General features: G+C 46.1%; 3 protein-coding genes across 13 annotated transcripts; 1 reads left to right on the forward strand and 2 right to left on the reverse strand.

Annotated features, from left to right (window-relative positions):
• Positions 1-15,255: 15,255 nt before the first annotated feature.
• On the reverse strand, positions 15,256-27,060 carry PIGV (phosphatidylinositol glycan anchor biosynthesis class V). Of its 8 annotated transcripts, XM_019013398.3 has the most exons (5): positions 24,640-25,516; positions 24,429-24,520; positions 22,571-22,705; positions 18,415-19,536; positions 15,256-16,095 (listed from the first exon to the last, which is right to left on the reverse strand). In XM_019013398.3, exons 3-5 carry the CDS (start codon positions 22,646-22,648, stop codon positions 15,814-15,816), a joined length of 1,482 nt encoding a protein of 493 aa, XP_018868943.2. In that variant the 5' UTR covers positions 22,649-22,705; positions 24,429-24,520; positions 24,640-25,516; the 3' UTR covers positions 15,256-15,813. The 8 variants fall into 8 exon arrangements, with proteins under 8 accessions (XP_018868943.2, XP_018868927.2, XP_018868921.2 ...); XM_019013382.3 differs by lacking the exons at positions 24,429-24,520; positions 24,640-25,516 and adding an exon at positions 25,668-27,060; XM_019013376.3 differs by lacking the exon at positions 24,429-24,520 and having other exon boundaries at positions 25,485-26,430.
• Positions 27,061-27,725: 665 nt separating this feature from the next.
• ARID1A (AT-rich interaction domain 1A) lies at positions 27,726-117,235 on the reverse strand. 4 transcript variants are annotated; one of them, XM_063701358.1, is made up of 20 exons: positions 115,626-117,235; positions 83,670-83,882; positions 81,929-82,381; positions 80,741-80,857; positions 52,414-52,654; positions 52,037-52,126; positions 51,191-51,358; positions 50,226-50,538; positions 47,110-47,255; positions 46,910-47,019; positions 45,479-45,688; positions 42,163-42,370; positions 40,857-40,989; positions 40,502-40,677; positions 39,981-40,131; positions 39,760-39,897; positions 39,579-39,675; positions 38,257-39,148; positions 37,770-37,900; positions 27,726-30,188 (listed from the first exon to the last, which is right to left on the reverse strand). In XM_063701358.1, exons 1-20 carry the CDS (start codon positions 116,766-116,768, stop codon positions 30,108-30,110), a joined length of 5,211 nt encoding a protein of 1,736 aa, XP_063557428.1. In that variant the 5' UTR covers positions 116,769-117,235; the 3' UTR covers positions 27,726-30,107. The 4 variants fall into 4 exon arrangements, with proteins under 4 accessions (XP_063557428.1, XP_018868906.2, XP_018868913.2 ...); XM_019013361.4 differs by lacking the exon at positions 27,726-30,188 and adding an exon at positions 31,377-34,455; XM_019013368.4 differs by lacking the exon at positions 27,726-30,188 and adding an exon at positions 31,377-34,455 and having other exon boundaries at positions 40,502-40,674; positions 115,626-116,839.
• Positions 116,767-121,259, forward strand: LOC129533879 (translation initiation factor IF-2). Its single transcript, XM_063709746.1, has 2 exons — positions 116,767-117,020; positions 117,200-121,259. Exons 1-2 carry the CDS (start codon positions 116,767-116,769, stop codon positions 117,888-117,890), a joined length of 945 nt encoding a protein of 314 aa, XP_063565816.1. The 3' UTR covers positions 117,891-121,259.
• Positions 121,260-127,701: the final 6,442 nt, after the last annotated feature.

Genomic DNA, 127,701 nt, shown 5'->3' on the forward strand with positions numbered 1-127,701 from the left:
TCAGCCTCCCGAGCAGCTGGTACCCACCACCAAGCTCAGCTAATTTTTGTATTTTTAGTAGAGATGGGGTTTCACCATGTTGGCCAGGCTGGTCTCGAACTCCTAACCTCATGATCCGCCCACCTTGGCCTCCCAAAGTACTGGGACTACAGGAGTGAGCCACCGCTTTTGGCCTGCCTCTACATTTTTGAACCTCCATATAACAAGGCAACTCCAGTCTTCCACCTAACAAAGTGCAACTATACAACTATCTTTTGTATAAGTACATTCTCACCCACTCCACCAAAATGAAGAAATGTGGAATCTTTTTTTTGTTTTTTGGAGACAGAGTCTCGCTCTGTCACTCAGGCTTGGAGTGCAGTGGCATGATCTCGGCTCACTGCAACCTCTGCATCCCAGGTTGAAGCGATTCTCCTGCCTCAGCCTCCCAAAAAGCTGGGACTACAAGCACATGCCACCATGCCCGGCTGACTTTTTTTTTTTTTTTTAGACAGAGTCTTGCTCTGTCACCCAGGCTGGAGTGCAGTGGCCTGATCTTGACTCACTGCAACCTCCACCTCCCGGGTTCAAGCGATTCTTCTGCCTCAGCCTCCTGAGTAGCTGGGACTACAGGCACGTGCCACCACACCCAGCTAATTTTTGTATTATTAGTAGAGACGGGGTTTCTCCATGTTGGTCACGTTGGTCTCAAACTCCTGACCTCAAGATCTGCCCGCCTCAGCCTCCAAGTGCTGGGATTACAGGCATGAGCCACCATCTGGCCTTTTTTTTTTGGGGGGGGGATGAGTCTCGCTCTGTTGCCCAGGCTGGAGTGCAGTGGCGCGATCTTGGCTCACTGCAACTTCCACCTCCTGGGCTCAAGCAATTCTCTTCCCTCAGCCTCCCGAGTAGCTGGGATTACAGGCGTCCACCACCATGCCCAGCTAATTTTTGTATTTTTAGTAGAGACGGGGTTTCAGCATGTTGGTCATGCTGGTCTGGAACTCCTGACCTCAACTGATCTGCCCACCTCAGCCTCCCAAAGTGCTAGGATTACAGGAGTGAGCCACCTCGCCCAGCCAATTTTTTGTATATTTAGTAGAGACGGGGTTTTGCCATGTTGCCCAGGCTGGTCATGAACTCCTGAGCTCAGGCAATCTGCCCGCCTCAGCCTCCCAAAGTGCTAGGACTACAGGCATGAGCCACCGCGCCTCGCCAGAAATGCGGACTCTCAACAGTCATTCTATCTGTCTTTGGGATATGTTAATAACTCCTCAAAATCAGTCACTTTCCTGTCTGGAAATGCTATTACTTAAAACTGAATTGTAAAGTTAAACAAAATTTGCATAAAATAATAAAAGGAGAAGAGAAAATTATATACATGTATTTATTTATATATTTATATATGTGTATGTATAACTACAAATTATTTATCAATATATTCATCTTATATTTATTTTATAATTTAAAAAAAAAATTTTTGGTAGAGATGGGGTTTCACCATTGTTGTCCAGGCTGGTCTTGAACTCCTGGGCTCAAGCAACTCACCCACCTTGGCCTCCCAAAGTGCTGGGATTACAGGCATGAACCACCATGCCTGGCCTATAATTATTACTTTTTTTTTTTTTTGGAGGCAGAGTCTTGCTCTGTTGCCAGGCTGGAGAGCAGTGGCGCGATCTCGGCTCACTGCAACCTCTGCCTCCCAGGTTCAAGCAAGAGCCTCAGCCTTCCAAGTAGCTAGGACTACAGGCGTGCACCACCACGCCCAGCTAATTTTTGTATTTTTAGTAGAGACGGAGTTTCACCATGTTGGCCAGGCTGGTCTCTAACTCCCGACCTCAAGTGATCCGCCTGCCTTGGGCTCCCAAAGTGCTGGGATTACAGGTTTGAGCCACCGTGCCCAGCCGATTTACAGAATTTTGGACCACCAGATAGTTCTCTGAAGTACCAGGCCCATGAGTTTTTGTGATATTTCCCTCCCATCCTTTATTTCATGTTTTACTAAGGCATCTAAAAGTACTTTCTACTTCTTTGTTACATGCTAGGTCAAGATAATCAAGGTCTCTGTGGACTACATCATGACAGAGAACCAAGAAGTTGACACAAACTTGAGGCAAGACTGTGCAAGTGTACTTTGGGCTCTAAAATGTAAAAGCAAATGGCTTCTGGTCTTCCCTTCCCTCCGCTTCCCTTCCCTCCCCTTCCCTCCACTTCCCTCTCCTCCCCCCCTTCCTTCCTTTCTTTCCTTTCTCTCTCTCTCCCTCCCTCCCTCTTTCTCTTTCTTCCTTCCTTTCTTTCCTTCCTTCCTTCCCTCTCTCTCTCTCACTCTCTCTCTCTGTGTTTCTTCCTTTTTTTGAGATGGAGTCTCGCCGCACTGTCACCCAGGCTGGAGTGCAGTGGCGCGATCTTGGCTCACTGCAACCTCCACCTCCCGGGTTCAAGCGATTCTCCTGCCTCAGCCTCCTGAGTAGCTAGGATTACAGGCACCTGCCACCACACCCAGCTAATTTTTTTGTATTTTTAGTAGAGACGGCGTTTCACCATGTTGACCAGACTGGTCTCGAACTCCTGACCTTGTGATTCGCCCGCCTCAGCCTCCCAAAGTGCTGGGATTACAGGTGTGAGCCACCGCGCCTGGCCTTCTTTCATTTTTTTTTTTTTTTTGAGATGGAGTTTCACTCTTGTCGCCCAGGCTGGAGTGTAATGGCGCAATCTCGGCTCACCGCAACCTCCGCCTCCCAGGCTCCTGCCTCAGCCTCCTGAGTAGCTGGGATTACAGGCTTGAGCCACCTCTCCTGGCTAATTTTGTATTTTTAGTAGAGACAGGGTTTCTCCATGTTGGTCAGGCTGGTCTCGAACTCCTGACCTCAGGTGATCCGCCCGCCTTGGCCTCCAAAGTGTTGGGATTACAGGCATGAGCCACCATGCCCGGTGGCTCCTGGTATTTCTTACAAACTACATGGAGGAAAAAAATCATGTGCCAGGTCAACAGCTGAACACCAAATGCCAGGTGCACTGCTACAACTGGAACAGCAGCTGTAATTGGAGTTATTATTTGATAAAATTTATTATACTTTTTTTTTTGGAGACAGGGTCTTACTCTGTTGCCCAGGCTGGAGTGCAGTGGTGTGAACATGGATCAATGTAGCCTCGACCTCCGGGGCTCAAACAATCTTCCCACTTTAGCCTCCCAAGTAGCTGGGACCACACGTGTGTACCACCATGCCTGACTACTTTTTAAATTTTTTGTAGAGACAGGATCTCCCTGTGTTGCCCAGAGTGGTCTTGAACTCCTGGGCTAAAGTGATCCTCCTGCCTCAGCCTCCCAAAGTGCTGGATTACAGATGTGAGTCACTGTGCCTGGCCACTTTTTTTTTTTTATGACAAGCACCAGGGTCTTACTGTGCTGCCCAGGCTCAAATGCAGTGGCTATTTACAGGTGCTATCTCAGTATTGATCATCACAGGAGTTTTGACCTGCTCCATTTCTGACTTGGGCTGGTTCACCCCTCCTTAGGCAAACTGGCGGCCCCTCGCTCCCAGGAGATCACCATATTGATGCCAAACTTAGTGCAGACACCCTATCAGAATAGTGCAATATAGCTCAGAACTCCTGAACTCAAGCAATCCTCCTGCCTCAGCCTCCTGAGTACCCGGGACTACTTTCATTCTCCAAGATCCAGTTGCCTTATTTATTGGCCAAACATGTGTGTTAAATAGGAAAATGACAGAATGCATCACCTTAGCATCTTTCAAGTCTTTGATGGTGACACTAATATCTGCAACTTCTCCAACGTATTAGTCAGCTAGGACTGCCAAAACAGAATGCCACAGGCTGGGTGATGTGAAGAACAGAAATTTATCTTGTCACAGTTCTAGAGGCTGGAAGTCCAAGATCAAGGTGCCAGCAGGGTTGGTTTACAGTGAGACCTCTCTATGGCTTGCAGATGACAGCCTTCTTACTCTATTTTCACATGGCCTTTTTTCTGTGCACAAATACTCCAAGTGTTTCTTCCTCTTCTTGTTTTTCTTTCTTTCTTTCTTTCTTTTTTTTTTTGAGACAGAGTTTCGCTCTTGTTGCCCAAGCTGGAGTGCAATGATGCAATCTCAGCTCACTGCAACCTTTGCCTCCTGGGTTCAAGTGATTCTCCTGCCTCAGCCTCCCAAGTAGCTGGGATTACACGCATGTGCCACCATGCCCGGCTATTTATATATATATATATTATATATACATAATTTTTTTTTTTGAGACGGAGACTTGCTCTGTTGCCCAGGCTGGAGTGCAGTGGCGCGATCTTGGTTCACTGCAACCTCTGCCTCCTGGGTTCAAGCGATTCTCCTGCCTCAGCCTCCCGAGTAGTTGGGACTACAGGCGCATGCCACCATGCCCGGCTATTTTTTTGTATTTTTAATAGAGATGGGGTTTCACCCTGTTAGCCAGGATGGTCTCGATCTGCTGACCTCATGATCTGCCCGCCTCGGCCTCCCAAAGTGCTGAGATTACAGGCGTGAGCCACCGCGCCCGGTCTTAATTTTATATTTTTTTAGTAGAGACGGGATTTCACCATGTTGGTCAGGCTGGTCTTGAACTCCTGACCTCAAGTGATCCACCCACCTCGGCCTCTCAAAGGGCTGTGATTACAGGGGTGAGGCACCGTGCCCGGCCTCTTTCTCTTTTTAGAAAGACCCAAGTCCTATCGGATTAGGGTAGGCCCTATCTCTAGATACAGTCACATTGGAGGTTTAGGGCTTCAACATATGGATTTGTAGGGGGTGTGGGGGGCAGTCACAGTTCAATTCACAACACCCAGGTATGCAGTTTACTTCTAGTTTGCTGTCTTCATAGACAGGGAGAAGGCCCAGAGGCATCTACTTGGCCTTTCCCACCATAAGGGCCCTTACTCTATGGGTCAGAGAGCCAACTGAACCCATGTTAGTTGTTAAATATGTCAATTCCACTTATACATTCAGGAACTTGGGAGATAACCCCAAGATATGTCCAAAGAGGCTACCAAGAGCCCCTACTTTAACTGGTAGGCCACAGTGGCATTTTGGGTCCCCAGGAATTAGCATCAGTTCAGAGCCAATATTTAGTAATCCCCTAAAAGTCTGGATGTTTCCTTTTCCCCACCGCACAGTTGCTCTAGTAAAGGGTTATAGATGTTATGAAGAAAATTTGAGGGAAAATTTACCATATATATTTCGGCAGTGTTGCTGGGTCCTTTCTTAAGGGGACTTGGCCTCCCTTTCAATCAAGGGGCTCTAGGTCTGTTAACTGACTTAGGTCTAAAAACTGGATAAGAGGCCATGCCTCCCCATTGTTGGTGATTCAAATCATATTTCTAGCCACTAGATTCTCACAAAGACTCTACTGCTCTTGATGGCAAATGCATCTACCTTGTCTTTGTCGGTTAAGCACTACTACTTGGCCTCTGATACTCTGAGATCCTCTCGTCTCCACTGAAACTAGGGAGCCCATCTCAATGGCAGAATTTCCAACTATCATTCTTGAATCACAGAGGAGAGTCCCCACAGAGCTTTCTGAGAATGCAGATGCTCCCCTCACCAATACATTTCTCAACGCTGTGGTGAACAGAGTGTCCTCTGGGCCCTCTTGGGAGACAGAGAGGACACAAAGTTCACATATGATAAATTTATTACAACATTCTTTTCTCTCTGGTCCTTTGAATTTTGTCCTCTCCAGTGAATTCTTCCCATCTTAGCCTCATTAAACATAGGTACTAGCTGGGCACAGTGGCTCACACCTGTAATCCCAGAACTTTGAGAGGCTGAGGCAGGTGGATCGCCTGAGCCCAGGAGTTTGAGACCAGCCCAGGCAACATGGCAAAATCCCGTCTCTACAGAAACGACAAAAATTAGCTGGGTGTGGCTGGGCGCGGTGGCTCACGCCTGTAATCCAGCACTTTGAGAGGCCAAGGCGGGTGGATCACCAGAGGTCAGGAGTTTGAGACCAGCCTGGCCAACAATGGTGAAACCCCGTCTCTACTAATAATACAAAAATTAGCCAGGTGTGATGGTGCATGCCTGTAATCCTAGCTACTTGGGAGTCTGAGGCAGGAGAATTGCTTAAACCCGGGAGGTGGAGGTTGCAGTGAGCTGAGATTGCGCCATTGCACTCCAGCCTGGGCGACAAGAGCGAAACTACATCCAAAAAAAAAAAAAAAAAATTAGCTGGGTGTGGTGGCACACGCCTGTAGTCTCAACTACTCAGAAGGCTGAGGCAGGAGGCTTGCTTGAGCCTGGGAAGTCGAGGCTGCAGTGAGCTGAAATTGTACCAGCCCGGGCATCAGAGCAAGACCCTATCTCAAAAATAAATACATAAATTAAATAAAATAACAGAAGTAACATTAAGTCAGATTTTCAGTCAACCAACCAAGTAAGCCATTAGAGCCACTTGCAGCTATGTGAAGTAACACTTTAAATTCAGAATCTCTGACAAGTGCATACACATCAATACATTTGGCTCAGTCCTGTGTTATATTTCATCCTTATAGGTCTAACATTCTAAGAATCCACTCCCATGTGTATTCCCCAGATTTCTGTCTATATGTCAGCAAAATCTTGAAATGATTGTGATGTATAAGTTATTTCCTTCTGAGTCAGATTTTCTACTTGCCTCCTTGGAGAATGCTGAGATTGCATCCTAGTTGTGGGTCTGGTGGCAACAAGGGGTGGCTTGGGTGGATCTTGGGGAGAATGGCATATCTTTGCAAGGTATATATCCTGCCCCAGAAGTTATTACAAGATTTTCAAGCAAGGGAAGCCAGGTTTCCTGAGACACAAGTCAACAAGATGCTTCTACTAGCAAGAGAAGCTCAAAGAGAAAGATAAATCTAAGATTTTCACATTTGTCTGAGTCAAATCAGATGTCCTTATTCCAAGTTTCAGGGTCCTACTCCTGAATCACAGGAAAGACTTAGTTAAACTGAATTCAGCTGATGGAATTCTGCAATATGCACAATTTTCATGTTTTATTTGTAGCAAATCAGTCTGGTGGCTACAGGAAATAAGAGATTCTTTTATGGCTATCAGAGAAGCCCTACAGTTCTCTGACCACGAGTTCAGCTGAGAGTTTAAAGACCTGAGCTGGTAATTTTTTTTTCCTGCAAGGCCCATGATGCAACTGGAAGAATCGGTCCCATATCATAGTCCCTATAGTCATTATCACTGCCATAACAGTTAGTGCAACCACCATTTGGGCCCCCGAGACAGACACTTCCTTTGGTTGGCACTTCATCACAAATAACCACAGGCGATGATTTCATTAATTATGAGGCCACAGCATGCTATGGATCACATTCTCATTGGCAAGGAGCTCAGCACATTCAAACCCAATGACACAGCCAAGCTGATTTCCTAATCCCATCTTTTGGGGTCTTTTTCCTGGGGCCACTCCTAGTACCAATTTCTGTATCAGTCAGGGTCCAGGCAATGAGAGAGAAACCACATCAGTCACTGACAGAGAGAATTTAATATAAAGAATGGTTAGAATAGTTAACTAGGAATAAATTGTTAACTAGATAACTCTAAGGGTAAAAAGAAAACTAAGATATCATGGAGGCAGCAATAGACAGCAAGAAGCATCTATAACTCCTCGGGCTAAGAGTACAAAGGCAAGAGTTTGGAATTACTCAAAGTTAAAACCTTAGAGGAGGGCCTCTGCAGAGCTGAAACTCGGACCTCTAAGTCTGATGCTCCATCTAGTCTTTGAGCTTGAAGAACTCAGACCTCTGAAGACAGGATACTACCCAGCTGGTGCTGGTGTCTCTGAGTGGAACACAATGGAACTGGTTTGGCAATATTGGTAAAAACTACAAAGTGGATTCAGCAGCTGCTACAGGAAGGACCTGCTACTGTCTGGGTGAGGGAGTGTTGCCAGAGTGACGCTTACAGGAATAGGAAGCAAAAAGAAGAGTCCCAGCTGGGCACGGTGGCTCACACCTGTAATCCCAGCACTTTGGGAGGCCAAGGCAGGCAGATCACCTGAGATCAGAAGTTCGAGACCAGCCTGGCCAACAAGGCGAAACCCTGTCTCTACCAAAAATACAAAAATTAACCGGGCGTGGTGGCGGGCGCCTGTAGTCCCATCTACTCGGGAGGCTGAGGCAGGAGAATCACTTGAATCCGGGAGGCAGAGGGTTGCAGTGAGCCGAGATTGTGCCACTGCATTCCAGCCTGGGTGACGGGAGGGAAACTCCATCTCAAAAAAAAAAAAAAAAAAGTGTCCCTTCTTCTTCCTCTGGCTTCACTGTCTCCCTCTGGTGGCCCTTATTGGGAAAGCCAAACACAGAGCCTACCGAAGCAAAAACGTGATTTTCAGAGCTTCAGCTCCAGTATCTCATTGTAGCGAATATGTGGGTGGGTTTGGAGCTGAGAGACAGTAACTTAATAACTAGCATTGTTTTTGTTTTGTTTTGTTTTGTTTTGTTTTTTGAGACAGAGTCTGGCTCTGTCTCCCAGGCTGGAATGCAGCGGCCCGATCTCGGCTCACTTCAACCTCCGCCTCCTGGGCTCAAGCAATTCTGCCTCAGCCTCCTGAGTGGCTGGGACTACAGGCGTCTGCCACCACGCCCAGCTAATTTTTGTATTTTTAGTACAGACGGGGTTTCACCATATCGGCCAGGTTGTTCTCGAACTCCTGATCTTGTGATCCGCCCGCCTTGGCCTCCTACAGTGCTGGGATTACAGGCGTGAGCCACCGCGCCCGGCCCTAGCACTGTTGTCTTTATAAAGTATTCCAAGAAAGGGGTGAGTTTAGGTGAGAATATGCTGGATTTCAACAGAAATAGAAAATAGAGAAAGAACAAAGATCATAGGTCTTTCAGGGTTAGAAAAGCTGACTGCTTCTGGACAACAAATAGTACAAAGTAAGATAGAAAAGGTTTTAGGGCAGGGTGCGATGGCTCATGCCTGTAATCCCAGCACTTTAGGAAGTCGAGGCGGAAGATCACTTGAGCCCAGGAGTTCAAGACCAGCCTGGGCAACATAGAGAAGCCCTGTCTCTACAAAAAAAATCAAAAATAAAAATTAGCCAGGCATGTTGGAGCATACCTATACTCCCAGCTACTTGGGAGGCTGAGGCAAGAAGATCACCTGAGCCCAGGGAGGTGGAGGCTGCAGTGAGCTGTGACTGTACCACTGCACTCCAGCCTGGGCAACAGAGTGAGACCCTGGCTCAAAAAAAAAAATAAATAAATAAATAAATAGAAAAGGTCTTGAACAACATGAATTTAAAGATGCAATCTTTTTTTTTTTTTAAAAACCACTGTCTGGCTCTGTTGCCCAGGCTGGAGTGCAGTGGCACAATCTCAGTTCACTGCAACCTCTGCCTCCTGGGTTCAAGTGATTTTCATGCCTCAGCCTCCCAAATAACTGGGATTACAGGCACGTGCCATCACACCCAGCTAATTTTTGTGTTTTTAGTAGAAATGAGGTTTTGCCATGTGGCCCAGGCTGGTCTCAAATTCCTGGACTCAAGTGATCAGCCTGCATTGACCTCCCAAAATGCTGGGATTACAGGCATGAGCCACTGTGCCTGGCCTAAGGATGCAATCTTTCTAAGGTAAATATCAGGTTAAGAGTGTGGCCTGCATGGCCAGGTGCAGTGGTGGCATGTGCCTGTAGTTCCAGCTAATTAGGGGGCTGAAGTAGAAGGATTGCTTGAGCCTGGGAGGTTGAGGCTGCAGTGAGCTGTGATCACACCACTGCACTCCAACCTGGGTGACAGCATGAGACCCTGACTCAAAAAAAAAAAAAAAAAGAGCAAAAACTATAAAACTCTTAGAAGAAAACATAAGGAGAAAACTGCATGACATCAGATTTGGCAATGATTTTGAAAAGGCAACTCACAGAATAGGAGAAAATTTTGCAAATCATGTATCAGATAAGGGATTAATACCTAAAATATATAAAGAACTCCAACAACTCAACAACAATAAAAAAAAAAAAAAACCCAAAACAGGTAAGGTTAGGAATAGATATTTCTCCAAAGACATATAAGTAGCCAATAAGCACATGAAATGATACTCAATACCACTAATCATCAGGAAAATTTAAATCAAAATACCACTTTACACTCACCAAGGTGGCTAGAATTAAAAAACAGAAAATAACAAATGTTTGTGAGGATATACAGAAATTGGAACCCTTTTGCATTGCTGGTGGGAATGTAAAATGCGCAACTGCTGTAGAAAACAGTATGGCCATTCTTCAAAAAAGCAAACATGGAACTACCATATAATCCAGCAATTCTACTTCTGGCTGTATACACAAAAGAATTGAAAGCAGAGATTTGAACAGATATTTTTCTATCTGTTATATAAAATATTCATAACAGCACTATTCATTATAGCCACAAGGCAGAAGCTATCCAAATGACCATTGACAGATGAATGGATAAACAAGATGTACTACAATGGAATATATGCAGCCTTAAAAAGAAATTCTGGTGGCTCGGCTCGGTGGCTCACACCTATAATCCCAGCACTTTGGGAGGCTGAGGTGGGCGGATCACGAGGTCAGGAGATCGAGACCATCCTGGCTAACACAGTGAAACCCCATCTCTACTAAAAATACAAAAAAAAAAAAAAAAATTAGCCAGGCGTGGTGGCGGGCACCTGTAGTCCCAGCTACTCAGGAGGGTGAGGCAGGAGAATAGCATGAACCCGGGAGGTGGAACTTGCAGTGAGCCGAGATCGCGCCAGTGCACTCCAGTCTGGGCGACAGAGCGAGACTCCGTCTCAAAAAAAAAAAAAAAAAAAAAAAAAAACACTTTTCCGGGAGTAGAGGACTCTAAGGAGCTAGAGCAGGACAGTCACAAAATGGACAAGAATGGGTCCCCAATAATTGGGCGGAACAGACCTCCCTTCCTAAACCTGCACTAGACTATGAAGTAAAAAAGAAAGGAACTTTTATTATTAAGCCACTGAGTTTTGGCGGTTGTTTGGTATCGCCGTTAGCCTACGTTGCATAATATCCCTAATCCCTAAATTCAATAGTTTTTCTCATCCTTTCCTTAACAGCATATGACCCTGCTAACCATTTCTTTCTTCTTGAAACTTTTTTCTTGAGACAGGGTCTCACTCTGTCACCCACATTGGAGTGCAGTGGTGTGATCACTGCTCACTGCAGCCTCGACCTCCTGGGATCAGGTGACCCTCCCACCTCAGTCTCCCGAGTAGCTGAGACTACAGACGCCCACCAGGATACCTGGCTAATTTTTGTATTTTTTGTAGAGATGGGGTTTCACCATGTTGCCTAGGCTAGTCTCAAACTCCTGGGCTCAAGCGATCCACCTGCCTCAGCCTCCCAAAGTGCTAGGATTACAGACACGAGCCACTGTGCCTGGCCTTGAAACTCTCTTTTCTGCCAATGATACAATTTGTTTCTGGTCCTTTAATGATAATAATGATAATACAATAGCTACCATTCATGAAGTTCTTGCCATACAGGCACTGTGCTAAGTGCTTTATCTTCATGACTGCCCATGTGGTAGATGCTATCACCCCCACTGTAGATGAGAAAACAGGCTTAGAGAGGTTGAGCCACCTACCCAAACTCTTTTTTTTGTTTTTTTTTTTGAGACAGAGTCTCACTCTGTCGCCCAGGCTGGAGTGCAGTGGCGCAATCTCGGCTCACTGCAAGCTCCGCCTCCTGGGTTCACGTCATTCTCCTGCCTCAGCCTCCCCAGTAGCTGGGACTACAGGCGCCCGCCACCACACCTGGCTAATTTTTTGTATTTTTAGTAGAGACGGGGTTTCACTGTGTTAGCCAGGATGGTCTCGATCTCCTGACCTCGTGATCCGCCTGCCTCTGCCTCCCAAAGTGCTGGGATTACAGGCGTGAGCCACCGCGCCCAGCCAACCTACCCAAACTCTTACAGCCCCTCTCTCTTCTCTCTCCACACTCTTTTTTTGACAATCCCATCCAACAGCATGGCTGCTGTAATTACCGTGTCTGTGTGCATGGTTCCCTGACCACTCTCTTGGTCTCCAGTTCCACATTTCCTGGCACATAAATGTGCTGCTTGGTATCGTAAACCCAACATGTCCAAAATGCAGCTATTGCTTTGTTAGCACTGTTCTCAACACTTTTCATATGGTAACATTTAATTCCCACCACCACCCTATGAGATGTTATTATTCTTTTATCTATGAGCTAGATATTATTATCTACATTTTACAGATGAGTAAACTGAGGCTTAGAGAGTCAGTATCTGGCTCAAGTTTACACAGTTAGTACACAGTAGAGCTGGGCTTGGGGCTGATTTCAAGGCCTAGATTAAGACCTCAGCTCCATTCACACTGGTCTCTCCCTGTCCTATCCTGTTCCATTTCCTGCCTTCTATATTCATTCTGTACCCTGAACTTTCAAATCCTCCCTATCCTTCAAAGTCTAGCTCAACTATCATTTGTCCATGAAGTCTTTTCAGGTATCCCAAGCTGGAAGGGATCTCCATCTCGTGTGAACTTACAGAGTACATGCTCTCTGCCTCACTTACCTTTTTCTAAGCACACAAATAAAACTTGAATTCATTCTAATCATAAAAAGTTCAAGTAGGGCTGGGCACGGTGGCTCACGCCTGTAATCCCAGCACTTTGGGAGCCCAAGGAGGGTGGATCACGAGGTCAGGAGTTCGAGACCAGCCTGGCCAACATGGTGAAACCCCGTCTCTACTAAAAAATACAAAAATTAGCTGGGCGTGGTGGCGGGCACCTGTAATCCCAGCTACTTGGGAGGCTGAGGCAGGATAATTGCTTGAACCTGGGAGGCAGAGGTTGCAGTGAGCCAAGATCGCACCACTGCACTCCAGCCTGGGTGACAGAGCAAGACTCCGTCTCAAAAAAAAAAAAAAAAAAAAAAGTTCAAGTAGTGAGATATAGAGCAAGAAGCTTCAGTGTCCTTTCACTCCCCAGAATTTATTGCTTTCTGCCTTGATTAAAGTTTCTGTGTCTGCTAGCAACTCTTATTAGACAGTTATTTGAGGACAGGAGGCATAGCTGAGTCATCTTTATTCCCTTAAAATAGGCATTAATAAACAATTACTGAAAGAATCAATCAGTTTCAAATCCCTTGAGCCTGCACATATTACATTTTCAGATGACAGTGAGAGGGTCTATTCAATAAAAGTAACATTTTTCCAGGAGGACTGGTAAAGGTATGTCAAACACTCTCCTCCCACCTTCATTAAAGAACAAAAAAAAGCATCTACTTCTAGGTACGTGAGGCTGAGGCGTCTGGTTTCTGTTTTAGCAGGGTCTCAGAAGGAAATGACTTTTCTCTGAAACTGTAGACACCCCACCTAGCTGTGGCATTGTTAGGCCTCAGGGTAAACAGGAAACTTCCTGCCTTGGGCCCTTCATGTCCCTCTCCCAGACTATTAAAGAGACTTAATAGGATGGTAAAAGGACAGCTGCTGGTCATAAAATCAGCCCATTCCTTAGATCCTCAGAGAACAACTAAATCCCTGCAAGGTCAGAGAGAAAACCTTGTCCAGCTCACGCCACGTGCACCCATCTAGCTGGGTTCCTGTTACAAGGTTTCTGGGCATGATGAGATCTAGTGTGAAAGTTAAACTGAGACTGCCAGAGCAGTGACATCACACCTACTCTGTGGGGTCTGAGTCACCTCTTCCAGTAGAGGAATAATCAGTCCTGATTATCCCCCAAAAGGAGGCAAAGAGGAGAGCGAAGAACCCAGTGCTCCTACCTCGGCAATAAAGAGCTGAAACAGGACCCCAACACTTCCTGCACGCAAGGTGGAAGTCTCTGGATTTGCAGCTGTTGGCAAGGAGAAAGGGAACAGTTTCTGCCAACTAACTGGAGGGACACTAGGGCAGGGGTGATCACCGTTTGCCAAGAAGGGCACTTGGTGTCTTGGCAGAAGGCAGAGGGCTGCCCCGATCTGTGTGTACATTTTCAGAAGCATTTGACTCTGAACCAAATTCTCTCAGCTGTCCTAGTGCTGGGGCGATGGATGGGAAATGCTTATTGGCCAGGCTGACCAGAAGCTCCAACAGAGGGTGCTGGGGCTCAGCCAGGAGCTTCCCTTCAGCTGGCAAGTTGAGCTTTCTGTCATGGTCAGAGGGAGTGTGTCAAAATTCCAATTCTCGAGGCTTTCCAGAAGCTGCTTATGATTACCCATCTGTTTTGAAGAGTTTCTGCTTACTGGATGTTTTGGCTTAAATGGGAAATAAAAGAGGTGATGGATGATACAGAGCCAAACTCTCATCTGGCTCAAGGAATGGGCAAAAGTAGCTCAGCAGGGGCCAATGATCTTACTACAATTATAGTGATAGGCTCATGACCAAACGGGGGCCAGGAAGCAGGGCAGATACCATTTCATTCCACCTTGGACTTACGTACAATTTACCAATTCCTGCCGCCGTGTTGGCGCCTCTGACCCATGTCTACTGATCAAGTAAGCAGGTACCTGAGAACGGCAGAACGGCACAACAGGCACCTTATCTGCCAGATGTCACTGCTTTCCCTCATTGAAAGGAAAGACCACCTAAGTTACTCCCAAGAGTTGCACTCGGTGGAGGAGGAGTTTCTTCTAATTGCTGAAAACAGGACAACTGGATATTTTCTCCTAAAATCACACATTTAAGCCTCTACATTAGCGTTTAGACTGGGGTGATTCTGTTGTTTAAGGCAGTTCTTAAGATGTTAGAGCAGAAAGGGACCTACAAGAGACTGCATCGTTCACCACCACCCCCTGAAGAATATCATCATTTCCCATGGTTTCAGAGGTGGTAACTAAGGTTCTGAAAACTCTCCCAAGTCACATGGCTGGTAAATGGGGTTTTACTGAGAGGACTAGAATCCAGGGTTCCTGATGCCTTCTTCTTACCCTTTTTTCCCCCCAACTGATTTATATTATTTTAATTTTTTAAAATTATTTTACTTTTTGCCACATGGAAAGATTTGTATTATTTTTATTTTTTACTTTTTTTGAGACAGAGCCTCACTCTGTTGCCCAGGCTGGAGCGCAGTGGCGCAAACTCAGCTCACTGAAACCTCTGCCTTCCAAGTTCAAGCCATTCTCATGCCTCAGCCTCCCGAGTAGGATTACAGGTGTGTACCATCATGCCCGGCTAATTTTTGTATTTTCAGTAGAGACGGGGTTTTGCCATGTTGGCCAGGCCGGTCTCGAACTCCTGGCCTCAAGTGATCTGCCCACCTCGGCATCACAAAGTGCTGGGATTACAGTGTGAAATGTCATGCCTAGCCTGTATTATTTTTAAAAAGGCAATTCATTGCATGTATAACTGAAAGAAGTTTAATTTGCATATCTTTGTAAGTTTTTTTCATATAAAAATACATGCACAAATCATAAAAAAAACATCAGAAACAATGTCCCATTTGGAAAAAATGGTCCCACTTTATTACTGCCACTATACTGTTCAGGCCTGTACCATCTTATGTGGACTGTTACCAGCCTGTCAGCTAATGCCTTTGATGAAATTTACACTTCAATAAATTGACATTTAAATTTACACACAGGTCAATGGTACGTTTAAGACTGTCTCTGCTATGTTGATTGACTAGACAGATCCAGGTGTATTTTAGACTTGGAATATGACAATCTTCACTTACAGAGAAAATAGTTGTCTAAAATTTGCCCTAGCCAGGATTGGAAGGGGCTCTCTAGTGGCTGACACTTCTCCCATTCCTGACCAGCTTTCAAAGAGAAAGAGAAAGATTATAATGGACACAGTAATGATCCCAGGGCAGCAGAGGCAGTTCCAATGTGTATTTTTACTTTCAGACCCCTGGGTTAAGTTGGCTTCCAACCTGTCCCTGGAGAGTCCAGGTCATGTCCAAGGCAGGAAGTTGCAATGTAGGAGTAGTCCCAGGAGCCAGTAAGTCAGGAAGTAGCCTAGAATGTATCGTGTGACTGGAGAACAGGTTTTCCAGTGATACAAAAGTCCCATGATAGGATTTCTGGGGACCTTTTGTCCTGGTGGGGAGTCCTCTGCAAGAGGCTTCCAAGGCACAGTCTTTAAGGATCTCAACAGCGGCTCTTGATCCTGAAGCAAGTGAGCTGGAAACCAGTACATAATAGGAGTGGAGGAGCCCAAAAACCTGGTGAGAACCTAGAAATCATGAGAGGGGAATATCCAGACATTTACTGGAATGTCACTGACTCAAACTGGACCAGCCCGGGGACTTCTCTACTGCTGGGTGAACTATGGTCCCGTGACTAGAAATGTATTACACTGGAGAAGAAATTGAACACAGCTTAAGATCTGTCTTAGAAAGATGTATGTACAGCAGACAGGCATCCTCCATATTACAAATAAACATAGCTACAGACTAATTACATTAATTACTATCAAAATAATGGGCCAATTAATACTAGAAACTCTATGGGGTCTAATTTTAGCCCAGGGCCTGGACTCTAAACTCTGTGATATTGATTTGGGGATTGGGAACCTGAGGTGGTTCCCTTATCCCATGGGATGGCAAAGCAGAGGGAAATGGGCAGAAGACCCATTGCTTGAACATTCTCTCTCCTATTGGAGTTCAGACACAAGTTTCCAAATGGCCTCCCTCAGCTAACCTGGAAACTTTAAGCTTTGCTGGCACTCATTCTACGATTTAATCTAGCTAAAAACACAGAATGCTACTTTCTATTTCCTCTGTGTCTCTTATCCATACAGCTTGGAGAATTTTAGAAACAGCCAATGTGCGACTCCAACAGGAAGAAACTGCTAAGAGGTCAGCATGGGGAAAAAAGACATCCCCAGGGTGGGGCCACAGCCAAGAACAGAAAATCAGATATAAGATCAAACCTTTCCCATCCCTCTCTATCACCACCGCCACCACCCAAAACATTGGTTAAAGTTATCTCCTCTGGAAATTGGGGGCCTGCCTGAGTTGAGAATCTCTTGAAGTCAACAGTCAAGAAACCAATATGGATATAACTATAACTGTGTATTAGGGAAAAAGATCTCAGAGATATCCTCCATGCTTATTCCTGTATCTCAGTCCAATCAGGTCCTTTCACAACCCTCGTGTTTTTGCATATGCCCTTCCTTTTACCTAGAATGTTCCTCCTCTGCTTCTTATATGGAAAATCTCATTCTTCAGGACCCAGCTGAAATATGATGCCTTTCTCAAGTACTCCAGTGAGTTACCTACTTCTTCTTTGCCTCCATAATACTTTATCTGAGCTTTAAAAAAAAAAATCTTGCCGGGCGCGGTGGCTCGTGCCTATAATCCCAGCACTTTGGGAGGCCGAGGCGGGTGGATCATGAGGTCAGGAGATCCAGACCATCCTGGCTCACACGGTGAAATCCCGTCTCTACTAAAAATACAAAAAATTAGCCAGGCATGGTGGCAGGTGCCTGTAGTCCCAGCTACTCGGGAGGCTGAGGCAGGAGAATGGCGTGAACCTGGGAGGTGGAGCTTGCAGTGAGCTGAGATCATGCCACTGCATTCCAGCCTGGGTGACAGAGCAAGACTCCGTCTCAAAAAAAAAAAAAAAAAAACTCAGGCTGAGCGTGGTAGCTCACGCCTGTAATCCCAGCACTTTAGGAGGATGAGGCGGGCAGATCACTTGAGGTCAGGATTTCGAGACCAGCCTGGCCAACGTGGTGAAACCCCATCTCTACTAAAAATACAAAAATTAGCTAGGCGGGGGTGGCAGGCGCCTGTAATTCCAGCTACTCGGGAGATTGAGGCAGAAGAGTCGCTTGAACCCAGGAGACACAGGTTGCAGTGAGCTGAGATCGCACCACTGCACTCCAGCCTGGGCAACAGAGCGAGACTCCATCTAAAAAAAATAAAAATAAATAAACAAATAAAGTAAAATAAAATAAATCTCAAAATAGCACTCCCCTTTCTATCCCACTGTACTATAATTTATGTCAAATGTCTGTCCTCCTATTTATACCATGAGACCCCCCAAGGCAGTAATTTTTTTTTTTTTTTTTTTGAGATAGAGTCTCACTCTGTCGCCCAGGCTGGAGTGCAGTGGTGCAATCTCAGCTCACTGCAACCTCCACCTCCCGGGTTCAAGCAATTTTCTGCCTCAGCCTCCTAAGTAGCTGGGATTACAGGTGCCTGCCACCACGCCCGGCTAATTTTTGTATTTTCAGTAGAGACGAGGTTTCACCATCTTGGCCACGCTTGTCTTGAACCCCTGACCTCGTGATCCACCCACCTCAGCCTCCCAAATTGCCGGGATTATGGGTGTGAGCCACCGCGCCTGGCCGCAATTTTGTCTTATTCATGTTTCATCCTTAGAGGTCTGACCCAGAGTCTGGCATAAAGAATAACCCTAAATAGTCATTGAATGAATAAATTCAGTATGGATCACTCAAACGGGAGATGTTAGCTGCCTTCCCTGTCCTTGGCCAAGGGGTTTTGCCTGTATTCACATCCTTATCCCAGTCAGGAATCCACCTCACCTGAACATGCATGCACAGACCTCCAAACAGCAGCAGCACTGCAGCGTGGACCACGTACACAAACACCTGAGGACTGAGGAATCCAAGATCGGGCTTCTCTAGGGTCTTATTGTTCTTGCTCCTTTGCAGCCCAAGTGTAAGGCAGAGCCAAGGGTGGGTGGTCACGTATGTCCAAGTTGCCCAGGCAACCAGTATAGCCACTGGTGCAGCCAGTAGAAAATTGGGCACCTGCTTGAGCTCATAGTATTTCAAAAAGCCAACATTCCAGTAGACATCCTGGATATAGCTGTATATTAGTGGAACATCCCAGAAGCACCAAGGCGGTTCATTTCCCTCTGCAGTCCGGTAGCCCTTGTCTACAGCTAACTGTACCAAAGGCTCAGGAATGGGGCGGGCTGAGCCTGGCAGACAGAATTGGGTGTAGGCATAATACTGAAAGAGGGCAAAGGGAAGGCCAAGTGTGAACACCGACAGAAACAGAGAGGCCATCAGCTTAAAGAGCTGTCTCAGAGGATTCAGCTTCGTTAGAGAAGAGAAAAAGCCTTGGCATTGAGAATGCATGAGGAAGCCAACACTGACCAGCCCGTTGGAGCGTACCCCAGTGGCAATGGCAAAGAGGAGTACACTAGTCCAGACTCGGCCCCTCTCCAGCTGCCCCATGGCACTGAATGTCAGGAGGGCAAACAAAGCTTCTGAGTAACCAGCTGCCAGGAAGACATTGGCAGGGCTGAGACAGAAAAGCAGAGCTGCATAAAAGGACTGGCGGGGACAGTGCAAAACCAGACAACCCAGGTCATGAAGTGCAACTGCAGCCAACATGAAGAACAAGAAATTGAGTGATGCTACCGAAATCAGCAGGCAACTGCGTAGACTCAGTAACCCCCGTAAGGGTCTCAACAGTTCAGTCCCCACCAGCAGGGCCAAGGGGAAACCAGGAAAGAAGGCAAAGTTGTGCTCATACAGGTAGCCATGCTCAGCAATGAACAAGAAGTGTTCAGCATCCCAGTGAGACAGGCCGCCCAGAAGACCTTCCACGAGTTGGTCCACAAAGCCTGAGGGGGCCAGGCGAGGAGGAGAGAAGGCTTCTGCATGGTGATCTGGGACGATGGCATTGAAGAGGGCCTGTGGAGTAAAGAAAAACCAGAATTTTGGTTGAGTAACTGGAAGAAAAGAATTGCCATTTAATAAAATGAGGAAGAAGGCCAGGCTCATGCCTGTAATCCCCACTTTGGCAGGCTGAGATGGGAGGATTACTTGAACCCAGGAGTCCATGACCAGCCTGGGCAACATAGCAAGACCTTGTCTCTATAAAAACTAAAAAAAAAGTCTGAGCACAGTGGCTCACGCCTGTTATCCCGGCACTTTGGGAGGCTGAGGTGGGAGGATCACTTGAGCCGAGGAGTTTAAGACCAGCCTGGGCAACGTAGCAAGACCTTGTCTCTACTAGAAATAAAAAAATAAAAATTAGCTGGGTGTGGTGGCACATGCCTGTAGTCCCAGATACTTGGGCGGCTGAGGTGGGAGGATTGCTTGAGCCCAGGAGGTTGAGGCTGCAGTGAGACATGATTGTGCCACTGTATTCCAGCCTGGGTGACAGAATGAGACCCTGTTTCAAAAACACTCAGAACTCTTCTTGAGGACTGAACCCTGGACATGTTAACATCTGAAGGCTAGAAAGAGGATGAAAATCCAGCAATAAAGTAAAAAAGGAACAGTCAGTGAGGTGGCAGGGAACCCAAGAGAGCATTAGAACCAAGGGAAGAAAAGGAGTGATCAACTCTGTTAAATGCTGCTGGTAGGTCAAGTAAGATGGGGGCTGAAAACTGACCACTGGATTTAACAATGTGAAAGTAACTGGTGACTTTGACAAGGGCTATTTCAATGGAGTGGAAGAGAGAGAAGCCTGCCTAGACTGGGTTCAACAGAGAATGGGAGAAAAGAAACTTTGAGGAGTTTTGCCATAAGGGGAAGCAGAAAAATGGGGCAGTAGGTGAACAACAATGTGGGGTAAAGAGAAAACTTTTTTTAAGGTGGGAGGTAAAGGTTTGTATGCTAGTGGAAATAACCCAGTAAAAGGGTATGCAGGAGAGAGGGGAGAATTGCTGGGTAGGCAAAAAGGGTACAAAGGTAGAGGAGCCAGCCTTAGAGAAGAGGACAGACGGTTCATCCAACCTTCAGTACTGAAAGCACAAAGGTGCAGACATAGGTAGGCTGAAGAATGTGATGGGCGCATATGGAAGGTCTCTTCTAATGCCTTCTATTTTTCTGAGTTGTCATTTAGGAAAACAAGTTGTTACATGTTACATGTTTTTCTCTTTCCTCAAATCTCTAACACCCTTTCCCCAGAACTCACACTCAAGTGATAGACTCTTTTCAGGACACTGCACACATCATCTTCATTAATAATGAAATCACCAGGAAATCAATAGAAGTAGTGCTGGGAAGAGTGACAGTGAACCAGGAGCTAAAACCATCAAGGATTAGCTGTCACTGACAGAGACGACAGCAGCAACGAAGGGTAACTTAGGGATATAATCTGATGGCTTGAGCATTGGAAGTGGGGGGATGATAATTAAATCGCATTTACTGTTAGATGTCTTTTTGCTGGCCGGGCGCGGTGGCTCACGCCTGTAATCCCAGCACTTTGGGAGGCCGAGGCAGGCAGATCACGAGGTCAGGGGTTTGAGACCAGCCTGGCCAACATGGTGAAACCCCGTCTCTACTAAAAATACAAAAATTAGCTGGGTGTGGTGGCGGGCGCCTCAGCTACTTCGGAGCCTGAGGAGGGAGAATCATTTAAACCTGGGAGGCAGAGGTTACAGTGAGCCAAGATCGCGCCTTTGCACTCCAGCCTGGGGGAACAGGGCGAGACTCGGTCTCAAAAAAAAAAAGTCTTTTTGCCCTATTAGATCATCAGCTACTTAAGAGAAAAGAGACCATGTCTTTTTACACTTACCACCTAGCACAGTTCTTAGAACGCAATAGGTACTTTAAAAATTTTTGGTGGTTGAATGAACTGCCTAGAGGAAATATACTGTTTCCAAAATTACCACCTGAATTAGAGCCCAGCTGTCCTGCTTCCCTATCCTGGATGCTGACTTGCAGCATTGCTCCTTTGGTTCTGCCAGTAACCCAGCTGATGCTGGTTGACAGACATCACTGAGTAAGTCTCCCTAGCCTGGCAACAGGAGCATAGCACCATTTTTAAGGCTTTTTAACTTTTTGGTCAGTTTCCTTATCAGGCCACTTCAAACAGTAAAAACAAACAGGATAGGAGTGACAGTCACAGATGAACAGCCCTAGCCTGCAGGTGGACACGTTTAACAAATCTCGAAACCCAGCAGAGTCTGCTATGCCTTATGTAGTGGGGAAGGAGAGAGGAAAGTTTCGACAAAGGGACCAGTTATGAGCCTCAGAGAGAATGGTACAGGGATAAAAGATACACATCATTATGTGAATCTAACATCCCTAGGGTGTTGACATACATTCAACAACATTCATTCATTTATGAACATACTGAGCTAGGCACCAAGCACTGTGCTAGGCAGCAAATAATTCATATATACGTGATATTTTATTAAAATGTGTATCAAGGGGAGCCTCGGAGGGAAAAGGGAGCTGCAAACGGGCAAGTGCACTGAGAGTTGTGTGTGGGTGAGGCAGGAAGGGCAGGCACTCGGGGGAATAGGAGGAACCATTATATATCCAGATGGTTTTAGGACTTGCACATTGCCACGTTTCTCCCACTTAACTGACACAATGCTCAGTCTCCTAGTAAGGGGACACAGAGCAATACTTTGAGCTGTCCCACCCTATAAGCATCTCTGGTTACGGAACATCACAGTCTGTTGGAGAGACCACTAGCTCAGGAGTTAGGAAACATGGGGTCAAACTCCAGCCCTTCTCTATCTTGCTATGTGGCTTTGGGGATGTCACTTAACCTTTCTGGGCCTCTGCTGCTTCATGGGTAAAACAAGATCAACAGACCGTGTTTCTAAGATTCCTGACAACTTTTCAGCTCTAAAGTCTATGTCTCTGTGGTTCCAACCACACGGAGGGGCACACCTGAGAGGTGGAAAGGAGATGGGGACTCTTCTTACTGCCTAGTCCAGTCATGTACCAATGGCACGTTCAGGACAAAGGATGGGAGACTGACCTGCAGCATCAGAGTCAGGATACGGCAGCTGAATGCAAACCTCAGCACCTCCTTCCGGGATGGGTCCTGGGGCCACATCCTCTCACCACCAGGAATTCAGGGGTGTTGCTACCAGGATTGAGCTCCCTCAGGCCTCTAAAACCCAAAGGAGGAAAATGTCACACATCGAGTGAAAGCAAATTCTTGAAAGCATTCGTCACTGGAACCTCCCCTCTCAGAATTACTATGACAAACTTAACCAACCACCTAACTTCCCAGATGAGGGGAAAGCATCTTGACAGCAAATGGGTTCAGTAGGTGTCATTGTGAAGCACTGAACTGTCATTGGTAAAGTTCCATACAGCTAAGCAAGTAGCTGGAAAGCTAAGGTCACAGAAAATCTTTTAAAGCCTATTGGATGCACTTCTGCAGGAACTAAAGATCTGGGTTCAACTCCTGACTCTGTCACTTACAAGTTCTCATTAGTCCCTCTGAGCCTCAGTTCTTTATATAAAAAATGGGAGCAGACTTTTTTTCCTATCTCACAAAATTGTCATGATGGTGAAACAGACCGAAGTGTGAAGTTCTACTCAAATCTGTGTTGTGGTTGCTATTATTTGGTGTGTGCCCTTTTCCTCTTGCCCAGAATAATAAACTAGGTCCCAAACCAGAGTCCCCAAAGTGGGGCATAAAACCATACTGGAAGAACATAATGACTCCACACTCTAGCTTAGCTCTCTGATGTGTGTTCAGCTGGTCTGTTAAATTAAGTGGGGAAGGAAAAGAAAACCACCACTCAGCAGGACCTCAGCCAGCTCACACTGCTGAAACAAACTGAGGGTGAAGACAGAGTAGGCTACCAGGGATGGAGAAAACTGTTATTTGCCATCTCTTTGTTGGGATGGTAGCAACGTATAAACAATCGCAAAGCCACTCCGAGGCAGGGAATGCACCTTAAGGCATCTTTTATAATTCCTTGAGCTAAAAGGAGTCATAAAGGGTCCTCAAGAGCTTTCAAACACCAGCCTGGGAAATTTGAAAGGAAAGCAAAAGCATCAGAGGCAGCTCATCAATTTGGGATGAAGAACTATGCCTAAAAGGAAAAAAAAATTTGAACTGAGAAATTTAAGGAGGAGGGCTGGAAGACTCTTTTTCTTCTCTTATCTGGCGAATACCTAAAAAACCTGTATCACTTTTTTCTGGAATTCTCTGATCTTCACTAGACAGTGTGCTACGCCCTCAATACATTCTGCCCTATTGCCGTTATTGCTATTGCTTATTTAAGTTGCTAAGGGCAGGGGCTTTACATCACAACTATATCCCAGGGCCTAGAACACAAACAGGCATCTTAAACCTGTGTTCTGAATGAATGGAAGTGGTAGGGACAGGATACAGCATCAGCAGTTCGCTGACTCTAGATATGAAATCAGTGCCCCAAGTATTCTTCCCATCATATCTCACGTCAAGAGCAAGACGACAAAGTCACAGAAGCCACAGGAAAATAAAATTTCCCCAGAAAGGGAGCCAAGTTGGCCAATGGCAACAGTACTCTTTCCTTGGCACAAGGGGGCGCCTGCTGCTTACTCCATCGCCAGGAGGCCTGGAGGAAGGGAGGGGCCCCCAATTCCACACCGGTTGGCTCACGAAAATTCGGTTCAAAGGCAAGCTTCTGAAAGCCCCAGACAGTAACGGTAGTTTGTGAATCTAAACGTTTCCAACGTATGACTCGCTGAATCGAGAGAAATCAGGAAATGGGCATACCCAACCTCACGCGGCTACTCCTTCCCTATCCTAGGGCGAATTCACTCTTTTTTCCTCTTCCTTGGCTTCCCACGCGCATGCAGAAGAGAAGCTGGGATCAGAAAAGCACTTAACCCACCTCTGCCACTTGACCATGCTTGCATTCTTCCTTTCCTCTCTCGAGTCAAGCTCTAGCCTCAGCGACTACAGATGTGTGTAGCCCACACTTTGCTTACAGGTAAACCAAGTAAAAACAAAGCTAGTCAATTCTCCCTCTCAGCTAATTGCCCACCTCACTTCCCAATAACCCCTTTGCCAAATCACAGACTCTTAACTGACAGGACACTTACAGATCAACTAGTTTCACTCTTCAAAAATTTTCCCGTGAGATAAATAGGCTCCAGAGATCTCATCAGACACTGTGCGGCTAGTATAATTACCATCGCCATTTTACGGATATGGAAACTGAGGCTCACTGGGGTCAAGTGACGTACCCAGGGCTACTTAAAGAGGCTGTCATGTTTTCTGCTTCTTAAACCTCACGGTACCAGCCCGCATCCCTCGCCAAAGGGTATGCGCCCTTTCCGAGCCAGGATTATGACCCAGGTCACCCAAACGCCTAGCCCAGTACTTCCATGCCGCAGCCTGCCCTAGCTAGGTATGCTTAGGGTAGTTGGGCCCTATCTGAGAATGTGGGACATCCTGTTGAACTGCAGCTCTGGACCCTCTGGGTAAGACTAACACCCCCTGCGCGGGCTGGAGAAGTCGCTCTGACCCAGGGTCCTCAGAGCCAAAGGCCTCGTGGGCCATCCCGAGATGGGGGCTGCCTTCTGTCAGCCCAGCCGTGTCCGCAGCCCGTTTCTGGCCGGCTCCTTTTGGACACAGTCCCTTCTGGGTACTAATCATCCACGCTCACCCCAGAGGGGCCACGGCCCAAGGACCACTCCCGAGGGAGCCTGCAGAGCCCCACCAGGCCACAAGGCCGGAAGCAGGCGAGGGCGGGAGGCTGGAAAGGAAGAGGCGGCACCCGAGGCTGCTATGGCGGAGGGGCGGGGCTCCCCGCTTCTCCGGGCGTCTGTCTCATTTCTACCGGCCTCCACTTGACAGCTTCCCTCCCGCCAGAACTCCAGGGCTCCCAAGCTGACGCAGGGTCCTCAGCCCCTGCCCGTCCCGACCTCCCCGGCGGGGACCGAACCTCAGCTCCTCCATCCGGGGCCCACCCGGCCTGCGCCTGCGCGCTGGCTCCGCCGACGGCGTCCCCGCCCCGCTCCTGCCCGGACTTGGAGCAGCCCCGCCTCCCTCGGCGGCGGCCATGTTGACTCCGGGCGAGCGGGATGGGGGTCGCCGCTCGGCGCCTCGCCTCGTAGCACCTTCCCACCTTGGTGACACCTGAAGAGTTCTCTCGCACTTCGCTCTCCTTCAAGGCCCCCCGCTACCCCGCCTTCAAATAGTGAGCCGAGGCTGCTGTCTCAGAGTCAGTGCTCTTGCCCCAGCTCCCGCTGACGTTCACTGAGTTCCCGGTGTGGGCCGAGGCTCTTGTAGTCGGGGGCTGACCCGCAGCCTCTTCACAGAAACCAGAGCCGCGCTCTTCCTGCTGTCAGGCAACAACAGCTCAGCACAGGGCCTGACACACAATAGATGTCCTCTGAATAGCCAAAGAAAAGCATTCTTGGGGTTTCTGTGGCCGGCAGCGGCACCCTGCGTCCTGGGTGTGAAGAAAGTGGGGGATCCCCCTGATTTTCCCCTCCTCTAGCTACCAGAGACCTTCTGTCCTACTTCAGTCCTCAGCCCCACCTCAGGTGGCTAATGAGGATGGTGAAGAAAACCTCAGAGAACACCCTCCAGGGCTCCTTTCACCTCCCTCACCCAAGCAGTTTCTCTCATAGGAAGTCGGGCCAAAAAAAGAAGAAAAAAAAAGAGGCGCACTCAACAAAACCGTCTATTGGGGGGAGCGGCTAGTTTGTACCCTTGTAACGGAAACTGTTAGAACAACTTTGCACCCTCCTTAAAGGAAACAGATGATAAATCCTTCTCCGTTGGTGGATTTCTTGTTTCTCAGGATTCCAAAGCCTTATGTGGTTTCAGTTATCTGCCCTCCAAACGAAGCCAGGGGCCGGGTTAGCCTCTGGCCACAGCCTGGCTCAGGGAGGGGTTTATCTTCTGCAACAACGGCTACTCATGTGGGTGGGAACAAAGAGATGGTTGCTACCTCTCCAGGCGAAGACCAGCCCACATCAGTCTGTGGGGGCCTGGGACTGTATCTCTTGACTCTTTATAACTCATTTCAGGCCCTGAGACCTAAATTGCCTTCAGATATTTGTTGTGTGCAAGGTGGAGAAAAGGCAAATCATATTTAGTCGTTGTGTGTTGCAGAAAGGGGAAAAAATGGAGTTTCATGGCCCTTCCCCCAGGTTTTTCAGTGCCACGCACTTGTTCTCAGCTCCAGAGGATTGTGAGTAACGTGGCAAAGCCTGGGGGCACACTTGTGACTGGGGCCTACGGCTGTGACTTCAATCTCTAGAAGTCCACCATGAGGCTCCAAGCAGCACTCTCTGCAAAGACAAAACTGAGAAATGAACTGTCCTTGCTCTGTAAATTCACAAGGGGAAAAAAGACATGCATTCTCAGGGTTCCCTCTGTCCACATCAAATTCTCTCAAAAATCTATTTGTAAAAAGGCCAGGGGTCTCTCAAGACAAGTCAGAATGTTTTTTAAAAGCTCAGCTGTCACCCTGTAGAGGTAGAACTTTATCCAGATTTTCAGCTGTACTTTCCTGCAATTTCTCTTTTCCTTCTCTGCTACCCAACCCCCTCCTCTTCCGCTCTGTTTCCTGTTTCATTTTCTGACTTCTGCTCTGACAGGAAAACAAGGAAGCTGAATCTTGTGCTCTCAAAGCCGTGACTCCCTGGTTTCAGATTGGAAGAAGGCTAGGTGGGATAGGAGGGGATTCTGGGGCTCCAAGGCTTTGAGTAGTGACGGAGGCAGCCTCTCAGTGTTCTTGTAGAGTCTGCAGCTAAGATGGAGCCTGCATCTACCCAGGGAGCCAGCTGAGCTACCAGAACTGTGGAAAGCAAGTGAGAAAGAGCCATATCCCAGGCTCCAGAAAGACTCCACACTTCCCAGCCATTTCCATTAAGAAGCACATATCCCACATCACCAAGAAACAATATCACATACAAATCCCTAACCAGAACAATGCAAGCAATGCATTACTATTCTAGAAGCTTAGGATTTAAGAGGGTTACATCATTTCTGTTCTTTGAACTTGACTGCCTCTGCTCTTGCTATTTTCCCTGCTTGAAGCACTCCACTTCCAGACCACCCTTTGGCTAGCCCATTATGTTTGGGTCTCAGGAGAGATGTCACCTCCTTAGAGAGGCTTTCCCTGTACTATCCCATCAGTCTGTTCTTTTTTTTTTTTTTTTTTTTTTAAAGATGAGGTCTCACTATATTGCCAAGGCTAGTCTGGAACTCCTAGGCTCAAAGGATCCACCCACCTTGGCCTCCCAAAATGCTGGGATTACAGGTGTGAGCCACCGCGCCCGGCCTCTGTTTTCTTCATAGCACTTAACACCATCTGCTTGTCCTGTCCATGAATTTTACTTGTTTCAATGTCTGTTTCCCTATTCTAGAATGTAAGCTTCTGAGTGTAATGGAGGAGCAAGGGCTTTGTTCACCAATGTATTTCCAGTGTTAGAACAGTGCCTTGCACACTGTGTGTCTTCAATAAAGATCTGGTCAATAAATCAATTTCTTTAATTCTATACCTATATTTTATGGATGAGGGAGCTAAGGATCACAAAGGGGAAGTGACTGGCAAGAAGTCACATAGCTAGTGGTAGCGATGGGACTTGAATTCAGGTCTCCAGCCTCCCAGGCTGGTTCTCCCACTCCACACTATTTTAATCTTTCACAGATTTACCTCTTTCCCTCTCTTCCTTTTTTCCCATATGACTAAGTCTTTACGGGCTATGCTAAGATGGGCACACCAAGTCTTAACAGCTCTGACCTACTCTTTCCTCCATCAAATTCCTATCTTATCTGTTTGATTTGTTCAACAGTACAGGAATGCCTACTATGTGATGGGATGAAGATGCAACACTGAGCAAGATAGAAACAATCCTTGCCCTGGTGGAGATGATATCTACCTCATAGGATTTATAGTGCTTGGCATACAATGCTCAATAAAGATGGGCTATTACAACTCACTGAACAAAAAAGTGATTTTCCCACTGAAAGTGTAGAGAAGGAAGTTAGGTGGTTCTCACAGAACACTCACTTCCCTGGAGCAACTGACAATTCATTTCTCTCTGTAGCTGCCTTGACTTGCTCCTGCCTCCACTTCTGGAGGTGCCCTTGGCCCCAGGCTGGGCAGAGGACCAGCCCAGTAAGTAGCCCAACTACTCTCAGCAGTTCAGTTTCTAGAAGCTAAACTTTCCATGGCCCCAGTCCTATGGGATTGGAATAGCTGATCCTAACCTGGGATGCTGGCTCTGATGTCATGCCATTGTGGGGCGAAAGTGACCATAGTGGCCTGCTGTACTTTACCAGAACTTCATGCTACTTCTTTTTGCTGTGGATAAAAGGCATTCATTGGCAGTTTTCAAGGATGCTGGGTGACATTTACATCCATCCTGACACTTGGGGTGACACCAGTCAGGTGTCATATACCAAAAGCATCCTTTTTGGCCTCTGCCTGATCACTTGAAGACGCCCATCCACCCAAGGACAAAGACTCTGCCTTGCCTCCAACTGCAGTAGCCAAACAGTCATCATTTAAAGCCCATGGTCACTAGGTATTTTTCACCATTCCTTCTGTGTTTGCCTTTCAGTGGTTAGAAAACCTTGACCCCACTGAGAGGCGTAGTGGGAAGGCCTTAGCCACTTGGGGGTGGCAGTGGCTGCAAGGCAAAAGAGCCAATGAGGTTGAGAGTATTGTTTAGGCTGGACTTGGCTGCTCTCCAGCTATGAAAGAAGGTTAAGGTCATTTGGGGGGTGGGGAGGGAGGAGCCTGGGAAAAGAACTACTGGCCACACCCCTGGGTTCTCTGCTGGCTAGGTTCTATTTACTTCTCAAAAGCAAATTACTCACAGCTCACTGGCCAGCAGTTCTCTTGGCCATGGTAACTCCAGTCAGAAACTGGAGACCAGGCTAGGCTCTCCCTGCATTGCAGGAGAGCAGATGAAAGGAACCCAGGAAACCGAACTCCTAGGTAATGCTCCACACACAGCCCAGATATGCAATTTCTAGACTAGCAAACAGAGCTCGAGGCCTAGAACAAAAATAGCCATTAGCAATATTGCTTACCAAAATTGTAGATATGAAAAGCTTCCCATTTACGTTTTTCTAGAAGAATCCTAGGAAGGCATCTTGGTTGACAAAGGTTTTCCTCTCTCAATTGAGAAATACTAATTATTCAAATCCTGTTCCTGACCCAAATATTATCAGCCACACTTAGTCTGATGAACACTTGATTGAAATTCTGAGGACAATTTTACCTCATGCTAAAGACAATAAAAACAAATCTTGCTTGCTGAGCTCCACAGCTAGATCCCTTACTCCTGGGTTGGGTTCTCATCCAGAAAGGAGGTATTGTGGTATATTAAGAAAAGCATGATCCTTGGAGTCAGGTGGAACTTGCTTGGTGTATGAACTTAAAAAGCCTTTCACTTTTCTTAGCCTCTTTCTTCAACTGTAAAGTGGGAGCCACATACTGACTTCACAGGCACAGGATTGTTGTAGGATTGTGATGTGCTATGTCCAGAATATAAGTAGGTACACAATAGAAAACTGTTGTTTCTTGTTTCAAATTTCACTTCTAAGTGTCCACAATGATAGCATTTTTTCTCTTTCTGCTTCTGATTTCTCCTGAGGAACTTGAGGCTTCTCTATTGTTTCCCTAAGGAAGGGGGTGAACAGAGAAACTATATATTGTGACATTAACCTCATAAAAGCAACTGCATCTAGCCAACATCGACAGTATCATTCAACTACTACTTAAGTAGATGCTATGTGCCAGGCTATGTGTTAGCACAGCGATGCAGCAGTGAACAAAACACCCCTCCCACCACCCTCACAGTTTACATTTCAGTGGAAGGTGACAGGTAAGTACAACACAGAATAGGCCAGACGGTAACAAGTGCCACAGGAAAAATAAGGCAGACAAGGGAAACGTAGTGGGGGGCAGAGATTGCTATTCTAAGTAAGGTGACCACGAAAAGCCTTACTTATATATTTGGACAAAGACTTGAAGCAGTCGAGGACTTGAGCCATGCAGTTATTTGGTGAGAGAGTATAAAGTACAAAGACTCCAAGGCGGAAACATCTCTATACAGTGGAGTGAGCAACGGGCAAGACAGATGGTGCAGGAAAGGTAGAGGTAAGCTAGATAACTCAGGGCCTCGTAGGCCACTTTTTTTAAGAGTCTGGATTTTTACTTACTGAGAGTCAGAAGCACTGAAGGCGTTTGATCTGACTTACCTTTTATAGGGGTCCTTTTGGTTGCTCTGTTGAGAATAGGTTCAACCAAGCAAAGCAGAAGCAGGGAGGCCAATTTGGAGGTATTTCAAGAATCCAAGATATGACAGTATCTTGAACTACAGTAGTGTGGGATTGAGCATTATTTTATGAAGAGTGCTAACAGATTGGATGTGGAAGTGAAAGAAGTCAAGGATTTTTTTGGCCGAGTGATAGAATGGAGTTGCCATTTACTAAAAGGAAAACACAAACAAAAAAACCAAAACTATGGGAGAAGCAGGTTTCTAGTGGGGGAAGACAGGACATTTTAGCTTTGGCATGTTCAAAGTAAACTTCCAAGCAGGGATGACAAGAAGGTGGCTGAATGCTCTAGTCTGGAGTCAGGGAAAAGAGCCAGTCCAGAGATATTATAAGTGATAAGTTGGAGGTTGCCTCCAGATAAATGGTTGTCCTATTTTGGAATATAGTAAATAAATGACAGGGTCCAGGATGCCACTATTTAGGGGAGATCTCACACTAAGGGACGTTTGCAAAAACAGGACTACCCCCCTGCCCTCCCCACAAAAGGTCAAATTTTAGTTTGAAAACAATAAAAAGCTTCACAAAAGTCTTACCAAGATTTAATGTACATTTATTCTTAACACGTGGAACATATAGTATAAAGATTTCATACTGAATAAATGATATTCATTAAGCCAAAAAAGAAAAAAAAGAGGAATTTACATCAAGTTTTAGCTACATTGTTGAAATACAAATATGCAGATTTTATCACTGAAAAAATCTCAATTGTGTTTCTTCATCAGAACTTCAACTGAACCTAGAACTTTTTCACACCTCGATTAGAAAGAAAACAAAACAAAACAAAAACCCAGAAAAAAATAAACTATAAGTTGATTGGCTGCTGAGACAGCAAGGACTTTTTACAGAGACCTGTACAGCATCGCACCAAGAGGGGCGATGTCTGGCAAGAGATTAAATAGCTGTGTCTCGCTTTGTGCAGGTCACCAACTTGTTAACTCGTCATACTATAAAGGGGTAGCTGGGAGGAGGACCAAACTGTGGGGATCCAAGGGTATGTGCAATGTACAACGTCATATATATACACACGTGGCAGCGTAGCCGCTGCAGCTAAAGGTTAAAACCAGTTCTAAGAGGTGATCTCAGGGTTATTCATACAATCAAGGAGGAGAGAAAGAGGTCAGGGTGTTGTAGGTTCACACATGATACTTTGGGGGAAAAGCCTTTTTTTTTTTCTCCTCAACGTTTAACTAAAAACATTTTTAAAAACTACAGCTTGCTGCTGACCCAGCGTTTTCTGTTTCCATGTGAGACATTATTATTACAGTATGTTTACAGTATCAGGTGTACAGTACAGTACATGAAAGGGTCTACACTCTACTGCACAGGCCTCTCCAGTGAACAGGGTCTGTTCACAACTGCGAACTTCTTGGCTCCTGCAAGATTGTGAATGTACAACAATAAACCACACACAGTTCAGCAGTCACCTTTTTTGTCCTTCAGAATTTTTTTTGTATTTTTTTTTTTTTTTTTTACCATTAAAAACAGTTATGAAATGTGGCGTCCCGTTGATGCAAGGACTGGGAAAGCCATTTTTATTTTATTTTTTTTCCCCAAACTCACTGTAAACAACAGTAACTTTGGTTAAAATAAAAAAAGTCTTCTATGTAGGCAGAGCTTTGTCTTTTCAAAGAGGGTGGGGTGGGGTCCTGAGGGGAGTAAGGTGAGGACAAGGAACAGAAAGGCGTGAGGTGATGGAGGGAGGGGAGGTGGAAGGAGGAAAGAGAAACAGGAGAGACTTTTTCCCAAGGGAGAAGCTGGACAGCACAGGGTAAACTGGATTCTGAGGTGGTTTTGCATAAATAAAGGGCAACAGTCAGTTTCTAAGTTCTCCACACACGCACACACACACGGGGGGGGGAGGTGTCCCACGGCTGTCATGACTGGCCAATCAAAAACAGTACATCACAAATGACTTGTGAAACCAATGAGTTCATCAACGGTGATACCGAGATGTCCAACAGCCGTGATTCGTACAGAGTAAACTCTGAGTGGTTCTCGTCCACCTTGGCCAGGGCAAGCAGCGCGCGGGCAGCCCGCCGCATCATGTCCACACTAGTTGGCTCAAAGGGTGGGTTCTGCATGTGGAGGAGGCTGGCCTGGCTCTGCTGGAACTGTGTGGCGGCAAGGCTGTCCTCTAGGAAGCCCAGGAGGTTGCCGATACTGCCCTTCTGCACTGCAATGGCACGAGCTGCCAGGCTGTCCCCCTGAGCCAGGTTGGCCAGCAGTACCACAGCCATCTCCCGGCACACCGGGTTCTTTCGGTCACTGAGGAAGCGCACCATAGTGCTATACAACTTCTCCAGGCGGCTGAAGGGGGGTGTGGCCAGAATCAGGTCCACATTGTTGTCCTGGATGCTGAGTTTGCTGAGGGTTTCCAAGACCAGTCTCTGTGGGGAAAGGACGGCATTGGGGCCCAGGGTGGAAAAGGGGTCCTGGGCTTCAGCTGAAGGGCAAACTGCCCAGTGTAGGAGTCCGTCCAGGACAGGCAGGCAAATGCTCTCGGGGTATGGAGATAGGTCCAACTGCCCCGAGATGTTGGCGAGTGTAACCAAGGTGTTTTCCCGGAGCATCTCCAAGCAGTCCCACCACCACTCCACTTTGTTGCAGCTCACCCCTTGGTCCTGTTCCTCCTCCTTTTCATAAGTTAGTGGTGCCTGCTTCCGTTCTGGGTGCTTGTGGTGCAGCAGGATCAGCTTGCCCAGGATGAGCAGCAGCCCTGGGTGTTTGGACATCTCAAAGTCATTGCCTGGCACAAATGACAGGCTTCGAATGGTATTGGAGACACAGACGCAGCGCTTGGCAAGAGAATCCTGCCAGTCCAGAAGGGTACACAGTGGGGTCTCATCCTTACTGTGGGGTTCGTCCTCTAGGATCTTGATGTTCCGGTGGCTCTGTGCTGGGCTAATGCCAAATGGAAACTTGCTGCTCTCCTTGATGGCCTCTGAACTCTTAGCTCCATCCTCGGTCAAGGTGCTAGACCGAGTAGACAACATGTCATCCATAGTGGCTGTGATCCGTTTTTCTGGAGGTCCATCAGGTGGGGGCCCCTCCTGGTCTGTTGTCCCTAGTGTACCCTCTGCTGTTGTCACATGCTTCCGAGGGGCTGGTGGGCAGGGTGCATGAGGCCGGGAAGGCAGCAGCTCTGTCTTGCTCTCGAAGTGGGTCTGGATATGCTCAGTGGTGTCCCCCCCACCAATCCGCCAGTGCAGCAGGCCACTGTCAAACTCCTGCACACGCCCAAGCTTATCTGAGCAGTCCACCACAAATGGGTCATTCTTCTGTACGATCTTTACTGGAAGCTTGTCAAACTTACTGATCAGCTTCTCCTCACTATTCTCTGAAGCTGGCTTGTCCTTGCCTGAAAAGGCTATCTCCTCATCATTTTCAACTACTTCCTCTTCTTCTTCCTCTTCTAGTTTAGGACCTAGAAGTTCTTCTTCTTCTTCCCCACCCTCCACGGGAGCTGGACTAGACACCTTGCTGAACCTCCCAGGATCCAGTAGCGTTCTCTGTCCTGGGTCACCCACCTCATACTCCTTTAAAATGCCAAAGATCTCAATCAGGCATCGTCGGAAATATTCTACAAGGAGCTCTAGCAACCCTGGGAGCTAAAAAGAGAAAGAACAGGAAATAAATTAAGGGAGAAAAGTGGCCTAAGAACAGAATTATTGACTTGAGAGTCCTCCCCAAGTCTTCTGTATCAGTTGGGAGAGGCAGAGTTGCTCCTTTCCCAAAGGTTCTCCACAGAGCAAACTGTTCATCTTAATCTCTTCTATGCCCAACACAAAGTTCTTTCTTCTGCCCAACCTACCTTCACGTAAGCCTATCTCCAGGAACACTAGCCAACAGCTTTGCACCTCACCCACCAGGGCCAATCATCTCTTAGCCTTCTCTTTTCCCAATCAATCTTCTGCTTTTCTTCACCAGGCCAGTTTTCAACCTGGTGGTCATTGCCATTATCTCTTTTAGGACACTCTCTCCATCTCACTGCCAAGTGGAACCCAAGCTTAGGCATGGTGACTCAAGCTAAGAGAAGAGAATGCAATGTGGGCAGATGTTCATGGCTGTCTTCTCCAAGCTCCCCACAAGTCCAGGGGGCTGAAACTCCATGGATCTTGCAGCATAAGGAGTGGGACGAGGCTTCAGCTCTCCAAACACTGGTCCAAGCTGGTGCTACAGAGACCCAAATTCCACCTTGGATAATATATAGGCCATTTATTTACCTCTAGAAGAAAACACTCCTCTCCAGTCACAATCTTTGGCTGAACAGTAGAGCAGATGGAAAAAAAATAAGGGCTTTCGAATTAGATCTAGGGGCTGGAAGCAGTGGCTCACACCTGTAATCCCAACACTTCTTTTTTTTTTTTTTTTTGAGATGAAGTCTCACTCTGTCATCCAGGCTGGAGTACAGTGGTGTGATCTCAGTTGGCTGCAGCCTCCGCCTCCTGGGTTCAAGCGATTTTTCTCCTGCCTTAGCCTCCCAAGTAGCTGGGATTACAGGCGCCTGCCACCACGTCGGGCTAGTGTGTGAGAGTGTGTGTGTGTGTATTTTTTTTTTTTTTGAGACAGAGTCCCGCTCTGTTGCCCAGGCTGGAGTGCAGTGGCGCGATCTCAGCTCACTGCAACCTCTGCCTCCTGGGTTCAAAGTGATTCTTCTGCCTCTGCCTCCCAAGTAGCTGGGATTAGAGGTGTGTGCCACCAGGCCCGGCTAATTTTTATATTTTTGGTAGAGATGGAGTTTCACCGTATTGGCCAGGATGGTCTTGAACTCCTAACCTCAAGTGATCCACCCACCTCGGCCTCCCAAGTGCTAGGATTACTGGCGTGAGCCACTGCGCCCAGCCTAATTTTTATAGTTTTAGTAGAGATGCAGTTTCACCATGTTGGCCAGCTGGCCTCAAACTCCTGACCTCAAATGATCCTCCTGCCTCGGCCTCCTGAAGTGCTGGGATTACAGGCGTGAGCCACTGCACCCAGCCAGTAATCCCAACACTTTGGAAGGTTGAAGTGGGAGAATCACTTGAGCCTAGGAGTTTGAGACCAGCCTGGGCAACACAGTGAGACCCTGCCTCTACAAAAAATAAAGAAGTTAGCCGGGGCCTGGAACGGTGGCTCGCACCTGTAATCCTAGTACTTTGAGAGGCTGAGGCAGGTCAATCACTTGAGCCCAGGAGTTTGAAATCAGCCTGGGCAACATGGTGAAGCCTCATCTCTCAAAAAAAAAAAAAAAATTAGCTGAGCATGAGCATGTTTGCACGCACCTGTAGTCCCAGCCACTTGGGAAGCTGAGGTGGGAGGATCACCTGAGCCTCGGAAGTTGAGACTGCAGTGAGCTGTGATTGCACCACTGCACTCTAGCTTGAGTAATGGAGACCCTGTCTCAAAATAAATAAATAGCTGGACATGGTGGCATTTGCCTGTAGTCCCAGCTACTCAGGAGACCGAGGCAAGAGGATCGCTTGAGCCCAGGAGTTTGAGGCTGCAGTGAGCCATGAGGGCACTACTACACTCCAGCCTAGGTGCCAGAGTCTCTTAAAAAAAAAATTCTGGCTTTTCCAGGAAGTAGCTGTATAAAATGATAAAAATTCCTAAACTTTACAGGGTTGTTCTGAGGTGTAAATGGGAGATGTCAAATACCTGGCATATGAAAATTGCTCTCTCAAAATTTTTCCTTTCTCATGGTAGGCAATATTATGCAATGGAAATAAAATCAGGCTTAGGAATCAGATAGATTCTACTGACAGCAATGTGAACCTCAACAAGGATAAGACTCTGAGCCTATTTACTCATCCCTAAATGGCCATACCTCCTATCTCTGAGGGCTGTTGCTGGGATGACATGAAACAAAATATTAAGGACCTGGCACAAAATAAGAGCACGATAAATGGTAACTATTAATAAGTCAGCTCCTTGATATACAGGTTGGTAGGTACTAAAGATGATCAAAAGAAAAAGAGTAGGATGATGCAGCACAAACTCTTTCCAGCATCTCCACTAGTGTGCACATCCTATGGAGGGTGGGTCTGAAGAATCAGCTTTGTAAGAATATTGTAGGGCCGGGCGCGGTCGCTCACGCCTGTAATCCCAGCACTTTGGGAGGCTGAGGCGGCTGGATCACGAGGTCAGGAGATCGAGACCAACCTGGCTAACACGGTGAAACCCCGTCTCTACTAAAAACACAAAAAATTAGCTGAGCGTGGTGGTGGGCGCCTGTAGTCCCAGCCACTTGGGAGGCTGAGGCAGGAGAATGGCGTGAACCCAGGAGGCGGAAGTCGCAGTGAGCTGTGATAGCGCCACTGCACTCCAGCCTGGGCGACAGAGAGACTCCGTCAAAAAAAAAAAAAAAAAAAAGAATATTCTTAAACAATCAAATCCCCCATCCAGTCTACATCTAAGGAAACTGGGATCAACAAAGGCCCCTACTGTTCAGAGAGGAAAGGGAAAAATGGAAAAAACATACTCTGCTCACTGATAAAAATTTGACCACAGATTCAGGCTGGGCCTGGTGGCTCATGCCTGTAATCCTAGCCCTTTGGGAGGATCACTTGAACTCAGGAGTTCATGAACCTCGGCAACATAGTGAGACCTCGTCTCTATTAAAAAAACAAAAAAACACAGATTCTTCTAGAAAATGTGGTGTCCCCACTGGCATCGATTGAATCTGCATTCTTACTAATACCACAAAGTGTCTCCCAAATTCCTTTTGAAGTCAATCCTGTGTTAAGGTTATCATGTAAACAAATTATTATTGCTGTCAAAATCCTGGGCCCGTGCCCAGAGGCAAAGGAAGCAAAGTACTGGCATGGAAGATATCTACAAGAGAGAAAGAGAAAGACCAAGGTGGCTAAAGATGAGACATTCCCATTGTCTACACTAAGAAGATCCCAAACCCTCTCAATCTTCCCCAGGCACTGATACTCACCTGACTGAGGTTGAAGGTCATGATGCTGTTGTCATCATACAGCAGAATGTTGATGGTATCTAATGCCCATGTGCTCTCTGCCAGGAGACCAGACTTGAGGGACATCATTACCCGCCATGCCTCCGGGGTTCCTGAAATAAACCTCCATGTCGTCCATCCACCAAACCCAGGTTGGCTGGAGGCACCCCCGGGGCTGCCCCATCAGTGAAGCTACTCTGAAGATAACACAAGGTGGAAGGCAGTTTCTGTCTGGGAGATGAAACACACCAGCCCCTCATGGCTTCTAAGCTGTCTGTCTAGGACTTCATTGCATGGCAATGAAGGAGAACCTTTAGTTAGCTTATTTCTTCCTTTTCCAAAGTTCTTTGGTTCTATTTTAGTCAACACTGGACCAGACTCAACCTCATCCAGAATAGTAAGGTGGAGGGAACGATGGACAAGACGGAAAGGGGCACATTAGACAACCGAATGAGGAAGATCTCCTTACCAATGTCTTTCATTGTGAGCCGCCTCCTCTGCTTCAACACAGGCTGTGTGGCTTCAACAGAGCCAGGTGGGAAGGTGATATCCCGCCGAATCATGGGGGGCTGCACAGGGGCAGGTGCTATGTGCGAGGCAGGTACTGGGGGACCTGCCTTCTGCATTTTCATCCCAGAGTGCAGGAATGGAGACTTGCTAGGAGAGGTGCGGTTCTCCATTGGCCGGGGCAGGGGAGCAGGGCTGGATACCTGAGGAATGTGATTCTGCATGCTTGGCGGGGCCTGGTAGTTAGATGGAGGGGGCCTTGTCATGGGGGGCACAGGGGCAGAGGGACCATATGGGGGCTGGCGTGTGCCATGGGAAGGCCACGGGCCTTCGTGGTTGGCCCTCTGATCTGTGTGCAGCATTTCATCTGTTCGGTTCACGCCATGATAGGCGGGGCCCTGGGGGGCAGAGCCCGTGCTCTGCCTGTTGGCATAATTATAGGTCATGTCATTACGCCCCTGCCACATGGTGCCTTGCTGAGCAACCTCAGCTGATGCCTGTATGGGGCCGCCCATCATTTGTGGTGGCATGTTTTGCTGGGCATTGGTGCCAGGGGGTGCAGAGACACGGTCTCGGCCAAACTGGAATGGAAATTGGTTCTGGGGGCCGCCTGCTGGTCGGCGCTCAGTAGCAGCTGTGGCAGTGGCAGGATAGGCATTGCCATACTGGTTGTATACATCTTGCTGAGGGGAAGGCTGGGCAGCTTGTTGCTGGCTGGCAGGCTGGGGCTGGGCTGGGGGCAACTGCTGCTGCTGAGGCTGCCCCTGCCCAGTGCTGTATGGCACGCTGTACATCTCCCCTTCGTGCCGCTTGGCAGGAGGGCCATATGTGCCATCCATTGGCCGCTTGTAATTCTAAGGCAGAGACAAGCAGAGGGGAAGTTAATACTCTGCACTCAGGGACATAAAGCCCACAGATGCCAAGATGGCTACAACCAGATGCTTGGTGGACACAGACTCCAAGAAAACATGGGAATCACCTTAACAAACTGTCTTTTGAAGTTGTTTCCAAAAGCAACCACCGCTCTTTCTTCCCTTCCCTTGCTTAAGTAGAAAAATATACAAAACCTAAAAATCAAAATAAGGTCTATTTCCAGCCCCTTCCAACTCCAAATAGAGAAGAGATTGAGGACTTGGCTCTTCAGGCAGGACTGGCCAGTCAGGTGAGAGAAGAATGCCAAAATATCTAAAGTGAGCTTCTTAGACTTCAACACGTTAGATTAGTTTACTAACTAGTTTTCAAGGCGAACCTGCATGCCAGTCCATTCCCAGCTACCCTCCTCACCTGCTGCTGCTGTTGATACATTGTAGTCTGCTGGCTGGGGAAGGGGCTGCCAGAAGGGGTGCCTTGGGTGGAGAACTGATTGCCATAGGAATCATGTCTATAGGAGGCAAAGAAACACAGGATCAGGGTGGGCAGTGGCAAAGCCCGATCCACAGCAGCACCGAGACCAGGCTTTACTCACCGTTGCTGCTGCTGCTGCTGCTGCTGCGGGGGGTAGCGGCTAGGAGAATACATCCCCGAGTCTGGGTTGGAAGGCATGAGATTCGGCTGTGGGGCCCCAGTGCTCATGTTTCCCTCAGGCCCTATTCCAGGCTCCGTCCTAAACAAAATTGGAGAGGCAGATTGAGCCCACTATAGCTTCAGGGTGCTGGGGGAGTGGACAGGAGCTGGGGTCATGCTTACCTCACTCTGTCATAAGGACCTCCATAGGGATAGTGCTGTCGTGGTCCCATCGCCACATTTCCTAGCCCAGGGCCGGCAGCACGACTGTAGGGGTCACCCATCCCGCCGTTGGGGCCCTGCCCTGAGGACATGAAGGGATCACTCCCTGGAGCTGAGCGTAGAAAGGCAAGCGGTGAACAAACTGGTAAGTTGGCAAGCCTGGTAATCTACCTTTTGCCTGCTCCAAAGACCCAGGCTCTCTTCAGAGTTCAGGTTTGATCTCATTGTTTTCCAGACAAGTTCAAAACAGAGATCTAAAGAGGCCCCAACCAGCGAAAAGCATGTACTTATTAAGGGATGACAAGGTGAAGCCAAGGAGAAGACAAGAAAGGAGGTAAGGATGAAGAGGGGTAGTTAGGGCAGGAAATGCATTATCTCAGAGGATGGCTCCACAAGAACCCTGAGCCATTCTCAAGATTTCCCCCCATTTCACTGGCCCTGTCTTTACGAGCACAAGTTCAAATAGCAATCAGATCAGTCACCTTTCCTCATGCTGCCATAAGGATCCTTATTTGGCTCATAGGACATGCGCCCCATCATGTCAGAGGTATTCATACTGGGCTGATACCCAGGGTTTGGAGTCATGGAATTCCGCTTCTGGAATGTGGAGTCACTTCCATCATTAAAGGCATCCTGGATCCCAACTGAATTGCTCCTGCTCCAGAGTGAGGAAAACCAAGTAAACCACAAATAAACCAATTCCTCCAATATAACAAAGGACACGCAGGAGTCACTGGCTGGGAAGGCAGAGGCAAGGACCACCTTGGGCTGCAAGGAGTTCCCATGCACTTATCTTCAGCCATCCTCCCAAACATCTGCCCCTGCTCTTGGCCTTACCTCATGCCTGGCAATGGGGGGATCTGACTGTGTGGTGTGGATGCTGGAGTTGGTGGCTTTAAGTCTCCTCCTTCTGCCATGGAACTGCTGGTTGACTGGGGAGTCTGGGGCCCCTGCATAGATCCTGATCCCGCTGTGGACAGAGATACAAGTTGAGTAGTTTGCTTGGCATGACAGTGTTTAACTCTCACACAAACACACGAATGACCCAGAATCTCTTTGGGAAAGTTCTTCCTAAGGCCTTTAAAGCCTGATCACCCTTCTTAGCAGAGGATCTACAAGGCCAGGTCATAAAGACAGGAATCTGAGGGTTTTGTAGCTCTTTGTTTTTGTTTTACATGTAGAAAAGGGGAGTGATGTGGCCATGACATCACCATGCTGGTGATTCCCTGAGTCATTGCCAGCTTCCCTGGCTATTTCTCTTCACTCCGCCAAAGGACCTTGTCTAACCTACTAAACCCTGTAATGCTGGTGCATGAGCTCCAGTCAGAGCCTCCCAAGTCCTGGGTGGGGAGGGGGTCCCAAATCTGGGATGCATTTTAGGAGTCTAGGAGCTCCTGTTCTAAAGCATCCAGCATGGTGTCACTCCTCAACTTCAAATGTTCTTCTAAGCTGATGAGTACAAAACTACTAGTAATTAATGTTTCCAATAGTTACCATTCCCAGCAGTAGATATCCCACTGCTGAGGCCTCCCCAGCTGATGAGTCATCTCAGGCACTCATTACACCCTCAGAGGTCAACACCAGGGCACATGTGTTTACACCCACCTTCCAGGCACCCTGGCCTTCTTCCCTCTCTAGGCTCACCCTAGGCCTCAGCCTCCTCTCAGAAAGGAGGGTGAGCAGAGCCACTCCCATCAGGGAGTTCCATTCATAACCCTTCCCCACTCCCTCCTTCCCATTCATTACCATCTCAGCAAACTGGGGAATTCAGGGCTCTAGTCTGAGCTGCATTCTAAGGTGCTGACATCAATGGGCCAAAGCTCCCAGATGGCCCTGCCTTGCTGCCATTTATAAGTTCCCCCAACTCCTCTTGTGCCCCTCCCATTCACCAGTTTACAAACATTTGGCAAGTTGTCAGCTGCACAACAAAAATTAAAACTTAAGAGCTGCCGCAGAGTACCTCCCAAGGGAGTTTCCACTGCCCACTCTCTAGTCAGCCAACCTGTTAAGCCCTGTGGTAGGGCAAGGCAGAGCACAGATCCTTGGCATATCCTGTTGGATAAGCCTCTTATTCATATCCTGAATAAGAGGCTAGGGCAACAGGCCCTCTCAGCCTTGGTGGGGCCGCTGACCCCATCCTTACCAGGAGAGGGAGGCTGGATCTTGGGCTGGGACTTCTTGGAATCAGCAGCTGCAAAGATGTCTGGGGGAGGGTCTTCTCCCCGTTCAATCTTGCATTCAAAGGCATAGAGACACTGGATATACTGCTTTTTCAAGGAGCTGGCAGCACTGCTTGATGTGCCCACATTGAGGTTGGTTGCAAGTTCCCGCCATTTTTTGTTCTTGTTGACCTGTATAACCAAACCAAAGGAGCTGGGGTATATCTCCTGCCTGGTTTTCCTGCCCATAAGCCCCAAGCCCCATCAGGCTGTAAGGTATTCATCTTTGTAGAATCACAGTTCTTAGGTAATTGAAAAAGTTAATCTTGCTTGGTGGATAGTCCACAAGAAGTGTTAAATCTGCAGCTGGCTTCATTTTACCCTCAGGATGTTCCACTGCAACTATCAGACTGTGCTTATTCACAACAGGGCAAATTTCACATTACTACTGGAACAGAATTCAGAGCCCGGTTTTTTAGTAGGCTGCTAAAAAGTGGTGTACAGATCATCTGGATATCTAAATCCTATTTTATTTATTTTTGAGACAGAAAAAATAAATCTCACTCTGTCGCCTAGGCTGGAGTGCAGTGGCGTGATCTTGGCTCGCTGTAACCTCTGCCTCCCGGGCTCAAGCGATTCTCTTATCTCAGCCTCCCGAGTAGCTGGGATTACAGGCGTGCACCACCACGCCTGGCTAATTTTTGTATTTTTAGTAGAGACGGGGTTTCACCATGTTGATCAGGCTGGTCTCAAACTCCTGGCGTCATCTACCCACCTCAGCCTCCCAAAGTGCTGGGATTACAGGCGTGAGCCACCGCGCCTGGCCCTAAATCCTATTTTAGATGCACTAATAAAAACTAACATTTTATAAAATGGAGACTCATGATAATATCAATGACCACCCTGCTTGACTTGCTTTGTCAAACTTGGGATTTACACCTCTGATATTTTTTTCTTGGGGTGGTGGCTCCCTGCAAATTTGACATTCTTGTGCCACTGCTCCCCTACATATCTCATTGACAAATAACCACAGGTCCCTTTCCCTTACCAGTCACTGTCCTGATGGTCCGGGTGTTCAGGGTCTTATTTATTTAGAGACAGAGTCTCACTCTGTCACCCAGGCTGGAGTGTAGTGGCGCCATTTCGGCTCACTGCAACCTCCGCCTCCCGCGTTCAAGCGATTCTCCTGCCTTAGCCTCCCAAGTAGTGGGACCACAGGTGCCTGTCACCACGCCCCACTGATTTTTATATTTTTAGTAGAGACAAGGTTTGGCCATGTTGGCCAGGCTGGTCTCAAACTCCTGACCTCAGATGATCCGCCCGTCTCGGCCTCCCAAAGTGCTGGGATTACAGGTGTGAGCCACTGTGCCTGGCCCAGGGCCTTATTATGACTTTTGTACCTACAGGCAACCTACAGTTCTGCCTCCTTCCCTCAGCTTCAGGGCACACTGACCAAGCCCATTCCCCAGATGCTCCCTACAATTAGTCTTTCTGCTCTAGCTGGACAGGTCTCCTTCTTCATGTATTCTTATGCTTATTCATCTACCATATGGTAAGCCTGTTCCCCCAAGGCCTGGGAACAAGGGTTTTCAAGTCCCTATACACAAAGGAAGTTCAATAGGTTGTAATGCCTGCTGATATGGTACCCATGATACTAGAAAGAAGAGTTTAAAGAGGCACAGAGGGGGACAACCTAGAGGGGCAGAGGTGACTAGGAATACTTTTTAGAGTGGGTAACACCTGAGCTAAGTCTTCATGGTTGGAGATGGCCTTGGTGGGAAATATCCAGACTCTCTCCCATCTCCGTGGCATCTAGGCCAGTTTACTGGATTGGCCACTCTTCCACCTAAACCCTACTAATCCTTTAGATAAGCTCAAGATTCAGCTTTGCTTTCTTGGAGCCTTCACAAACTAACTTATAAATAGCACTCTTTTGCCCCTGAATTATCACTGCCTTTATAAAAGTTCAGTTACAATCACGGCATTTTAAAGGTTTGCATCCTTTTGCAATCTGGAAGACAGGCTCAGGCATTAGAATTCTCTCTGTACCTCATCCTAGGTTCAGTGAACCCTGAAGCCCACCCAATCAGAAGTGAGCGAAACCTAACCCAATGCTCCCTTTCCCTATAGACAGGGAAGGCTTGACTATGAGATCTGAGTATCAGGGAGAATGGCAGGAATATGCATGGAGTCACCTCAAAAGCCTTCCGTGGCTTTGCTTCTCATGCCAGTTATGTGGCAGTATGCACGTGTCTTGTTTTGTTTTGTTTTCCTTTGTGGGGGAGGGGAATAAAGCCTGAAGGGAGAAGGAATTCATAACTGCCTGTTGGCTGGCTTCATTCCAACCACTTTCTTTTCTGCTGGTGACAGCTGTTTTCCTCTTCTGATTTAGAAGGTTTGGAATAAATCCCTCCCTGCCACGCCTCCCTGAGCTCAGCCACAAACTGATCCAACAGCAGGCTTCTGGTCTGGTGACTACAGAACATACACAGGAGGGAAGTCTGCAAGGCACAGTCTGCTGTCTGTCTATGCTGCCTCACCTGTTTGCTTCCTGGGCTGAGTCTACAAAATTGTAAGGTATCAGAGTAGGCACAAGCTCTGGGTGGTGTCCAATTCAGGTTTTCATTTAAGTTTCCCATACAGAATAACTAAACACATAATTTCCTACTACTTCTTCCTTTATTATAAACTATTTCTACTAAGCAGTTCCTGAAATCCTATCTCTACTGGGAAGCTTCCAGGAATGGGAAGATCTACTTCTACTCTGGCTGCCTCTGTACCATCTTGCAGGCCGATTTATGTGGCAGAAACCTTGCTGAAAGCCAAAGTTATTTCTAACTTTTGACAGTCTAGTGGGTTATATACTGTTACATACTGTTTGTATTTTACAAATAATGAAATTAAGGTTCAGAGTGGTTACACACCTTAAGGTCATATATGTTATAAGTGGCCAAGAAGGGATTCAAAACCAGGTCCATCTCTCCAAATCCTGTCTTTGCTACTATGCCAAATTGCCTCCCATGGAATCAGAATGCCCACAGACTTTCCCTAGCTTTACACCTCAGTGGGACCGTAGATACACGGTAAACTTACTGCTAATACCTCATACTACCAGGGAGGTCTCTGCTTCCTGCCTTATCTTCTGGGAAACCTGTGCTCCCCGGTCTATCAATATTCGACTCAGAAAGCGGGAGAGGATGATGTCCCTGTGGGATGCATGGTACCACGTGAAGCCAGTGAGTACCTAGAAAGGGGTTTGTGGAAACCACAGGGGCAGTCAAGTGTCAGGCGCCCACTCACCTGAGTCAATCCACCAATCTCCTTCACAGACACATAGAGGCGATAGAGGTCCAGAGGTTTCCTACCCACAGCAGGCAGATTTGTCATGCCCATGGCCTTCTCCTCAGTGAAGGCCAGATAACGGTCCACCCACATCTTCCTCTCAGGCTCACCACCCAGCTCATACAACTTGGTGATCTTCTCATTGGTTGTAGTAGAAGAACTGGATTTCTGGAAGGTTCAGGTCAAAATTCACAGGAATGGGTCAGATTCAAAGCCTGTGCTAAGGGTCTCAGAAGTCTCTTGACTGGAGCAGTGTTAAAGCTGCTTACTCTGGGGTGGTCACTAACACCTGCCCTACCTTCATAAGGTTGAAGGGCCAAAAGAGAACCAAATTTTTTTTTCCTATAAAGAAGGAAGCTAACACTAAATATATGTTATGTACTGGGTGCTGTGCTAGATGCCTTTATATATTAGGTGTTATAAAATTATCCCCATTTTTAAAGATAAGGAAGCAGGCACCAGGAGGCAAAGCCTAAGATCTCACAGCTTTTAAGTGGCAGGCTGAGTATCAAATCCTTGTCCACCTGACATCAAAGCCACTACTGCTCCCACACTACTACCCAGGAGCCTGAACATACTTAGGTACTATGTTTTAGAGAAATCGAAAAACTCACAACATGATCTGGAGGCAATGGGATGGACTAAAATGAAAAGAAACTCTTTGCCTCTTCTAAACAAAGAAAGGGTTTCCCACCTGGTTGAAGGGCTTTGGATATTATCCTGTACAAGACAGGAAGGTGGTCAAAAGGGCTGGGAGCCAGAGGTGAAGACTCACAGGAAGTAACAGCTATGATTTTTATTTTCCCTATGTATACAGATAGGGAAAGTGAGGTATGGCCAAGGACAGAAATATTACAAATGACCCAAATGCTGAGTAGGACCCTTTACACCGCACAGCCTAACAGCACACCCATGACCAACCTAAGGGAAGCCAAGGACTCAAGCCTCATCTGCCTTATCTCCTTCTTTACAGAACACAGGATACCATTCCTGCTGCTATGAGTAAGGTTCAGGAAGAGAAGAGCAACTAGTTGCCCATGGCACACCCCATCTATCAATGCTTGAGTATAGGAGGCACGGTTTCACAGAGGGCACCAGCCAAACAGTACAGAGAGTTTGATGCTGCAGGGTCTGGCATTTCCCCCATAACAAACAGCTGTGAGAATATTATGTTATTTACCAGGATCCCTTAGACCAACCCAGACCCAACTCACTGAGCTATTATTCTGGGACCCTTCATGATAAGAGGAGGCAACAGCACCTTTTTCAGAGACTATCTAGTCCGGTGTCATAAAAGTCTGGGATCTTGTCACTCTCTTTTCTTTTTCCTTCCTATCACTGAAAAAGACAGGACACAAAGTTGAAAGGAGTCAAGACAAAAATCACTACCTTGGATTTGGATTCTGTCTTGGGTGTCCCATCTGCCTTGTTGTTCATTTTGGTGGCTGGAGTTAACTTGACATCCCCAAGGCCCATCATCTCTGGGCTGGCTGCCATCCCTGTAAAAGAGAAAAAAATTCTCAAGTCCAGTAAGTTTAGCTGTGATGTGACTCTTGAAGAAATCCCTAGTGAGAATGACTAGCACTTACCTGCAGAATTGTTGGCCATGGTTCCACCCATGGAATATGGGGGTCCCTGAGGGTTGATCATGCCAGCCATACTATTAATCCCTTGTCCATAAGGAGGTCCAGTTCCCATCATGCCCCCTTGATTCATATTGGGGTAGCCTGGCGGCCTAAGGAAGAAGATGGAAAGTGAGAGAGACAAAGGTTAGACTCTGAGCTTTTAGATTTGAACTGGAGCCAAATAGTGCTGTGTGATCATCTAGTAAGGATTAAAAGGAAAACATTTATGGGTCCCCAAAACTAGAACTATGCAACATCCAGATATTATTTTTCTTTAATTTATTTTCTTGAGACAGGGTATTGCTCTGGCACCCTGGCTGGAGTGCAGTGGTGTGATCATAGCTTACTGCAGCCTTAATCTCCTGAGCTCAAACGATCTGCCTTCCTCAGCCTCCTGAGTGCCTAAGACTATGAGGCATGCACCACCATGTCCAGCTAACACCCAGATTTTCTTTCTTTTTTTTTTTTTTTTTTTTTTTGAGACAGAGTTTCACTCTTGTTGCCCAGGCTGGGGTGCAATGGTGAAATCTCAGCTCACTGCAACCTCAGCCTCCCAGGTTCAAGCAATTCTCCTTTCTCAGCCTCCCAAATAGCTGGGATTACAGGCATGTACCACCACACCCCGCCAATGTTGTATTTTTAGTAGAGATGGGCTTTCTCCATGTTGGTCAGGCTGGTCTCGAACTCCTGACCTCAGGTGATCCACCTGCCTCGGCTTCCCAAAGTGCTGAAATCACAGGCATGAGCCACCGAGCCCGGCCAACACCCAGATTTTCTTATCTTCTACCTCCCATGAAAGATACTAAGAGAGTTCAAGCTCTAGATAGCAAACAATAGTTCAATTTTTCTTTTTTTTTTTGAGATGGAGTCTCGCTCGCTCTGTTGCCCAGGCTGGAGAGCAGTGGCACGATCTCAGCTCACTGCAAGCTCCGCCTCCCGGGTTCCCGCCATTCTCCTGCCTCAGCCTCCCAAGTAGCTGGGACTACAGGCACCCGCCACCATGCCCGGCTAATTTTTTGTACTTTATTAGTAGAGACAGGGTTTCACCGTATTAGCCAAGATGGTCTCGATGTCCTGACCTCGTTATCCGCCTGCCTCAGCCTCCCAAAATGCTGGGATTACAGGGGTGAGCCACCGTGCCCAGCCAATTTTTTTTTTGAGATGGAGTTTCACTCGTCTCCCAGGCTGGAGTGCAATGGCATGATCTCGGCTCACTGCAACCTCTGCCTCCCAGGTTCAAACCATTCTGCCTCAGCCTCGTGAGTAGCTGGGATTACAGGCGCCCACCACCATGCCTGGCTATTTTTTTGTATTTTTAGTAGAGATGGGGTTTTGCCATGCTGGGCAGGCTGGTCTTGAACTTCTGACCTCAGGTGATCCACCTGCCTCAGCCTCCCAAAGTGCTAGGATTACAGGAGTGAGCCACCGCACCCGGCCACAATAGCTCAATTTCAAAGGTTGTAATTCTTTGAAGCAGAGCCCTGCTGTGTCCTTTAAGTACTGCCTTCCTCAAAGCCACCTCCAAAGTCAAGTTGTATTTCCATTTAAGGGCCCTGTCTGTGGCAAAAGGCATAGATGAAATGCTGAACTGTACCACTTTTTGTCATGCTAAATCCCAACCAGACTGGAACCCTCAGCATAGCACCCAGAAGTGGCTTTGCATTATTTCTTGAGGGGCCTAATGCAAACTTTGCACTTCCATCATTCTGAAGTTCTACCAAATCCACCTCTTTATAGTCAATCGCCCTATTCTACCTTGGTTCATCAACAACTCAGTAAGATTTAGTGGCTAAAGAAGTCGTTAAACCTAATCACATGAGCCTGCTGCACTCTAGTACCAGAGTCAACACGTAGGACCACATAAAACAGCAGGAGAAATGGCAAACCACAACCTTACCATTTGCTATTTCTAACACCAAAGATCCAAGACATATGTATCATTAAGAATCCTTTTGGAAACCAAAAAGTTGACTGATAGAAGTTAAACCACCTACTCTGAACACTTATTTTGCACATCAAAATAAGCAGTCTTTAGCCCTGGCAACATAGTGAGACCCCATCTCTATTAAAAAAAAAAAAAAAAAAGGCCGGGCATGGTGGATCATGACTGTAATCCCAGCACTTTCGGAGGCCAAGGCAGGCAGCTCACTTGAGGTCAGGATTTTGAGACCAGCCTGGCTAACATGGTGAAACCCACTCTAAAAATATAAAAATTAGCAGGGCATGGTGGCGGGTGCCTGTAACACCAGCTACTTGGGAGGCTGAGGCAGGAGAATTGGTTGAACCTGGAAAGCAGAGGTTGCAGTGAGCTGAAAGTGCGCCATTACACTCCAGCTTGGACAACAGAGTGAGACTGTCTCTAAATAAATAAATAAATAAATATAAAAAATAAAAAAAATTAGCTGGGTGTGGTGGTGTGTGCCTGTAGTCCCAACTACTCAGAAGGCTGAGGTGGGAGGATCACTTGAGCCTGGGAGGTCTAGGCTGCAGTGAACTGTGGTCATGCCACTGCAATTCAGCCTGGGGAACAGAGCAGGATCCTGTCTCAAAAGACCCCAAAACACAACAAAACACCCCACAAAACCCCCCTTTTTTTTTTTCGACAGTCTCGCTCTGTCGCCCAGGCTGGAGTGTAGTGGCGCAATCTTGGCTCACTGCAACCTCCTCCTCCTGGGTTCAAGTGATTCTCCTGCCTCAGCCTCCTGATAGCCAGGATTACAGGCGTGCGCCACCACGCCCAGCTAATTTTTGTATTTTTAGTACAGACGGGGTTTCACCATGTTGGTCAGGCTGGTCTCGATTTCTGACCTCATGATCTGCCCGCCTTGACCTCCCAAAGTGCTAGGATTACAGGCGTGAGCCGCCACGCCCGGCCAAAAACCTGTCTTTTATAAAGCTCTTTACATATGATGTTTAGTCACGTGAAATTTCAGACCCATCTAAGGTATGTAAGAATTAACACTTCATACACACACACCCATTTTTCCCCCCTGGTTTAGGTCCAGAAGCATCTCAATAATCTGAGTGGGTCTATAATACATTTTCTTGCACTGACACCCTCTCTGCTTCCCAGGCCTTACCTGTTTTGGATAGAGTTGGCAGCAACATGCATGGCGACAGCAGTTTCTTGGGTTTTCCGGTTCATGCCCCCTGGTGGGGGACACATCCCTGACCCAACCTGAGGTGGCATATTGGCCATGTTAGGGCCATAAGGCCGGTTGCCCATGGAGGCGTGACTCATCCTCCCTGGAGGGAGTGTGCCATAAGGTGGGATGCCAGGCTGTCCATGCATTTGACCTCCGGCACCCATGGGGTTTATGCCTCCAGCCATGCCTGCACTGGGGTAGTTGGCATTGGGCAAGGCATTATAGTTTGGCTGCCTGGGGTAGCCACCTGGGAGGGTAGGAAGAGAAGACTTGGTTAGTCACTCACTAGCAACTCACTAATATCCCTCAACTCTAGAACACCAAACAATGTCATTCAATATTTTGGTTAGGAAAGAGATCAACTTCATGGTAGCCTTTATCGCCATGAGAAAAAGGGGGGGATTCCAGAAGCATGTAAAGGCGGGTCAGAGCAAGGCTGGCTTTGCTGCCACACAGGCATTTCAACTTCCAGAAGAAGATAACTTCCTTTCTATTTCCATGCTCTGTGTAAGATTCTCAACTTTTGATCAGCCTAGGGCTGCAATTTTGAGCAAAGATCTATTCCATTATGACTTATTCACTAAAAATAATAATAAAAAAATAATAACCAATAGCTACCATGTATAAATTGTCTGTGCTCAATGGTGGAGTAAACACCTAATCTCCATTTTTATAAATGAAACAGAGGCTCAGTGAAATTGAAAGACTTTCTCATGGTGACAGAATAAGTGGAGACAAATGGAATCTTGCCTTGCCCTACTTCAGGGCCTGGGCTGGGTGGATTAAAGGCAAAGGACAGCCCTTCTCTCACAAGGTTACAAGCTAGATGGCAACATATCAGACAAGGAACTGTTTTCTCCTCTCACCCCTATCTACTCCTAACTGGGTAGTATACTGACCTTGTGGGCCATACTGACCCCCCTGGGGACCATAGCTCCCCATGGAGTTCTGCTGGTAGGAGCCCATGCCTGTGTGTATCTGTCCTCCGGAAGGCTGACGCGGAGATAAGGCTGAGCCGGGCTGGGGGGAACTGTACTGGGGCATCTGGGGGTTCCTCTGCATATAACCTATTTGTGGGTAGTATCCATATAGTTATTAGCTTTATACAATGCGAACAAATGCTCTCCATCCTTATCCTGGGACTTTACCATCTACATTTTCTTTAGCAGCCACTTGCATGGAGTCTCTATCTGATTTTCTATATAGTGGTGTGTCATTTTAGGCACCTTCGGAGTGACATGAACCATCAACCAGGGCATGCCAACTGTTTCTACTAAATGGAGGTTTGAAAAGACAAAGAACAATGACAAAAACCAAAATGAATGACTTAATGAGTGAAGACTGAACGTTGAGTCTTCAGCAACTGCCGACCAAATGAGGCAAAATGTAAGGGGGCAACCATCAAAACACAGACAAGTACTGTGAAATGGAGACATTAACATGGCCAAGCCCACTCTAACTTCACAATTTGCTGCTGGGTCTCAGCACAAAGAAGTAATAAGTGTTTGAGATTATATATCTGCTAATTACTCTGATCTGATCACTATACGTTACATCTATTGAAACATCATTATGTACCCCATAAATGAGTACAATTATTATGTCAACTTTTAAAGAATATAAAAACAATTTGCTGCAGGGATTGTCCTAAGCTTCATGGTCAAACAGCTCTCCAAAAGCTACTGCATAGGGCACTCAAATGTCTGCCCTAGCTCCCTGCCCCTCCCCAACACCCAGGCTCTCACCTCGATCTTGGGCAATGCTTGATTGGTTCATGGAAGGATGCATGATGCTGTCCGACTGGCCACTGGGTGGCCGAGGTGGCATCTGGTTGCCTGCTCCAGACAAAGAACAACATAAGCATATCATGGCTAAGCCTGGGAATTCTAACTAGGAAATCAATTCAGAGCTAGAAATGGCTCATGAAGAGGCCAAGTACCTCCCAGTATCACACACAAAGAGATCCAGCCAACAGGTTCCAATCTCCTTCTCCAAATGCTAAGGGGAAACTATGCAGGCATGAGCCAGAGATGCTTTCTCTGCCAGTGGAAGACTAGGGCTCCTTAATATTACTGGGGGCAGTCACCTTTCCCTCTCCCTAAAGCCCAGCACTTGAGGGTACCTGGCACTGCAGCAGGCGAGAGTGGTCCTGAGCGAGACTGAGCAACACTGGCGGGAGAGCCAACAGGGGACGGGGAAGGGCCTCGGATGCCAGGCAGGTGAGGGGAGGTATGAGGAGAGAAGGGAGACTGAGCTGGATTACTCTGCTCTCCTTGGCTGCTGGAAATCCCTGATGTGCTCACTCCAGGACTCAGAGCTCCTTCTGTCCCCATGGGGAGGTCATCTATTGAACCAGATAGATCCTAGAACATATATATAAGAACATGGATTAGTAATATTAGGCAGAAAGATTCTACTTTCAATAATCCTACTACTTGCTTAGCATTTTCCTTAAATAACCAAGAGCAAATACATCACACACGTTCTTTAGTCATGATACTATTTTTATTAAAAAAACATTTTTTTTTTTTTTTTTTGAGACAGAGTTTCACTCTTGTTGCCCAGGCTGGAGTGCAACGGCACGTCTCGGCTCATCGCAACCTCCACCTCCTGGGTTCAAGCAATTCTCCTGCCTCAGCCTCCCGAGTGGCTGGGATTACAGGCAAGCACCACCACGCCCGGCTAAATTTTTGTATTTTTAGTAGAGACGGGTTTTCTCCATGTTGGTCAGGCTGGTCTTGAACTCCTGACCTCAGGTGATCCACCCTCCTTGGCCTCCCAAAGTGCTGGGATTATAGGCGTGAGCCACCGCGCCCGGCCCTAGTCATCATACTATAACTTACATATGGCAAACTCTGTTAAGGACCAGGTGGAATATATATTAGACCTTTGTGGGCCATAAAGCCTCCTTCAAAACTACTCAACTCTGACACTATAGTGCAATAGTAGTCAGACAATATACAAACAATGGTGTGACTGAGTTTTGCTGACTCCTATTCTATCCCCTCAGAAGCAGATCTAGCACTTTCGTCTTCTTTCCCAGTCATAACTTCTACAGTCATAAGAAAGCAACTATTTCAGTGAGGCTTTAGTTCTTTTCTAATAGCAAAACTTTACAAAATGCTGCCAGGATGGCACCAGGAGCTACAAGAGAATGTTAACAAGTTTGGGAAACATTTATAGATCCTCTCTCCTTCTATTATATATTACAATGATGATTATTATTATAGATTATCATAGCCTCCATTTGCCAAGGACTCAATCCAAGTCACCATACTTTGCAACATAAGGGGTAGGAGGTAAGAAAGAGAGACATTGGATGAGAAAGACAATTTCTTAACTGCCAAGAAGGTCTGGGACTACACTCCTAACACCTGGTCTATAACAGTAATCAACAAATGTTTGCCAATTGAACAAATTCTGTTTTTTTCCCAGCTTTTATGTTTTTCAGTGAGAACTTGGTATTTATTTGTAGGCTTTGCTTGTCTTGAGTTAATCAATAAAGAGTTCACTCTAGGTCAACAAACTCCAGTATTAGCAAACAGGAGCTCAATATGAAAAATATTCACCCCAGAAAATGTACCCTAACTCCATCCCCTGCCCCATGTTCATTCTCTAGCAACATTACTTCAGGCTGGGAACTAACTGTAATTGAAGAAAGGATGAAAACCCTGATACTTAAATGGTAAAGAAAAGAGTTCTCTTAAAGAAACACACCGGGCCACGCGCAATGGCTCATGCCTGTAGTCCCAGCCTTTTGGGAGGCCGAGGCGGTCAGATCACTTGAGCCCAGGAGTTCGAGACCAGCCTGGGCAATGTGGCAAAAACCCTGTCTCTACTAAAAATACTCCCAAAAATAAGCCAGGTGTGGTGCTGTGCAGCTGTAGTCCCAGCTACTTGGGAGGCTGAAGTGGGAGAATCACTTAAGCCCAGAAAGAGGAGGCTGTAGTGAGCCGAGATTGTACCACTGCACTCCAGCATAGGTAACGGAGCAAAACACCATCTCAAAAACAAACAAACAAACAAAAACAAAACCGAAAACACCACACATCTCAAGGAGGAGGAGATCCAAGTTGGTTTGATTTGAGTCTATTCCTGCTCACACAAACAAGCTCACCCAGGAAAGATCGGCTGAAAGTGACTTTGACCCTAAGATCTGACAGTAACACTGGAGGTCAGAGGGCAGCTTTTAGGCTCTCCTTCAAGTATCCAAGCTGGGTGGACCTTCCACAAACCACTTGGGTACCTCATTAGGCTGGTAGCATTTCTGCTGAGCTCTTGGAGACAAAGTTTGCTCTGAAGGCAGGTAGGCAGGTGTGCATTTGTGCCTGTGTCCAGCTTTCCATGTTAGCTGAGAAGTCAGAAAATGCTAGCTTTCTTGTTGGTAAGAAGTAGGCCAGGTATGCCATAGCATACTTTAAAAATGCAATGAGAATTCGTTCCAGCATAGAATGATTTCAAGAGGCCAACCACAAGGTAACAGCAAAGGACATCTTCCTTTCTCGAAGGACTAAAGTACTTGGAGCTAGGAAGAGCCCCATGTTAATCCCGAGATAGAGGGATTACATCCTTGGTTCTTCTTTTTTTTTTTTGAGACAGGGTCTCACTCTGTTACCCCAGCCTGCAGTACACTGGCATGATGCCAGCTCCCTACAGCCTCAACCTGCCCAACTCAAGTGATCCTCTTACCTCAGCCTCCTGAGTAGCTGGGACTACAGGCACGCACCACCACATCTGGCTCTGTATGTGTGTGTACAGGCAGGCGCCACCATGTCTGGCTGTGTGTGTGTGTGTAGAGAAGGGATTCTGCCATGTTGCCCAGGGTGGTCTCAAACTCTTGGGCTCAATCCTCCCACATCGGCCTCTCAAACTCCTGATATGATAAGCATGAGTCACTGTGCCCAGCCCCATCCCTGTTTTGATGGCTAAGTTATACCATGGACATCTAGCCTCTGAGCCAAGAACAAACTAAAAGAGGCAGCAAGATGACAAGGAGAGCCACTGTAAGTAGAAAGGGTCTCAAGAAGCACTCGTTAGGCCCTACAGTCTATATCGCAAATTCCACAGCTCAATGCTGTTTTAGGGACCAGAAGGTTCCCTGACCCACTCCTTCCTACAGTCTCCATTCCTTATCAAACTGCCAGCTTCTGGTAATAAGAACTTTCCTGCTTACAGGAAAAAGAAGTGTATTTCAGAACAGAATAGGAATCAGGGATCCATCCATCAGACGAGAACTTGGTTCAGTTCAAATCGCTTTGAAAAATTATATGTTGTCCAGGCGTGGTAGCTCATGTCCGTAATCCCAGCACTTTAGGAGGCCGAGGTAGGCGGATTACGAGGTCAGGAGTTCAAGACCAGCCTGGCCAACATGGCGAAACCCGGGTGTGGTGGTGGGCACCTGTAATCCCAGGTACTCAGGAGGCTGAGGCAGGGAGAATTCCTTGAACCCGGGAGGTGGAGGTTACAGTGTGCCAAGATAGCACCACTGCATTCCAGCCTGGGTGACAGAGTGAGACTCCGTCTCAAGAAAAAAACAAAAAGTTTTGATTATTTTTGTCTTTAGTTATACAAGTAAAACAGGAACATTCTCATGATAAAAACATTTCAGATATTACAGGTGAAGCCAAAGTCCCCGACACCAAAGTTCCCCACAGCTGTCCTTCTGTTGCCCTCAACAGAGAAACCACTGTTCAATTATTTGGTGTGTATCTTTGTGCGTTTTTATTTCCTTTTTCTTTTTTTTTTTTTTTTTTGAGACGGAGTCTCACTCTCTTGCCCAGGCTGGAGTGCAGTGGCGCTATCGTGGCTCACTGTGACTTCCACCTCCTGGGTTCACGCCATTCTTCTGCCTCAGCCTCCTGAGTAGCTGGGACTACAGGGGCCCGCCACCATGCCCAGCTAATTTTTTTTTGTATTTTTAGTAGAGACGGGGTTTCACCATGTTAGCCAGGATTGTCTCGATCTCTTGACCTCGTGATCCACTCACCTCAGCATTTTTTTTTTTTTTTTTAAGAGACAGGGTCTCCGTCTGTCGCCTAGGCTGGAGTGCAGTGGCATGATCTCAGCTCACTGCAACCTCCACCTCCCAGGTTCAAGTGATTCTCCTGCCTCAGCCTCCTGAGTAGCTGGGATTAGAAAAATTAAATGTTTTGTTTTGATCATTTTTGTCTCTTGTTATACAAGTAAAACATAAACATTCTCATGATAAAAACATTTCAGATATTGGGCCGGGCGCAGTGGCTCACACCTGTAATCCCAGCACTTTGGGAGGCCGAGGCGGGCAGATCACAAGGTCAGGAAATCGAGACCATATTGGCTAACACGGTGAAACCCCGTCTTTACTAAAAATACAAAAAATTAGCCTGACGTGGTGACAGGCACCCGTGGTCCCAGCTACTCGGGAGGCTGAGGCAGGAGAATGGCATGAACCTGGAAGGCGCAGCTTGCAGTGAGCCGAGATTGTGCCACTGCACTCCAGCCTGGGCGACAGAGCGAGACTCCGTCTCAAAAAAGAAAAAAAAAAAATTTCAGCTATTATAGGTGAAGCCAAAGTGCCCCATGGCTGTCTTTCTGTTGCCCTCAATAGAGAAACCGCTGTTCAATTTGGTGTGTATCTTTGCGGTTTTGTTTTTTTTTTGTTTTTGTTTTTGTTTTTTTTTTTAAAGAGACAGGGTCTCGGTCTGGGTCTGTCACCCAGGCTGGAGGGCAGCAGTATAATCTTGGCTCACTGCAACTTCCACCTCCTGGGTTCAAGTAATTCTCCTGCCTCAGCCTCCTGAGTAGCTGGGATTACAGGCGTGCACCACCACACCCAGTTAATTTTTGTATTTTTAGTAGAGACGGGGTTTCACCATGTTGGCCAGGCTGGTCTCGAACTCCTGACCTCAGGTGATCCGCCCACCTTGGCCTCCCAAAATGCCGGCATTACAGGCATGAGCCACCACGCCTGGCCCCCCGGCTAATTTTTAAATTTTTTTGTAGAGATGGGGCCTTGCCATGTTGCCCAGGCTTGTCTCGAACTCCTGGGCTCAAGCGATCTGCCCTCCTCAGCCTCCTAACGTTCTGGGATTACAGGCATGAGCCACTGCCCCTGGCCTTGGTGTGTATCTTTGGACATGTACTGAAGCGCTAAGAGAAAAAAACAAAAACAAACAACAAGAAACAAAACAAAAAACCAAAACCCGGCCAGGCGCGGTGGCTCACGTCTGTAATCCCAGCACTTTGGGAGGCCGAGGCAGGAGGATCACGAGGTCAGGAGATTGAGACCATCCTGGCTAACATAGTGAAACCCTGTCTCTACTAAAAACACAAAAAAATAGCCAGGTGTGGTGGCAGGTGCCTGTAGTCCCAGTTACTCGGGAGGCTGAGGCAGGAGAATGGCGTGAACCCGGGAGGCAGAGGTTGCAGAGAGCCGAGATCGCACCACTGCACTCCAGCCTGGGCAACAGAGCAAGACTCCATCTCAAAAAAAAAAAAAACCAAAAAACCAAAACCCACCAACCACTCCTATCAGCTCAGGGCAACAACTGAGGAGGTCCTTTCAGCCACACTTTCAGTTAAAAAACCAGGCTCACCATAGATCCAAAAGGAGAATGCCCCTGGTCCACCTGAGGGATCCTAGGAGCCTAAAGAAAACCTTTGTAGCTCTTGGGGCTGCGGTCTCAGAACTCTGGAGGCATCTGTGGCTGGCAAAGAGGTGGCTTCCCCTTCTTCAGGAGAGCTGTCACTTTTGGTAAAGTGCCCTGAGCTTCTTGGAGAAAAAGTGCTAAATAAACCACTGTCAACAGTAGTCCCACCTGGCTGGGATGCCTGGGTATAGAAAAATACTGGGGAAGGAAGAGCATTAATCTTCTTATCTCTCTGATTTGGTTGGCTTGAGGCCAACCTCTCAAACTGTCATTTTCATTAGATGGCAACTGGTCAGCATCAGATAGTTGGTTTCAAATAATTTTAAGAGCCAAAATGTTAGCATAGAAAGGGGTAAATCATTTACGATTAACTACAGCTACCATTTAAGCATCTACTATATGCCAGACACTTAGCAAAGTTACCCAATTTTCTACAGTTCTTGGTTATAGATACTACTACCATTACCATTTTGGTTTTGGTTTGGTTTTTTTTGAGTCAGGGTCTGGCTGTTACCCAGGCTGGAGTGCAGTGGCACAATCTTGGCTCACTGCAACCTCTGTCTCCTGGGTTCAAGCCATCCTCCCACCTCAACCTCCAGAGTAGCTGCGACTACAGACACCTGGTTAATTTTTTTTGTATTTTTGTAGTGGTGGGGTTTCACCATGTTGCCCAGGCTGGTCTCAAATTCCTGAGCTCAAGCAATCCTCCTACCTTGGCCTCCCAAAGTGCTGGGATCACAGGCGTGAGCCAGACCCACCACATTACCAATTTGAAGATGAGGAAGCTGATGCCTAAAGAGATTGGATTACATGCTTAGGTCATCTGGCAAGTGGTGGAAGCCAGATTTTAAACCCGGGACTGCTGAACCCCATAGGCCATGCTGGCTTTCCTCTCTCCATTATGTTGTGACACTATATGAACTGAGGAGAAAGGTCACGCCTCTGAGTTAGGAAACCAAGGCCCAGCTTTTGGTACTTATCAGTTGTGACCTTAGGCAAACTGGCAACAAGCCAGGCTTCAGTTTTCTCACATATACAATCAGAGGGGGCTGGATAAATCTAAGTCTGTGACACCCCTGGGGCATATGCATGAAACCCCCCTAGCACCATATGGTCAGGGTCAAACGACCAGCAGCAATATTCTGGAATGAGAGATATAACAACATACCAGCAATATAAGTTCTAAGACATACCCACCAGTCCCAGTGGCTAGTCACAGTAAATATCTTTATTGGTAAATGGGAGGGAGTGGTAAGGGCAGAAGTCTCCAAAACATGTCCTGCCCCTCTATCTATATGAACAGATATTGCTCTCAGCTCCACATCCTTTTATTACACAGGACACACTTCTGCTTTCTACTCTACAAAAAGCCAGATGTCCGATTGTTGAGTCAGACCTCAATGTTCCTAACAGTTCAGTTTTCTACAACACATTTATCATTAATAAAAAGTTCAATCGGGCCACGTGTGGTGGCTCATGCCTGTAATCCCAGCACTTTGGGAGGCCGAGGCAGGCAGATCACAAGGTCAGGAGATTGAGACCATCCTGACTAACACAGTGAAACCCCATCTCTACTAAAAAATACAAAAAATTAGCCAGGCGTGGTGGCGTGTGCCTGTAGTCCCAGCTACTTGGGAGGCTGAGGCAGGAGAATGGCATGAATCCAGGAGGTGGAGCTTGCAATGAGCCGAGATCGCGCCACTGCAATCCAAGCCCCTATTCTCCCTGGTGAGGGATGCCCTTGGCATCTCAGGATTCTCAGGTTCTCAATTCTCCCAAAAAAGCCCACCTAACAGGCATCTTCTGGAAGGACTGGGGAAATAACTGTAGCAATGCCCCTTTAATGGGAAGATTTCTTTTCCTGGGTTTGTTCTCCTCCAAGTATAATCCTGCTGAGAGATGGGAGGTGAGGATCAGCCCACTCAGTGCCCTACCAGTTCCAAGGAAGCAGCAGGGCCAGGAGAATTTCCTCACGTGTTTCCAATGTGTTTTGTGCATTTTATTGCTCATCTACCATGCAGATCAAAAGCGCTGGAGCAGATCCAACTATTTCACACAGAATCTCACACTCCAGGCTGGCTACAGCCCTGAAAGCCTTCATTTCTTCACTTGAAATACTGCCCAATGTTATTTTGGGATGTGACCTGATAGAGGAAGCCCATAGGGACTCCATGACGATAACCGTTCCAGCTGTGATTGGTTGCCCAGCCCTAGTGAGTGCCAGCATGAGTTTGTCAGGCTCTGCTGACAAACAGAACTCAGCAGCTAACACCTTCTCTTCACACCACAACAAAACCATGCCTGAAATCACACAGTCCATACCTTATTTTGTGGGGTAGGGACGGTGGGGGTGCTGGTACTCTCACAGGAAGAACTGCAAGTTCTAAGATGAATTGGCTGCCCACTGAAGAATATTTTTAAGCAGGAAGGCACCAGATCAGGGTTAGAGGAGGGAAGTTTAAATTATCTCCCAATAGAGCCACATGAGGATGACATCAGTTCATTTTGCTGAGCAGGTTAAATGGCAACAGGTTAAGTATAAAGAATAGGCTCATGGCAATGCTCAGATTTAGGGTTTCCCCATAAATCTGGCTAAATCCTTGGGGAATCCCAGATGGAGTTCTTGTATCCATTTAGTTGGGAAAAGCTTTTGCTGAGTTGTGCTGATACTGGCAGGTAAACCACCCATCATGAGAACCAGGTAAATCCTACGCACATGCCTGTAGTAAGTGTGTGCACTGGGAACCTTGCAGCTCAGCCATCCCCACTTAAATGCCAATACTTGAATAAAAAATTCCATAATGACCAAATCTACACTAGTAATTTGTCAGTCCCTTATCCCCGCCCCGCCCCTAGGCTGCTCTCATGCTGAAGAATGGGAGGAAATCCTGAAGAACACAGAAGAGACTGGGAAACATAACCCATGAAGAAAAGGAAAAGGTAGGAGAGGAGGCAATAGCCTTAAACTCTAAGGAAGAAAAACTGAGACAAAATTAATTACTTAAGGCAAGTAAGTTTTTGGGAGACTTGGCTTTTCATAAAACCTTCCTTAAGCAACAATTTGTTGAGGGTAGCAGAGGAGAAGAGACTACCTCTACTGAACACTTGTACAATAAAGTTTCAGTCATAAGTTCTTTTTTTCTCCTTAGTCTTTGCTATAAATGTAAGAAAGAGAAATCTGACCCACCCCAGACTGGTAGGGACTCCAAGAGTTACAGAACTGCTGTGACATTATTCCACGGAGTGGTCTCAATCCAACAGATTAACTGCCACCTATGCATAGAGAGCAGGCTTGCCGATGTTAACTGAAATGCCAAGAAAGAATCAACACACAGAATAGGCTGCCTTTCACACCCGGTGGTAATTCCAGGTCAGAAGTTAATTAAGCAGGTACTAAGGAAGGGGAAGAAAAGATGCAGAGGTTGACACTACCCTTTTAGTGTAGGACCAAGCCCTATCACCTACATGGACTACCTCCATGGTTTGGAACAGCAGAAACTACTCCAGGAAAGGTTTAGAAAAATGTGTTTCCTACTTGCCCCCGTCAAGTTTCCAAAAACTTGGTTTGTATCTTAGAAACCATCGCATAGGATTAAATCCCCCACCAAACTCCCTCTTCTCTTTTTCTACATAGGCTATTGTTCTGAAGATAATGATTCATTCTTCCTGATACCTTTTGGCCACCTGATGGGGAAGACACAGGAGAGAAGGGTTAAGACTCTTCTTGTCTCCAAGAATGCTTTTCAGGGGCCCATCTCCAAGAGGAAACCCCCTATATACACATTAGAATTCATAAAGAAAGCTCTGGAGACCAAATCTCCAAATACAAAGGATGTTAGAAAAAGTTAATAAAGTTCCTTTATATCTTCCTTTTCAAAGAAAGCAGAATTGACATGAATATGTGACTATCACATATTTAACCCTAAGGTGAGTGGCTGACTCTCATTTAATTTTCACAATCATCTTCTGATATAGGTATTACCCCCATTTTAACAAAGAAGCAGGTTCAGAAGTGACTTACCCAAGGACAGACAGCTATTAAATAGACCTGAGGTTCAAATCCATTATTACTTTACACTCTTTCCATAAGGTATTAATAGAAGCTTGACATGATCAAAGGCTGGGTTCCATGCTCCAATAGAGGTAAGGCCAACAACCTATATCACCAGACATGCTGCGTGATTAGCTACTTGACTCAACTGGCTAACCTCACGAGGCTCACTTAACTCCTTTATTGAAGGAAAGACTTATACTAGATAATCAAACTCTACAAATCTGTGATGCTATGTGTTCCCCTCTGTCCTTTTTTTTTTTAGACGGAGTTTTGCCCTGTCCTGCAGGCTGGAGTGCAGTGGTGCAATCTCAGCTCACTGCAATCTCCGCCTCCCAGGTTCTAGTGATTCTCCTGCCTCAGCCTCCCGAGTAGCTGGGATTACAGACCCTCGCCACCACGCCCGGCTAATTTTTGTATTTTTAGTAGAGACAGGGTTTCACCATGTTGGTCAGGTTGGTCTCGAACTCTTGACCTCAGGTGATCCACACGCCTCGGCCTCCCAAAGTGCTGGGATTACAGGTGTGAGCCACCATGCCCGGCCCCCCTCTTTCCTAATTACTCTTGCTATAACTTTCAGCGTTTATTTCAAATCAGCCCTTTCACTGATAACCTTCAACTTCAACCTAATTTTTCTATGCTAAATTAAAGGGTACAGTACTTTTTCTCACCCCTGGGTTTTCTGTAGGGTACTTAATGTGTAAGAGGACAGAGGGCTGTGGGGAGGGTGACTTTGAATGTAGGGAAACAAGCAGAAGTCCCATGAAGGTAGAAGTCCCATGAAGGTAGAAGCCTGGTCTCTGCTGGGTATTCAAACTGAATATGTTCTAATGCTTTTATCAATCACAAGGGTGTGGCTCACAGAGAAAAAAAAAATCAAGATATTCCTGGCCTCTAGATGGCCTCCTCTTAGGCCACTTCAAACCCTCACACTCTCCTCCTCACCCAGCACTGCAGCCACCCTTCCAAACTGCAGGATGTTTGGGTTTTGTTTAGGGGCCCCACTCTCCAAGCTACAAGACGGGAAGGCTCCTTTCTAGAGGCTTTAAAAGCCAAGCAAGCTTCAACCCTCTGGCCACAGAGGTGCTCCAACAATAGGGCAACTGAGCTCTCCTTTCACACACATCAGGCTGGCTGGTTTCCCAACCACCAGAGTAGAATTGGCATTATAGGTACAACAACTAAAGGCTAAAATTGTTTTTTAGCCTTGGGAACTTCCAAGATGAAAACAGTTTTGTGGAGGCAGTGAGGAATCAGAAGCCTCCATGCTCCAAGCAGAGATCTGCTAGCCATTCTATTAAACCATCTATTTTGACCCAAGTCACAGGACTAGTTCCCTACTCTCACCCTATAGGCAGGGCACAGAGTTCCTCTGAGGCTCCTCTAGATGCAGTGTTACAGGACTGATGGCACTGTGTTCTATCCGCCCTTTTTCTCCACTAGCCTGTGGGACCAGAGCAAGATCAGGCTATTAGTGACCAGAAAGACGCCAGACACACAAACGACAAGATGCTTGATAAATGTTGCTCAATGAATTATCTACTCAAAAGCATCCTCTTTAGACACAATCTCTATTAGTCCTCTTTGTTTCCCTTAATCTCTATTCCCCCATCCTATACCCCAGTACCTGAATTCTAGGCCTCCACAAGGGAGGGGCTCTTGGGTGCTGGTATCAAGAGAATCGATTCTCCTGTTTAAAACTCAGAAGTACAACCCCGAATGGGTTTTGGCAACTTGGTAAGAGCTGTTGCTAGAACTGCAGCAGTGCAGAAAAGGAATGTCTGGAAAGGAGGCTGCCAGAGGCAGGGCTCTGTGTCACTGGAGAAATTTCAATCTAATTGTGAAAATACAAGAACGTGCTGTTCTAACCCACCTCTGCAAAATCTCTTGAGGCAGGTCTGACCCTCTGGGTGGAGGCTGAGGGCACTGCTGAGGTAAAAAGGTGGGGAGAAGAAAGACTGCTGGGCTGCTTGCATTCCTGTGGTGGTAGCCCCTGCAAACAGCGGCTGGGTCACTGCAGCAGCCATTGATTTTCCAGGGGTCGATATTCTACTCCCACAGATCTGCTCAGCCGGAGGTTTAATCACATCGAGTGCTTCTGCTCAACATTTCCCCTGTCGCTCCCCGCCGCCCCCCAACAAACCAATAAAACAAACACCAAACACAATGAGAACTGGCAAAGGATAGATGAGAAGGTGCTCCTCACAGCTGTCCCCTACCCCTGGAGAAACTCTAGGCACCAGCTCAAAGGGAGTAAATCCAAGAGAGAGCCAAAGCTACACGGGGCAGTCCACAAGACACTGCAGGGACAGACCCACAGACCCCAGAGAATTATTATTATTATTATTTTTTTTTTTTTGAGACGGAGTCTCGCTCTGTCACCGAGGCTGGAGTGCAGTGGCGCGATCTTGGCTCACTGCAAGCTCTGCCTCCCGGGTTCACACCATCCTCCTGCCTCAGCCTCCCGAGTAGCTGGGACTACAGGTGCCCGCCACCACGCCCAGCTAATTTTTTGTATTTTTTAGTAGAGATGGGGTTTCACCGTGTTAGCCAGGATGGTCTCCATCTCCTGACCTCATGATCTGCCTGCCTCAGCCTCCCAAAGTGCTGGGATTACAGGCGTGAGCCACTGCGCCTGGCCGAGAATTTTCCAAAAATAAAAATAAAAAAGATGATGATGATGATGATGATTCTGGAACTCCCATAGGCCACTAACTGGTTGAAACCCTGCTTTTCAGTTTGTCACAGTCCCCATCAGGCCTGTATAATACCATGTTACCTGCCTGACCAGTCACCCTGCCCCCCAAAGGCTTCTGTCTTATCCAGTCAGTAACCACTTTTTGGCCAAAAATGTATGAAGTGTTTTGAGGGTCACTAGTTAATAGACTCAAATCTGACAAAAAAAAAAAAAAAAAAAAGAATCTGGGTCAGAGCTGGGCCTGAGTTACAGCAGCCAAGAGCAGTGCATATTTATGGAATAGGGCTGTTCTAATCCCAGCAGGAAATAAGAGCACTGTAAAGCTGGAGAAGGCAAAGAAGTTAGGAACCCCCTACTTTCTCAAAGCCAAGCATTCCCTGTTAGGAAGGTCAACCAAACAGAGTTTGTTCTATTATGAAGATCATCAGCTATAATCTTAGAACTTGAGTAAAGAGGGCAGGAAAGGGGAGTGAGAGGAAAGGAACACAGAAAGCAAGCAGAGTTCTGGGTATGAGAAGTGTAATAAGGAGGGGGTGTTGCCTTAGGCTTCCACATCATCTGGCTCTCCTCTCTACAGCAAGCCTGGCTGCCCCTCAGAATTACAGCAACCAGAAAGCAAGCAAGGACAGCCAGGGAAGGCAAAGTTGGCACTGTGCTGAACATGGCTTAGAACTAGGGGCTGGATGGCCTCCTTGGTTTTGTAAACTCTTAAATGTATACTTATCAGTGGTCTTCCCTACCTTAGCCTACTGGTCTATATAAAATCCAAATATTTAGGGGGAGAGGGTGGAACAAACAGATCTGAGAGTGAGAAATGGATAGAATCTTAAACCAGAATACAACCTCAAAGGACTTTGAAAAGAACAACTCTGAACACAGGGGAGCTATAATCAAGTTCTAGAAAATAAGAGGGATAAAAATCCAAATATTCTTGATAATGATTCCTCTGAACATTGACCTATATTATTTGTTTGTTTTTCAGATAGAATCTTGCTCTGTCACCCAGGCTGGAGTGCAGTCGTGCAAGCATAGCTCAATGCAGCCTCAAACTCCTGGGCTCAAGCGATCCTCCTGCCTCAGCCTCCCAAGTAGCCAGGACTACAGGCATGCACCACCATGGCCAACTATTTTTTTTTTTTTTGGTAGAGATGGGGATCTTGCTGTGTTGCCCAGGGTGGTGGTCTCCAGCTCCTGGCCTCAAGCAATCCTACTGCCTCAGCCTCCCACACTGCTGGGATTACAAGTGTAAGCCACCACACCTGGCCACTGATCCCTTTCAGTCTAAATTTGGTTTCTCTTACCTTCCCCAAAATGTCAGGAAAAATTACTTTCACCCATCTCCATCTCAGTAAACAATATTCAATATTCTTCCCACATCAAAGCTGGCCTTAAGGGACAGGTTCGCTGACTCTCAAGATTAAGCCTTCAACCCCTAGTTCCCACCTTCAACAAGGCATGGATTCTTAGCTTCTTTGGGAAAGGTCAAATGGGAAGGAAGCTAGCAGCTTGGAGGTAAGCTCTGCCTCAAGGCAATCAGATTATGTCACAATACCAACCAATTCTATGCTGATAACAGGCAGGGAAGATGAAACACTTTCAGGCCATCGAGTAGGGGGATTAGGAGACCAAGTACTGGTCCCCAGAGGGATGGCAACAGAATACATATAGATTTCATCACAGCTTTCTAGTACGTTGTAGACACAAAGAAAAAAACAATAGGGCTAATTCTACGCTTGATTTATCAGGTATGGTGTTGGTTTTTTTTGTTTGTTTGTTTTGTTTTTTTGAGACGGAGTCCTGCTGTGTCACCAGGCTGGAGTGCAGTGGTGCGATCTTGGCTTACTGCAACCTCTGCCTCCCGGGTTCAAGCAATTCTCCCTGCCTCAGCCTCAGCCTCCCAAGTAGCTCGTATTACAGGTGCCTGCCACCACGCCCAGCTTATTTTTATATTATTTAGTAGAGACAGGGTTTTACCATATTGGCCAGCCTTGAACTCCCGACCTCAGGTGATTCGCCCGCCTTGGCCTCCCAAACTGCTGGGATTATAGGCGTGAGCCACCGCACCCAGCCCACACCCAGCTAATTTTTTGTATTTTACTAAAACAGGGTTTCACCATGTTGTCCAGGATGGTCTCAATCTCCTCACCTCGTGATCCACCTACCTCGGCCTCCCAAAGTGCTGGGATTACAGGCGTGAGCCACTGCGCCTGGCCAGGTATGTTGACATAGCGCCACACCTACCGGTCCTCCCTCCCCTCTGGGCCAAGTTTGAAGAAACAGATTCTCACCTTGGCTTAAAGGACCCTAGTGGTTTCTACAAAGATAGTATTTCTGGGTGGACTTGGCTCATTTCCTGTTCAAAAGACCCAAGTCCCCCCAAGGGCAGACATGAAACAGCTGAGCAACCAAACATCTGGGGGCTGGTTTTCTGGATTTTGGTTGATCTTTTTGAACAGAAAAGCACCAACAGCAAAAGAAAAGGCAAGGGGGAATAGGTGAAGGTGAGCCACTGTCACTACAACAACTGAGTTCATCCATGATGACTAAGGAATATCAGGACATTCTAGTTTTTGAGAATTCTTCCTTTCAGAGTAAATGCTTCTTACATCCTTCTGGAGAACAGAACTAAATCCAGAAGCTGTAGTATCATTAACTTTGTCTAGAAATCTAGAAATCTCAACCTCATATCTGTTCATAACTCCTTCCCTTTCTCCAAAGAGAATATGGAAGGCAAAGTCCATTTTCTGAATATGGCATTTTTCCTTTTCTATTTTTTTGAGACAGAGTTTTGCTCTTGTTGCCCAGACTGGAGTGCAGTGGCACAATCTTGACTCACCGCAACCTCCGCCTCCCAGGTTCAAGCGATTTTCCTGCCTCAGCCTCCCAAGTAGCTGGGATTACAAGCACATGTCACCATGCCCGGCTAATTTTGTATTTTTAGTAGAGACAGAGTTTCTTAATGTTGGTCAGGCTGGTCTCGAACTCCCGACCTCAGGTGATCTCACCGCCTCAACCTCCCAAAGTGCTGGGATTACAGGCGTGAGCTACCGCACCCGCGGCCTTTTCTTAAAGGATCTTTTTGCTGGTCTTGTACAGGAGTTGGTCCTAACAGTAAAAGCAACAGTAGAACCACTGGACTAGCAGTCAGAGAATCCAATGTTCTCATTTACTGAATGACCCTGGACAAGTCTCTTGCCCTTTCTGGGCCTTAGGTTCGTCATATGTAAAGTTGGGGGTGGGAGGAGAGACGGGAATGGGGTGTCAGTATTGTAAATATTCTGTTGGGCTAGTTCATGCAGCCTCCATTCTATTCTTTCTCTAATTGTAGAGGTTAAAAAGCTTAAAAACAAAATTTCCAAGAATCCCTTGGTTTTGGATACAATTCAGCTTCTGCTAATGAGAAGCTGACTCATGAGATTAGATCAAAGTAAGCAGAGACCATATTTCTGTCTCCTTTACTTGTTTCTGCAGGAGCATTTTGGTTCCATCCTCCACTTAACTGGGTGCTGGTTCTGGCAGCAGCAGCTACTGCTTCTTGATTCCAGTTTACTGATTCTGGATCACAGGTTTAGGGGTATGATTCAAGAGCAATCAATCTAATAGTAGCTCCGAGATAGACGTTCCCCTGGTAGGTCAAATCTAGGTTAAATCTGGGTCTGGTTTCTTGGAGGCCAAGCCTAGAGCAAGCTCCCTCACTCCTTCCAGTTGTAAGCCCAAATTCCCTATATTAAATCTCTCTCTTTTAAACATAGCTAGACCTAGGGTCCAGTACAGAAATCCTCTGACTCAGTATTATCAAATGATCCCAAAAGAGTGACTGTAAAGGAAGAGAAAAAAGATTTATTCACGAAGCATATTTTTTGTAGGAAATGGGCAAGAGGGGGGAGCCTTAGGCCTTTAAATACATTTGTCCAGGACAACCTCCTTCACTTCTTCCCTTTTTACAGCCTCACTGTACTTTCTCTCTCTCACCCTAAGCTCTGAGGGGGTGGGTGGGGGGTTTGAACTGCTCACACAGGATGGAGGGTTGAGTCAGCACACGCTTTCTTTTCCATCCCTGTTTTCTGCAGCCTGTTATTCTGCTGAGGATGGCATAACCTGCCCAACTCAAAATAAGTATCACCTGGGCTTCAGGGAAGCTTGGGCCAGAGAGGATACCAAGTGTCTTCTTGAAAAGTAGGAAATACATTTAAAAGCTCCAGGTACAAAAGAATCAGGACATACCAGTCCTGATAGCTCTGTGTACTAATAAGTGAGGACAAGTTTGGCCCAACTTAACTTCCTACAGCAGGGCTGACGACAAACTGAAAAACAAGGTAAAATTCAAACGGTGTGCTTAATGGGGAAGAGGTACTTCCAGCCAGACCTCTGTAGGACTAAGTGACTCAAGAGCCATCATACTAGAGGTAAGGCTCAGTTGCTTTTCAAAGATTGAGGCTGTTCCGAAGGAAACAAAAGGTTCCAGCAAGAGGAATCTGTGTGAGACACACAGGCAGGAAGCAGAGCTGAGCCACCAGCGACTAGAATAGAAACAGGAAATGGGCCCAGGAACAAGCATACAGTAATCTGCTGCAAGCAGCACAGGCTCAAGCAGTCAGCAGGCAGTATCAGGGTTGGAGCAGTGTGACTAAGATGGAGAAGCGGATTGGCCAGTCCAGCCCAGAGAACCAGTGTTCTAGAGAAGGGATGGCTACATGCACAGGGTACATGCTGCTCTTAGCAGTCTGGGCAGATATGACAGAGGGGGTGGGGATTTCCTTTTCGAGACTCTGAGAGAGCACCTGGGCTATAATTCAAGGGGAGCAGGCACAGCTACATGGTCAGCTATAAAGAAAACAGGTCACCAACCTCAGAAAGACCCTGCTTCTCTGGTTACCAAAATCGCTAGTGACATTTCTGTTATCTTTTTGAAAATCAACCATCAAAAACCTAGATAAGGACTGTGGGCCCTCTCTCCTTCTATCATGAAATGAACAAAAGGGAACAGAAACTGTGTAAAATTAAAATCCTTCAAATGTTCTAATTTTTTTTTTTTTTTTTTTTGAGATGGAGTACTGCATCCTCTGCCTCCCGGGTTCAAGCGATTCTCTTGCCTCAGCCTCCCAAGTAGCTGGGACTACAGGACCCCGCCACCACACCTGGCTATTTTTGTATTTTTAGTAGAGACAGGGTTTCGCCATGTTGTCCAGGCTGGTCTTGAACTCTTGACCTCATGATGACCCGCCTCAGCCTCCCAAAGTGCTGGGATTACAGGTGTGAGCCACCGTGCCCAGCCAAATGTTCTAATTTTTAAAGCATTTATTGAGAGGATTTGTCACTCCTCTCAATAAACCTGAACAACAAAACGTCAGCTCCCAAAGCTCAACTAGGTAGCAAGAATCTAGGAGGTATTCAACAAAGGTTTACGAATATCTGCCTGTTCTGGGCACAACATGACAGATGTCAGATACAGTTCAAGCAGAGGTACCAGCATAAGGCTATGCCAAAATGAAAATGGGGAAGAAGTCCCAGAGAGGGTATTTCAGCTAGGTTTTGAAGCCAAAGTAGAAGTTTGCTGAGCATGACAGAAAGAGAGAGAAACAGATATACATCCTAATCAAGAGGACCAGGAATTGTGAGGAGCTTAAGGTACAAATGAGTGGCTGGAGATGAAGTTGCAGAGGTATGCTGGGAACTGTGGATGGCTCCACTATGGGCTCTGAACTGGGTAAGGCACTGGGAGCCAGGGTCCCCAAAACATGCACGAAACAACTGGTGGTGGTCTCCCACACTCAGAGATTACTTAAATATTACTGGATACAATCTGTAAAATTTATGACGTTCCAAAGCCCCAGCTTGATATTTTTTATATTTCTGAGACAGTCTTGCTCTGTCACATAGGCTGGAGTGCAGTGGCGCGACCTCAGCCCACTGCAACCTCTGCCTCTTGGGTTCAAGGGATTCTCCTGCCTCAGCTTCCTGAGTAGCTGGGATCACAGGTGCATGCCACCACGCCCAGCTAAATTTTTATATTTTTAGTAGAGATGGGGTTTCACCATATTGGTCAGGCTGCTCTCGAACTCCTGACCTCATGATCCACCCGCCTCAGCCTCCCACAGTGCTGGGATTACAGGTGTGAGCCACCGTGCCTGGCCTACCAGCTTGATATTTCATTTGAAAATTTTACTCTCAGCTCTCAGGGTCTCTGTGCTTCTAAAACCATTAGACATATGAATCACTTAGAGATCTTATTAACAGAGTTAGATCCAATAAATCTAGGATGGGGCCTGAAAATCTACATTTCTAGCAAGCTTCCAGGTGATGTTGGTGCTTCTAGACAATGGACCACACTGAGTAGCAAGGATCTAACTGATTAAAGTTAGCATTGACCAGGACGGTATGTTCTAAGAAGACAGACACAGAACAGGGCTTGCTCTCATTCAACACAGGAACCAAATAACCAAACTCTAGTCAACGGTTCACTGTTTGAGGCGATTCCCTAGTTGGCTAGTTCCTCCAAGCAGGTCCTATAGGTTTGGCTATCTTTCCTACCACTTGCTTTTTCCACAGCTCATCTGTGCCTCCATCACAGGGATGCCTGGGAAAACAGAAGTAAAATGGAAATCCATTGACATTCCTTTTAGGACAAGTCTAGCAAATGCTAAATGGCAAAGAGTTGAGTCTTTTGCCTAAAAATGAAGAGAGGATCAGATTGTCCATGTCTTTCCTCTACTGGTGGGATGCTGGAGGAAATATTTCACCTGAAATATCAGAGCTAGATTCAAATCTTGATTCTGACCCTTGGTTTTTCATATGTAAAACAGGAGTGGGTATTCTGTACCTTCCAATTCTTTTCTTTTCAGAATAACTGATGTTGACTGTAGCTCCTTGCCTGGCCTTAATCCTGCCCTCTAAAGTCTGGATTCTATAGGGACAGCATAGCTCCCTCGCATTTCCTCTTTCTAGACCAATGTAATTCCAAGATCTCAGCATCTGAGAGCATTACAGAAGTAAAAATATGAAGGGTAATAGCTAAGATGTTAAGTGAAATCTAAAGAATGGCTCAGAAACTCAAGGGATAATTTGATAGACATTACAAATCCTAATTCTGTTCTCCACCTCCCTCCTGATATCAATAACATTCACTCCTACCTAACCTGAGGAAATGAGTATGATCCAATCTTCAACAACAGTCTTTAAGATTACCTTTTTTTCAGCCAAGGGTATAGCGTCCCTTAGAAATTAATCCAGTGGATGCCTTTGATTCCTTTTTCTCACAACTCCAGAAAGATGTGCCTGTTTATACCCTCCTAATATTCTGCCAGCACCTTCACTTTTCCCTCTTCCATCTGCCTTATACACATGCGGGTCTTTGGGATGAAGCGGAGGAATTGGACTGATTCAGCCAGACTCTCCTTTTTCTCAGTGCATTTCAAGAGTGCTCTTTCCCTTTCCCTTGCTCATTTCCTTTTCTCAAGCCCTCAGAAATCAGGCCTTTTCCTTATCTAAAAAGGATCCCAATAAAATGCTTTATGACAAACCCAACTACCTATTTTCTTTGAAATATAAATTTGACTTCGTCCCTCCTCCCTTGGCTTCCAGAAATATTACACAATCCTGGTCCTTCTCCGATCTCTCCAACTCTGTTGGCTGCTTCTACCTGATGGCCTCCGGCATCGTCCAGAGCTCCATCTGGCTTCTATCTCTAAACTCCAGTTTAGGAGGCCTGTTTCATTCCATGGTTTAACTATTAACTACCACACAGATAACTCGCAAACTTGTATCCAGACTCAGGTCTTACCCAAGTTTCAGTTTCTTATCTCCAACTAGAAACTGGACATTTGTTTTCAGAAATCTTACTATATTATATTCCACAAAATAAATATGGAATTTAACTTTTCCTCAAAAATGAAGACTCCCCCTGCCCACCAGTCAATCAAAATCTTTAAATATTCCACCACATAGAACCCACTTATTCTCAGTCCTGTATTCTTTCCTGCATGTTCCACATGTGGGAGCAGGTGGCTATGCAAATGAGACAGAAGGACCAGAACTCCATACCTCTTGCCAGAAGCAGTTCTACGGTTTAACTTATTCCACTGCTTTAAGACTCTCCCGTTTTCAAAGCATACTACAAACTAATGGATCATTTTTGTAAAACATTAGTTTTATCACATGATTGCCCCAGTTACCTATCTGCAAGGCCATAAGATCAGATCTAAATGGCTTAAGCTCAGCAGGATCCCTGTGATCTAGCTTTCCTTCCTGTTACTTCCCAACCCTGGAAGCTGACCAGCCCCCAAGTATCTATACTGCACCTCATCCCCATCCCTGCATGGCCTCTGTTCAAGCTGGACTTTCCCTTTGTAACCACTTAAATACATCCACATCTAGCTCATACTGACTGAACTTCAACATGACTTCTTCCTTCAACTATTGAGACATAAATGGATCAGTGACTTCACCAAACTCTGACAGCACTCATTATAACATACAGGCACATGGTCTTCTGTTTTATGTCTATTTTACTAATGAAACACAGGAGGATCCTTTAGGAATCATCGTATCATATTCGGAATCACGGACCCAAGAGTTCAAATGACCTCAGAAGTCACACAAGTTCAACCCTCGTCAAATGTCTGTTTGTCTTCTACATAACACCCACAGCAAAAAGTGTGCCAGGTTTTACTCTAGGGACAGGAAACTTACCTATATCTCTCCTCATCCTCCAGATTCCAAAAAAATTTACTTATATGTCACACTTGGACTTAAATCTACAGACAACACGTAGCCAGGTTTTAAAGCATTAACATAACTTGGCCAGGTGTTTTTTTTTTGTTTGTTTGTTTTTTAGATGATCACTCTGGTGATTATGCTGAGGACAGACTTGGAAAGAAAAGAGGAAGAAAAGAAACAGAACAGTCAGAAGTTTGTGGCAAGACACCAGGTGAGAGATAACAGGGACCCGAAAAAACAAAAGGCAGTGGAGAAAGAGAGGGGAAACCAGATTCAAAAGCAAAAACCATTTCTGTGGTAGACTAAGATTTGGTGACCAACTAAGTTCGGCCCCACTAAAGGAAGGGATCCAGTGATGAGCACCACAGAGCAGAGGAGCTCCCAGGGTGGTACTGGCAGGGCAAGGGCTCCGTTACCCAGGAATAAACTGCACTGAGGCCACAGCTACAGGAAGTCTAGTTTCTTTCAAGTCTCTTTTCTTTCTACCATTCTTAACCCACAGTGTGCCTTCCAAATAATCAAGAGTCAAACTATAGTGTAAATCACCACTATTATTCTAGTTACTGCTGTGGCTTCCTAGTCTAGTACTTCTTTTTCCTTCCCTTTTCAAAAGGTTACTACCTACTTCAGTCTCATTCCAATTGTGGTCTTCTGAACTGGCAGCATCTGTACCACTTCAGAGCTTGTTAGAAATGCAAATTCTTAGGTTCCCAGCCCATACCTACTGAATCAGAATTTCTCAGGTAGAGGCAGTAATTCAGGTGATTCTTAACACTTGCTAAAGTTTGTGAAGCACTAGCTAACCTCTTCAGATCACAGCTTTCAATCCTGTATCCATTTTCCATTACTTTATCCTAGGTATACTTTCAAGACCAAAATGTAAATTTACAAATGTGTCTCAGTAAGAAAAGTTACAGAAGCTGGGCCGGGCGCAGTGGCTCATGCCTGTAATCCCAGCACTTTGGGAGGCCGAGGTGGGTGGATCACAAGGTCAGGAGTTCAAGACCAGCCTGGCCAAGATGGTGAAACCCCATCTCTACTAAAAATACAAAAAAATTAGCCAGGCGTGGTGGTGGGTGCCCGTAATCCCAGCTACTCAGGAGGCTGAGGCAGAGAATTGCTTGAACCCGGGAGGCGGAGCTTGCAGTGAGCCCAGATGGCACCACTGTACTCCAGCACTCCAGCCCGGGCAACAGAGACTCCCGTCTCAAAAAAAAAAACAAAAAACAAAAAAAACAAAAGAAAAGTTACAGAAGCTGGGCACAGTGGCTGACGCCTATAATCCCAGCACTTTGGGAGGCTGAGGTGGGTGGATCACTTGAGGTCAGGAGTTCAAAACCAGCCTGGCCAACGTGGTGAAACCCTGTCTCTACTAAAAATACAAAAACTAGCCGGGAGTGGTGGCGCACACCTGTAATCCCAGCTACTCAAGAGGCTGAGGTAGGAGAATCGCTGGAACCCGGGAGGCGGAGGCTGCAGTGAGCCAAGATCATGCCACTGCCCTCCAGCCTGGGTGACAGAGCAAGACTCTGGTAATACAGTCAAGCTGCTCCTGTCAGATGTATACTTCCTGAATGAGCACTATAATGGACGCTGCTCAGGTTTGTCTATTCAATAAGTTGGAGCCTACTATATGCCAGGCACTATGGCAATAAGCAACCAGATGCCAGGCACTATGGCAATAAGCAAGACAGCAAGTCAGTCCTCAATGAACTTGCATTAAATAAGTAATTTAAATTACACTTGAGATAAGTACTAACAAGAAGTATGGGTGCTGAGAATTTACTATAGGCTGGGCACCGTGGCTCATGCCTGTAATCCCAGCACCTTGGAAGGCCGAGGCGGGTGGATCACCTAGGTCAGGAGTTCGAGACCAGTCTGGCCAACATAGTGAAACCTCGTCTCTATTAAAAATACACAAATTAGCCGGGTGTGGTAGCAGGCGTCTGTAATTCCAGCTACCTGGGAGGCTGAGGCAGGAGAATCATTTGAACCCGGGAGGCAGAAGATGTTGTGAACTGCGATTGTGCCACTGCACTCCAGCCTGGGTGACAGAGTGAGACTCCATCTCAAAAAAAAAAAAAAAAAAAAAAAAGTTTACTATAGCAAAGGAACCTCATACAGTCTGGAATAGATCTCTACCTGCAAAACGGGATTCACCTGGGACAGCTGCTAACCACACCAATGCCCAAACCCCACATCAAACAAATCAGAACTCTGTGAACTCTGGGCATTAATTTTTTCTTTTTTTTTTTTGAGACGGAGTTTCGCTCTTGTAGCCCAGGCTGGAGTGTAATGGCACCATCTTGGCTCACCGCAACCTCTGCCTCCCAGGTTCAAGCGATTCTCCTGCCTCAGCCTCCCTAGTAGCTGGGATTACAGGCATGTGCCACCATGCCCAGCTAATTTTGTATTTTTAGTAGAGATGGTGTTTCTTCATGTTGGTCAGGCTGGTCTCAAACTCTCGACCTCAGGTGATCCGCCCACCTCAGCCTCCCAGAGTGCCGGGATTACAAGCGTGAGGCACCGTGCTCGGGCCTGGGCATTAATTTTTAAAGATAATACACTCCCCCGGGTAATTCTAACATGCAGATACAGTAGAGAACCACTGGTCTTGGGCATCACATGATAGGTACTGGGGGCACAGAGGTCAATAACACAGTGCCTGCCTTCCAGGAGCTTACCATTTAAGTAAGTAGAGTCAGGACAGGCAAGGTGGTGCATGCCTATAATCCCACCACTTTGGGAAGCCAAGGCGGGCAGACTGCTTGAGCTCAGGAATTCAAGACCAGCCTGGGCAACATCGTGAAACCCCATCTCTACTAAAAAGTCCAAAAATTAGCTGGGCATGTTGACTCACACCTGTAGTCCCAGCTACTCAGGAGGCTGAGGTGGGAGGATCACCTGAACCTGGGGAGGTGGAGACTGCAGTGAGCCGAGACTGAACCCCTACACTCCAGCCTGGGTGACAGAGAGACCCCCATCTCAAAACAAACAAACAAAAAAAAGTAAGCACAGGTAGAGGGCATTGGCAAAATGCTCTGTCAAATACAGGATGGTGGCTTACCAAGAGGGATAAGTGATCCCAGAGAGCTATATAAAGTTTTACCTGTGTTAGCAAGGCTTGATTTCTACAGATGGGTACTCAGGTACTGAACTGTTCTTTATAGTTTTTGTAGGCCTTATATATTGTGCAGGGTTTTTTTTTTTTTTTTTTTTTTTTGAGACAGAGTTTCACTCTTGTTGCCCAGGCTGGAGTGCAATGGCATGATCTTGGCTCACTGCAACCTCTGCCTCCTGGATTGAAGCAATTCTCCTGCCTCAGCCTCCCGAGTAGATGGGATTACAGGTATGCACCACCACGCCTGGCTAATTTTGTATTTTTAGTAGAGACGGGGTTTCTCCATGTTGGTCAGGCTGGTCTCGAACTCCAGACCTCAGGCGATTTGCCCACCTCGGCCTCCCGAGCCACTGTGCCCAGTCTTTTTTTTGAGACAGAGTCTCCCTCTGTCACTCAGGCTGGAATGCAGTGGCACAATCTTGGCTCACTGCAATCTCCGCCTCCCGGGTTCAAGCAATTCTCCTGCCTCAGCCTCCTGAGTATCTGGGACTACAGGTGCCCGCCACCACGCCCAGCTAATTTTTGTATTTTTTAGTAGAGACAGGGTTTCACCATATTGGCCAGGCTGGTCTCGAACTCCTGACCTTGTGATCCGCCAACCTCGGCCTCCCAAAGTGCTGGGATTACAGGTGTGAGCCACCGCGCCCAGCTATACTTTTTTTTTTTTTTTTTTGAGATGGAGTTCACTCTGTCGACCAGACTGGAGTGCACTGGTGTGATCTCCGCTCAATGCAACCTCCGCCTCCCAGGTTCTAAAGTGATTCTCTTGCCTCTGCCTCCCGAATAGCTGGGACTACAGGTACCCGCTGCCATACCTGGCTAATTTTTTATATTTTTAGTAGAGACAGGGTTTCACCATGGTTGCCAGGATGGTCTCGATCTCCTGACCTCGTGATCTGCCCACCTTGGCCTCCCAAAGTGCTGGGATTACAGGCGTGAGCCACCACGCCCAGCCTTTTTTTTAAAGGTAAAATAACAATGGCCTTTAGTCAATGAAGTCATCATAGAAGTTATTTAAGCTGCGTCTTGAAGCTTGATTAGGTAGTAGTTTTCTGAAGGAACAATCTTTAAGATATAGTCTGAAAGATGAACAGGAGGAGTTGAGGGGAAAAGTATGAGGCAAAGGGAAGGGTGTGTGCAAAGGTCTGAAAGCAAAAAATAGCATATGGTGCCTTAGAGAAACTGAAAGAAAGCCAAGAGCAAGGCAGAGAAAAAAGAATAAAGTAGAGGTTCTCAAAGTGCCATCCCTGGTCTAGCAGCAACAGAATCACAGAGGAACTTGTTAGAAATGCACATTCTTGGGCCCCACTCCAGACCTACTGAATGAGAAAGACAGAGGGGATGGGAGCTGAGAGGGAACAGCAATCTGTGTTTCTGATGTCTAACATTAAAGATTCTGGATTTTAGGCCGGGTGAGGTGGCTCACGCCTATAATCCCAGCACCTTGGGAGGCCAAGGCAGGTGGATCACCTGAGATCAGGAGTTTGAGACCAGCCTGGCCAACCTGGTGAAACTCGTCTCTAATAAAAATACAAAAATTACGTGGGCGTGGTAGAGGGCGCCTGTAATCCCAGCTACTCGGCAGGCTGAGGCAGGAGAATCACTTCAACCTGGGAGGCTGAGGTTGCAGTGAGCTGAGATCGTGCCATTGCACTCCAGCCTGGGCAACAGATTGAGACTCAGTATCCAAAAATAAATAAATAAATAAATAAATAAATAAATAAATAAATAAATAAATAAATAAGTTGGGCGTAGTGGCGAGCACCTGTAAACCCAGCTACTCAGGAGACTGAGGCAGAAGAATCACTTGAACCCAGGAGGTGGAGGCTGCAGTGAACCAAGATCGTGCCATTGCACTCCAGCCTGGGCAACAAGAGTGTGAAACTCTCTCTCTCATTAAAAAAAAAAAAAAATCCTGGATTTTATCCTAAGATTAACAAAAAAATAATTGAGAGGTTTAAATATAGGGATAACATGATCAGGATAATAGCACCCAAATGGCTTGGCATCAATAACTGAGCACAGACTCCTCAAAATTTAATTTTTGTAATATTCAAGGGTCACAATCACAATGCCTTTAGGGCCAGGAAGGTAACGTGAATGAGTAAGGAGAGCAATGTGAAATCTGAGGGGCTGCTCTCCAGCCAGCCTGGAATCTGCTCTGGTGCCAATAGGTACCTCATAAACATTTGTTTAGTGAAGCGATGCACTTGCAAACCTAGGGATCCTTTAACACAACTGGTTAAGAAAGGAGAGGGCTCTTGTAGGGAATCCAACTTGTCATTTCTTCAGATGGGGCTGCTTCCTAGCCTGCGTAGGCTAATCTGGCATCAAACCAAAATTTCAAAGAATAACGACTTTTTGATGCCTGCCCAAGTAGCAAAGGGATAAAAAGCAATTCAAAAAACAAGATGCCAATAACCCAGCCAGCTTACCTCCCACATGGAGCTTCTACCACTGAGCAAATGACCCATTTGGATGAATCTTTAGAAAAAGCCCAAACTTGGGAATGTTCCTTGTGATAGCCTTCCCAGGAACAACCATCCCCTGGGCCTAAAAGGCTGCCAACACCTTCACCTTCACTTCAGTGGGTCAGATAAGAAGTTCTTAAGATTCCCAACCCTTACAAGGCATGTAGCATCTCTGGATACGAGCCTTCTCAGGACCAAAAAAAAAAAAAAAAAAAAAAAGCCAAATACAGATCTATCAAAAGGTCACCAGAAGCAAGCAAAAACTTTTTGGAATGAAGCAACTTACAGCACTGACAGAAATCCACCGATTTGGGTTCTTGACACAATAGCACCTCACCCAGATTTAGCCACAGACCACAGATGATGAGGGAGTGGTTACACATTCTGACTGAATCAGGTTAAAAAGCACATTCCAATGAAGTTCAGGATGCAGAAAAGGATTGCAACAGACACTAATGAGAAGGGAACAAAGAGTGATCACTTTATTAAGGCACTTCCTTCCCCCAATTCCTCAGTTGAGAAAGTCAACAGTCTCAGACGTCCTATCTGCATTCTGGCCTCAGAAGCCTGAACACCAGGTACTAAGGGACTCTGCAGACCTTGCCCTATTGAGGTGTCTCAGAGACCTTCAGGGGAATCCATGGGAGGCTTCACGATGAAGAGAGTTCCCGCCTTCTGCCTATTTCTTAGAGATCCTGAAACCATTTCTCTCAGGTCAGAATAAATGAAGACACATGCTTTACATCCAAGTAGAGTCAAAATTCCAAAAGATTCTTATCTGGGTATGTGGCTGAATTTCCATTTCCTAACTGAAGCAGGATTTCTCATGGTGGGTTTGCTACCCACCATCTTACTAGATGACTAGATTTCAGAGTAGCCTATTTTATTTCTGTGCCCAGCAGATTAACTTTCAGAGGCTGAGTAACTTGCCCACAGAGCTAAGACTAACAGTTAAGGTTCCTACAACCACCTAGTATGGTGTTAACTGCCTTTCAGGTATAAAGCACAGTCCCAATGCCCTCTGAGGCGATGATTACAAAGGCTGACATTTATGGAGTGCCTACAATGTGCAGTGCTCGTGTGCACTCTCTAGTAACCTATTTAATGTTCACCACCACCCCTATGAAACAGAGTTGGTGGCAGAAGCTAGAGCCAGGAACTCTGGCTCTAGAGCCCAAGTTCTTAATCACTAGACTATACTGCCTTTCTCAGGATATGGTCAGTCCATCCCATAAATAAGTACCTGATTCCATAACTAAGCACCTGGGCATCAAGTACTCTACCAAAAAAAAAAAAAAAAAGTATTCACACAAAATCACCACCAGAAAAACTGCTTTTGCTCCAGCCACGCTCAATGTGACAATGCATGCGAATTACTCCAGGGTCCTACCTTATAGCTAAACATTAAGCCAAAAACCTAAAAATTAAGCCTGTAAGAGTAAAGTCAAGAAACTGATATTTTTCTCAACTTTGATGGAGAGCAGACAGTGCTTCTGATATCTCCATCTTCTCTGCCCCTCATGTGGGTCCATGTCTAAAAGCACAAGACTTAAAAAGACAAAAACAAACTAAACAGATCACAAACCTATTCCCTGGGCAGGGAGACAGAATAGACATCTACAAGTCAGCCTTTAAGTTCCTTGAATTCAAGAAATAACTTATTCATTTAGGTCAAAATTAGCTAAACTTCAAACCAGAAACTAACTAGTTTGCATTGGTTTCCTCTCTGCCCCTATCACCTTTCAGAAGGTGCAGAAATACTCACAGGCAAGCTGGAGGGTCTTGACTGAAGGCTCAGGTTCATATCTTCTTGCCCTCCCTTACTGGAGGTCATTGAGGGGGCTGAGGATGCCTGAGACCCAAATGAATCTTGAGATAGCTCCTACAACAAGAAAAACAAAAGCTGTGATGGCCTGGTATTGATAAACCAGGCAAGCTTACTTCACTGTGAAAGGGTTATGGGACTGTCTCTCATGAGTGTGAGAGAAAGCCCAGTTGCGAAAAGTATTATGTGAAGGCCAGAAAAATCCAAGCCGTGACTCGTAAGAATGTCAACAGTGGACTCTTTCTGACAGAATTGTCATCCATTTATTGCTGCCTACAGAGGGCTGTTTCTTGGGGTTAAATGCTAATGTCTGGCCAACTTCAAGTTAAATTTATCAAGGAATGAGACCAATGAAACCACAAAAAAATCATGCTAGAACCTCTGCATTAAAATGAGTACTGCTTCATTCAAAGACATCACCTTGGGACGAGATATTTATTCCAACAGTGCCACCAATACATAAACTTTTTAGTGACCTGTCATCACTCAGTCATCTCTCTTCTTTGGGCTCCACAAGAATAAAGCCCCAAATGCTATTTTAGGCTCTATTACCTACATCTTGTTCACCAGACATAACTCCAAATGAATTTTTGCTATTTCCCCAAACAAAATCCACCCACAAAAAATAAGATTTGCCACCACTGAGAGTATTCTAAAGAATGTGGTATCAGCTCTGGTGGCAATTCCAAATGAAAGGATCCAAGTATTTTGAGCGATAGCAGAATGGAATGGCAGTTGGGAGTGAATGTACAGTACTGCCTCTCAAAGTGACTGTTTTGAAAAAAGACCAACTCACTTGGATGCTGAAGTTCTGATGTTGATTTACAAAATAAAATAAAATAAAATAAAATAAAAAAACCAGTCCCATTATCTTTAATTTCTTATCCATCTATGCAACTTTCCATTGCCCTATTTCTTCATCATTAAGGAGAGCTACAGGTCTTTATGCAGTTAAGGAGGTTATGCCTTTATTAGTTCAATCAATCCAGTTAGCATGTTTACCCAGAGTTTAATTGGTCTTTAAGTGCACGTTAGAGAACCACTCTGTACAGCAAAGTTCTCATGACACTAACCCCCAAGCTGTCTGTAGTCACACACAGGGAAGGGCAGGAGGCAGGGATATCTTACCTGCGGTGGAGGGAAGCGCTGCTGGGAATAGGCAGTTTGCTGGGACTGCTGAGACTGGGGCTGAGGATACGCAGCCTGCTGGGAGAGCGTCGAGGGTGCTGGCTGCTGAGGTTGCTGCTGCTGGTAAGGAGACTGAGCCTGTGGCTGTGAGTAGGGGGGCTGGCTCTGGGGGTGCTGCTGTGTCGTGGACTGCTGGGAGGGGTATGGAGCCGGGGACTGCTGATGTGGAGGCTGGGATGGCTGCTGGGAGTATGGAGGCTGAGAGGACTGGAGCTGTGGTGGTTGAGACTGTGGCTGCTGCTGATACGAAGGTTGGGCATGAGGGGTCTGGGACGGTGGTTGCTGGGAGTAGGGTGGCTGCTGCTGCTGAGGGTGAGGACTTTGCTGGTTGTAATATGGAGTCTGGCCCTGTTGACCATACCCGCTGGGGCCTTGTTGTCCATAAGGAGGAATCTGTAGGAAAGGAAAATATACTTTTAGCACTGACTCTCCTGCATGAGGAAAGATGAAGTGTTTTGTGAGAAGCTATGCACTGATGATGAGTATAGAAAGCAAGCATGCAAGGCCTCATACTTAGGAGGCCCAGGGTTTTTCTCTCACCCTGCCTAAACTGAGCCAGGAAGGACAGCCAAGCTGGGTTTTTAGGTGGTTTGTTTACAAGTGGACTACATTTATCCACTGAAAATTTACACTATTTACTATTTGGGCAACATAAGTTTAAGAGCAGCTGTTTCTACCAGTGAGCCTAACTCTTTTTATCATGGCCTAGACTGTTTTTATAAGTGTTAGGAATCTGTACCCTAACCACAATGAATAGTCAATAGCAGCCTGGCTCAACCAACTGAAAACCTAGGGTTTAGTAATTCAGACAGTGTGCAAATCACTAAGCTACTTTGGTTCTCTCTTTCATTTAGTTTTCATTCAAAAAAAAAATTTGACAGCCTACTCAATTACTTGTACCAGGCACTATTTTAGGCACTGGGGATATATTTAGTAAGCAGGCAAAAAAATAAAAAAATAAAATAAAATTACCTCATCTCTCCTCTATTGGAAAAAAGAGACAATTTTCTATATTAAAGGTGTACTTTGCTTTAAAGTCTTAGAAGTAAAATTTGTTTTATATTCTCTCCCTATTTTCAGTATGAGTATCACTCAAAGATAAATGATAGAAAACTTTGTCAATACAAAAATGACAATAAAGAGATAATGATGTGAATGGTTCGACAAAAGGAGATGGATAAGGGGAAATCTTAACATTTGTATCAATGCTGTTAACATCTTTTCTGTTTAATCTTCCCCTTTTCTTCTACTCCCAGTCACATTCATTTTGAACCAGAAGGCAGATATGTTAAAGGTATTCAGAAGCATAAAGGGCCTCTTCCGTCCCCAGGGCACATGATATGAATGGTTTTCCTAATAGTAGCAGTGCCTACGTGTTCAGCCACTGCTTTTCATCCCATCTCATTCAGAGATCACCACTCACTAGGTATAAGCTGGCCAGTCAGGTCAAGAGAAAAAGAGATATGTACCTGTGACCAGGGAGTAAGTAGTTTTCCTTGGAGCACACATGGAACGGTGCCTATAGCTTTGGCTTTGTTAGTAGCACTCTGTAATTAACTGAGCCAACAGGTCTACATTCCTGTCAAGAGGCTTGGAAGCCAAGGATACATTCTGATTCTATAGCTCACAGATCAGATTTTGGACAGCAACAAGGGTCAAGGTAATCACAATCACCATCTACCTGCTGTGTATAAGAGAGGCCGCCCATGGCACTCTGCGCCCGGCCCTGCATGGTCATCGGGTACCGCTGCGGGGTCTGGGACCCATATGGCTGCCCTGGGTACCCATGTCCTTGCTGCGGTCCTGACGGAGGTCCCTGTTGCTGCGAGTATGGGTTAGTCCCGCCATATGGCTGAGGTCTCATCTTGCCCATCTGATCCATTGGACTGGATGGCTACAAAATAAAGAGCATTTCGTTAACCTGAGCTTTGATGGCCTCTGGCCACTGAATATATAACCCAAGTACACAGGTTTTTTTAGTCTGTATGCTACAAAGAAATACAGTTACTTTGAAAGAGCAATGAGACCAACCTAGTAACCTTTAAGTCAACTGACCCGCCTCAGAACCGTAATTTTGTCATTTGAAAAATGAAAATACCACCTATTTGTGAAAACATGTTGTAAGCTAAAAACTACTTTGTAACTGTGGTACTGCTTGAGATCCAAGGGACAGGCCGGGTATAAACAAAGGCCCTTCAGTTGGTAGAGGACGGTGCTGCTATGCACTGCCATCACCTTGTTACACACCAAAATTGATGCTTCAATGCCATGACGGGGAATTCAAATACACAAACATCTAGATGTTTCTATTCTTCCAATAGTGGAAACTCTCCTTACACATCTATAGCCTATTTGCACTATGGCACAGTTAAATTTATGCTTTCTTCCAAATAAGCAAAGAAGCTAAGTGACAGCTGAGGGAATGGGAACTCTGAATTAAGAGCCTTGTGCATCTCAACTGAAAAGCTCATTTCCTTTAATATTCAAGAGCTTGAAGATATAAGAAAAACAGAACTTTTGTCTCTTTGAGAGACAAGAAGATTCAATGGTAGGCTGTCATGGAAGTTAAAAAAAAAAAGAGCAAGAAGACAGAGAGGTACAGCTAGCACCAATAATGAAAGCTCAAAATTCAATTCACAGGTATTTGATGCAACAGCTTTCTTTCCAGCTCTTTGTGGAGCAACAGGTTCAATCAGCTCATTCACTTTTTGATATGCCTTTATCCTACTGGCACTCCAGAGCACACTCTCCCCTGCCAGAAATATCTACCTATATCTATTGGTGGTGTGCGGGGAGGGGGAAGTTTCTCTAAGCACCTTTAAGACACACACAAGATGGAGAGTAGGCATGGGTCTGATATAAAACTTAAAAACTAGCTCTTACATTGGGGGTGAAATAGATACTGATACTCTAGGCCTATCACTAACCGTCACATGAAGGAGTTCAGTGGTTCATTGATTTTAGCATGCATCAGAATCACTTGAAAGGCTTGTTAAAACAGACTGCTAGAACCCACCTCCCAGGACTGATCTAGGTTATCCCTAGGGTTCCTTCCAGTTCTATTATTCAATAATTAATAAGCTATTCTATAATTTAAGCTGTTAAGACCTTAAACAACAACAAAACCTCCAAAATAAAGGAAGGGGACATCCAAACAATTCGTTCTCTGTACGTGTTTATTTTTTAATAATGCTATGAAGTGTTTTATAGTAGAGGAAGTAGAGCTTTCATGAAAGAAAACAGGTAAGACAATAAGCCACAGAGGCTGTTCTTCTTAATATCAAAGGGAAAAAAGAGAAGCAGAGTTATTTCTTAGGCTATATCTGAAATCTCAGCTAAATTGGTGAGTGATGATGGGAATACTCCTCCCCCATGTTTCTAAACTGTACAAAATCATAGTAAAACTGTGTCCCAAATCACTACTACATGTCAATATTATTAAAGTACTGTTGCCAACAATCCTAACTGAACAATTTTTGCCCAAGTCTTTCATCCATATCAGAAGCTCCAATAATGTTCCCTATCATAATTTTAGAGCTACATAGATTTTAGGGTTACTTAGGAAGTTCGAATTTAACAACAATTAATAAATAGCATATGGTTCTCCCCAATACACCTGGCAATGGAGCCAAAACATCACCATTCTCTCCTGTAAAGAGCTTGGGGGCTTACATGGCCATATCATGCCACATATCACACTGAGATCCTCATCTCATCACAGACTGCAGCTGCTGTCCATGTGGCCTCCAACTGGAGAGACTATTTTGTTGAACAAAGAGATCAGCCTGCTCTGGGTATCTCTGTCAGTCTAGGTCTCCCCACAACATGAGGGGCAGTCATTACCATGGTTACTATAGAGCTTCTAGAGCAGTAGCTATTAACCAGGGCTGCAGATTAGAATTTTCTGTGAAGCTTCACAAATGGCTAGGCCTCTCCCTAGAGATTCCAATTTACTGGGTCTGGAAGGGCTTGTGCTCTTCTCCAACCTCCTTAAGATCTTTGAATGAGTCTGGTGTATACTATTAGCTAAGAACCAGTGATCTAGAGAAGCACTGGCCAATAACATTTTCTGTGATGGGTAACTATTCAACACTTGAAATATGACAAAGGAACTAAATTTTTATTTTTATTTACATGTAATTAATTTAAATTCACATAACTACATGTGGCTAGTGGCTTATTATGTTAGAGCAGTTCTAGGACAATGCTGTTCCCAAATCACTTCCACCACTCCCTGGTCAATAATAGTTCCAAACTTCCTAACTACTAAATCCTGCACAGTATTATTACATAGAGCATAGTGTAGTAATTTAATAGACTTGGGTCCAAATCCTACCTCTCTCACCATCCTACCTTGAACACATCAGTTCTTTAAATGCACATAACACACTTCACACAGTGCCTGGTATTTAAATGTCCAATAAATGGTAGCGATTATCAGTAATGATAAAACAGTGCTTTTACTTGGCTCTAAAGCCCTCTACAATGTGAACCAGTTTTCCACATTTTTTCAGTCTCACTCCAAGATTCCCCACATACTGTACATGCCCAGCTCTGTGCAATGGCATCCTGCCCTGCCCTCCTGTCCACAGTGGCTTCTAGTAACAGAAACTTGACCTTTCAAAATGAAGCCACTTCCCCTATCTTCAGTACACTTTGATCTCTAACATTTCTAAATGCTCTACTGTAAATCCAGTTAGCATCCTAAGATTTAACACTTAGTTGCAGCTAACTATTCCAACTAACTGATTGCATTTCTCAAGACTAACTTCTGGGAAGCCAGAGATCAGGTGTTTTATCTTCAAAGCTCTCCCAAATACCAAAGTACAGAGCTTGGGCTCAGTGACTGTTCAATGTGCAATGCTGTCCTATTCCAAAAAAGGGTAGGAGACACTATGGGGACAAAGCCCAAATCAAACTATCTAGCCATAAAGCCAGGGTCATAGCCTAAATCTAACCCTAACACAGGGGTTATGACTTTGAAGGTAGAAAAAAAGTTGGACTCAAGTGAAAGATGAGAAAGAAGGATGAGAATATTCAAGGGAGAACAAGCACACTTTAAGAATAACCTGGCTGGGCGCAGTGTCTCACGCCTGTAATCCCAGCACTTTGGGAGGCCAAGGCAGGTGGATCACTTGAGGCCAGAAATTGGGAGACAAGCCTGCCTAACATAGCAAAACCTCATCTCTACTAAAAACACAAAAGTTAGCTGGGTGTGGCGGCACATGCCTGTAGTCCCAGCTACTCGGGAGGCTGAGGTATGAGAATCACTTGAACCTGGGAGGCGAAGACTGAAGCGAGCCGAGATCAAGCCACTGCACTCCAGCCTGGGCAGCAGAGCAAGAGTCTGTCTCAAAAAAAAAAAAAAAAAAACAAAATACAAAAAACAAACCCAAGGCTGGGCGCAGTGACTCATGCCTGTAAATCCCAGCATTTTGGAAGACTGAGGCAGGTGAATCACTTGAGGTCCGGAGTTCCAGACCAGCCTGGCCAATATGGTGAAACCCCGTCTCTACTAAAATACAAAAATTAGCCGGACGTGGTGGCGCACGCCTGTTAATCCCAGCTACTCAGCAGGCTGAGGCAGGTGAACCACTTAAACCCAGGAGGCAGAAGCTGCAGCGAGTGGAGATTGTGCCACTGCACTCCAGCCTGGGCAACAGAGTGGGACTCTGTCTCAAAAAAAAAAAAAAAAAAAAGTTTATACCAGAGAGAATTTCAGAACTGCAGGGGCATCCTCGTATACACTCCTTAAAAACAAAAGGCTAAGGACAAGTCACCTTTTCCTCTCTCACACGGAGGCCTGCGCTCCCAATTGAGTACAGCTACTTACATGAGGGCTATAAAGGGTTCAAGGAATGTCCCACCTCAACTTTAGGAAATCTTTGTAGACCAAAAGTAAATGTACATCAAAGAAATTTTTATTCTAAAAATAAAATTAATATGCTTCCTTTTTCTGGTCATCAGATTTTTGACTCCCTCCCATCACAAAAGTCTTATGATCAACAGAATATGCAGCTTATTTGGCAAACTAAATATATATTCAGTTCAAACAATCAGATTATTCTGATCTCATGTAAAAGTTAGACATCTGCTCAAATCAGAAGGGGAGGTGGGCAGGGACATAACTCACACTTATGACGTTTAAAACCATCGTGAAATATTTGTGATTTGCAGTTACAGATGAAATGCCATCTCCCAATCTCTCGTAACAGAGAAGGGGACTTAAATCTTCACTAATCAGTTTTATTGGAAAGTAGCAATTTCAGACCAGAAAAATCCCTACATGCAAGATACAAAAGCCAGTATCAGCAGTCTGCAGGCACAAGGCAGGGGATGGAAACTCCAAACCCTAGCTGCAAAAAGCCAGAGATTCCACTCTGGGAAAGACAGAGGAAATCCTTTCAATGGGAAACCACAGGAGTAGATTACTGTGATTACACTTCAAAAGCAAAGGCTCTGCCACAGAGACACATAATTGAGAGGAAAATGCTGCCCCTTGATCAGCAAAGTCGGGCCCCCTGCTATATACTCTCCTGCATTCATAAAAAATAAAAATAAAAAAGGGGGAAACAGCCATAAGAAAACTCCTCATCTCCATCTACCACTTACCACCTCCTTCCAGATCACTGGCCATGTTATAAACTGCCTGCCAAGTGAAATGTACCAAAAGATGCAGTTTAGGGGCATCAAAGGCAAGAACGCCTAGCAGCTTGTCCTTCTGAATATATTCAGAACAAACAGCCAGCAGACAGACCCCTTCCATAGGGAGTTCCCCTGCTCCAAGCCAATAGAATTACAAGACCCTCCAGACTAGTCGGCTACTGGAACCTCTTACTTCTTACTGCATCAAGGAAAACCAAAATGACCCCCAAAAACTGCTGAAATAACAGACTAGACTTTTAAGGTAGACCTGGGCTGAATGTCTTATAACCCAAAGTAACCACTTTGTGAAACTCACAGATTAAAATAGCTGCAAATTCTCCATCTGACCATGACCGAGGAGAGAGCAGAGAAGACAGAGCCAAGAACTCAAAACTTCTAAGCAGAGATATACCATTCACAAAAATGTACCACACCACGTGGCAGTGGCACCAGGAAAGAGAAACTTCATAATTTTATTTAAATAAAAGTCCAACTGAGGAAAGCTCCAGTTCCAATCCAAGGATATAGAAAGAAGTGACCAGGCAGCAACCCTAAGGAGCTAAATTTAGTACTCAACAGTGCCAAGGGCCAGCAAGAATAAGAACAGAGAGGGTTGGGCCAGGAGCTGCCAAAAAGGTGTCCATCAGAGAGGAGAAGTCTTGACCACTACTCATTTTATCATCCTAAATGCTAACTAGCTGGGGCTAGTGTAAACCTAGAGCTATAACCTTGGCTTTTGGACATTTAAGTATTATTACTCCTTGTGCTTTCAATTTATTCCTGGCTAGATTTGTTATATGACTTTTAATAATAACAATAAAAAAAATGCATCCCTGGCTCTTTAACCAAAAGAACCCCCCTAATTGATTCCCACAGTAATTAACCTGCATTTTACCTCAGAGAGCGGTAGTTAAGGAAGTCGGCACTGCTATTTATAACTCATCTCAAATTGAGGGCAGACTGCCTAAAATCTAACACATCCCAGCTGTACTCCTGTTTGAACTGGGGCCAAGGGAATTTTTTAAAGCAATCTTGGCACCGAATGAATGACACCAACAGTATGAGAGCGCGAGTGGTTGTGTTGTGGTGACGTAGCATTGGAGGTGGAATGGAGAGGGGGGCCAGTGTACTGTGATCCCTCTGGTGCATGCCTGCTGCTTGCTGAGTCCCAGTACAGTAAGCTGGGAACCGCCCACTGAGAGCCAAACACAGGAAAAGGCTTTTCCTGTGGAACGCCTTGAAGTGAGAAACACATGGCTAATCTGCATAAACTCGAAGCCACACCGCCCCTGCCAGGAAGGTTAGTGCTCGTAATCTCTGGCCATGAAGCTGGCTGCCTGGGAGGACTTGGACTGGCGCCTGATAACCCAGAAAGAGCCGAGAGAACAGATGGGTAAGGACCCCAGCAGAAAACAGCCCCAGGTCACATGACTCGCCACATGGCCCCGCCAGCACAAACTATTGTCTGGCTTCAGAGCTCCCTATACAAAGGCACCCCGTCCTCCGCTTCCTGTGATTCCAGGGACAGGCGGCAGCTGTTGATCCAGTTCCAGTATGGGACCCTCCCCTGTGATAGGGCATTCCAGGCAGGGGCAAGTGTAAAAATTAAGGCCTCTCCCAACCAACAGCTTTCAGCTTCCTGCCAGCTGCACGTGGCTCACTTAGATCTCAGGAGTAATATCTTAGGACAGACTAGGCTTCCACCAAAAAAATCACCCTATGTACCCTGGTACATAAAATGACCAGCATAAATCATTCTCATTGTCCCTTCTCTCCCCAGCCAGACAACTGTATCTAACGCCCCTTATCCTGTCTTTTCTGTATCCCCTAGTATTTCAGACCTTCTTTGAAGACTAGTCAAGAACCCCTAGCCCCCAATTGAGGAGAAATTGTCCAGAAACATGTTTGTCTTAGTTTTACTCCTAGATCCCGCCTCCTAAAGTAAGGAGACTACCTTCATCTTGGTTTAAATAGTGGGGAAACATGACTTTTTATATGACCTAGGACAATAAGAGATTTCTAACCTCCTATTTGGCCTCAACAGAGACAACACTAAAGATTTCCTGAAGCCAAGCTGATGACAGGAAAATAAAAAAATCTCATTAGATTATACCAACACCTGTCACAGGGAATCAAACCCACTCAGCCTATGATTCTCTTCATTCATAACCTAGGAACCATAACTCAGTTTTCTACTTCACAATTCCTTCATTCTAGTTCATTCAAGTTCTAAACAAACTGACCATCTGCCTTTGGTGAGAGAGGAATCATCAACAACTAGTTTGCAACTACCACTCCCCAAAAAAGTTTTGTTTTTTAAAAATTCTTTCAAACTTCCATAAATTTCCAAGTGGAATAAAAATCGGCCAGACGCGGTGACTCACGCATGTAATCCCAACACGTTGGGTGGCCAAGGGGGCAGATCGCCTGAGGTCAGGAGTTTGAGACCAGGCTGGCCAACATGGCGAAACCCCGTCTCTACTAAAAATACAAAAATTAGCCTGGCATGGTGGCACGTGCCTGTAATCCCAGCTACTCAGGAGGCTGAGGCAGGAGAATCGCCTGAACCTGGGAGGCAGAGGTTGTAGTGAGCAGAGATCACACCACTGCACTCCAGCCTGGGTGACAGAGCGAGGCTCTATCTTGAAAACAAACAAAAAAAACCACCACAAAAATCAGTGAAAAGTTCTATCTACCCCATTCTGCTTACAGAAACCATTCTAGAAGATCAGACACATTCCCCTTTGCAGACTTTGCCCATTCCAATGATATCCCCTGAAGCACTAGCCTGATGAAACCTCCAGGAAGGCGCTTGCAACCAGATGTCAAACCAAGAACATCTAGAAAGTGATGTAAAACAAGACAAAGGCCTCATTCTCTTCTGGGCTTAGAGATATATAGACTACCATCTCTATCCTTCCAGACCAGAAGATAAGAGAAAACTCACTAAGGTTAGAAGAAGGAGACCAAAAGGGGAAGAGTCATTGAATCATGTAGCAAAACTCAATCAGATTATGAGAACCAACCATAATAACCACCTCACAGCTGTCTACCAAAAAGAGGCATGCCAGAAAAACCACAACCAGGTGACTGACGCTTCTTCACTTCTTTGGCACCAGAAAGGGCCCTTCAAATAAAGCAGTTACAGCATCAAACTAATGAATCCCAACAAATGATAAGTCCTTCTCTGTTCATCCAGGGCACTTTCATTAGCCACGTTTTCCATAACAGGTGGCTATCATCATTTCCAGAGAAAATGCTCTTCCTAAAATGATGAAGATCACTTTTTCCTAAGACTAAACTTAACCAATTTCTCCCTATTTCAAACAAATTACAAAAGCCACTAAGGAAACCAAGTAACTTCTCTGGAAAAAATCCTTTCAGGTACTGCTTAAAACCAAGGGTTAGGCCAGGCGTGGTGGCTCACGCCTGTAATCCCAGCACTTTGGGAGGCCAAGGAGGGCGGATCATGAGTTCGAGACCAGCCTGGCCAATATGGTGAAACCCGGTCTCTACTGAAAATACGAATATTAGCCAGGCGTGATGGCACACGCCTGTAGTCCCAGCTACTTGGGAGGCTGAGGCAGGAGAATCACTTGAACCTGGGAGGTGGAGGTCACAGTGAGCCGAGATCGCACCACTGCACTCCAGCCTGGGTGACAGAGTGAGACTCGGTCTCAAAACAAAAACAAAAACAAAAACAAACCAGGGTGACAAAAACAATAGTAAGACCCCAAGAAAACTATGAAACAAGAACCAAAATGTCATCTCATAAAATTAAACGTCCCCTTCTTTACAACTTTTTATCTCAAAAGGCAGCAGTACAACCAGGTGCAAAGAGCAGTAAACTGAGAGGCAGTAAGTACATCTGGGGTCCAATCCCAGTTCTCAGATCAACTTCCTGAGGGAGTGGTCAAGACAATCAACCAGGTTGAACCTCAACCTCCTCAGCTACTCAATCCAATTCTACCCTCCAGATTCTTAATTAGCAGGTCTGGGATGGGGACCGGGCCAGGAATCTTTTTTTTTTTTCTTTTGAGACAGGGTGTCTCAATCCATCACCCCGGCTGGAGTGCAGTGGTGTAATCATGGCCCACTGCAGCCTCAACCTCCTATCCTGGGCTCAGGTGATCCTCCCACCTCAGCCTCCTGAGTAGCTGGGACTATAAGCACATGCCATCATAGCCAGTTTTTGTAGAGATGGGGTTTCACCATGTTCCCAGGCTGTTCTTCAACTCCTAAGCTCAAGTGATCTGCCAGCTTCAGCCTCCCAAAGTGCTGGGATTATAGGCATGAGCCACTGCGCCCAGCCAGGAATCTGTATTTTTAATCTTAAGAGAATCTCGTATCCAGTCTGGGAACATTTGGGCTACGTGGCCAAAGGTTAACTGACAATCAAATAAATTAAGGTTGTACTTTTTTTTTTTTTGAGATGGAGTCTTGTTTGCTCTGTTGCCCATGCTGGAGTGCAATGACGCCATCTCAGCTCACTGCAACCTCCACCTCCCGGGTTCAAGTGATTCTCCTGCCACAGTCACCCTAGCAGTTGGGATTACAGACCTGTGCCACCAGGCCCTGCTAATTTTTTTATTTTTGGTGAAGACAGGATTTCATCATGTTGGCCAATCTGGAAGGTTGTACCTTTTTTTTTTTTTTTTTTGAGACAGAGCCTCGCTCTGTCACCAGGCTGGAGTGCAGTGCGTGACCTCGGCTCACTGCAACTTATGCCTCTCGGGTTCAAGCAATTCTCCTACCTCAACCTCCTGAGTAGCTGGGATTACAGGTGCATGCCACCATGCCCGGCTAATTTTTGTATTTTTAGTAGCAACGGGGTTTCACCATGTTGGTCAGGCTGGTCTCAAACACCTGACCTCGTGATCCACCTGCCTCAGCCTCCCAAAGTGCTGGGATTACAGGTGTGAGCCACTACGCCCAGCCCAGTTGTACCTTTTTTTTTTTTTTTTGAGATGGACTTTCACTTTTGTTGCCCAGGCTAGAGTGCAATGGCGCGATCTCGGCTCATTGCAACCTCTGCCTCCTGGGTTCAAGCAATTCTCCTGTCTCAGCCTCCCAATTAGCTGGGATTACAGGCGCATGTCACTATGCCCGGCTAATTTTTGTATTTTTAGTAGAGACGGGGTTTCATCACATTGGTCAGGCTGGTCTCCAACTCCTGACCTCAGGTGATCTGCCCGCCTCGGCCTCCCGAAGTGCTGGGATTACAGGCGTGAGCCACTGTGCCCGGCCTCAGTTGTACCTTTTTAAAAAGAAAAAAAAAAGTATAGAGTTTCACACCACTTTAAGCAAGTCACTTCATCCCTTGGCACCAGAACCATCTTTAAACAGGGATTAAAAACTGTTTAACAAAAATATGAGACAGTTCAAACGATAAGTATGTGAAATGCTTGTTATAGTGCAAATCCATCTCCAGCACAGAGTGTCTCTAGAATTCAGATGTACATTCGTTTTCCTTAGCCAAACAATGGTCTGAAGAGGGCAGTGCCTGGCCAGTAGAGAAAAGCTAGAAATGCACCTCAGATTCCCAAATGAGCAGCACTTTCAGCCAAAATCAAGCTTCCCCAAATTCCTATACTCAGTCTCAGATTCTTCTGGTTCACCTGGGCAAGTATCGTAACATACTAATGCTTTACTTATTTGTCTTGTTTGCTATCTGTATCCTTGACTAGAATATAAATTTCAGGTAGGCAGAGATAGAGATATGTATACAAAACAAACAAATGCTCCCCTATGCCCAAAAGCAGGAAAGGAAAGGGGAATGTAGAAGAGAAAGCGAAACTCTAGTGGCCTGGCAATTCCTGTCCCCATTAATGCTGAACTGAAATGCTTTGGATCTACAGGAGTCCCCCCATTATCCTTGATTTTGCTTTCCAAGGTTTCAGTTACCCACGGTCAACCACAATCTGAAAACATTACATACAATAAGATATTTTGAAAGAGAGAGACCAAAATCACATAACTGTTGTATTTTATCATTAGTTATTGTTAATCTTACTATGCCTAATAAATTAAACTTTATCATAGGTATGCATGTATAGGAAAAACAAAGTACAGTCAAACCTTTGTATCCATGGCTTCTGCATCCACAGATTCAGCCAGCCTCAGATCAAAAATGTAGTTAGGCCTACGATGGTTGTGCCTGTACTGAATGTGTACACTTTTTTTCTTGTCATTATTCCCTAAACAATATAGCATAACAACTACTTACATAATATCTACATTGTATGAGGTATTATAAGTAATCTAGAGATGATTTAACGTATACAGGAGAATGTACGTATTAATGGTTTATATGCAAATACCATGCAATTTTATATATTCCACAGATTTCAGTATCCTCAGGGAGTCCTGGAACCAACCCCCTAAGGATACCGAGGGGCATTTGTACATATAGGGTCTGGTACTTTCAGGCACCCACTGGGGGTCCTGGAAGATATCGCCGCACAGATAAGGGAGGACTACTGTACATGGCCAGTTCTAGGCAGTGGCTTAAGAGCTCTGCCCCTGCAGTGCCTTCAACTTTTGTCTCTCAGTTTCCTTATCAACAGAACAGATAGTAGTACCACACTTCAGGGTCGAATAAAGTAAATAAAGAACAAAACAACGGCCGGGTGCGGTGGCTCACACCTGTAATCCCAGCACTTTGGGAGGCGGAGGTGGGCGGATCACCTGAGGTCCGGAGTTCGAGACCAGCCTGGCCAACATGGAGAAACCGCGTCTCTACTAAAAATACAAAAATTAGCCGGGCGTGGTGGTGCATGCCTGTAATCCCAGCTACTTAGGAGGCTGAGGCAGGAGAACTGCTTGAACCTGGGAAGCGGAGGTTGCGTTGAGCCAAGATTGCACCTTTGCACTCCAGCCTGAGCAACAGAGCAAACTTCGTCTCAGAAACAACAACAACAAAAATAACAACAAAAACAAACAAAAAAACTGTTCCTCAAATCAGCTGGGCATCCTCTAGCCTCAGAGCCTTTGTATTCATAGATCCTTCTACCTGGAATACTTTCTTCACCCAGATATTAGTATAGCTCACTTTCATGTCAAATATCACTTCAGTGTGGCCTTCCCTGGTGAACTCCTCTAAGATTTTAACCCTGCACACTCCTATACTTGGTTCCTGATTAACTTTTTCTCCCAAGCATGTATCACTAGCATACTATATATATGATTCACTTATTTATCTTGTTCAATCTATATGTCCTGTGTATGTTTAATTCACTGCTGTATCCTCTAGCATCCAGAATGGCAGCTATCATCATCCTACACAAGTGCTAAGTTTCTGGCAGTAGAGCTTGGAAATTTGTAGAACAATTAATGTCTGTCCCATACACTTAAGACCAGAAGTCCACAGTCATCAACTAGAGGTTAACTGACAATCAAATAAATTTAGGCTGTACTTTTTCAGGAAGAAAAAAAAGTATAGTTTCACATCACTTTGAGCAAGTCACTTTATCTCTTAGCACCAGAACCATCTGTAAACAGGGATTAAAAACTGTTTAACAAAGATAAAAAACAGTTCAAATGGTAAGGATGTGAAATGCTTGTTACAGTGCCAGTTCATAAAGCACACACACAATACTTCTCTCTTTTCACCCTCAATAGGAGAAATGGCAAAATAGGGTTGAGAGCAGTTTCAAAATACCTACTTAAAAAACATGAACACACAAGTCAGACACCAAAAGGGTTGGCCAGTCCAAGTCTCAAGCACCACCTACTTTCAGTCTGTTCTCCCAGAGGATTTTGTTCAAAGCTCCTTCCAAGAATCCTGACAGTACAGCCAGTAGTATTCAACCGGGGCAATACCAACCACTGAGAAGTGTTTGGAAATAAATGTATGAAAGTGCCTTTTTTGGTTGTCACAGCAACTCTATAGTACTACTGGCATTTATTACCCGGGGAGCAAGATGCCAATGTCCTGCAATATAGCACCACAAAAAGAAGAGCCTTCCTGGCCAGGCACAGTTGGCTCACCCTGTAATCTCAGCACTTTGGGAGGGCGAGGCAGGCAGATCACCTGAGATCAGGAGTTCAAGACCAGCCTGGCCAACATGGGAAAACCCTGTCTCTACTAAAAATACAAAAATTAGTTGGGTGTGGTGGTGCATGCCTGTAATCTCAGCTACTCGGGAGGCTGAGGCAGGAGAATGGTTTGAACCTGGGAGGCAGTGGCTGCAGTGAGCTGAGACCACTGCACCTCATCCTGGGTGACAGAGTAAGACTCCATCTCCCTGTAAAACAAAAACAAAAACAAAAACAAAACAGAAGAGCCTTGCTGAGGAACAATGAACTCTAGCCCAGCATGCCTCAATGGATAACTTCCTATAAAACTTGACCCTAGAGGGAAAGGGACTCAGAACTGACCAGCACCCATCCTAAGATCTCAAGACTACAAAGCCACACATCAGACAAGGTGAGCATAAATAAAAATTTTAAAAAACAGTTGTGTTGTTCTCCAATGCATTTATTACAACTGTAACTATAGTTATTTGTGCTTATCTGCTTACATATTTTTCCCCACTAGAAAGTACTCCATGGAGGCAGGAATTATGAATCCTATGTTCATAACATACTATCTGATTCACTGTAGAAGCTCAGTAAGTGTTTTTGCATTAATGTAAGCAACTAGCATGTGGCAGATACTCACAGGTTTTTTTCTTTTTCTTTTTTTTTTTTTGAGACGGAATCTCACTGTTACCCAGGTTGGAGTGCAGTGGCGCGATCTTGGCTCACTGCAACCTCTGCCTCCCGGGTTCAAGCGATTCTCCTGCCTCAGCCTCCTGAGTAGCTGGGATTACGGGCACGCACCACCACTCCTGGCTAATTTTTGTTATTTTTAGTAGAGATGCGGTTTCACCATGTTGGTAAGGCTGGTCTCAAACTCCTGACCTCATGATCCGCCTACCTCAGTCTCCCCAAGTACTGGGATTACAGGCGTGAGCCACCGCGCCCAGCCTGATACTCACAGGTTTTTCAAAAAAGATTCTGCCATATGACTTCTTACATTGGCAAGGCCCAACTATTTTATGTTTTTTTTAAAGACGGGTCTCCCTACATTGCCCAGGCTGGCCTGGAACTCCAGGGCTCATGTGATCTTCCTGCCTCAGCCTCTGCAGTAGCTGAGATTATAGGCGTGTGCCACTCTCCCCAGCATATTTTATGCTTTAAATTAAACAACATTTCAACAACAGGACTGAGCAATTAAGTGAACTTTAAAAAGTTCTTATCCTAAAAATTCCTGAGAAATGGAAAATATCAAAGTCTAGGAAATCTTGATGGTACGCAAAGACACACTGGTATACTGCATCCCAATATATGCTCAAAAATTAGAAACTCTGTCCCCATGTGAGGTGATATAGATTGAAATCAGAAAAAGGTACTTCCTCCCACAGACCATCCTCTGGTGCTTCTACTAGGAAAAGGTCCTTGGTATGGATGGACCACATGCCCAAATGAATATTGCTGTCCTTTTGATGTTTTCTGCCCTACTTATCATTACCTACCATTAAGTGATATGGTACACTTAAGGAATACATGGAGGGGCAAGAGTAACCTTACAGAGCTTTACCCAGGTGTGCACATTCCAACTTTTGTTCTAAATGCATCTTCTGATCTAGTTTCTAAAATACTCCTCCCTCTTCCACGTTAAACTGATTTGCAGATAAGTGCTGAAAACAAACAAATAAAGTAAATAAAGATAAAAACTGCCCCTAGCCACAAAACTTCAAAGCCTCATTTTCTTTCTCTAACTTCTCCCATTCTTTTTATTTTATCTACAACTGCAAACTTGGGCTGGTCTTTCAGTTATACAAAAAAGATCCTAAATTTCTCTAATACATAGTTCTATATCCCGCCAAAGAAGATATCTGTGACAGATCACTGAGCTGTAGGAACTTAAGTTACATGCAGTCTGGGATTCTGTTTGTCATCATGCTTGTACATCAATCCAATCAAGTACTGTATGTTGATAAAAACACCAAGAAGCAGCAGCAATGCCACTGTTTATTTCATTAATTCCTAGGGCTGCCTTGGACTACTTCCCCAAAATACCAGTCTTTCACTAGGTCCCCCTAAGTCCACTCTGAACTATAGCAGGCACAATTAAATAAGTTAAAGAACGGCCCAGGGAATAGTCAACCTTATTAAGATTATATATGCGGCGCGGTGGCTCATGCCTGTCATCCCAGCACTTTGGGAGGCAGAGGCAGGTGGATCATGAGGTCAGGAGTTCGAGACCAGCCTGGCCGACATAGTGAAACCCCATCTCTACTAAAAATACAAAAATTAGCCCAGCATGGTGACATACCTGTAGTCTCAGCTACTCAGGAGGCTGGGCTGAGGCAGAAGAATCGCTTGAACCCAGGGGGCGGAGACTATGGTGAGCCGAGATTGCACCACTACACTCCAGCCTGGGCAACCGAACGAGACTCCGTCTCAAAAAACAAAACAAAACAAAACAAACAAACAAAAAAGATTATAGATGCATCCAAATCCTCAGGTTTTAAGGTCAGCAATTCCCTGGATGGAAAACCAGAGTACTACAAATTCTATAGTTCTTCTCAAAGTTCCAAAAGTATGCTGGTACATACCAACCTCATCTACACCACTGTCTATACAAACTATACAAGTATGTACAGGAGACCGTCACTTCATGATTTATCCCAGGAGTATACAAGGCCATACCAGTCACCAGTTGTCTTTTCAGAACCTTATTGTCTCTATTCTTTGCCATCTCTGGCCAGTATAACCAAGTTGGGATGGACACTTGGCATTCTAAACTAGCCAACATTTAACTCTCTTTTTCCCTAACCACTTCACAGTCTATGATGCCTCAAAATTTCCCTTTGGTGAATGTGTTTGGCTGGGTGAGCCCAGCTATCTTAATTTCATTTTAACCCAAAATACCATAATGAGACCACATATTGGTCACTTGAGGTTTTATGTTGGAGTTTTAAAGAAGCCAATTCAAAGTGGCATTGGGAAAGCAGAGGATTGAAATCACAAACTGTAAAGAAAAACAATGTTACAAATCTGTACTGGGTCAACAGAACCCCAAAAACAGATGAAGGAATCTGTCTCCAGACCAAAGACAATAAAGTGGGAAATGAGAAGAGGTAGAGACCATTTAGGAACTTATTAGTTAATCAGACATAGACATTTCCTGCCTCTAGTTAGCCAGGCTTTTCCAAGAAAGGAAAGCAGATACTAAAAATCTTCACCGGCTGGGCGCACGCCTGTAATCCCAGCACTCTGGGAGGCCGAGGCAGGCAGATTACTTGAGGTCAGGAGTTCGAGACCAGCCTGACCAACATGGTGAAACCCTGTCTCTACTAAAAATACAAAAAAATAGCCAGGTGTGGTGGTGGGCGCCTGTAGTCCCAGCTACTCGGGAGGCTGAGGCAAGAGAATTGCTTGAACCCAGGAAGTGGAAGTTGCAGAAAGCCAAGATCACGCCATTGCACTCCAGCCTGCGCAACAAAGCAAGACTCTGCCAAAAAAAAAAAAAAAAAAAAAAAATCAATCTTCACCAAACTAACACCAAAATGATGTTAGTCTGAAACTGGTGTATGTTGTATCTCCATTTTACCAGCTCTGGTGTGGTAAAGTTACTGGAGTTTCCATGTGCTCTGCATTCTACTAATGCAGAGTTAGACATCAAAGGAGAAAATGAAAAAGGAAAAAAGAAAAAGCCAAGAACAGAGAAAATAAAGCTTAAAAGTGATAGAGTTTAAAACACACATGCACACACACACAAACATAAGATTCCTTACTAAAGTATTCATCTGTACATACAAATATGAAATCACAGATCAAGCTGTAGTCTCCTCCTGGAAACTACTGCCTTCATTGCAGCTAGGTCCCAGTGATCACAGCTACGCTTCTCAGGCAGGAGGAAAAAGAGGCCTGGTAGCAGAATACTTGTTTTTAATGGGAAGGACAGAGAAACCACATAAGCTGTTCAGAAAGTCCAAATGAATTAGAACACTGGTTCTTCACTTGGTCTTCAAACTGTTAATATTTATCACCTGACCACTTCTGTAACTCCCACATCTGTGCCAAGCACAATCCTTATTCATTAAGTTATACAACCGGAGACAGGTCTTGGCTCAAATGTCCACCCCTCAGAGAGTCCTCACTCACTGCAGAGATGAGGTGGCTTGTTCAGGAATCTACTTAGAGGGTTTATTTTTATTTGAGACAGGGTCTTGCTCTGTTGCCCAGGCTGTATGTAGTCCAATAGCACAATCAGGTCTCACTGCAGCCTCCAATAAACTACTGGGCTCAAGTGATCCTCCTGCCTCAGCCTCTCAAGTAACTGGGACAATAGGTGCATGCCACCAGGCCCAGCTAATTAAAAAAAAAAAAATTTTAAGAGAGACAAGGTCTTGCTATGTTGCCAAGGCTGGTCTTGAACTCCTGGGCTCAAGCAATCTTCTCATCTCAGCCTCATAAAGCACGGGGATTACAAGTGTGAGCCACTGCTCTCGGCCTACTTACAGGGTTTATTTACTAAAACTTCAGAAGAAGAGACACAAGGAAAGGAATTCACAGCAAAACTCAGACTGACCACTAAGAAGTAGGGGGTGAGGGAGAGAGGTCAATAAAGACTTACTGTGAGAACACCAAATCACCCAACGCCCTGTTCTCAGATCAGACAGCAATCACAGGCAAAAGGGACATCATGGCATTTAATTAGTGCTCCAACACTGACCTTTAAGTGGCATTTTCAAGAATCACTTTCTTGGAAAAGTGTACTGTATTGGCCATACTTGGAGACCACCATAGTCAAGATCCTATTTTTTTTTCTGTATATAGACAGGGTCTTGCTGTGTCACCTAGGCTGGAGTGCAGTGGTGCCATCATGGCTCACTGCAGCCTCAGCCTTCCTTGCTCAAGTGATCCTCCCATCTCAGCCCCCAAGTAGCTGAGACTACAGGTGCACATCACCATGCCTGGCTGATTTTTTTGATTTTGTAGAGATGGGGTTTTGCCATGTTGCTCAGGCTGGTCTCGAACTCCTGGGCTCAAGCAATCCGCCCAGCTCAGCATCCCAAAGTGCTTGGATTACAGGCATGAGCCACCATGCCCTGCCAGTCAAGATCTTAAAATACCTTTCCCATCTTCATCAAAATCCCAGGACCACAGGTCCAGATTATCTTCATGCCATATTGCCAAAGAACTAAGAGAAAGAGAAATGGAAGGCAGGGAGCCCCCAGGTCCTATAAACAAGCAGACATGTTTTGTGACTAGAACTTATCACTGCACCAGTAAAGGTCCATCTCAAAAGTATTTTCTTTCTTCTCCTGTTACTGGCTGAATGTTTATGAAACCCTGAAATTAATGTTGAAGCCCTAACCTCCAACGTTACGGTATTATTAATAGGAGGTGGGGCCTTTGGGAGGTAATTAGGGTTAGATTAAGTCATGAGGGTGTGCCCCCATGATGGGCTTAGTGCCCTTATAAGAGCAAGAGCTGGGGGCGCTGGCTCACGTCTGTAATCCTAACACTTTGGGAGGCTAAGGTGGACAAATGGCTTGAGGTCAGGAGCTTGAGACTAGCATGACCTACATGGTGAAATCTCGTCTCTACTAAAAAATATATATAAATAAATAAATAAAATTAGCCGGGCGTGGTGACGTGGACCTGTAATCCCAGCTACGAGAGGCTGAGGCAGGAAAATTGCTTGAACCCAGGAGGCGTAGGTTGCAATGAGCTGAGATTGCACCACTGCACTCCAGCCTGGGTGACAAAGCGAGACTCTGTCTCAAAAAAAAAAAAAAAGGAGAGCAAGAGACATAAGAGGCTAAGAGGGCACTAATTGGGGTGGTAGACCGGCAAGAAGACAGAAGACAGTTGCCTACATGCCAGGAAGATGACTGTCACCAAGAACCCGATCTGCCAGCATTTTGATCTTGGACTTCTCACACTCCAGGACTTCAAGAAGTAAATGTTTGTTGTTTAAGCCACCTCGTCTATGGTATTTTGTGACAGCAGTCCAAGCAAACTAACACACTCCCCTAGCCTCAAGCATTTTAACCTTTTCTCCATTCAATAATACTTTTTTTCATAGGAGGGCACATAGACATAAAACATCAATCTATGGTATAATTTAGAAGCAGCCCCTCAGGTAATTTGGATATACTCTGCAGCCCAGTTGAGTGTAAATGTATAAATCTAGTACTTCTCAAACTTCAGTGTTCATCAGAATGGCCTAGAGGACTTGTTAGAACATATTGCCAGAGTTCTGGATTCGGTAGGACTGGCCAAGGGTCTGTGCTTCTTAACAGGACCTAGTAATGCTGATGCTGGTGGCTAGGGACCACACTGAGAACCACTGCACTAATCCACTTCTCAAGCTGGAACAACAGGTGCTCTGTGTGTGTGTGTGTGTGTGTGTGTGTGTGTGTTATTATTTTATTTTTTGAGATGGCATCTCGCTCTGTCGCCCAGGCTGGAGTGCAATGGTGTGATCTCGGCTCACTGCAACCTCTGCCTCCCAGGTTCAAGCGATTCTCCTGCCTCAACCTCCCAAGTAGCTGGGACTACAGGCATCCACCACCATGCCTGTAATCCCAGCTACTCGGGAGGCTGAGGCAGGAGAATTGCTTGAGCCCAGGAGGCGGAGGTTGCAGTGAGCTAGATCATGCCACTGCACTTCAGCCTGGCCGACACAGCGAGACTCTGTCTCTCAAAAAAAAAAAAAAAAAAGGCAAGCAAGCTAGCCCTGATAGCTGGCATAGTTACACGTGCTTGTAGCTCAGCTACTTGGGAGGCTGAGGAAGGAAGATTGCTTGAGGTCAGGAGTTTGAGAGTGGGCTATGATTGTGCCTGTGGATAGCCACTGCACTCCAGCCTGGGAAACACAGAAAGACCCTGTCTCTAAACAAATTTTAGTTTAAAAAAAAAAAAAAAAAAAAAAAAGCATTACAGTAACTCAGATGTAGCTAAAAACTAGGGAAAATTTTGAATTCGGTAAAGACCAATACTAGCTTTAACCACTCAATTCTATCTCTCCTGAATTGAGAAGCAGGGCCAGTGGGAACCTGGGGTCCTGGGTGGGGGGTGCTGTTGAGAACTTCCATGGTAGTGCTGCAATCTTCCTACATCACCCTTCTGGCCTCCTGGCTGGAGCAGGGTGGTAGCATTCCAGGGGTGCTGGGTGCAGGGGAGGAGAATGTGAGGTAGATTGGTGGATGCACAGGAGGAAGGTGGGAATAGTGGTATCAACTCTCCTGGAGGCTTGCTTCTGAAAAGGATGGTTGGAGAGTGGGAGAGATAGTTGTGGGATTGACCGACCAATCAGGAGTCATGTTAGAATTGTATTTGATAAACGAATAGTACTTTCACATATCTAATATTTACTATAGCTTCAAGGTAGATATTTTTCCTCATTATATAGTTGAGAATACAGATTCAGAGAAGTGACTTACCTAAAGTCATACCGCCCTAAGAGAACTTTAAACCTAGGTTTTAGAGATGACTCTGCTATGAAACTTTGTATGTGGCACTCAACTTTATGTGTTCATTTCCCCCAAGTGGCAAATTAAGACAATAATCCGCCAGGCACGGTGGCTCACACCTGTAATCCCAGCACTTTGGGAGGCCGAGGCGGGCGGATCACGAGATCAGCAGATCGAGACCATCCTGGCTAACATGGTGAAACCCCATCTCTACTAAAAACACAAAAATATTAGCCAGGCGTGGTGGTGGGCACCTGTAGTCCCAGCTACTCGGGAGGCTGAGGCAGGAGAATGGCATGAACCCAGGAGATGGAGCTTGCAGTGGGCCAAGATCGCGCCACTGCACTCCAGCCTGGGCGACAGAGCAAAGACTCCATCTCAAAAGAAAAAAAAAAGACAATAATCCCTGCCTCTTCAGCAAGTGCTCCAAGTTTCTGGAAAAGTAATATCACTCTGCATATACCTTCATAATTCAAGTCACTTTCACTCAGATCAAAGTGAAAGACTCTGGCTGGGTGCGGTGGCTCGCACCTGTAATCCCAGCACTTTGGGAGGCCAAGGCGGGTGGATCACAAGGTCAGGAGTTCAGGACCAGCCTGACCAACACAGTGAAACCCCATCTCTACTAAAAATACAAAAAATTACCTGGGCGTGGTGGCGGGCACCTGTAATCCCAGCTACTCAGGAGGCTCAGGCAGAAGAATCACTTGAACCCAGGAGGCAGAGGTTACAGTGAGCCGAGATCACGCCACTGCAATCCAGCCTGGGCGACAGTGCAAGACTCCGTCTCAAAAAAAAAAAAAAAAAAAGTGAAGGACTGTATCTTAAAGGCTGAATCTCACTCTCAACCCCAAAGATCCCTCTTCAGAAAGAGAGGAACAGATGCTGCCAGTTCTCACCAATGGTATCACAAGGCAGCTATAAACCAAGTGCCATGGCCATTCATCAGAAATCCAAAACAACAAAACCCTAAATGGAAGGGATGGAAGGGAATGACAGGACAGAGCTCTAGGCACGATGTCAAATTGTTAACTAATGGCTTTTCAGTCTTTCACCCCATTTAAGAGTTTCAGGCTATTGTAAAAATAATGTCCTAAACAATCTTGGTGCCTGAGTAATTTATTTTGGAGAAGCAAAATTAGTATTTTAAATTGTAATACCTTTGAAGAGTCAGACAAACCTTGTCTACCTTGTCAGACAAACCCAACTCTACCTTTTACCAGCTATTTTCCCTAGGGCAAATTTCTTATCTTACTCTATTTCCTCATTTGTAAAAGAGGAAGATTAATAATAGAACCCACCTCCTATACAGTTTTGAAGATTAAATTAGGAAATTCATCAAGAGGACTAAGCATAATGCTTAGCACATAATAAGTACTCAAATGCATGGTGGCCATCATTTGAAAGTCAGGATCCTTGCCAGGCACAGTGGCTCATGCCTGTAATCCCAGCACTTTGGGAGGCCAAAGCCAGCGGATCACCTGAGGTCAGGAGTTCGAGACTAGCCTAGCCAACATGGTGAAACCCCATCTCTACTAAAAACACAAACATTAGGCCGGGCGTGGTGGCTTATGCCTGTAATCCCAGCACTTTGGGAGGCCGAGGCGGGTAGATCACGAGCTCAGGAGTTTCAGACCAGCCTGGCCAACATGGTGAAACCCCTTCTCTACTAAAAATACAAAAATTAGCAGGGCGTGGTGGAAGGCGTCTGTAGTCCCAGCTACTTGGGAGGCTGTGGCAGGAGAATCAATTGAACCTGGGAGACGGAGGTTGCAGTGAACCCAGATCACACCACTGGACTCCAGCCTGGGCGATAGAACAAGACTCCATTTCAAAAAAAAAAAAAATTAGCCAGCCGTGGTGGCGCATGCCTGTAGTCCCAGCTACTCAGGAGGCTGAGGCAGGAAAACTCCTTGAACCCAGGAGGCGGAGATTGCAGTGAGCTGAAATCGCACCACTGCACTGCACTCCAGTCTGGGTGACAGAGCAAGACTCCGTCTTAAAAAAAAAAAAAGTCAGGATCCTGGTGAGGATCTGTGACCCAAGAACATATAAACTACCTACAGAATTGTTCCCCAAAAGCTTTGTAATATGGTTCTCTTTAGAAGCCTAAATTCCTAAACAAGCAAAATGTTAGAAATCTGGAGACTAAAAGCCGGTTATCCAAACCTAAATTACCAAGAGTTTCACATAACGCTAGATCAACCTGTGAACTCCAACACCTTAGGACCAGAACAGAATGTTGTCCAAAGGGCAAGAGAAAAAGACATACATATTTGCCAAAGAGACACAGTAATAAACCAATTCCCAGCATTTCTGCCCTGTTCTCTAAGAACAGAAAGCAACAATGTCTACCCCAGACAGGAGCAATCACTGGGCAAGAAGAGCCCAAAGATATATCTGTTTCTTCCAAAAGGAAGCATCCAACACTATGTGGCCTTTAATCCCTCTACCACGTGGCTGAATTCGCACTTTTCTTAAAGTCAAAGTACACGGCAGTTGAGAGTAAACAGCTGGGCCCAAAGGCACTCATGCCCGGCAAGCACGTTGTGACCTCAAAGAAAACATGAGCAAAATAAAAACACCAAGCACACACCAAATGGGCTTTTAATTGACTGATATCACACCAACCCCCAAGCACCCCTGGTGCTAGATCTTAAGGGGAAAAGAAGGGTTCCTTTTAACAGAGATGCCTATAAACAAGCAAGCTGAAAACGAACGAGTTTAAGAGAGAAAAGCACACAAAAATCTTGGCTGCTAGTGATGAGCCATGGAAAATCATGAATCTGCCAGTGCCAAGGGAGGAGGAAGTCTAATATCTAACTTTGCAGACTTGGGAACATAAAGGCAACAAAGCCATAAGGAAGCCCAAATGCAAAAGAGAGAAAAAAAGGCACATGGCACATTTCCTTTTCATATGGGTAGCAATTCAAGCAGCGCTTTGGGCCTGCAGAGCACTTAGCTCAGTACCCAAAGCCCCTTAGTATTTATATCAACATAACTTCCTGGAGGGTGACAAAAATCTGTCCTGGATTACTGGGTGATTTCTAATATGTACCATAACCAACACTAAGTCAACATTTTAGGGATCAAATTTCCTACTCTGCAGCATGTTGGAATGCATTCTTGGCATTAGACTTCTTCCCATTCCAGTCCACCCTTAGAAAATGCAGAAGCCACTGGGAAATAGACTCAACCTGTCCCAAGATAATATTCCAGCTATGCACAAGTGACTAACAAAAACAAATAGAAGTTCATTCAGATGTCCCTTCACATTCAGTAAAAAACTAATTTCATCCATTTAAATGGAGAGGAGGGGTAATTTCAGGAAGAATACTCAAGGCTACTAAGTCAATATTCACCCGAACTTGGATTCCTTTAAAACCTGGGATTGATCAGAGTCCAAGCCCCTAAATACCTGTAATCCATAGGAGGTTAACTATGGTGCCCAATTCTGAGTAACTGAAAACCCACTTTTGCAAAATGCCAAAATGGCAAGGCAAAAAAAGTGGAAAAGGTATTTCTAAACCAGAATGTTTATCCAAGACTACAGTACTTTCAGCAGGTCATGGACCATTACTTGAGGGGAAAAAAAAAAAAAAAAAAAAGGCTGGGCGCGGTGGCTCACACCTGTAATTCCAGCACTTTGGAAGGCCAAGGTGGGTGGATCACCTGAGGTTGGGAGTTCAAGACCAGCTTGGCCAACATGATGAAACCCCACCTCTACTAAAAATACAAAAATTAGCCGGGCATGGTGGTGGAAGCCTATAATCCCAGCTACTCAGGAGGCTGAGGCATGAGAATCGCTTGAACCTGGGAGGCAGAGGTTGCAGTGAGCCAGATTGCACCACTGTACTCCAGTCTGGGTGACAAAGTGAGACTCCATCTCAAAAAAAAAAAAAAAAAAAAAAGGACTGCAGTACTTCTGTACTGGAGCAGTGTAACCAATCCTTCTCCAGGTAGAAGCATTACAGTGGCCTGGCACTGGACACGCCATGCATCTTCAGCTGTTAAGCATCCACTGATGATCCTTGACCAGTGAAGTGCCAAGGCCCAACCACAGATCGACCAGCAGGTAAAGAAACCAAAATCACTATATTCCAGAGGCTCCACAAGGATTAAGCATTGGTGAGCAGCATTTGTTAGCTGCTTGGCCATAGTAACCTAATAAAAAACAATTTTTTTTTTTTTTTTTTTTTTGAGACAAGGTCTTGGCTCCATTGCCCAGGCTGGAGTGCACTGGCGTAATCATGGCTTACAACAGCCTCAACCTCCTGGGCTCAAGCAATCCTCCTGCCTCAGCTTTCTAAGTAAACTGGGACTACAGGCACGTACCACCACATCCAGCAATTTTTGTGTCTTGTAAAGATGGGGTCTCCCTATGTTAATAGCTTGGTCCCAAGGCTGGTCCTGGGCTTGGGCAATCCTCCCACCTTGGCCTCCCAAAGTGCTGGGATTACAGGTGTGAGCTACCGCGCCCGGCCAAAAACAGTATTAAAGGCCATTTCTATGAATAAATGGGCAGACTGCGTATGTGCAGGCTTACCTAACCCATCAACCTCAATATAAGGTCTAACACAAGCAACTTGACTTGAGCACAGCTCCCAGCTCCTCAGAAATAGCAGCCTAAGAGTCCCAACACGTACTTACTTCGTGGCTCTTGTTTTAAGAAAGGTCAACTAACTCTGCCAAGACAGACTCACCAACAAAGTTGAACCACCGTTACTACAGAGCTGTCCAGGGCACACAACTCTGAAGGTGACATGACCTTCCAAATCCAAATTTACTAGAAAAGTGCCCCTGAACTAGCCAAGAACTTAACAGTCTGTACCAAAGGCTCTACCTGACCACAAGAACCACTAAGACCCTGGAACCACTCTTTCAGGGAGTTTTATGGTTAGAGTCCAAATTCTCAAAGTCATTGGAACACTGAGACAGCTACTGGTCTGGAGATAGAGGTGCAATGTGGATTCTATCAAGCCCATGGAACTTAAGAATAGCATTATGAAAAGGCAAATTAGTATTCTAAGTTTCTTGAACATTTAGCTTCACAAAAAAAGCCTCTGAAAAGCTGTCCCAGGTTAACCCTGCCAAACTGATTGAACCTTTTCCTCTAATTCCTTCAGCTCACATAATTAGTGTGGTCTACATCCATTTATGAAACCTTGCTTTTCAAGTTTTCCAGATGTGTGCACATAAGCATGCTTTCCTAAGAAAACTAAATGCCTCTGAAGGAGATATTGTTTCTACCTTTTAAATCTCTTCCTAGTACCTAGCTGGTGTAATCACACAGGGCTATTTCCCATCCCCATTGGAATTTCCAGATCTCTCTGACTTAGAAACAATGCTCTCAGCAATTAAGTCTGAAGTTCCTAATACCCTCACTACCAACATACTGGGAAAGGACCATGCAATATTAAGCAACCTATGTCAGTGCCAATCCAAGTTTTTGTGTTTTGTATTAAAACAAGCTGAGCCTTTGGTAGTAAGTTAGCTGAACCTAAAAATCATAGTCAGGACCATAATTACATTCATATTCCCTGCTACTATATAAACAGCTAAGTCAAAAGGGCACTTCCAGGACTCTGGTGTAAAAAACACTTCTTATAAAGAAAACTGGTGTCAGAGTCAATGAATCTAGTTAAAAAAGACATTCTGAGAAGGCAAATCTGGTCATCTCACAAGGCTACCACAGAAGAGGACCACAGACAGACAGCTAAAATATTCATAGATTCTTCTTCTTCTTTTTCCATAAAAAGAATGTGTCACTGAAGGAACCCAGATGTGTTTTTAATCCTAAAATGGCAATTTCAAAAACAAAGACTGTATCTACTCACATAATCCTTCAAGTAAGATGTAGTGAGTCCCCAAATATTTGGACTTTATACTGACCCAGGAACAGAGTGTAAAGGCATATTAATTTTATCATAAGTGATACACAGAAGTCCAGTAAAAACTGTATAAATAAACCCAGGCCATTGGGTAGTGGACTTATAATCCCAAGCACAACAGCAAAACTGAGGATAAAGATCACACTCAAGCTGCAGTATCTTTTTTCTCCTTTCTAATATTCCAGAAATGCAAACCCAAGCCAAAAATAATCTCACCAAGCTACCCTTTAAACCTCAAAGTCTCATAAGCCAAGTGTCTGGGGTAATACTTACCTTACTATTGACAGTTAGGATCTTCTTTCCAAACTTCTATTTTCACTATGAAACTGCAATTGACTTTAACAGGATACCACATGCCCTGAACTTAGCATGCAGCCAGGGCCACAGAAGTTTCACTGCCAGGGCAGCATCTTTCCATTTCAATTTTTTTTTAGATCACTTCTTATCTCCACACTCACTGCCCCCCAGCACTACCCTTTTCCTATCCCCAAGTCTTTTTCCCCAATGTTATTTTACTCCACCACATGAGGAAGCTAGCATTATCTTTGCTTGAAAACTGTTTATTAATTTGCCTGTCAAACATTCTATAGAACAGTTTACATCTTACTACAGAAACCTCCTGGGTACATATTGACAGCTCAGCAAGTATTTACACAAAGCTCTGAAACATTTGGTTCCTTCAGAGACGATAGAAGATGCTGTGTCAAGCACAGAATTATCAAACACTGTTCCCTCTATCCTTTTCCCTCCTTTATAAAGGGGAAGCTTCCTTCCTCTAATATACCTAAATTACACTTCTAAACTACTAAGCCAGGAAGAAAAAGAATGGAAATTCAGGTGTGCTGGAGAAGAGAAAGAATAGCATTTCCAGGACCACGTGCAAAGCACACCATGTAGTTTTTTAAACCATAGCTATGAGAAACAACAAATGCACCTATGAAATTGACCCTGAAACACAGCTTTTCCTCTTCCAGTCTCAGGAACATTTGCTTCTCTCTCAGCAAAACTTACAGGGCAAGTCCAGGCACTCAGATTACAACCAACTGCCCAAACCAGACCTAGACCTGCCCAAACACCAGGAGTCTGGAGAGCTTAATGCTCCCTCTCTCTCCCTACCCCTCCCCAAAAGCAGCAGAATATCAACACTGAACTTATGAATATCCATTCCTCACCCCAACCCCAAGTGCAAAAAGTCTCCTGGGGATCCTGAAGCAACTATTTTTCAAGTCTTGCTTTAATGAAATCTACCTAACTTTCCAATGACTATTTAGTGTTTTAAAACCACCAGCCAGGTGGAATGACTAATGACAAACAGATTAACAGTTTCAAGGCAACAGTCTGGTAGAGCTTTTTCTGTAAAAGTCCACAGACCACAATGGCACCCAACTGTTCAGAGCTTGTTCCTGTGAATCCCAGGAGAAAATAGCTTTGAGTTCCTTCAGCCCAGGGGAAGAAAGATGGTCTCAAGACCCCTGATTTATGTACAGAAAGCTGCCTTCATAACAAGCCAGCTATGGAAGCACAGATATGTAGCATCTTAGAGTGAGAAGGCCATGCAGACCAACTTCATTTTATTGATGAGGGAGAAAATGAAAAATAGAGAAAGCAAATGACCTGCCCAGGGTCACACAGCTTAATCTGGAGCTGTATGTGGAACCTAAGCCTCCTCCTTCCTCCTCCTGTTGTGAGTCCTGTGCTCTTTACCACTAATGCAACACACAACTCAAGTATGCATCAGTAATAACAACTTAAGTGTGCGTCAGTAATGATAATGACCAATCTAAACAAGGAAAAACCCAGAGATAAAAGCCACAGGAATCAGGACTCCATTCAAGCCCCAGGTATTACAGCTCACTGGCAGAAAAGAACTACTCGGTGCCAATATATTTGAATACCACATTTTTACCATATTTACAAGCTTCAGTTGCTTCTAGAATTTTGAGAGTTGAAGCCAATCAATACAACCTTTTGAGGGATGGGAACAGGAAAGAGCCCTGCCTATTACTTTGTTAGCCTATTCCCTCATTTTAAAAAAGTTCACTAACCTCTTTGCAAAAGATCTACTGTAGACATTACACCTACAGGAGTCAATCCAACATATTAATGTTTAATGCAATCCAAGACATCCTGTTTCAGCAGGTGCTGCTTGTCATGGTTACTCATGTCACACACAAAGAAAGGAACCTAAAAAGTCCTCACAGGGCCCAATACACAAGAAGCCAAACCTGGTCCTGGCTGCTTTCTCTGTTCTCACACCACCATCTCAATCCTCATCACCCCAGCTCTCTCATGAACAGTAGAGAAACATGAAACCCCCACAACTAAAGTGCCATCTCAGTGTGGTTTTCCTGGTCCCTCCTACTTGAGAGAACTCCAAGAGTCCTGTATTTCAGCCAGCCTAGAATTTCTGCCAGTAGGCATTCCCATAATAAATCTAGGATTCCTGTATCTGTTTCCCAGGAGTCAGAAATATCATTTGATGTTTCCGTAGTAGAAACTAACAACCAAACTTCTACAATAAAATCCAACTTGTTCCTGGACTATTTATTGTATTTTATTTTTTACCTTGGTAAACTGGTATTACTCTTAAAGTATTATTGCTAAAAAGCGTCCCAATAAAAAGCCTTAAATCAACTTCATGTGTGTAAGTAACCTAAAACTATTTCATCAGTACCGGGATTCAACACTTGAGATACACTACTTACGAAAAGGAATAAAGTAAAAGTTTGTCTGAGATCTTCCCAGGTCCTGTGAAAAAGACATAGCCACAATACACACGCTTACCTAAACTTTATTTCATAAGCGCAGAGTCAAATGAAAACGTTATCACCTTAGCTGTGTTAATTAAGTCTCTGCAAAATATTCTTAATCTAAGACTGCGCCAGGAAAAGATGGAGACAGAGCAAGACTTTTTAATTGAAGAATGTTGAAGAGTAGAGCATCATGGTCTGAAAAGAGGTTTATCAAGTAGCAAAGAGAAATTGAGAACAAAGTCTGAACCTACAACCCTCACCTAGACTACTACCACACACCTGAAGCAGTCCACAGAAGTGGAAGCTGCACTGTCTCTTACACAACTGAATGCTCACCAGCCCATTCCCTGGGTCTCTGGGAGTAGACAACTGAGCTGAAATTAATTACGAATCTATGTTGTGTGGGTCTAGTGATAATAAAAGAAATCAGAAAATTCATCCAAAGGCAGCACAGACAGGCATCCAAACAGGGACTGTATCTATTCTCCTATCATCTACACAGAAAGTGTTCCATAATTTAATGACTGAAAAACAAAAATCATTATACCAAAAGAGTTGGCTTTTTCTTTAAAAACTTTGACTAAATATTTCCAAACCAGCAGAATTCAAATCAATTTTGCTTTTAAATGAACTCTGACTTACTACCCCAAATGACTTATTCTAATAGATTTCAGGAAAAGTAAAATTTTCAGCCAAAACCAAACAAAACAAACGGAATGAGGGGAAAGAGGTTCAGATGATAGGATGACCCAGAGACAAGAGGATGCTGTCTTTTAAAACAAAACTTTTCCTCCAGACACTAGAAAAACAATGTAACATTTCCCTATTTCTTGTCCAGATGCAGAACATCATGGAAGATGTAGAATCAAGGCACAGAGCTCCAAGCCCACCATCTAACACAGCTAATTTCAAAATGCCCAGCTCAAAGGAAGAGTAGTAAAGTAGCTCTAGGATGGGCTGGGAATACAGCTAGTAAGTGAACAAAATTTCCTCCTAGCACAAAAGCGCAAGGGCTTTGGGAGGGGATGAATGGAGCTTCCCCCTCTTTGAAAACATGTATGACTCCACAGAATACTCAATATCCCTGACCAAAAGCACTGCTGACAGAGCATGATGAAGATGGAAGAAAAGCAATAAAATAAAACAAGATAGAATAGTGTAACAAGGTACTCAGAAGTTGCAATTTCTAAGCAAATCTTAAGTGTCATTCTAGGTCGTATCTTCATATCTCGGAAGACAAGAAAAAAAGTGGAACGTACATTAAAATGCAAAGGAATAAACTGGCCAGTCTCTATTTCAAAGCTCTAAAATGACTGATGACAAAACAGAAAACTAGACTTTTTGTTATTCCAGGAAAAAACAATTTCACCAAACCAAGCCTTTAGGAGAAAGTCCCTCAAGATCATGAAAGACACCAGCTTCCCTTTAAATTAAGCTGCTATTCCAAAGTTCAATTAACAAAAGAAAGTGTTAACAAGACTCAACATGTAAACAAAGAATGAGGCCAGTCTTCCTTAAAACAGAACGCTTGAACCTAATATAAAATTCCTCAGAAAGCTCCCAGTTCTAAAAAAAATAACAAAAACTGTTTTCTGACCCCCCATAAAGATCCCACATTTGCCACTCAATAAAAAGCCCAGTAAAATCATTTCAATTCTGCAAAGCAACCAGTGTCAAAATTACTCAAGACAAATGCATCTTCAGAGCCATCAAAGAAGTCATTTATACCATCAGGAAAGTCACAAAACCAAAACAAACAGCAAACCCATTGTAGAGAAAAAACTCAGCTACTGTTCTGACAACACAGAATTCATTTCAGGCTGCATAAAACATAACAAGTAAAATAAATCCAAGGTACAAGCAAAATGCCATTGCCTCCTCTTTTGTTTGGGCACAATGTAACAAGGGCAGGCTGTCTGAGGCTTTGCTCCTGCTGATACAGTATTGCTACTTAAACCTCCCTCCTCAAGGTCACAGCCAATTTCAGCTCTGGAATAAAAGGCAGATAGTGGCAGCGATAGTTTGGGTTATCACTGGCAGAAAAGCAGAGTGTAAAAGTTTATGAGCTCATCAGGATTGTTGTACCATTACATCAGAGGCAATTATAAATGGCCAAGAGCAGGAGATGGGGAGCCAATCAGATCACAGATAGGATGTCAACCTAAGACCAACTGTCTCCTGGCTTTGACAGAAGGATTTTACCTCCATAATTCAAATCCCAAACCAAAGCAATCTGCACTTACTACTCCAATCACTCAGCTGTTTACCAGCACTTCCAGGGAGAAGCCCAGGCCACTGGGCCGGCGGAGCCTAAGACAGGAGATGGCCCGGGCTGCACTAGGTGAACCGCAGCCGGCCTCTAGCAGCTCCCAAGCAGTCCCCTGCCCTCCCCTCGAGGTCCCCTCGAGCTCTCAGGGCCCTCTTTGAAAGCACAGATGGGGGGCGGCCCAGAGGAAGGCCGGGGGACGGAGAGGAGCGGCAGGTGAGCAAAGAAACGTTCATTCAACTCCTGGGCTCCTACCACTGCCTACACTCCTAACCTAAGCCCCCAGCACCCCCTCACCCCCGGCCAGGCCCTTCCCCGCACACTCTGCCTCGCACCCCCATCAAGACCCCTGGAGTTCGAAGGGACCAGGGGAGAGGAAAAAGAGGAGCAGACACCTCTGGGAAAACCCAACACAAAGGCTGAAGGAGGGAAGGAAAGGAAGGCAGACAGGCAGCCATTTTAAGAGAGAAGAGCCAGACAATGGCAGCTCCCCAGCAGTGGGGGCCCGGGACTGAGGGGAGCCCAAGGCTGTGGCCCGCTCACCGCAGCCGCCACCCACCCCCAGGACCACGCTCGCCCCAGCCCCCTCCCCACTCAGCTGTGTACCTGAGGGGTCCGGGCGAGCGGCTGCCCCCCGCCGCCGCTGCTCCCGGGGCTCATGGGCGCGTGGTGGCTCCTTTGTTGGGCCCCTCCCGAGGCGGCCGCCGCCGCAGCTGCCGCCGCCGCAGCCCCCCAACACTGCGAGGCCATGTCCGCCGGGCCCTTGCCGGCGCCCCCGTCCTGGGGCCCGCCACTGTAGTCGCCCCCGGGGTAGCCCTGGTAGCCCCGGGCCGAGCTGGGCGACGTGAGCAGTTGGTTGAGGGTGGGGGTGGCGGTGGGCTGGGGAGTTCCCCCGCCGGCCGCGGAGGGGCCGCCTCCCCCCATGGCCCCGAAGCGCTGCTGAGCGAAGGACGAAGACGACGAGGAGGCGGAGGCGCTGGAGGAGGGAGGCGGCTTGGAGCCGGCAGCCGCCGCCGCGCCGGAGCCCGGAGTGCCACCTCTCGGGGAGCTCAGCGCGTAGGCCGGGGCGGGCGGGGGGTAGGCGCTGCGGTTGGGGTAGTAGGAGTTGTACTGGTGGTTGGGGAAGCCGTGGTCGTGAGAGTTCTGCTGGGGCCCCGCGTAGGGCTCCAGGCCCCCGCCGCCGCCGCTCTGCAGCGCTGCCAGGCCAGGGCTTTGTTGTCCGCCATGTTGTTGGTGGAAGACGGCGGCCGCGGCGGCGGCGACGGCAGACGGGCTCCGGCCGTAGGGTTGCCCGAAGCCGTAGGCTGGGGGCGGCAAGGCGGCCGCGGCTGAGTGAGGAGGCGCCCCCACCCCATCGCTGCTGCCGCCACCGCCGCCGCCGGGCGGCTCCGTGAGGTTATTGTTCAGGGCGGGCCTAGGGCCCGCGTTCCCGTTCGAGTTCTTCAGGTCCGGCTCCGCGCCGGGCCCGCCGCCGCTGCCGGCTCCGCCGCCGCCGCCACCCCCATTGCTCTCGGCCCCGTCCTGCAGCTCCTTTCCCAGCGGCTGCGGCGGCCCCACGGCGGGGCCCTCGCTTTCCTGCCCGGCGGCTGCCTTCATTTCCCCGCGCTCGGCCGCTGCCGCCGCCGCCGCCGCCGCCTCGCCCCCCGCCTCCTCCCGCTGCTGCTGCTCGGCTTTCTTCAGCTCCGAGGGCGGCGGCGGCGGCGGGTTGCCCAGGCTGCTGGCGGCGGCGGGGGCGACCTGCGCGGCCATGATCCCCGCTGTCTCGTCCGCGGAGAGACCCGGCCCTGTCTTCGTCTTCTCCCCCCCTCCCACCCCGCCCCGGGGCCGAGTCCCCCGGGCTGCCCTCCCCACCCGCCCGGGCGGGCCTCGCGGGGCTCCGCTGCTGCGCTGCGCTCGCTCCTCTCCCCCCCGCCCCGCCGGCTCAGGCTCCGGGCTGGCGGCGGCGGAGGAGGAGGAGGCGGCGGCGGCCGAGGCGCCGGCGGCTCAGCTGCTCCCGGCTCTGTAGGCTCGGGACCCGGCTCTCCCGGCTCATTCCCCCCAAGCCCTTGCCTGGGAATGAGGGGGGCGGTGGAGGCTCCGCTCCCCAGGGCCTGGCCCCGCTGTGACTCTCCGCTTTCTGCTGCCGGAGAAAGGAGGAGGGAGGGAGGGAGGGAGGCGAGGGGGAGGGGGCGGGGAGGGAGGGAGGGAGCGGGGGGAGGGGGACCCGGGACGGGCGGGCTGGAGGGCGCGCGGCACCAGCCGGGGCGCCGGGAGCCAGAGTCAGAGCGCGGGCCGAGCCCGGCGCCCTGCCTCCCCTCGCCAGCCGCGGCTTGGGTCGAGGTTGCTGCGCGGCAGCGGGCGGGCGAGCAAGCGGTCGGCCGGACTGAGCGGCTAGAGCGCCCCACTCTCCTCCGAGTCCCCCTCACTCCGACACGAGGCTCAGCACTGCCATTTTACCCAGCGCCGTCGCGGCCGCCTGGCAAACCCGGAGTGGAGAGCGGAGCGGGCGCAGGCCGTGGAACGGACTCGCTCCCTTCCCCTCACAAAGGAGGAGGGGAGAGAACAAGCCGCGGCGGCGGCAGGCCCTCAGCCGCTTTCGCTAGGCAGCGCCGCCGCCGAAGGCTTCGGAGAAAACCCGGCCCGGAGCCCGCGCATCTCTGGAGCCTGCGCCGCCTCCCTCCCGGCGTCCCTATCCAGGTCTGTCCCCTCCCGGCCGTACCGAGGGGAGCGGGCAGCGTGAACTTTACCCGCGGCTGCAAAATTGGCCAGAGCCTGAGACCGCGGCCGCCTCGGCCGAGCCCTGACCCCCTGGCAGCGGGCCCGGTCCGTTGGCTGCTGCTTAGCACCTCTACAGCACTTTTCGTCTTCAAAGCCTTCTACGGACCCCGCTAAAGACCCAATCTTTTTTACCCTCTTTGCAAGCCCGAAGGAATGACTGATCATTGTTCAGACGATTCGTTTCCCACTCGCCTGCCCTCATTAGCCGGTCCTTACAAGGCTCTGGGGGCATGAGGTCCGGATTATCCCCATTTTACAGAATTGAAAGAGAGGGGAGGGAACTGCCTGTCACTTAAAGTCAGAGGGCAGAGGAGGGTGACTTTAAAAAGAAGTGGAGTCACCAAAGCTGCCTTCGGTCTACTTGCCTTTAAAAAAAAAAAAAAATCAAGTTGTGAGCACATTCAACAATGGGATCAGAATATCAAAATGGATTTGAAGTCAAAACTGATCATCTCACCACTAACTTAAAATGGAGGCCACTGAAGTTGCTTTAGGAGTATAGAACAGTTACCCAGCAGGAAAACCTAAACACCGTTTCTCACTCCCTCTTAAGAAAACTTAGCCTACCATGACCAGTAGCCCCAGTCTCCAAAGACAGTACCTTCTAATACTGAAAACCCACAGAAGAGGCTCCAGGGACTGCAGGAACCTGAGTGTTCAAACCATTACAGAAGAGAGATGCAGAAAATGGAAACCATTTTCTCCTTGAAGAAAAGGCACAGTCCAACAAGTCACTTAGAAAATGGATGCTTGTCAGATTTGTTTTCTATCCTGTAGCGTAAAGATTGTTTAAAGTTTACCATTACGTTCTAAGAGACACCGATTGAGCTGGAGTTGGGTAGAAGGCCAGGTTTATCTGAAAAGATCGACATACACGGAAAGCTCCAGTGTTCTCCTGATCTACAGGCCCCACCAAATCCCAGCAGCAGCCTTTTCTGCCTCAGGCTGACTTGGAATGTTCTGATATGACAGGCTACAAAAGCCAGAGGGGATTCCAGCTCCTCACCAGACCCAAGGCTGCCTTGGGAAAGGCCCAGGCCAGTGTTCCTAGACACCAGGATCTCTTTTCCCCCTCAGATTTTGTAAAGGGAGACTTCATGGCCACAGGAGCATTATCTTAGATTATGCAGGACCCGGGAATGCTGGCAATGTCCCTGGTCACTATGAATAATTCCAAAGCCTGAACTCATTTCTCTCCCCAAGAAAACTTACTGCATCCTACACCAGAAAGGCAAAATCTTCCTGTTAATCTAAGAGTGATGAGATTTAAAAAAAAAAAAAAATCCCACAGTTTTATTCTTCTCCCCTCCCCCGGCCTCAAGCCAAGAACCAAACCAGCCTACCAAGAAGATCCGACTGACTGGTATGGGCCAGTGCCCTCTTTTCACTCACAGTCCTCAGGGGCAACAACTCTCCCCGGTGCATTAGGTCCTAGAAACCAAATTATAGGCTGCCTCATAAATAGAGCTTGGCTATTTAATCAACTGCCCCTGAGCTGGCAAACAGTCCTGAGTCCTGCACACAAATGAGGATTTTTTTACATGCAATTACTCTGCCATTTTCCTCAGAGCTGGGGTGTAATGGGAAACCTGGAGCCCAGTGAAAATCTGGAAGCTAGAATGGATTTCTCTCCAAAGAAAGCCTTCATCCCCTTTCTTCAATGGCTGCGAAATATGGAAAGCGCCAAAAATCTCCTTCCCTACACGTGGGCAAGCTGTTTTGAAAACAGTCACCATTTTTCTCTAGCAATAAGGTAAAGTGCACAAAAATCTATCCACCTGGGTTGAAGGAGATAATGTGGAATTTCTCTACTTTTTTTTTTTTTTAATTCACTAGGGTTCTCTTCCCACTTTTACCTTTAGAGCCCCACACCACAATCCCAGGAACTGTTGGGCTGAGGGAACTTTTTTAGAAACTGGCCCATCAGCTTTCCCTAGGGGCAGTGGCAACGGGAAAGCGGGGGAGGGGAGGAGCTGGGCACGTGGCTGGCCCGAGCAGCGAGACCCCGGCTGGGGGCAGTGGGTCCTCCCTTCGGTGGAGTTTTTTCCCCCACGGCCCCTGCCTTTTAACCCCACACCCAGGCAGCTCAGGAATCCCGGCGCAGATTGGAGAACTAGGACTAGGACAGCGCTACCCTCGCGAAAGCACCTCGGCCAACAGCCTGATGGCAAATATGGACTGAATCGTTGACATGGAAACCGGACTAAAGTCTCGCTAGCTCTCCCTCACAGGAGAGTTGTTATCGCCGTCCCCGACCTCACGGCACTTAGCAAACGCGGACTGGATTTGAGGCCTGGAGGATCAGGCGGAGTTTCTGGGCGTATTAACTCCAGCGGCAGAGCAGCCAAGGAAGGGGGCAGGGCTGCCAGGACAAACCGGCTGAAAATGGCAGAGGATGTGCTCCCATTTTATCCGGCTGCACAGCGTGCATGGATTGGGCCCGAGGACAAGGGAACAACCTATTAAAATCCAGAGAGTCAACTGCAAAATGTGGAACCAAGGCCTGGAGGGTTTGCTAGGAGAGGGAAACGTTTGCAGGGAAGACAGCCCTTCCTTTCTCGCAATTTGCTTCCCCTAAATGTCTGAAATACAAAACTCAACAAACAAACAGAAGATCGGGCTTGGCTCCTTCCTCCACCCAATCCTTGTGGGAGAAGTCGTCTTAAGCCCAGGGACCCTAGCGAGGGTTTGCTTAGATTCCTAACTAAGGCGTGGAGAATCGCTGGAGCGTCAGGTTGTTGCCCCCACACGTTCCCGCCGCGGCACAGCAGCAGACACCCAGCAGAGCTCTCTCGAGTGCGAACTGGAGCTGCGAGTTTGAGCAAAAGGGCAACTATGTCAGTTGACGGAAGCCAGAAGCAGAGTTCAAAGCCTGGCGTGGATTTCCGTCTGGAGCTGTCTGTTCTTAAAGTTTGTAACTCCGTGTTAAGAAACAGCCCCAGCGGAGGCTTTGGGATCGGTGTGAAAGTCTAGCACTACCATCTGACAGCGAGCTGCAAAACTTTGGGCTGCATATTAAGCGAGGAAAGTGGATTGAAGCGAGAGTCAAGGCAATTCATTATGTTACCGGCTCCCATACGGGAGCTGTAAAATACGAACTGGATCCACACACGGAGAAAAATGGAATGAACTCGGAATGGCATTCAACAGCTCTTCGCGGTAAAACTGTGACTGCCAAGGACCTAGAATCCCAAAGGAGCAAACCAGGAGGCCTCAAACTTGGTGGGCACACAATAAATGCTTTTCTAGATCTTTTCCCCACTCATCTCAAACTCTTAAGCAATTTGGGGTCATTTATATTTCAGAATAAGGAACACATTTTGAGAAATGTTGATTTCTGAATGAGACTTTTTTCCCCAAAGTAGCTGTGAAAAAAAGAGCCTCAGGCATAAGTCAACCAGCTTATTTTGTCTCAATATAAATTAAAAATTACCCTCACCACCACCTCCACCAAAACTAAAATAAAAAATAAAATAAGTAAAAGTCCAGGCTGGTCTGGCTTGTGGCAGGTTTCAAACAAAAATAACACCCAGGGCCAGTTTAATATGAGGAAAAAGATACCAAGGCGTTCATATTCTTCTAAGTACAGCCTCACTCACCAGTCTCACTGGTGAGCTTGCTGACCAGTGAGCTTATTTTTGTGGAAAAGACTGAGTAAAGCTACTACTAATATTTTTTAAAAAAACAAAAAACAAAAAAACGGGACTGGGGTTTCATAAAACCACTGGGCAGATCAGGAAATTTGGATTTCTTGTTTCTGCTGAGCTCATTGAAGATTTGTATTCACCAACTAATACAAAAAATACTGTATGAAAAACCTACCTAAAGCTTGAGCCGGGCGTGGTGGCGCACGCCTGTAATCCCAGCACTTTGGGAGGCTGAGGCAGGCAGATCACGAGGTCAGGAGATCGAGACCATCCTTGCTAACACGGTGAAACCCCGTTTCTACTGAAAATACAAAAAATTAGCTGGACGTGGTGGCACCCGCCTGTAATCCCAGCCACTCGGGAGGCTAAAGCAGGAGAATCAGTTGAACCCAGGAGGCGGAGGTTGCAGTGAGCTGAGATGTCGCCACTGCACTCCAGCCTGGGCAACAAAGGGAGACTCCGTCTCAAAAAACAAAAAACAAAACAAAACAAAAAAAAGCTTGATAGCCTCTTCATAGTCAATCAAAAGAGAAACTTAACAATTTTGTGCTTGGTACTTATTACACTAAGCTGTTTTTAGATCTGGAAGGCTAAGCACCAACAATATTACCAAGGTAAGGTCACCAATCTTAGCACAGAAGGCTATTGCCCAGGAACAGGAAAAGTCTGTTATCTAGGACTTCCCATGTTAAACCAATGTAGGCTGCTTTTGTTTTGTTTTGTTCTTTAAAACCAACCTAGGGAAATTTCACACATATAAAATGATTAAAGGGAAGTTTTTGAGAGTTGACAAGAAAATCAGAAGGAAAAATCAAACACTGTATTCTAGGTGGAGATTTCTTTCAGCCCTTGCCTGCATAAAGCTTTCTTACACTGCCATTTTACTGAGTTAGGAAAAAGAGTCAGTGGGGAAGTTTCTCACAGCAACTCTGGAATGGATCTGGAACGGAGTCTTTTGTTCCAACACAAGTTCTGTAGAAGAGTTGGAAAGAGAAGGAAAAAACAGCGTAAGCACAGACAAAATGGAGGGAGGCAGGCATGCACTCCTATGAAATAGGATAGGTGGCTAAAAAAGCAAATGTGCTGTCTGTTCTCTGCAAAGCAACCACCTCAAGAGAATCCTCCAGCATGATGATACTGGGTGTTTTTGTATAAGAATCAAAGAAAATCCAAAGAAATCTATTAGGTATAAGACAGGAATTGAGTGGCCCCTAATGAAAAACATTCTGACTAGTTTTAATAGGGTTTAAACCCATCTATCCCTACAGAAAATGCCTATTCCTAAAGATAAAATGGACCAAACAAAAAAGTCAGGCGTGGGAGTGACTACTATAGTCATAGTAGCAGTGTGGCACTCCACTCCAGTGAAATGCGGAACTTACCAATGACACCAAGGGAAAGCTGCCAGGAAAAATCAGACTGAGTTTTGGCACTTTTCCACATTATCACTTTCTTCCCTGAAATTTAACAATATTGAAACTGGATTCAGAAGTCACCAGAGGGGGTGGGGGTAGGGACCAGTAGGTTGGTTCTTATTGGCCTACTCCTCCAAAGAGACTACTAGAGACCTGTATAGAAGTGTGTTGTTGCTCTTCTAGTCTTGCTGTGGGAGGGAGAGAACAGGAGACAATGGAGGAAATAATCCAGCACACTTCATCAAGCCTATCCAACAAGCCATTTAAAAACAACACGGGAGGCCGAGGCTGGCAGATCACTTGAGGTCAGGAGTTCGAGACCAGCCTGGCCAACATAGTGAAACACCGTCTCTACTAAAAGCACAAAAATTAGCTGCGCATGGTGGCAGGCACCTATAATCCCAGCTACTCAGGAGGCTGAGGCAGGAGAAAATCGCTTGAACTCAGGAGGCAGAGGTTGCAGTGAGCCGAGACTGTGCCACTGCACTCCAGCCTGGGCAACAGAATGAGACTCCGTCTCCAAAAAAAAAAAAAAAAAAAAGCACGGAAACACACACACACCTCTACCACAATGTGTATTCATTAATATAACTCATCCGCAAACTACACTCAAGAGCACACAGTGTTGTGCAACATTAGGCACTATTTTTGCCCCAAACACCAAAACCAGGATGGAGATTACACATTTTTACTAGTCCCTTTCGACTTCAGAACAAAGCCCAAGAGCTCATTGAAGTATTTTTCTCCTAATCACTCACAGCTACTTAAAAATATGGATACTCTAATTAGCTGGGCGTGGTGGCGGCCGCCTGTAGTCCTAGCTACTCAGGAGGCTGAGGCTGGAGAATGGCGTGAACCCGGGAGGCAGAGCTTGCAGTGAGCCGAGATCACGCCGCTGCACTCGAGCCTGGGTGACAGAGCGAGACTCCGTCTCAAAAAATTAAATAAATAAATAAATAAATAAAATATGGATACTCTGTCGAACAAAAACCTGAGTTTGTGGCTAACATGTTTGCTCCTTTAGCCCAGATAAAGTTGGAAGTCCAAAGGGTTTAGAAAAGAGGGATTCTAGTTGACTCCACCACACCTACCTTCCAGTTCTTTATGAAGTAGTAGCCAGTGTTTCCAAGGTAGAATCAAGGAGAGTGGAGGTACCACACAACCTTCGGAAAGAAAATATTCTCTAGGAAAAAGCTTCAAGGTGAAGGAGGTTGCGACCTGATTGGCTACTGAGGGTTTTTAGGAGTCCATCATTATTAGTACAATTTGTCACTGATTGTAGAGAGGGTCGACAGAAACCATTTTATAAGCTTAACCAAGTAATGTAGACCAAGACCGCAGTCTCTACCCTAAATACTCACCTTTCATGATGAAGCAACTTTACCCTATGCACTTGTTCATCCTCAGCAATCCTTGAGTTGCACATGCTCTTCTGACCCACTTTCCACCAAAATCGGTCTTCTCCTAAGGCTTAGAAATTTTTGTGAGCCTGTTATTCTTTCAACTAGAAATTAACAGTATGATGATTGCTAATAATAACCATTCCAAAGCTGTATTTTAAAACTTCATTAAGTACCTTGTTCCTTGATTTAACTACCTCCTGGAATACTTATTAATGCTATAGAAATTACATTTAGCGTGGGGCACTGTGGCTTACGCCTGTAATCTCAGCACTTCGGGAGGCCAAGGCGGGCAGATCACCTGAGGTCAGGAGTTTGAGACCAGCTCAGTCAACATGGTGAAGCCCTGTCTACTAAAAATGGAAAAATTAGCTGGGCGTGGTGGCGGGTGCCTGTAATCCCAGCTGCTTGGGAGGCTGAGGCAGGAGAATTGCTTGAACCCAGGAGGCAGAGGTTGCAGTGAGCTGAGATAGTGCCACTGCACCCAAGGGCAAGACTCTGTCTTGGGTGGGGGGTGGGGGGGAGGGAATTACATTTAGCTACTACTTGGCAGTAGAATTTTATTTTACTTTATTTTATTTATTTTTTGAGACAGGGTCTCACTCTGTTGCCCAGGCTGGAGTTCAGTGGTGTGACCATGGCTTACTGCAGCCTTGACCTCCCTGGACTCAGATGGTTTTCCTGCTTCAGCCTCCCTAATAGCTGGGACTACAGGCATGCGCCACCACACCCAGGTAATTTTTAAAAATTTTTTCGTAGAGACAGGGTTCGCCATATTGCCCAGGCTGGTCTGAATTCCTGGGCTCAAATGATCCTCCCACCTCGGCCTCCCAAAGTGCTGGGATTACAGGCATGAGCCACTGCACCCAACTGGCAGTAGAAATTCCTGAAATTCCACAATAAAATTCATAGGAGAGCCCTGCAATAGCAGTAGTGCTAGGACTAAATGCAGTGTCAAACAGGAGCAGTCATGCTGTGCCATAACCGTTCACTGACATCACCTTTTGACTGCCTGTGAGTGATTCATATTCTCAGTGATCTGCTAATGTGAAGATTAATTAATTTAGTAGATTCTTCACCATTGCACACCGTGCTATAGGACCAAGTCTCCCCCTCACCTCCACCACATACATGCACACACATACACACAAACCTCTGGCATCATATTTTTGTGTGTGATGCCAAAATATGAGAAATATTTAACAGGAACAACAGGAGAAACATTTTCTTTTTTTCTTTTTTCTTTTTTTTTTTGAAATGGAGTTTCACTCTTGTTGCCCAGGCTGGAGTGCAATGGCCCGATCTTGGATCACGACAACCTCCACTTCCCAGGTTCAAGCAATTCTCCTGCCTCAGCCTCCCAAGTAGCTGGGATTACAGGCATGCGCCACCCCACCAGGCTAATTTTTGTATTTTTAGTAGAGACGGGGGTTTCTCCATGTTGGTCAGGCTGGTCTCGAACTCCCAACCTCAGGTAATCCACCCGCCTTGGCCTTCCAAAGTGCTGGGATTACAGGCATGAGCCACCGTGCCCGACCCAGGAGAAACATTTTCTAAACAACTAAAAATATGCAGGGGACCTGGATAATAAGGGAGGTTTGTTTTCTATTTTGTTTAAGGTTTTTACTTCTGTATTTTTAACCCTAGAAAACACACACTCTCGCTCTCTCTCTAAATATATACATATATGTATACTTTTTTTTTAGGGATCAGAGACGCTGGCCAGGATTAAGGTTATACCAAACGTATTCCACACTGCCATTTTCCAAACTAAATGAAATAGCAAAAATGTGGAGAAGGAATTTACAGGAACGGAGTACTACAAAGACAGATGAAAACTCTACAGAGGTGTTCTTCTTGGAAGTGAGTGGGAGTAGGAGATGAGGAAAGGAAAGTTAAAGGCTTATGCCCTACTCAGTATTCAAAGCAAGGAGCATATAGTTTGAGAGCTAGCTCTACTTTTGAGACAAATGTCTAGACTTTCATTCTAAGTCAGGTTTCCAAATGGCTGTATCCATTCATAAACTGTAATAACCAGGATTTCAAATAGACTCACAAAATCCAGTTATAAGGACTATGTCTGCTTAGAAGCATCAGAGCAGAGGGTCCCCTCCAGTAGAATAGCCATCTCTTCACTGTGATATTTTGAAACCAGTTTGCCATTTTCCACTTTTTGGTTTGGGATGTCAATCCTTTCATTCAGTTTACTATAAATGGGAGATCCTTTTATAATTACTCTCCTATGATATACAACATTGAGTATACACTACTGTTGTACCTCCCATAAAGTACATTATAAGCTGATATCTACTTAAAAGGAAAAACATACCTCCAAAATAGTACAAGCCTGTTGGATTCAATATTTGTTTATAAGTTCCTAGCACTCAGATCAAGATCCCTCATTTTGTCAGGTACAGTGGCTACTCGGGAGGCTGAGGTGGGAGTATTTCCTGGGGCCTGGAATCCAAGGCTACAGTTCGCTATAATTGTGCCTGTGAATAGCTACCACACTCCTGGGCAACACATGGAGATGTCATCTTTAAAAACAAAAACAGGCCAGGCCCGGTGGCTCACACCTGTAATCCCAGCATTTTGGGAGGCTGAGGCGGGATGATCACTTGATGTCAGGAGTTCAAGACTAGCCTGGCCAACATGGTGAACCCCCGTCTCTACTAAAAATACAAAAATTAGCTGGGCTTGGTGGCAGGCACCTGTAATCCCAGCTATTTGGGAGGCTGAGGCATGAGAATTGTTGGAACCCGGGAGGAGGAGGTTGCAGTGAGGCAAGATCGCACCACTGCACTCCAGCCAGGGTGACACAGCAAGACTCAGTCTGAAAACAACAAAACAAAACAAAACAAAACCCTCATTTTCCAAGAAAGCCCATGAACAAAGAGAAGAAAAACAAGGAAAAACTGAAGACATGGCAACTCCTATTTTATGGGACCTTAAAGAGGTTTTGGTGAGTACAAGGAAAATAATGAGGTTTTTTTTGTACTTTGAGGTCACTGGTATAATTATCAAAGGTATTAATATCAACATTATTACTACTCTGATACTCAGGTTCACACATTAGTCATTTTTTTCTTGTAGAGGATAAGATAATTAAAGTAACTTATCCTTTTCTTCTGCTCTTCCCTTTCCTTCTCGCTCTTCTCTTTTTTGTTTTTCTTTTTCTTTTTTTGAGAGGGAGTTTTGCTCCGTCGCCCAGGCTGGAGTGCAGTGGCGCGATCTCGGCTCACTGCAACCTCCACCATGCCCGGCTAATTTTTGTATTTTTAGTAGAGATGGGGTTTCACCATGTTGGCCAGGCTGCTCTCAAACTCCTGACCTCGTGATCCGCCTGCCTTAGCCTCCCAAAGTTCTGGGATTACAGGCATGAGCCACTGCACTGGGACTTTTTCCTTTTTTTTTGTCTCAGGGTCACTTAGGCTCTCACACTGGGTGATTATACTTGGACTAA

This window comes from Gorilla gorilla, chromosome 1, assembly GCF_029281585.2.
Source record: "Gorilla gorilla gorilla isolate KB3781 chromosome 1, NHGRI_mGorGor1-v2.1_pri, whole genome shotgun sequence".
In the NCBI taxonomy this organism is placed as follows: domain Eukaryota; kingdom Metazoa; phylum Chordata; class Mammalia; order Primates; family Hominidae; genus Gorilla; species Gorilla gorilla.

Bases quoted from the DNA above. Each gene is read 5' to 3' on its own strand.
- PIGV (XM_019013382.3), bottom strand. From the start codon at position 22,648: ATGTGGCCCCAGGACCCATCCCGGAAGGAGGTGCTGAGGTTTGCATTC. The intron at 19,537-22,570 runs GTCAGTCTCCCA...TTTACTCCACAG, and splicing joins TCCTGACTCTGATGCTGCAG to GCCCTCTTCAATGCCATCGT. The intron at 16,096-18,414 runs GTGAGGTGGATT...CATGATTTCTAG, and splicing joins GTCTGTGCATGCATGTTCAG to GTTCTCACCAGGTTTTTGGG.
- LOC129533879 (XM_063709746.1), top strand. From the start codon at position 116,767: ATGATCCCCGCTGTCTCGTCCGCGGAGAGACCCGGCCCTGTCTTCGTC. The intron at 117,021-117,199 runs GTAGGCTCGGGA...GCGGGGAGGGAG, and splicing joins GCTCAGCTGCTCCCGGCTCT to GGAGGGAGCGGGGGGAGGGG.
- ARID1A (XM_019013361.4), bottom strand. From the start codon at position 116,768: ATGGCCGCGCAGGTCGCCCCCGCCGCCGCCAGCAGCCTGGGCAACCCG. The intron at 40,678-40,856 runs GTAAGGCCAAGA...CTCACTCTGGAG, and splicing joins CCCCCATTGCCAGGCATGAG to CAGGAGCAATTCAGTTGGGA. The intron at 39,676-39,759 runs GTGAGTAAAGCC...TGCCTCCTATAG, and splicing joins CAGCAGCAGCAGCAGCAACG to ACATGATTCCTATGGCAATC.